The 144,179-nt window shown below is 44.9% G+C and overlaps 1 protein-coding gene across 1 annotated transcript; it reads right to left on the minus strand.

Annotated features, from left to right (window-relative positions):
- Positions 1 to 17,193: 17,193 nt before the first annotated feature.
- Positions 17,194 to 87,230, minus strand: LOC115787954 (semaphorin-6D-like). The gene is made up of 20 exons (XM_030740760.1): positions 87,086 to 87,230; positions 86,738 to 86,852; positions 84,307 to 84,364; positions 80,687 to 80,743; positions 80,409 to 80,510; positions 76,966 to 77,056; positions 76,196 to 76,318; positions 75,275 to 75,363; positions 74,748 to 74,837; positions 74,514 to 74,641; positions 73,173 to 73,304; positions 72,898 to 73,053; positions 69,709 to 69,882; positions 69,485 to 69,625; positions 65,948 to 66,025; positions 48,465 to 48,523; positions 46,850 to 46,903; positions 24,504 to 24,754; positions 23,653 to 23,784; positions 17,194 to 22,846 (listed from the first exon to the last, which is right to left on the minus strand). Exons 1-20 carry the CDS (start codon positions 87,228 to 87,230, stop codon positions 21,533 to 21,535), a joined length of 3,489 nt encoding a protein of 1,162 aa, XP_030596620.1. The 3' UTR covers positions 17,194 to 21,532.
- Positions 87,231 to 144,179: the final 56,949 nt, after the last annotated feature.

Below are 144,179 nucleotides of genomic sequence, written 5' to 3' on the forward strand. Positions count from 1 at the left end.
ACAGTCTGGAGGAAACCACAGACACTCAGTGTTGATGTGTCTTTGCCCACTCTGACCACACAAACACAGCCAGCCTGTCAGGACTGAAATCTGCTGCACACACTTTCAGTTATTAAAAATGATCAGCTCTTCACAGCTGGGAGCACGGCTGTCCTCAGCACATCAGCAGCTTTGCATCTCACTGTTTACAATAATCTCCATCAGTATAAAGTAAAGTCCAGTCTTCTAAAGATTCAGTGCATTAAATCTAATAAATATAAAGTTTGATTAAATGATAGCTGTCCTGTATTATTTTGTACACTCATTCATTAGAACTTAATAAAGCAATCCTTAAAGTGATCAGCACTTTGTATTTTATCGTCTTTTCTGCTCTGCGGTTTAAATATTGTGCTTTTGGATCCAGCAGCCTGTAATTATCTGTAACATGCAGCGCCATTTACATTTTGATTACAATCTCACCTGTGTGCACACAACAGCTGCTTTATGGCTCGGTGATGATCTCTCTGCCAGGAAAGAATAATTCTGATTTTTGCAGAAACATTAATGACAGCAGTTTTGGGGACGCTGATCGCTGCAGCCACCGTTTCTCCCGGACACGGAGCAGCTGTTTCCTGCTCTTTAACGTGGACTGCGAGGCCGTTAGACACGCGTCTCCGTGACTCTCACGTTAAGCCGTTACTTTGTGTCTCCTCGCTTCAGCTGCCGGGAGCAAACATGTCCGCAGACCGGCAGCTGCGTGAAGCTGACACCCCATCCACGTGAAAAATTACAACAAATAGATTGAGCGGTTAGTGCCCCGTTTGTGCTGTTTGTGCCGTTAAAGGTATTGTTTGTGCTACTTTCGTTTCTGAGATATGAATTATAATTTTGGCCGATGATGTCATCATCCCCCCGTCTCGCTCCAAAACAAACCACGGTGGTCTCCTTTTTTAGTGCTGGTTTGTGCCATTAAAACTGTCCTTTGTGCTGCTTTCTTATTCCTTTTTTATTTAGTTTATTGATGGTGGGCAAGGAAATTGGTGCATTACCGTCATCGACTGGTACGGAGTGTGGACCAGAATGTGTCTCAAGGGTTATGTGTTAATTTTGGATAACAAAATGCTGTCTGATAAATTTTCATCTCATCAGGCATGGCTATTTTTTTTTATCTATTTTTTTACCTGTTTGCTGCAGAATCTGCCGAAAATAACAGTCATAGTCTTAATGGATAGGATTATTAAGTCCTTTTTATTCAAAAAAGTGCAGTTATTTTAAAACATTTTCAAGTGATAACAGAACAGTTGCACAAGTTATAAACATTACATCATAGTGGTCGCAGACAAGAGCGTAGGAATGAGCTTACTATTGGGGGGACACATATCGGAAACCCGACAGATCGATAAATACTCTGAGCAAAGCATACAAAAATGCTATATTGATCACGTGTCTATCGCAATACATATTGCTATTGAATTATTGCCCAGCCCTAAGATGTATACATTACATCTCATACGCTGTCAGCTCTGTTAAAAGCATCACCTGACCCTTACAGTCAAAGTAAGGCTCTCCTCTTCCTGTCTCCTTTGCTGCTCCTAAACATACAAAATGTTTTCAGAGATGAGGCGCAGCTCCTGAACCTAAAGGTGGCTCATTTTATACTCAATGAGAAAAAAATCCACTTATTGGTCACTATGGAGCAGCATTTCACCAACTCTACTGAGGTGTTTTACTGCACCTGGCAACCTAAACCTAACCTAACCCATACTCTTATAAGTACTGTGGAAATAATGAAAACATTATTGAAAATTTATCTTGGAAAAAAACAATCAACCTGACATCAGTCCTCACCTGTTCTTTCTGGATCTATTATAGTTAATATGGTTTTTAAAGCTGACCTCACACCCTGAAGCTCCACCTGGCTCTCCTCCCTGAACCCGTTCTTCTCATGATCAAACTGTTTAGTTTTATATTTAAAAGTAATAAGAGGCTAATACATATTTCACTAAACTAATTTCAGACCTCGTCTGAGCTTCTTCAGCCTCTCCACCTTTCATTGCTTCAGCTGAGTCATTACTACCATTTTCCTGATAGGATATTATTACACATATCTAATATACTGTCGTACATGTTGATAAATTATGATCAGGTGTTGAACTTGTGTTGTGTGACTGTTACTCACACTGACGTTACTCTGTTAAAAGAACAAAGTGAGTCCTGCTGCTGTTTCAGCCTTTTCGTTGGTGGGGGGGCATTGTGCTGAAATGAGATAATAAACATGTTGCCAGTTTAACTAACTTCTAGACAAAGTCAGCAGTTAAATATTGGACGAGTGACCATCCCAGGATTAAGATGACTGAAAAAGATGTGGTTTCTATTTATGAAAGTAAACAGACAACAATGCGTTATAAACAACCATATTCGCGGCAACATTCCCGACAGACCGTTTTACCTCATTCAGAGTTTCTGACTTCTGTCTCCGCCTCCCAAATACTCCCAAACACACTGTTCAGAGGGGGGCGGGGGGAGCGCAGTGACATGATGCTATGTTGTGCCTTCAAAATAAAAGTACGCGAGTTACAGATTTTTTTTTTTTTTTTTTTCCCTCCGCGGTGTAATTTTTGGATGGGACAAATGCGCTTGTCTTCAAACCCCCCCCCCGGTTCCTACGCCTATGGTCACAGACCATGTCAGGTTTTGGGCAAAGTATGTGTAGGCTGCAGCTGGCGGTCATTTGTGAGAGGATAACATTAAATTACTGTGGAGAAAGCTAAATGTATTGGTGACTTGGTTGACACTGCCATCTAAAGCACATTTCTTTAAATGAGACAAAAAAATATATTTTTTAAAGGAATAAAGTGCAAAAACATATAAGAAGGCACACATTTTACAACAGAATTTAACTTGCATGATGACAGAAATTTATAACTGATTGCTTTGTGGTGTGGGCAGCACGGTGGCGTAGTGGTTAGCACTGCTGCCTCACAGTCAGAATAATATCTGGAAGGCCTGGGTTCGATTCCACCTTGGCCCAGGCCTCTCTCTCTCTCTGTGTGGAGTTTGCATGTTCTCCCCGTGCTTGCGTGGGTTTCCTCCGGGTACTCCGGTTTCCTCCCACATTCCAAAGACATGCACTTACTGGGGTTAGGTTAATTGGCTACTCTAAATTGCCCATAGGTGTGAATGATTGTCTGTCCCTCTGTGTTGGCCCTGCAACAGGCTGGCGACCTGTTCAGGGTGTACCCTGCCTCTCGCCCTATGACAGCTGGGATAGGCTCCAGCCCCCCCGCGACCCTTAACAGGATGTGCGGAAGCGAATGGATGGATGGGTGGATGCTTTGTGGTGTTGATGTGCAGTGCAGACCATAGACGTCATCAATTTAAGTCGTCAGTGATGGCCTGAAAGAAAATTATATCTCATAAATAAAAGAGGCACAAACGGAGCACTAAAAAAGTAGACACCGTGGTTTGTTTTGGAGCAAGATGGGGGGGGATGGTGATGTCATCGGCCAAAATTATAATTCATAATATCTCAGAAACGAAAGCAGAACAAACCATAGTTTTAACGGCACAAACGGAGCACTAACCGCTCAATCTATTTGTTGTAATTTTTCACTTGGGTGGGGTGTCAACTTCATGCCTGGACCAGACAGACGGGTGCTGTGCCAAAAACTGATTTCCGATATTTGCAGAAAAACATATATATATCACTGGAAACTGAGTATACAGTGACAGAAAAGCTTATTTTCACTTTTCTTCACTACTGACATGTTGGGCCCTCATCTAAAAATATCAAGGGTCAGACAGATAATTCAGTGATTTCAAGTTCGTTAGCGATGCTAACTTACCTTAACCGATGGTTTATTCATGTAAACTCAGCCCACTCCCAAATCTTACTTGGTAAAGAAGCCTATAAAATCCCCAAATCATGCAGTAGTATCCGGAAAGATCCAAAAGTATACAAGCCAATGGATTTGTCAAGAATCCATGATATTCACAGAGAGAATACAGTTTCTGATGTACGACAATATACAATCATACAATATGATTACTCTAACATATCCATTAGTATTAGTAAGACTTGTACATTACAAAGGTCATTTATCTGGCAACATGGTATCATTTATCTGTTACATGGCACTGATTTTCTGTTACATGGCACTGATTTTCTGTTACATGGCACTGAACAGGAGTGGCCCTCCAATCTCATTGTACATCCTGTATAATGACAATAAAGGCATTCTATTCTATTCTAAATAATTTTGAGTTAAATATAGAAACATAAAAGTATGATTCCACTGTACTATTTTCACTGAGCTGAAATACCAATTTGGAAAGCCAAAAAAATCCATCCATAGGATTAGATCTGACCAGTGCCTAACCATGACACAGTCATAAATGTGTATCAAAATGTTTTAAAGGTAAATCACAATTAATTTTATTGACAGAGTTAGGTATAAAATATTACAAAAGTAAATTCTAATCAAATGATTTGCATATCATACTGGGAAAAAACAATGAGTCAGTGGTTATTATATAATCAATAACAAAACAAGAGCACATTTGATGATTCAAAACAAACTATTAACCAGCACCTGAACTGTACAGGAGAATGGTACTGTGTCTGTGTTTCACCCCAAACAACATACAAGATTGCAATTTACATAAGACAGAACAAATATGTACATGCAGTTCCATATGTCCTACAAATTTCAGTTTTTAGAACATTTACTTAAAAAATAATAATGCTCAGCAAAACTTTACAAATAATTCTAAAATTGCAACACTAACTTACAGTGAAGGTGTGCCTTCTGTATCCACACCATGGAAAGTGTGAAAATCCCAGTTTATTAGATAATAAATGTGTTACCAAATATTTTTTTCTGATTATTCTGACATCAAACACTGTTTTCAAATAAACTCTCTAATTTTCAAGGTTATCTACATGGTATTATGTGGGCCACAACACAACGTTGTACCTAAATGCATCTTATTGATGACACTGGAACAACAGCGCTTGCAGTTTCCTCCCTGGTTCTTGAAAAGCAAACCTTAGCTTTGGTATATTCACAATAACCAGCCATTCTCTTCAGTGGACGGTATGTTGCATAAGAAAATGGCTCAAAGTTCGTGTCCCACACAGACTATAAGTCATTGTGACTATAAAAGTATCTGTCTCCATGTTGTTTAAACCAATTAACCTCTGCTACAGTATGTTCAACTTTAACTTTTTTACCATCTTTTTCCAAAAAGACAGTAACCTTCAGCACTCTGGAGATTAGTGCTGGTCGAGCATCAGCTCTCAGATCGAGAACACGTTCTCCAGTTATTATTGTGGAACCACTTTGCACTTATACATGAGGTGGCATCAGCTCTATACTCTGCTGATGAAAATAATTCGCCACCTAGAATATATCTGTTGAACTGTATGCAGCGGTAGGACACTCTAAAAACGCAGTCATTTTCATATAAAAACCTAAACATCAAAAGCAATGCTTGGCTTTCATCATAAGAAATACTACCATATTTTAGAGGTGGAAGCAGTGTCTCTAATGTGCTATCATATCGGAAATCATGCTGGAAATTGTCACTTTCTGACAGCATTTGAAGCCTGTTCAACTGGTCCATATGTAATATGTATTTCTGTTGTGATGGCTTCCTTTCAAAGAACTGAGTAATAGAAGGAAAATGTTCTGTAAGCTGTATCGGTACACTCTTATTTTTCTGAGAATCCTGCCAGTCTAGCAACCATTTGTGAATTATGATAACCTCAGCTCATTGGCCTGTTCAAAAGAAAAGTGCCAAAATCCATGAACAGCAATGATACAAGATTTCAGGTGCAAATGCAGATGCATGATCATGGTGCACCATTCTCTTCCATATTTGTGTTCAAAAGCATTAGAGAAACTCTGAGACACCGGTCTGCATCATCCAACTGACTTTTTGATATGACTCTGGAACAAAGTATTCTTGCAGCAGAAACAAAGCACTTCCAGATATTATAATCTGTGTCATTCAAAAGACCTTTAAGGGCATACAAAGAATAAGTACATACCCATATCTTCCACGGGGATGCAGCGAAATCCTCAAATGATGACTCAGTTTTTCCAGGAATCCCAGGATCAAGATCACTTGGGACCTTCAGGGAATCTACTCTAGACTGCAGAATTTGAAATGACTGACTGTCTAGAACACCTGCTTCTTTCCACATCTGTATCACTCTTTTGGCTGTGCCTTCTTAGATATTGGGCATGGGATCTATAACATACATTTGAACTACATCAAAATAGGGCAATTCATGAAGTACACTATACCTTGCTCCATAAACCCCCTCTAATCTTGTCTGCTCTGCCTTAGATTTAGCTCTTCTTGCCTTCCTGGCATGGAATACATGGGTTTCTTTTGACCGAGGGACCCACTGATCACACTGAAAACCTGAATAGTCAACTTTGTTATCAGATGTTTGTGGAAATTCCTTTAACAGCTTTGAGCAGCCCATATTTGCCATGTGGCCTAGAAATCCTCCAGTCTTGTGAGATGCTGGAATGTCACTAGACCAACACAGTAAAGCAGCTCCATATAGTTGTAACCTTAGTTATGGCACGTATTTATTTTTGGTCACATTTAATTTGTGTGGTTTAGAATATAAATTTGTGTTGCATATTAAGTTTTGAAATATTCATGATTTTACCTAATTGAGTTTATTATATAATTAATTATCATTTGCCTCATCTTATAATTTTATGTGTAACATTTAACTTAGTTATTATTGAACCTTGTGACAAGTAATTTTAGTTCCTACAGTGTACTGTTTACGGTGGGACTGTTTTTGGTGCAATGTTGGTTTTTCCGTGTGCTGTGCATCGGAGTGACGACAGAGTAAAAGTTGAGATCACACTGTCCTGCCGAGTTGGTGTTTATTATAGAAGATTATTTTTAAGATCATTTGTAACCCGCCATACACCCACCGCCTGAGAAGGAGAGAGACCGGAGAACACTACCTCAACCAGAAATCAGGGTTACATAGTTGTTTTCCTAAAGGAGAAGAGTCTGAAAGCTAAAGCCCTTTCCATAGCTCATTCACAAGAGGGCCCACATGGGCCAGGAATGATCCCTGCTAAAATATTTTCCTCCTTAAATCTTTCCCCTCGAGGCAGATTCATTATAACAAGATACATAACACCTACTGAATCATTAACTCGATCATAGTGCTGAAACCAATCAACATTAAGCATGACGCCCAGATTACATGCTTCAGACAGGACTGGCTTGCCGAATACAGGACTGGAAATCTTTCCATATCTTTCCATCATATAATCACCATATACATTGTCAGACACATTACGTTCTCTCCATTTTTCACATTTTTCACTGAAGTCTGGTCTCTGAGTTATGTCCTCTAAACTCTTGGTGATATTTCGATAACAAAAAGGTACATTGTGGAACAATGCTTGCACTTCCCTGTGGAATTTATCTCCAGCGGCTTTGGCTGCTTTCCACACCTGCTGCGCCGCACTCGCAGCCTGTTCCTGTCTAATATCATCAGTAGCGTCTTTCTGTGAATCGATGAAGGCCTGCACTATTGCAGACCACGCAATAGTGCAATGGTGTGAATGGCTCGGGCATTGGCGGTCAGGTCAAATTACATAGTTCTGACTGACATTTTCTAACTATTTGGAAAGCGTCCGGAGGGTGTCAACCCCTCCCCCCAGTGTATGGTTTGTACGCCTTGGAAAATGTTCATAATTGTGAATGATCCCAGACCTCATGACTTTGATGAAAGATAAACTTTCATACGAACCAGGGAAATGGAAATTGAAAAGCATTTGAATAATTTAAAGTAGCTTGCAGTAATGACTAGTTTACTTTTAGTTAATCTCTTCACTAAGCTTACAACAACCCCACCACAGATCAGAAAGCAAAGTGAAAGAAGAAGGAACAAAGTTCCCGCATGCCACTTAAACCATAGTGATGGGTCGGTCGTGAATAATCCGGTTCTAAGAGACGGCTCTTCTTTAGGGGCTGAGCCAAAAGAGCCGGCTCGCTGAAAAGAGCCGAACTTCCCATGACTACCATATGATCAGCCAATTATCCATTAAGGAGGCCCTTCAAAATACAATAATCCAAAGATGGCAATTTTTTCCCTATTCACTCTCAGTCAGGCTTTCCGCTCAATGTGATAATGACGCTATCCAAACGGAAACAGGTTATGCATGCAGACTCAGGAGACAGTGAAATGGAAACCCCAAAATGTGGGTCCTCTGGGCAACCAAAACGGCGCTTTACCAGGACCTGTCATCAGACTGTGCTGGGTGAACGCCAGACGGGGGACACTGAGGTCACAGCAGATGACATATGGAATTAAGTAGCAAGCTGGTTTCCAAAGTAATTTAACAGTTCTTGTTTATCTTAATATGTTTAGCTGTTTGGACAATAAGAGATGCCTGATGGTGTTGCCTCCAGGGCTGCTATTGACCCCGATTTTGACGATTAGTCTGTTACCCACCCAGCTAACACTAAAGGCCTTTACACACCGGACGTGTTGCATTTTTGCGAATCCTCATAAAGCACTGGCGCACTGTGAAAAGCATGCAGTCGACATTAAGCGGTGATGTAATGAGGTCCTGATGTTTCCAAACAAACAGATTCAGGGTTCATCCCTCTCGAGAAAGCAGCAGCAGGGAGAATTTCATGGTTTGATCCCGGAGTTAAAATTGCACAACGACTGCTTTCACAAGCTTTCAGCAGTGAGCTCAAAACACTGCTCACATGCAGTGCTCTGATTGGGCAGATCAGTTTATTCGCTTACGAAAGTCAGAAAGATCGAACTTGATCGGACAAATTAAATGCCGCAAATTCGTTCTGTGAAGTGAGGCAGTGGCATTAAGAACAGGTGAGCCCATACAATATTCCCTCCTCCGGTGTGTAACGGCCTTTAGGAAACATCTGCTATATAGTTCATGTGTATTTCTATATTAACGTGTCATGTCTGTGTGGTCCACTGGTTCTATTTGTGACCACACATCATTTAATTATGCGGATGAGTTTGGGCAAATATAGCCTACATTTGATTCGATTTCTGTCATGTTGTTCTGTAACGTTTGGCTGTGATGTCTCAGTGTGGCTTAATGTCAAAATGCCAACTGTACTTCAGAGCATTGTCGGGCATGCACAAAACCATGGCTAAATTGGTAGAAAAACTGGATGCATTAAATGAAAAGCTGGTAACCTTGAAAGAGGACATGGACCAACTAAAAGAGAGGGCAGCAGCACGAGCTGCTCACCCATGCACTCCACAGCACATTCCCAGGGCCTTATCTGTAAGTTGTCTGCTGGCTAGAAGAGGTTTTTAGACAGGATATGTATCCATCTACAGTGCTTTGTCCTCTGCATTTATTAGTTTACAGAATTATCATGCATTACTAGTAAATTGATATTGTTATTATAATAAGGTTAGGCTTAAATAAGTAGTAGCCATGGTTGTGGTTAGAGTTTTCTTTGTCTTTTTTTTTTGTTAACTTGTCACCCCCCCCCCCCCCCCCCCCCCCCCCCCCCCTTTTAGCGTGAGCTGAAAAGGATCCATGCTGCTCTTGGGGACGAGCACAAGTACAAGGGCAATGAGAGGTAAGGAAAAATGTATCTAAATTACTTCTTAGATCTGAGTGTCCATCTTTCTTTGTTTGCAAGAACTCAGGGCTGTACTATAAAGCAAGTTCAACATAGCCAGGCTTTCTTTGACAAAACCTAAAACCTTGGTTGGAGATACTGGATATCATAATGATCATTACCAATGTTCTCAGTTAACCCCAAAATACCTCACTGACCTCATTTGGGAGTGCATCGCTCTGCTCATCAGAACTGATATGAAACCTGTTTAGTATTACACGTTTCTGTACGATGTAAGATGAGTTATGTCATTTTCAGAATGTCTGCATTTAGCACAGTTTTAATTTAGTTTGTTTTATTTGATATAGATATTTCCAATTTAAGGCTGTTTTCTCATCTGTGATGTTTTAGGCAGTTTAAATTAAATTCAGGTATGTTTCCACCTTGGTGCAGTTTGTTTGTGTGGATGTGAACATGGCAATCACACTCATGCAGACCAAAAAAACTGAAACAAGACCTCTGCACAAGGTGGTCCTTGTCTAGTTCCAGATTAACTCCAGAGCAGTCGTTTATGGTGAGACATGCCTTACCATAGCCAGGTATGCCTCCCATTCTGGGAACCATCAGGGTAGCAAATTAACCAAGTTATCCACCAATCCAGATCACGGCACCTTCTTCCTGTATTTTAAATTTGTTGCTCCAGCCCCAGGCACATCTGGCCTTTTTGGATTTGGACCAAATTAAACACATGTGAAAACATCCTTAGTCATGATTCATGATGTCAGACTAGTCTAACTCTTGCTTTGTAACCTGCAGGTTTGCCTCACAGCACAACTCAGAAGTGAGCAGAGCCATTTCACAGGCAATCATGGATGGAGATGACTTTGAGGCTTCTGTGATAAGGAGTGAGTTGACCTTTCTTAGATTTGTTTTGAGTAAATCATAAAAATGTTAATGTGTAGCCTTGAAATTACATTATTACATGTTCTAAGATGACAGGCACTGAGTGCAGTTTGATTGACCACAGTACCCACGAGCAGGGGCTGACTTTGTAAGTCCTGGGTTTATATATTTTCCAGGTGTGACGATTCATGTTCGTCTGCTACCTCAATAACAAGCTCTGTCCATGCCTCTTTTATGCTTCAATAGCCAATTGACATGCAAAATATCAAAGTCATTTTATGAAATAAATAGTGGCTTTTTATGTTCATAGGCGCTTGCAACAGATATTATGAAAATGTCAAACGGGAGTTCAGGCTTCTTGTGGAGAACAAGAAAGATGAGGATCGGTGGGTCAAAGCCCTCAACAACAGGAGACACACAGTAAGTTGGATCATATGTGGAGTCTTTATCTCCATTAAATTGTTCATGTAGTTTTCAAAGTCAAGGAAAGAAATTTGATTTCATGTTGCACTCTATTGGTGTGACAGTGCTGTTCAGTGGATACCAAAGAATCAATAGAACTATTTGCTTAATAACTCAAGTAGCTGCTCAGGTAAAACACCTGGACTGTGCTTGCCATATGCTTTTTTGTTGATTGGAAGATCTGTCATTACTGTCATTGCTTTGGTCAAAAATGACAAAAGGAATGACAAATTGCATCTGTAGTGCCACCTAGTGGCAGAGGTTCTAAAAAGAAAGTCAGTAAGTGGTCTTCAAGTTTCTTTCAAATTCCTTTAAAAGGTAATAAAACAGTTTAAAAATCAAAGTAAAGACATTTAAATTGGACTGTAAGAAGATTGATTTAAGGTTTCTTTGTGAGGCTGCAGTAAATGGATACTGTGAAGAGAATTATGCAGGGGTGGAAGGTACATTTACTCAAGAACTGTGCAATTTTAGTATTTATACAACTTCAGTATTTATATTTTATTTGATGTTTTGACCTGAAAACTGTGGGAGGGGACCTACAGAGGGCGAACATGCAGAAATATCCCTGCCATGGTTCAGACAAGGAACATTTTTGATGTGAGTGACAGTACTAACCCAGCCCCTATGAGGCTGTCCAGTCTACCATCTTTGACCTTTTTTTTATTATTATAGATTTTTTTTTGTGGTGCAAGTGGAATACTGCTTGAATAGTTGTTGTTCTGTTTCAGCTTTTGAATGTCTGTAAGCCTGTTGCCAGGGAAGTGCTCAGCCAGTATTTGAAAGACGTGCCTGCACGCCTCATGAGTGACGAGGAAACAGATGAGGAGGACAGACAGACGTGGGTAGTCAGCCAACCTGAGTGGAGGGCCACCAGGCTCCATGACATACTCCACAATACCATGATTTTTAAAATAATGAACATGATGCAAGTTATTAAAAACAAGCTTTTCTCTTAATCACATTTATGAAACTCTCATCTGCCCACCCAGGAAAGCATTAAACTATTACCATTAAAATGCAAAAACTGCTGAAGCACATATATTCTTCTTTGTGTTCAAATATAATTGAAGTATTATCTCAACATTTTCACCCAGTTTATCTCTTGTGTATCAATCCCAGCAGCCACGTCATCTCTATAAAAACATAAAGACAGAGATATAGAGTATGACCAGCAGATGGCAGCACAGCACTGCAGGTCAGCTTAAAGACGGCTGTCCTCGGTGGTCAGGAAGACTGAGGATAGGAAAGATTTAGCACCACCTCCACAGAGATCTCTATAAGTTCTTACTTTGAAAGGTAAAACTGAAGTTTTTGTGTTTTTATGTTCAGTCCTCAGCCAGTGTTCAGACTTTAAACCTTTAACTGTCACTGTGAAAAAGAAGAATGTACAGCCTTCACTTATTTTTTTTAATCATTATTCTATTGTGGTCATTGTTCAGCTCCCTCTGGTGCTTCATGCTGTAAAAATTAGCCTTTTAATTCCCTTTTCAGTGTTGGCTGATCAGCCACCTGTAAAACACTTTGAATTACACTGACCTACAAAATGTACTAGACAAGCAGTTTGGCTGATCCGAGCAATTACTTCAGGAATTATCTGGAAAACAGTTGGGAATCTGCACATTTAGATATTTTTAAGAATCGGTTTCCAGAACATCCTCACAGTGCCCATAATTCCTCCAAAAACATCTGTATACATCCGAGGACTCATTTTACAAACGCTCCTCATGACATCTCAGGCATCATTGTATTCACTTGGGAAAACTTGTGGGACCTCCTCAGGATCACTGAAGCTGCATTTAGGACTCTTGAGCCTGTCAAACACTCCAAAGCAGGAAAAGCTTCATACAGTCAGACTACATGAACCTCAGACCTTTATCCCTTCAGAAGAGCACTAATGGCACTGCTGCATGGCAGCAGAAAAATAATGTGCCACTGTATGTTGTTTGTCTCTGGAGGTCTGAAAAACTCATTCATATCCATTTAATTAATTTGGCAGAATTGAAATGAAAAGAAAATTTTCCATCAACCAGCAGGGATTTATACTAATCTGCAGAGGATGCTCGCAGAATATAAAATACACCGCTCACTTTAACCATCTACTTTTGGAGAATACTCTTTTTTCCAGTTTTTGTGTCTTAGGAACTTTGTCAAGGACATCTGGATGTTTGGCAGGAACAACTGGTCTTGAGTTTCTTTCAGACACAGGAAATCCTTTTAGAAGTCCAGAATCCTCCCAAAGATATCTCAGACAATTCATGACTCATCCAACAGTCTGAAACTCCTGTTAACGCCTTCAAAGCCATTCAAAAGTTTCCTGAAGGATTTTGGAACTTGGAGAATTTGTAGGTTGCCTCAAGTGAACACTGAAATATTCTCAAACACTCGACTCAACTTGAAAGACCTTATAGACAACCTAAATCAGTAGACTCCTGAAGTCACCCAGTGTTTTCCAACAAAGACATCTGGACCTCTGCATTACCCTGGAGAATCTTTACAAAGACCCCGTAACACCACTCAGACCTTTGAAAAACATACTTTGAAACATCTAAAGGACCTCAGAATGTTTCAAACCCCTAAGAGATTCTTTGTGGCCCCTTTTCCACCGAGTTCCGGTGTCGGTATTTGAACCATTCAGTGTTTTTTCCACCACAAACACACTCGGTGCTCAGCCGAAAAATGGGTTCATCTCGGGCCCCGCAAGCTAGCTGGTCTCAAACCAAGAATGCATGACGAAAGCAGCAGAAGGGCGTGACTCTGCTGTCTAAAGTTTTCTACCACTGTTTCACTGCATGGTGTGTATTACAGGAGAAAAGAGATGCAATTTTCACGGCTGTGAATTAGGTTGGGCTCTAAGGCTGAACTTGCTGCTTTGTATCAGTTCATATCACAGATAAAAGGACACAAAGTGCGTACTTGTCGTCTTGCTCTAATCGCTGTCTGTGTTTCCCTCTGTGCTGCACACAGATGCTGCAATAGTTTGGTTTGGACTGTAAAATGTTTGCAGCACAAGAAAGGGGAGCGTGTTCTCCCACGTTTGTGCGCTTCGGCTTCTGTGTCCAGACGAGGACCCGCCCACGCTCATACGTAAGGATCAATTCACAAAGAACGTGGAAACGCGAGACCGTTCTTGAGTGTTTCACCGGTTCATTGAAACCGACAGCGGCACCGGCACGCGAACTGGCACCTCAGTGGTGGAAACCTAATAAGAGTGTTGTAGGAGTCCTCCAAGCGGATTAAAATTTCTCCAACTTGGTAACCCTGCAGATCCCCCTCAGGCATACTTTTGGGCATTATTGGACTTTTGGGAGATCACGAAGATAACACCCCAAATTAATTTTCACAAGGACCTCTGTATCTTCATTAAACTCCTTCAAAACCTTTATCCCACAAGACCTGCTCAAGAACTGCACTTGTAGAGCATCCAGAGAACTTCTGAAGCCCACCTCTAGAGAGGTACCATGAGTCCTTTTGGGAAACGTAGTCCCCAAATATTGAAACACATTCAGGGTACGAATTGGACAGGGTAGGTTAATTTGACACCTGTTAAAAGAACTACCAGTCCACTGAGATTCATTCAAAAAAGACTGAAACACTCATAAAATGAGTTTTTGAGGAGGCCCATGAGTTCTCCAGAGACTAAAGAACCTAATGTAATACTTGGGCAATTCTTGAAACTCTTGGAAGGACTTTTGAACCACAATGAAGACTGTGATGCATTTAAGACTTATTTTTTTGCTGTGGACCCTGTAATCCAGATATATATTGGAACCCTGGAAAGAACTTGGCACATCTCAACCATCAAGACGTCTTTTGGCTCGTAACACATTAATTATATATGACTGTCACAGCTCTATTTCCTGTTCATCACCCATAACTTCAGAATAGGAGTCCACACAAAGAAGAATCTACTCCTTGTAATATTCCACAGTAGTCTTTATTTACACCATCATCCACACTGTTAATTAATAGCAGTAAGGTAAACATAATAGTGTTTGACATTATTACATTGTCATTCCGGTGTGGCCCATCGGGTGGCGCTGTGATTCCATCTCAAGTCACATCACAGCGTCTCTGTTCCCCCTCAGCACCTCAGAGGACGAGAACCGAGAACCACAAAATGAATAAACAAATTTATTTTCAAGGTTACAAGTGCATCCTCATACAAAACCCTTTATAAAATGAGCCATAGTCTTTATGTTCTGCAGCGCCCCCTAGCAGCACCCAGTGAAAACATTCCTCAAGGACCTTTGAAGATTCTGTCGTATCACAGGCGACCATCAGCATCTATGATAATAATGAAATTTCTCCACCTTCTGACAGATTCTGAGGTGGAAAGTCCTGTTCGTGCTCTTCGTTGTAGCTTCTGGGAAGCGAGGCTGTCTGAAGGTTCGATCTGTTCAGTGCTGAAGTGACGTTACTGCAGAGATACCTAATTAACTATTTAAAGGACCATTCTGGTACTTTTGCCCTTTTTGAGCCAATTAACTGAGTCCAAACCAATTTGTGGGACTTGGTCATTGATAGTTTTTGGTTTTACTGAACTTCTGCATGCTTAAAAAGCCTGAGCTGCATGTGAAGCTCTCAACTTTAAAGTGTTTTTAGACACAAGCTGAAAAAGTACAAGAACACTGTCTTAAAAAAAAAAAAAAAAAAGAAAAAGGGGCAAAACTGTGAATTTACAAAAAGCTGGATTTGACACGTGTTTTTTAATTCTTCCACTGATTGGACAAATGTTAAGAGACTGGTGAAAATATCTGTTACACTTTCCACGGTGACAGATTCAGATGCCTTTGTTCAAACCACAGCATCAAAGATGTTCAGTTTATAGTGAGTAAAATGGAGCAAATCAGCACACTGGAGATACTGGGAGCAGGAAACATCTGGCATTTTAAATGAAGTGATTATCAAACCTGAAGTTTTCAGTCATTTTCTCGCTCAGCGCAGAGCCACATTTCTGTTCTTAGCTAGTTTATCAAAAATCAATTTGCAGACATCAAACACAAATCTATGATTTTATTTTTTTAAACAAATGCTGAAAACTGCATGGTGATGTGTTCAGGAAACTCTGACATCAGAGCTTCTAGATTCAGCTGCCAGACTGAATCCTTTTCACCAACATTTTCCCGACATCTATATTTACTGTCTTCCTGATCTAAATATCGCCAGCTGACTGAGACCTCTCAGATATCAGACGTGCTCGAAAGCACCACAGGGACAGTGTGGTCACTGCCTGGACTGCAAAATCACAGGAATCTAAGTTTTATGTCATTTTTTTACATCTTTGCCCAAAGAAGAAAGAGGCTTTGTTTGTAATTGTCGTCCAGCAGAAGTGTTAAATTTCAGCACTCTGTATTTAAAAATGGGTTAATATTTTCAAATCTGCAGCAAAGTGCACAAAAAGAGGATTTTAAGCTTCTCGTTACATTTGGCTGGTTTTAAAATGGTGTTTCTGAAGACTCTGGAATCCCCTGCTGGGAGCTGAGGATGGGATTTGCCATTAGACTCTGACTCCTGCAGGCCACCTCCTTCCAGTGACCAGATCCACTGTAATCTCTGACAACTACTGTATTTCAAACAGTTGGAGTCAGGCGAGAGATTCAGGCCGAGATGAAAGATGCTGATGTAACCACCTCAAACACTGGCTGTGACATGAATCTGCCTCCACAGTGAGCAGGAATCATCAAACTGCTGCTTTATCCTCTTTTATTTAACCTCAACAAAACGTCTGATGCACTGCGACTCTCTCAGCTGCCGCCTCGCTCTCGGTTACGTGGCACCGGCGGACTCGTAGTTGCATCATTTTGGTGCAGAGCTGCTCGGCCCGTCTGTAGCTGACAGGGATGCTTCACTAACACTCCGCTGCAGCATCACCGCAGATTCCTTACTGCTTAATCTGCTCCAAGAGAGTGTGTCCAGCCAGCTGAGTCAGATAGAAATAAAACTGCTGGATGTTTAACTAAGAGCCAAACAGAAGCTTAGAAATAAACCAGAAAAAGTTTGACACTCTCCTGCTGTTTATTTAGCTCCTTTTCTCAGAGCACAGATCATTCTTCTGCCTCATATTTCAGAAATATGAATTTCCTGCAGGTTTTTCCACGATTTAGCCCAAAATGAGAAATCGGTATCTCTTTTTTTTTTTTTTTTTTTTTTTTTTTAAAGCCTGTCATGTCTGGTAGATCTTGCAAGCAGAACTGTGATCTGAATGCGTTGTTGTGCCAAACATATTTGCTATTTCAAGATGAGCTCTATAGGTTCTCAATAGGCTCTTCTTGTTGATGTTTTAACCCTTTATTTTATTTATCTGAGTTATTTTTCCACATACTATGTAACAGCCAGAGCTGACAAGAAATCGGTATCTCTTTAACATCAGAGCTTCAAAGCTGCAAAGACACCCTCGTTAAGTTAACTGGTGATTCCAAATTGGCTGTAGGTGTGAATGTGTGTCTGTCTCTCTGTGTTAGACCTGCAACCGGTCCAGGTGTGCCCCACCACTCACCCTAAAAATGCTGTGATGGGCTCTGGCCCCCACAATGCCAGTGCTACAGTCACACCAGTTCAATGCAAACCATGTGCAATGAACTTGCACTCTCATTGAAACAGATGCTTCAAATCTGTGAGCGCTCACAGTCAGCTGGCGTTTACAAGATGACTTTGGTGCATCAATACGGCGGCAAAATGTGATAAGAGGGAGTCAGTCTGCAAGTGAACAGAGTCAACCTATATGTAATCTGTGGCGCTGAGTGACTGCAACGTGTTTATAAATCAGACAGCGGATTTTTGCAAACCTTCCACAGTCAGAGGGATTGCAGTCAGTCTGAGTTGGACTGTGATCATTTGGAGACAGGTTGCCTCCCACCAGCCAACCTGTGCAAGTGCCTTGCAACCAAAAGCGGTCACATAGAGGTTGAGGGTGCTGCTGTTCAGCATGAGGTAAAGTCAAGTTATTTCAACACAGGCTCTAGAGATGTCCAAAAAAAAATTATATTTAGAATTTCTAGACCGACACTTCCAAAACTGGAATGAGCACGATACGATAACTTAGAAATAAGCATCATGCAAAACCAGATGCTCAAATGAAATTATTCAAAACTTCAGATGCAACACGCGGCAAAGGAGCAGAACACTTGTACTGGTGTCTGTTTTGCACTTATAGATCTAAAACCATTAATGTGGTTTTATGCACTGAAACTGCAAATGTAGAAATGATGAATCATCACAAAGCTTCTTTCTTTTTTGTGTCGTTTTATGGCAGTCGGCTCATTGGTTGATTTGTGCCGTGTTCACTCAGCTTAGTTATTAAATCTTAAATTTCAAACAGCTGCTGCTGCCTTTAGTAAATATACCTTCTTTGCTAAGCTCAGCTGCTGCAGACTCTTTTTGTGACAGGTGTTTATTGCAAAAACCTGAATCCATCTGAAGTCGTGTCTTTGGAACAGTGAAACTGTCACTTGTGCAGCTAACAGACCTGAACGTGCAGACGCAGCAGCGCGGCCGGGACGGTTCACAAAGAGTCGACATCAGGATCAGTGTTTTTCAAACCTGCGCGTGCTGAGGCAACACGGAGAGGCAGCTGCTTGGATTCACCTCATTTCCTCACAGCTCGTTTATTTGCAGGGACCGTGTCCCAGTCCATCAACTTTTATTGCTGTTGCCGGCAGCATCACTCATCCGTGTTGCTTCAAAATGTTGCCTGGACTGCTGCAGATGATTGTTTAGTCTTAAACCGTTTGCAGGCTGAGAGCACAAACTGAACAGAAAGTGTTCTCAACCGCTAATAAACACTGAGGTAAAAATAAAACAGGAAACAGCAGATTCACTTCACAGCCGGATATTTTTGGAGCAAGTGTGAAGAAACCCTCCCACAGACGGCACACTGCAGAGTGTGGAAAAGTGAATGAAGCAAAGTTGCTCAAAAAGCCACACGTTCACCCAAATTACCACCAAAATAATCTGCCTGCGTGTTCTCACTGAATACTGGGACCTTATTAGACTGAACTTCAAGTTAAAAACAAGCCTGAGGACATCTGTTGGTCCTGTTAATGCAGGGTCAGGTGTACGGAGGCTGCAATGCAACATCAGGTGAGCCAGACCGAAACATTTCAACTGCTGGATTAATGCTAATAAAATCTGCTGCAGACAACAGGTCAGTTTCCACCTCAGAACACTTGAGCTCTTTTAGGGCAACGCCCCCTAACAGAAACACGTCCTAATCCAGTTCAGCCTGACTCAGGTCCACTGCATTAAATAAAACTTCCACTTAAAGTCTGCGCTGATGCAGGATTACGAACTACTTTTCTGTTTCGTGATTATTTCAGGACTACAGACAAAATGAAATGGCTTCTGTTGAGATTCTGTGCATGTGTCTGCAAAGTGCTTCTAAAGAAAAGCATGTCGGAACATTCTGGAAAAGCTGTAATGAAACCTAATCTGGAGCATTTTCCAGTAAGTGATGGACACGATCTGAATCCATGTGATAGCGATAAAATCGCTGTCCTCTGAACAAAGGCGAGGGCCCTACATTTCCACTTTACCCTGTAATTGAGACCCCTCAGCAGCTGTAACTTTGACCCCGAGTTACAGTAGACGGAAGGAGAGTGTTTGGGAATGAATTAGAATTTGGACAAAATATCTACTCCGGGACACGAAGTGACGCTGAAAAAAACTGATGGAGTTTAAGAAAAAGGTCAAACTTGGAATAGCTAACCGGTAAGAATCTCCTCTCAGACGCCACCAAGATAACACGACACCTCATCTGTGTCGATGATCAGTTTTTGGTTTGACACCAGTTCGTAATACCTGATGCTGTTTTGGTACACTCACACCTCTGGTCAGAACGCCTCAGTTTCCCATCCGGGATTTTGGAAAAAGCTAAATGGTGGAGCTGCCCTCCGTCAGCCCCGAGTTCCTGCAGTTTTTATGATCATCACCATCATCATCATTATTTTGATTTTACCTTTTTTTTTCTCAGGTTTGACAAACACCTGGAGAATTAATCACGCCTGGGTTACTCACGGCTGTAGCTCATGTGCTGAAGTTGTTGTGAAAGCAGGAGAGTTTGGAGTGTGTGCTAATGGATGCTTCAGTCTTATTAAACACATTTTACTGTTTTACTGAAAGGTTTAATGGGCCGTCCAAAGCGCTAGTCTGAACACATCATTTCCTGTATGCAGGGAGTCATGAACCTGGCATTAGCATTAGCTTAGAGCAGAGCCTCACGGAGCTTCGTGCAAGGCACGGACACTTCAGAAACTCTGATTATTGCATTTTCTTGTCTTTCTGTCATGTCAGAAAACAAAGTATAAGTTGGTGAAATTATGGAAATGAGCGACCCTTCCCTCACCTCTGGTCTGTCCTCACTGTGGCCCGGCGGGCCTCGACACCCACTCTGGACGCCGCGGCCCAGGAGATGAATAAGAACACGAGTGTGGTTGTATTTTGGGTGAAATGCCATTTTAAGACCAGACTTCATTCTTTCAAAAGTGTGACGCTCAGCTGGTGAAGAGAAAACACGTCTAATAGTTTCCCCTCAAATTACTGAAGGAAAGGCCTGAAACGACCTGCTGACGTTCAGCTGTTAAACATTCTTTAGATCCTGCGGATGTCCTGGGGTTCAGGGGGAAACGGGCTAATAAGTCATTTGAGGACAGTTTTTCATTCAAGAGGATCAATTAAGTGGTACAAATCATTAAAGTGAAGCATGAGTTAGTAATTTAAGGGAATCTATCAGAACTCCCTCCTCGATCTCCTGCTGGGCTCCACTGATGCTTTTTGTCGTTCCAGATACCAATATGGTATAAAAAGGGTCATTGATGGAGCTGGCGTGCACTCTCGGGCCGATCGCTGACACCCTGGAGCTCACTGAGTTTCTCTTCTGCCTCAGAGTGCTGCTGATGTGTCGGTCTGCACAAATTGCAGCCACGAAAACAAAAATCTGCAGTTTTTCCCCCACAGGGAAGGGGAGTGAACCTTCCTGTCAATTTCAATTTTCCAGCCCACATTCACACACAGACAGACAGAGAGGAATTATCCACTGGGTTTTTCTTAAAATATGATTTTTGTTTGATTTCTCCGGCGGCCATCGTGGGACTCGGAGTGATGCGGCGGTCCCAGGATCAGGTCATGTCAGGTCTGCAGCGGGCCAGCTTCCTGCTTTTTAAATCATTGCAAATGAAATCTGGGCCCAGTGCCAAGGTGCAATAACCAGGGACGTCAGATCAAAGCACTCCTAAGAAAACTGCATTAATCTGGAATTTTCAGGCCACCTCGAGCCTCAGGGACGCTCCCTGCTTTTGGAATGTTTTCTGGTTCGTGCTGGTTTTGAGCCCCGGCCTCAGATGGGATGAGTCAGTGATGCTGTTTGAGTGGCGACTCACCGAGGCAAAAGACGGTGAAATAACCACAGCTGAGGGGTTGTTGCGAGGAGTGATGGGGACAAAAAGCTCCCGGGTCTCTTTTGTGTCTTTCTGGCCCATCAGCGCTCTCATCTCGTCCTTTCTCGCAAACCCAGCAGGCGTTTGCGGAGCACTTTACTCAGTGAGGACTGTAGCAGTCATGTTGGCGGGGCGCCCAGCCTCCTGCAGTCTCAGTAGTTGTACTTTCCCGCCTCTGCTACCTCTGACGTGGCTGTGTTTGGCAGGAAAAGCGGTTTCGGTGGGATTTGGGGTTTGAGTGACGCCGTTCTCCGGACGATCGCCGCCCGCTGAATGTGTGGCCCTTCGCTGTAGCTGTGCTGCCGTGTCAGGCAGGCGCTGGCGACCGACGGCTGCTTGCTCTCACCGTTGGTGCTCCTGGCCCCGCCGGCGCCTGCGGGGCTGTTGTTGTTGTTGTTGTTGTTGCTGCTGCTGCTATTGTTGGTGTTCATTCTGGCGAGGAACTGCGCGTGCTGCGGCCCCCGCTGGTTGAAGCTGTGGTGGCGGGGCACTGCGCCACTCCCGCTGCCCATCTTGATGAGGGAGTGACGCTGAGAGTGGTGGCGCGTCACGGAGACGCCGCTGCCTCCTCCGGGTCTTTCTGGAATCACCTGCTGCTGGAGCGGAGTTGAAGAGGAGGAGGAGGAGGAGGATGGGATGGACGTGGAGGAGGTTGGGTTGTTGGAGGACGAGGATGATGACGATGAGGAGGTGGCAGAGGAGGAGGTGGAGTTTTGAGGAGGTGGTTCGATGCGTTTGGGGAGGCCATCGCTCGGCAGTGCAGAGGTGCTGTAATACGACGTGGCTGCGGTCTCGGGGATCTGCTGCTGGTGAGGCCCGCTGGTATTATTGTTGTGGTGGTTGCTGTGGTGATGGCCGTGGTTGTAGTGGTGCGTGCGGGTCTGTCCGTGGTGACTGTGATGATGGTGGTGGTGATTGTGATGATGCCCTCCGGAGGAGCTGGACGGCCCGGGGAACAGGGAGGACGAGGAGGTGGAGGTGAGGACTTTGATGCCGCCGGTTCCCGACGCGCTGACCTCATGGATGTGTTTGAGCAGCTCGTCCAGCGCAGACACATCCACCACTGTCTGCGGGAGGGACTGCTGGGAGTGGTGGTGATGCGGGATGACTCCTGCTCCTCCCGCTGCTGCTGCTCGCTCATCATTGGAGATCTTCCTCTCCTCAGGGAGGTGCAGTGAAGTCGAAGAGGCGCCAGCTCCGTGAGCTGCCCCGTTGCTTAAACTGTTACTGTGGTGATGAGAGAAGGGAAACACTTGTTGAGTCAAGGAGTTTCCAACAACGGCCATGAATCCCAGACTGGATCCGGAGCAGCTGGGCCCTGATTTGGGTTTGTCTATGGCGTTGTTGCAGTTCTGGTTCTTCTCATACTGATGGTGCCGCAGGGCCTTCATGTTCTTGATGGGGAGCTCTGGAGTGGAGTCTGGCGTGGGCAGGCCGGAGAGCTCGCCATCCCCCTGTGACAGAGACTAAACAGAGGTTAGACCCATGGCTGTCAGACCTCCTCAGTTTGAACATCTTAGAGCAGCTCGTCGAACCGTTTATCAAGTTTAAAAACGCTACACGAGGTTCAGAAAAGCCACAGAGAACTTTCATCCAAATTTAGAACAACTGCAGAGTATTTGCAAAAGAAAACAGAAACAGGTTCCTGTCATTTTTGTGAAGTTTTGATTGTCTATCATTTGGATACGTCTCCAGGGAGTCTCTTGTCGTGCCGACTCCATCGCTTGGGCTGCAGCTGGACGCTCTGCAGCCTCAGTGAACCTGTCGTGGCAGCACATGAAGGTTGGAGTGACGCTCCAGCTGCAGCCCAAGACGGTGAAGGTGGGGTTCATCCACAGGAAGACACGCTCAATGAGAAGGCTAGATCAGCCTGCAGCAAGCTGGCTGCAGGGAATTAAATTTCAAAATAAAATACATATAACATCTTGAACATAGTGTTACCTTGCTTACCTACAGGACTAATGAGCTCATTATTAGCAGCTATATTGTTTAGGGCTAATTAACTAATATTAGCATGCTAGCACACTAATCAGAGCAGGTGATGTTAGCTCGTCTGTGTTAAGCTTAAATCACCACTGTGTCTAAAGCTGTGATCGATGCTGAGATTTTGAGCTTTGAGGAGTTCTATGACATAAATACTGACTGTAAACAGTCGAATGGATGATTACAGCGGGAGCCTAAAGCTAGGCTAACCACACCTTGATCTCTCACAGAGAAAAATGATGATAAGCTGTAAACCAGAGTCCCCGCTGAACAGGATTCGCTCTCCTACCTGAGAGAGGCTGAGCTCGGGGTCTCCCAGCGGCAGGCCCTGGTGTGCGGGGCTGTGGAGGTGATGCTCGGCCCGGCCGTTGGGGATGAAGGAGCTGTACATCTTTGGGGTGGACACGTCCAGTTTGTCCTCCTAGAGCAGAGAAGTTGGAGAAGAATACGAGCTCTGAATGACTGTCTTTATCTTTTCCTGCTTGGAGGATATAGAAGAAAAGCAGGGTTTGCCATTTTCAATCTTAAAAGCACAAAATGACCTTTACAGTGAAGAAAAAAACCCTGATTGGGCATAGGAGGGTGATTTTCAATTATTCCACAGAGCATAATGAGGAACTTATATAAATATACATTTGAGCAGACAGGTCAGAGGTCGGCAGCAGCTCAGAGATTCAGTTTCTTGCTCAAGGACATTTGGAAAAAGGATGGAGTTCATAATGAAACAGTCGATAGTAATGAGTGAATAAAGACTGAAGTAAAGCTTATTATATCTAACCCCAGGGGGAAGAGGAGGAGGGGGAGGAGAGGAGAGGATGAATATTAATGGTGCTGCTCAAAATTCAGCCAGTGACGTCGTTGCCTCTCAGCTCGTTCCTGGAAAACAAAAAGCTGCTGCAAACGTATTTCAAATGTGCGATAAAGGCATCGGCTTATGAGGTGCAGTTCAGATTTCATCAGAAACTGAGGCAATAACGGTCAGGACGTTTGAGTCAGGGAAGCAGGTAAGCTCTAATTAAAAGGCAGAAAAATGAAAGGCGTTTCTGAATTATTCCGTTTTCCTGCACTCCTCCCTTTTTTTTGCTAAATGAGGGTTTCTGGGTGCAGCTGTTCAAAGATTTGTCATCCTTTCCCACTCACCTTCGGCTGTCCGTCCAGCAGCCCGTTGAGCTTGGCGAGGGATCGTAGCGATAGGGCGTGAGGCAGTGACGCCTCCGGGTCCTTTCCCAGCCTCCTGGCCCGGTGAGCGGCGCTGCGGCTGCAATAGCACGACACCAGGAACCCCGACAAGATGGCGCCCAGAAAGAAGGCCACCAGCACGCAGGCGATCAGAAGGGTGTAGTGGACGTTAGCTCCGGCACGCTGCTCCATCTCCGGAGGGCGACGGACGCCTGGAAGATGCAGCGAGAGAGGAGAAGAAGTCAGAATGTTTCCACCTGTTTAAAACACACCTGTGTGCGACACCTGGACGGCATGTGTTCAGTCCATGAGGGGTATTCAAGGTCTCTAATATAAAATGCATCTTTCTGATAACTGCACAACTAAAGCAGGGTGTGTGTGCACCATCTGAGCCGAGTGTACAGAGTGTGTGTGCACAGTAAGTTAAATCAAATGCAGAAGTTGCAGTAAGTTCCTCGCCAGCAGGCAGCGGCTGCTTTGGCTCGACGAGCAAACAGTTTGCTGAAGGGGAGTTGATAAGAGAGCGAGGGGGGAGGAGCAGGAGGAGGAAAAACAGATGGAGGAGAGGTGACGGCAAGGTGAAGGGGGAAGACAAAGAAAGGACCAGAGACAGAGATGAGGATTGGACTTAATGAGAAGGAGGTGGTTCACAGGTGAGAAAACAGGATGATGGAGGAGGAGGAGAGGAAGACCAGGCAAGGATGTCAAGAAGGTGAGATCTGAGGGTGGGAAGGGAGAAGAAAGGGAGAGGAAGAGATGATTGGATCTGAGAGAGAGAGAGAGGATGGCAAAAGGATGGAAGGATGAGGACGGAGAGAGGAGATGAAAGATGAAGAATTTATTGTTCGGCAGCATTCGCCTCATCAGGTCCACACAACATCAAAGCCTCGGAGTTACAATGACTCATCAGTCTGTTCAACACGCGCGCACACACACACACACACATACACACACACACGCAGAGCTCGAAAGGACGATCGATGCTGCAGCGATCGATACTTTGATGCGCTGATCGGGCGGCGTCCAGTGAAAGGAGGAGCTCCACCATCACGTGCAGCTTTTTGTGCGTTTCCTCTGTGTGTGTCCTTTTTGCACATTTATTCACACCTGCTTCTGTGTGTAAATTTCATTTTTTTTATAATATGCACATTTCTGATTATCTTGTCTTGCTGGAGATTTATTAATACGCGATGAATTTTCCACGTTTTTACTGATCAGATCCGTCTGCACTGAATGTTTCAAGCTTTAAGTTTTTGGTTTTTACATATTTGTATTGGGCCTGGGATCTGCCCTTACTTGCGTTTTATAATCTTGATGTTCACTTCTTTACAGATTATACTCTATAAATATAATATGTTTTATAATGTTACACTGAACCATGGACACCCACTGAACATGATTATGTTATCCATTTTCTTCTGCCTTTCAGGCACCAACATCTCAAAGCTCCTTACTGCATCTTTAAAGGTGCAGTCTACTTAAAAATACTTAATACACATCTGTAGTATAATGAACCTAAACAGGTGGTTTTAAAGTCCCCTTTAAATACAGTCACTTTGAATTGGAGCAACATCTGGTGGCAGTCAGAGGAAGTGCAGCTGAAAATGCTCAGTCATGCATAATCTGATTCTTCCTGTTTTATTTGTATCGTCTGCGTCGTGTGACGATCTTTGTTCAGCGGCGGCCCGCTTTGGTGCTGAGTCACCGCTGACATTTCTGTGATTAACCACTTCCACAGATGAAAGTTGTGACTTTCAGGTGGCTGCTGTTTGTCTCCGCCTGCGTTTTGCCCTGATTGAGCAGCATTTTTCATTACCGCTGTCCTGCTTCACATTCAGAGCGGCACTCGCTCACCTGGCAGCCGCTCAGACCAGAGACTGACTGACTGACAGGTTGATTTACCTCACTGACACTCTCAGTGCACATTACACATTTTACTGCTCACTCTGAACAGATTCAGCTGCTGACAGGTGGAAGGAAAGGTCTCCAACACTCAGAGATTATTTTACAAGGTTCCACTTCAACCTTTATTTGTTCTGCTGAAGTGAACAAAACTGTCCTTCACACATGTTGATGGATTGTTTCAATAAAACAAAAGTTAGAGGACAAATGCAAAGGTTAATTTAAAGCTCGGAGAGGCTTTTTATAGGCCGGATCGGGGTCAGAATGTGAAGCTTTCATTTTAAGGACATATTAGGAACGTTTATGGAAAAACCCTCCAGAGTTTTGTATACTAAACCTTCATTTTGGTTTTCTGAGCCATTCAGAGCTGGACTTGCTGGTGTGTTTGGGACCTTTGTCCTGCTGCATAACCTGAGTGAGCTTCATGTACTGATGGATGGACGTTCTCCTTCAGGACCTTCTGATAGCAGAATTCATGCTTCATCAGTTAAAGCAGGCCGTCCTGAAGCAGCCCCGGATCATCACACTACCACCACCACCATGGCTGACTCTTGGTGTGATGTTCTTTTAATGAAATGCTCTGTTAGTTTTATACAGATGTAACGGGACTCAAAGCTTCCAGAAAGTTCAGCTTCTGTCTCGTCAGTCCACAGAATCATTTCCCTGAAGTCTTGGGGATCATTCAGATGTTTGTTGGCAGATGTGAGACGAGTCTTTGTGTTCGTGTTGGTCAGCAGTGGTTTTCTCCTTGGAGCTCTGCCATGGAGGACATTTTTGCTCAGTCTCTTTCTGATTCTTGAATCATGAACTCTGACCTGAACTGAGACTCATTTGGCCTGCAGTTCTTTAGATGAGTCGTCGATGCTCTTGGAGTAATTTTGGTAGGCCGGCCGCTCCTGGGAAGGTTCCCCACCGTTCCAAGTTTTCTCCATGTGTGGATAACGGCTCTCACTGTGGTCCTCTGGAGTCCCAAAGCCTTAGAAATGGTTCTGTAAAATTCGATGTATCGGTCGGGCTCTGGTTGCTTACAGCTCGTTCTGTCTTTGTGCCTGTTATTATGATGCTGCTGCTGCTAAACACAGAAGTCCTGCTTAATTTCTCTGGGCTTTGTCCAATATAGATGTTATGATATTTAGATGTTTCGCTGGCCTGTGGTCTGTTGTGTTGACTACAAAAAAATAGACAGATTGGTCTCTCTCTACATCCAGCAGACAGCAGTAAAAACTCGAGTATTTGTTCTTTCCATTAGTGTGAAAAAACATCATGGAACTAAAATGGTAAATGCATGTTTTTGGTTCTTGTACTCATTAACAGGAGGTGAGTGTTTTCACTGACGTACTTAACATGTCTGAATATCACTGCAGGTGACTCTGCAGCTCTGAGTTTTCTTGCTCGATGCATCATATTTAGGCGGCGTGCTGCTTTAAGGCGCCACTCGCTCCCTGTTATTATTTCACAGCTCAGATCCACTTACTCAGAAGGAGCTGCTTGTCCCTGAAAACTTGATCAAAGGGCCAAAAATACCCCCAGAAACAAAAAGCTAATTTCATGCCCTGCACTGCTGGTCGTTGGGGGGGTTTTATTCCCTGCTCCCCACTGGTGTGGGACTCGAACTGGCAACCATCTCTAACCTCAAAGCCAGCATCGCCCCGAGGCCTCCGAGGCTTCACTTTGATACAAGACGCCACAGAACAAATTTGTCTTTTATGCAAAATACTGTTGAAGCAGAGCGAGCAGTCATTACACGTCCAGTCAGGATTAACACACACACACACACACACACACACACCCACACACACACACACACACACACTCCACTGTGTCTAACAGCCACGATTTCATGTTCGTTATTTGCACTCTTTCATCTCCGTCCTTCACTCTGACAGATATAAATAGGATGATGGAGACACACAGAGAAAAATATTATGCTAATTACAGCCCGACATGGAAATGTTTCATTCTCTGCCCTCTCTCTTTGTTTCTGTCTCTCTGCTCTGTCACTTTCAAAGTTTCTCCCTCTCTGCTGTCAGCCTGAATTTGAAAAAAAAAAAAAACTTTCTGGCATCGCGGGTGAAATCTTCTGGGTGAAATCTTCTCGCTTCTTCTGTCACTGTTTGCTGTTTTCTTTCAGTCTAAAACTTCAGCCTTTCCTTCGGCGCTTTCTCAACCTTCTTTTATCTGTCTGTCTCACATTTACTTTACACCTCCCTCCATCTCTCCATCTCACTCCTCATCATTTTCCTCCTCTGCTCTCTCCTTTGTCTTTTTTTTGCAGCTCAGATCAATACACAAGTTCTTCCTGTCCCAGAAAATCAAACGAAATCAATCAAACAAATGAGCCATTATAACCAGATTCAGCAAGAAGCCATTAGACGAATGATTAAAAAATGCTTCAGTAAGGCAGAAAGATTAACTGCAGTGCACATTTCAACAACACGGCAAAATAAAGGCATCACAACAATGCATAGAGAGACAAAAATAGTTTTTAAAGCGTATATACAAAAGCTGAATCACTCATTTTATGAACTGTAATGAATGTTAAAGCTGCAGTCAGAAAGATGTCAGATTCGACATCCACGTCGGGAGGCTGCAGGAGTGGTCACGGGTCTGTCAGCCGTGATGTGCTCCAGCTTTAACCCCGTGGTTTGGTTTAGGCACTAAACCTGCTGGGTGAGGGTTAGGAAAAGGCCATGGTTTGGGATAACACACCCCATTTCACAATCATAACGCTACTCATTGAAAAATGATGAGGCAGGAGTGACAGACCCATCTCACCGATGTCATACGTGCATCAGGACGAACCTGGAGTTCGTGGTATCACCTGAACTGAAGGCAGATTGATGTTTTTAGGTTCTTGATGATGTTTCACTCTCATCTGAGAGGCTTCTTCAGTCCTAACAGCTGATTTTGGGGGGGGGGTGTTGCAGGTCTTTCGCCTGTAATGGGGCGAAAATGACCCACCCTGTCATCACATGAGTCATCAAGGTCACATGGGCCAAAGTGTGAGTGGAGGCATCTCAAGACTGCATTACAGGTGGCTGATGGCTGGTGTTGTAGGCCACCGCCTCTGCTCAGCGATGGTCACTCACAGTGGACATGGACGGCCTCCTCTACTCCTCTGAGATCATCTGTCTTCTCACTCCTTTCTCCTCTAGCTGCAGGTGTGCTGCTGAGCCTGGTCCTGTCATGTTTTGTCATGAGTCTGTGGTTGTGCATAATTCATTCCAACATCTCACTCTGCACCACTGCACATAAAAATATAAATCTATGTGTTGTTATTGTCTGTATTGTGTTACTATTGTCTGTATTTTCTGTTGCCTATTCTGTTATGTGCATTGAGAGCAGAACTAACAGGAGCCCAGTTCCTTGTAAGTGTACACACACTTGGCCAATAATGCAATCAGCTTCCCAGTTCAATGCACTGATTTCTCAGAGTCACAAAGAGCTTTCTATCCTATTTTTACTCCAGTGTGACTGAGCCGCTGTGTAAGAACAGCAATATGTGACACACACTGTCAGGTAGAGCAGACCCAGGACCAAAACGCTGCCAGACTTGAGAGCTCAGTCTGTAATTACGGTAAAAGCTGGTGTATCTCCCAATGATGAGGCTATTATAGCGCTATGAGAGCTACAATAGCCTCACTTTCAAAAAATAATTTGGTGATTAGGTCAGCCGACGTCCTGCCTTGAATACAGAGCCCTGCTACAGGACGACGGCCAATACAGGTGGATCACTTCTGTTTCCTTTCAGACAACAAATGTTAAACATATACCAGTTTTTCAGAGAGAAGCAACTGCCCGTTTCTCTGAAACTCCACAGCGAAGGTGAAGCTAAGTGAACACGACTACAGAGACACAATAAATGTGACATACAGCAGGCTGGAGCTGACTGGAATTAGTCTGCAAACAATGTCAAACACCCTCAGAGCCGCAGATTCACGAGAGGACACATAATGCCAGCTACTTTTAATTTCCCCAGAGGTGACAACAAATCATTTTTCCAGTACTTCCTGTGGTGTGACAAAGACAGCAGTCTAAATTAGAACAACCACAAAAACTCCCTTCCAGATAAATGTCATTTTAGACCTCTGAGAAAATAACAAATGCTTTTGTTACTGTGCCGACTCTCTGACCACTGACTCAGTATAACTGCTTCAGTTCAGATGTCTCACACATCTGTCACTTTTCTACTAATCACTCTACAATGACTGGAAATCCCACAGTGAGAGTCAGAAACCCGACAGGCATGTGTGTGTGTGAAGCCTTTAAAAGTGAACTGTGGCTTTAAGGCCGAGGCGGACGATCCAAACACTGAAGTCGAGCTCCAGAAAGTTCTCCCCTATTAGCATGCTCTCTCTCTGCTGCTCTCTCGCCCACCCGCTCTCCATTGGTATTCACATGAAGCGAGACACCAGTGACAGAGTCTGTACGAGAGGAGAGAGCAGCGAGGAGGGCAGGAGACGAGGAGAGGCAGGGAGATGAAGGAGAGAGAGAGCGAGCTTTGACAGACATGGATTAAGAGAGAGAGAGGGAGCGCGTGCAGAGCCAGCGAGGAAAAAGGACAGACCTTGTCAAGTTTGACTTTTTTGCTTTGCCACTGAAAATGCTGGTAACACACACAATACTTCTCACTTTAAAGGTCAGACAATTCACACCTGACACACACACACACCTGAAACACTGTAGGTGTGTGTGTGGTGAATACGAATGAAGCTGTATTACAGTGCTCTGTTTTTAGATTTTCATTTAGAGGGCTGTCATGTCCTGCTCGGACCTCCACGGTTCCAGAGTCTGGACCGAACAGCAGCAGCTCGGCCCTGTGGGAGGAGGTGCTCCTGCTCTGCAAACAAAGTGTGCTTTTTTCCATCTTTGGACTTTTAATTAACCAGGAAATGAAACTCTTGAGATCAACAATCTTTGTTAAACAGAGTAATGGGCCAATAAAGGCAGCGCATTAAACTTGCATCTATTTCAGTCGTAGGAGAAACCAAAGCTCCCTACACAAGCACGGGGGCTACATGCAAACTCCCCACAGAAGAGCCTGGATTTGAACCGTGGACCACTGAACTATGAAGCTGTCTCCAGTTAATAAGGCTGATGAACAACAACACAAGGACCCCAGTTTCCTCACCAGGAAAAGGTGCCGCTGCCCTGCTGTGGTTGGTGGGCCACAGAGGTCTTCAACATCATGACCTGGACAGCGAGGCCTTGATGGTCTGATCCCCGGCTGCCACGGCTGGCTTAAGGGACATGAAATATCACCTCTGTGGTGGGAGACAGACCGAGCTGGTGCAGGAGGTTCAGAGATACCGTCTCAGTATGGCTGTGCTTATTCAACACAGAGCACGAGCTCAGGAAACACAGAGAGGGGCTGCAATCTGTTCCTCTGTGAGCTCGCCCTGAGTTTGAGGCCGAGAGTACGGGAAAAGGAAAGCATCGGCACACAGACAGGAGGGCGGACCGAGGCAGCTGAGGTGGGTCAGGACTCTAACTAGGATGCCTCCAGGACACCTGGGTGAGATGTTTCAGGCATGTCCAGCTGTAAGGAGGAAAGATCAAGCTTCTCAGCTGGCTTAGCAACTGTGCAAGGATCTGCTCCAGCCCAGTCAGGCACGCTACAGGACAGCATCGAGGAGCTGCTGCTGAGTCTAACTTACTGCTTTCCAAATAGAGGCTGAGGACGGTCGGCTTAAAGCAAGAAAACACTTTTTTAAAATGTAGTCCAGAAAGTGTTTGGGAGACTGATGGAGATTCATTTGTAAGCTAAAGTTAAAAAAAAAAAAGGTTTTGAGTCCCTGGAATCAATGAAGTGAAAAATGTTAGTGGATAAAGGTCCTCAGAAAGAAGGAGAAGCACTGAGAAGGACAGAGACACTCCAACACGTCTGTCGTTTCTTGGAGGTGCTAAACGCTCTTCAACAACCCACTGCTCCCAGTTACACATACTGGGAGATATCCGTTCCCACCGGAGGAATTTCAGTATCCTCCAGTTACTCCGTCTGCGTGATTAAAGCTATTAGGCCCTGATGTGTTGCTAATGATGATGATTGTAATGGTGATGGGGTGGGAAGTGCCACTAAACGCTCCCTCAGTGGTGTTAATGGACTGTTCAGTCGACCTTTAAAGGCGGTATCCTCTGTGTTGTTTGTATGTTTGCAGATGTGCTTTATCCTCGGATTTCACCGGGAGCTGCCTCGGAGTCACACGCTTTGAGCAGCACAGTATTTTTAGGTGTTTTAAAGTCAGTCAAAGTCTAAAAATATGAACCTTCAGCTTGTAAAATGAAAGTCAGGAGCTATAGACTCGGGGGGAAATGTCTCAGTAACAGTTTTTATAATGTCAGTAAACTTAGTGCAGAAACACTGTGACACCTGGATTATGGATTTATTTTGTGCTGTTGTTCATGTCAATTATTAAACCCTCAAATTTGAACTTTTAGGTGGCAGAACGATGCTCTTTAAGGGAAGACGGAACATCCGTGACTCAGTTTAATACACCAGAAAACCAAAAAGAAATCTAGTTTTTCCTGACACTTCACTGTGGTATACAGTATCTGATGTATTCTGATGTAACTCTGAAAATTAGGCTGCTTTTCATAAGTATTTCATATCTAGCTGGCAGCGGAAAAACTAAATATCATCATGTTGAGAGACGATCACGAGCAGTCGAAGCATTCAGCACTGCAAACCCATACAGGCAATGCATAACACAGAGCTGCACATAAGCACATTAACCTTGTGTCTAAGGGCGTTTTCACGCCTCTAGTTCATTTACTCTGCTCCGACTCAGCTGACGAGTCCTCACACTTGGAGCTTTTATCTCTGGTTTGGTTTCTTTTCACACAGAAAAAGTGAACCAAACTGTGTCACTGCAAACCACACGAGAACGTTCAGTAAATACAGGAGGAAGAAGAAGCTGCTGTGTTCTGGCTTAGTGGATAACGTGGAGACTTTACATTAATTTTATGGCTAGTTGCTAGCTCGTACTGACAGTTTATGTACTCCCAGAATGCAAAGCGTTCCCAGCTAAGGCGTTTAGCTCAAACTTGCAGCAAACATGGTAGTCGGGTTGGATCACGTTCACCCGTTAACGAACTGCTCTGGAGTTCGTCTGGAACCGGACTGAGACCGCCTCCTCCAAAGGGTCTCAGTGTGGCTGAGTTGGGCTGCACCTGAGTGAGAGGACTGCAATCACACCTGCGCAAACGAGTCGCACCAAGGGGGAAGATGAGCCAGAGTTGCATTTGATTGGTCAAAATTTAAATATCCGTTTAAATCATGAGGCCTTGAGCAGCTATGGACATTCTTCCATAGGTAATTCCTGGTGGAATGCTCCTTTAAAGCAGGCTCGAATCAGAAATATCACAGCTCAGTGACAAAAACACCCAGCAGCAGAATGAATCAGCAGTCTACTAACCACTCATCAAAACCCCCCCAAAGAACCAGACTGTGCACTCATTTACAAGATGGAGCTGCAAAATAACAGGCCACACAGACACTGCAACCACTAATTAACCATTGCAACCACACGTCTGTTTTTGCCTAGCTAATTACAGACAGTAAAACCAAGAGCTCCAGAAATCTGAACTGCAACAACCGAGGAACAGACGAGCCCCCGTTCATCACAGCCCTGCCGACAGACCGGAGCAGTGAGGTGTTAACATAGAAAATTATTTATTTACAAACACAGAATTAACTAAAAGAACATGCGTTCATCAGGGAATCAGCTGGAACGTATGGACGGATGAGCAGAAAGAGAAAGGCACGCTGCAGCCGAGCCGGTCAGAGTCCGAGGGACTGACTGCAGGAAGGAGTCCATCCAACAGCATCGGTTCAACAGCTGTCTCCTCAAAGAGCTGCAGACTGTAAGCTTACAGTATCAGATGCCACTGGTGACAGTGGGAAGGAAAAGCTCCCTTTTAGCAGGAAGAAGCCTCCAGCAGAACCAGGCACGCTCGTGCGTGCTGGTTGGTACGTTTCCAGCATGGCTGATGGCACAGACTCTTTACACTTTAACTACCGCCTATAAACACAGACTGATCACAGTCAGAGCTGTTACTGTGTGTCCAGCTTTACTTGTACTCAGGGACAATTTTCAGTTTCTTTACTGGAATTATTTCCATTTGATATTTTATGCCGCTGTTAGTTTTTGCTCCGCTGCATTCGTTCAGCGTTACAGAAAATTAACCAACTAACTAGTCAGTGACAGAAAGCCCCGTCATCAGCTGCTGCTGCAGTAGAGACGCTTCCACAGTAACGTGGTGTTGCATTAAAGTAACGGAGGTGATAATATGATGACAGCAGTGAGCATTAAATATGGTGCTGCCTTTAGTGGCATTTAACAGCATCTTTATTGGGACTTTTAATTCCATTTTCTTTGTTTCATACGCCTGAATGCATGAACATAACTTTCACACACGCCTCTCTGTGTGTGTGAGACGTCCCCTACACGCCTGTCGCACACTTTTACTTTAGGTTTAAAAGCTGCCATTTAGTCATTACATTATCCCGATGCACATAATGGGAGCTGAGGGGAAAAAAAGCATTAAAGCCACTCAGAGGTGGAAATTCACTTAACTTCATAATGGTTTTGTTCTGGCTGTTCAGAGAGAGTGAGCTTTTAAGTGTGTGTAAAAATGTCTCTTTGAGCTTTAGCTTCAAGACAGCAATTTAAGAAATGCAACGGCAGCTCAGGGAAACACTAAGAGGTTTTCATCAGCGTGACAATGAAGTGAACTTTTTAACTACGCCTCTCTCTGCCCGTTTGTCATCAAACCACATCTGAGGCTCAGCGCTGCTGCGCACACGGCTGCTCTCCTTCCAAATCTGACATCAGCTCCAACCAGATTTCAAGAAAACCTTCAACAGGAAATATAAAATCAAAAAATAATGTTCTTTTCAAGCCACTACCTTCATGTGAATATTAACAGTTGGTCCATTTTTCTCCAGCTGGTTACAGCTCGGTCCTCTCGCTCTATCACTGCACATGGATTTGATATTTTCACCTGCTGCTTCTTGTTGCTTGTATTAAACTGTGTTTGGCTTTTTATGGAGGAACAGAGAGGCTGAATACCTGCCACCTTCTGCAGAGACAGAGACCCAGGTTTTTCCTTCCGTTCACATCTTTCCGGACACGTGTCTGAGCTCCAGTTGTGAGTTTTACTCTAACCACTCCAACATTTGTTAAAGTTCAGTTCACCATTTAACCCCAGGACCAATAATAAACTCTCAGACTGGTGCGTCCCTAAAAAGAGCTGCTGTGTCCAAAGTTTCGGCTTTTTTCTGGTCTGCAGGCGTCCTGTTTTCTCCTCTTCAGCTCATTGCAGAGTTGGTTTTTTTAAGCCTTCTTCTCTGTGTTAGTGCACCGCCGCAGATCTGAAGCTGTAGATCATCTTTATGCATGCACACAAGATAAACAAGCTGTGTATCTACTAACAGACAGCTCAGAGGTCAAAGACTCCACTGGAAACATTTTAAAGACCTGAAACAGAGAAAATGATTTTCTGGCTTTGTGCAAACCTCAAAAATACAAAGAGCTCTGAAGGTCACCGATTAGCGTGCTGCATCTCAGTTGTTTGACTGAACTGTAAACACAGGGGTTACAGGAGGAATTACACACCATAACTACTTCTTGTTGAGCAGTACGTCCACCCTGCGATGCCTGAGAACCTCGATGGAAAGACGAGCCTTCAAAAAGCTTCAAAAAGCTGCATCTCGGAGCGCCACCATCTTTTCCTTTGTCCTAGTTTCTCCTCAGTCAAGTGCGCCACAGGTTTTAGTCTTTTCCTGCAGACTTTCTATAAATAATATATACGAATTCATATGTGCAGAAAGCAATCGTCTGCTCTGTGTGTCATGCACACACACACACACACACATCTGACGGTGTGAAACAGCTGTGGCTGTGTGCTTCCTTGTTGTTGATTGATTCCCGCTGAGCTCCATATTGTGTTTTTATCGACCAGGTCAATCAATGTGGGTGTCTCACTGTGTGTGTGTGTGTGTGTGTGTGTGTGTGTGTGTGTGTGTGTGTGTGTGCGTGCGCACGCATATGACTGCATGTGTGTGGTAAAGGCATTGCAAACTGCTGATTGGCCGAGTCAATCAAGACTGATGAGGTAAGGTCAGCAAAGAGACAGCAGAGAAAATGTTCCCCCTCTCCCTCTCACACACACACACACACACACACACACACACACACACACACACACACACACACACACACACACAGGTATGTTAGTGAGAACACAGTCCCGGCTGCTAACTCCGGTCGAGCCGTAAACCCTCTGAAAAGTTTGGAAGAAGAGATGTGCTCGCTGCCGTGATTTCAAAGTTTATCTAAACACAGAGAAAACAGACACGTGCACACAGAGACGCGTTTAACACTTCAAAGGGTCCTTCATTCATTTCAATTAGATTTTTAAACTGACCTTTACCCAACCTTCACTCAGCCGTATCAAAGCTCTGCATCATGCCCAAAAACTCAAAGATTGATGTTACCCGGATCTTTGGCTTTGTCCTCAAACATGCACATCACACACACACACACACGTGTACCCACTCATCCAATCACATGTTCTCAATGAAAGCAGGTCCAACTGTGTGTGGGTTTCAGCTGTTAGCAGCTTAGCTTGTGTTTTAGCTCCATCAGAGCAGGAAAGCACTGCGCTGATTCAGTCGTGCAGTTACTGATTACATGAGCAACTTGATGAGTGGTAGAATCTCTAATCATATGCATGTGGGTGTATATGATTTATCTGAACATGCTGTCTGAAGGTAGGTAGGTTTAAGTTGTGCCAAAATCTCTTCACAACTAGCTAAACTACTGTTTAAACTACTGGTACAAATCATAAATCGCAGTGACTTCTAAACTGCTGGCTCCAATTTAAAGGAAGCATCTTTCTGAAAATGTGCTTACTTGCAAACACTGAATCCAAACCCTGTGCTGGTGGATGGTGTGTCACTGCTGTTTTTCTGTAATTTGTTAATTTGTATACATTTTATCCTCATGATTTCTCTTAAATGAACTGAGCAGAATGTGCTGAGGACACAGGCAAGCCGTGCATGTACTACAGGCAGCCAGCAGTGATGAGAGCAGTGAGCACGTGTTCACTCAGCAGTGCACATTCTGAACCCTCAACATCAACTTTCATGTATTTATATCTTATTAAACTACTGAGTCTATTACACACATACTGAAATGCCAGTGAAAGTTAACAGGTCAGCAGTGTGTGACTCTGACTGTATGCTGTAAATGGACCGGGTCTTATATAGTGCTTTTCTACTCTAGCTGAGCACTCAGAGTGCTCATACAACATGTTTGCATTTACCCATTCACACACATTCATACTCCAACGGTTGCATCGGAGAGCAACTTGGGGTTTCCTTGGCCCAAGGATACTTTGGCATGCAGAATGGAGTAGCCAGGAATTGACCCAGCAACCTTCCAGTTAGTGGATGACCTGCTCTACCACCTGAGCCACAGCCACCCCAGTGTGATCCAGGGTTAACGCAGGTGACTGCTGCTGTGATTTGGTGCTATATAAATAAAAGTGAATTGAATTGGACTGAATCAAACGCCTCCAGCTTTGTGCAGCACCTCATTAACAGCGGACGGCTCAGGGTCTGATGCTAACTGCTTTGAGTTCTTCTTCTACACATGCTACAGCTCAGCAGGTCACACAGATGTCAGATTCAATCGTTTTTGGATCAGAGCATTGATTCTCCTTCAGCTTAATCTGAATTGCATTGTTGTTACCGTGGTTAGCGGGCTACTCGCTCTCTCACTCTTAATTTGCTCTGGAGACACCCAGCAGCATCTTCACTGAGACTAAGCTTTGTTTGTCTGCCTCTCCATGTAGACAGACGTCACTAAACAGAGGTGTTAACACCTCAAAAATACCTTTAAACTCGACATGGCGTGTGCGCAGGCTGCTCATTACACTAACTCTCCCAATCACTTCCTGTTATTTAGAGCTGAGAGCGTCTCAAAGATCAGCGCCGTCACTGGAAGAAGGACGGATGCTCGTTAGCAACAAACGGCTGCCTGAAATCTGTCCAGTGAAGCTGCTTTTAGTCTTCGCCTCATTTTGCTCGGCGCGGGGAGAAAATGAAGACAATTAGCGTCAATACAACAGCTTTTGGCTGCTTCCTAACACCTCTCATCCCCGCCTTTTCAGCATGAGCCACACAACACACTCAGTCCATTTGTAAGAGCTCCAGCTCATTAAAAAACACTTTAACACACTGTGATGGCTCTTTTTCCTGCTCTCTCTCTCTCACACACACACACACACACAGACACACACACACACACTCTCAGAGATGCAAAGTCTCTCGCCAAAGCAATTGGCATACACATGATCACACACACTTGACACTTTTAGGTGATACACACACTCTTTTGTTTTTGTGCGCTGAAGCACATCAGAAAGACTCGTGCACGAGTAATCACACTCTTTGTGTCTTTGTTATACACACACTGTAATTAGGATATCGTCTCTTCTGGAGAGCGGAGAGCTGAGAGCGAGTCTGTTGATTTCTACCACAGAGATAAAGACTGCACTAGTTAACGCCTTCCTGAGCTGCAACAAAACATCGAGAACAAAGTTTGCAGTTAAACTGCAGGTTAGAGATCTGAAAGTATCCCTGTAAAACTCACTTCAGTCGTTTTAAAGACACATGCATGATGGTTGCTGGTTGGCGTCTGTGAGTCTAAGAAGACTCAAGGTTTAAGAGTTTATAGGGATGCAGAGCTCATTTCTTTAATCGCACGTGCTGCACTGTTCAAAAAATGTCACTTCAATGACCTGTTACAGGTTGATTAACTAGTGCAGCAGAGAGCTCTTTGGGGTCTTTACCTTGTTTGGATGCAGTTTGTATGCAGCCTGATACGTGCAGACGTTACTCAGACATCCACCGCCGCTGCAGATTTGCACTACTGCGTGTAAACTCTCACAGGTAAGTTCAATATTACACATCTAAAAGCTTCTGCAGGCCCATCACCCAGCATCAGTGCTGGAGCCCAGAGAAGCTCATTTGTCTCACTGAGAAAAATCCCCACAGCAGGTTCAACATGTGGTGGAAAAAACACAAAGTCTGAGGACGTGCCGCTCATGTCGCCACGTAGTAGTCAGGTGACTGTGAATACATAAAACACAATGAATGCCATAATTCTTGAAGTGCACCAACATGTGAAACCAGACACAAAGGACGGAGGTGCAGGAGAGTTTCCGTTTGTTGGGTCGTGTCTTAAATCATCAGGATAATCCTAAAAACATGGCTCACTCTGGTTCAAGTACATATTTCATCTTGTTTTTGCAAAATAAATGTAACAAATATGTGTTTAATAGCTACAAGAGAACTGGAATAAACCTAATATTGAAGAAGACATGAAGGTGAATAAACCTCCGCCCCCCGCGGCTGGTTTCAGTTTTCATTCCTCGCACGTGCTCCAGTTCAGATCCAGGGGCTCTAAGCTTTGATATGGAGCTGCACTCAACAAGCAGACCTCTTTTTAAAATGGATATGTGGCATTTGGGGAGGCAGCTCTTCAGGGTGGGGGCGGGAGGAGGTGAAAAGGGGAGATTCACCTCCTTTTATTTCTCTTCCTCCAGCAGCAAAGAGGAACTAATGGAGGCGTACCGACTGCCTTTACTGAGCTGCAGCCCCCCTTTTCACTTAGATACACACTTTTGAATTCAGCTCATGCTTCTACTCTCTCTCTCTCTCACACACACACACACACACACACACACACACACACACACACACACACACACACATGATGCCCTGGAGCTGACATTTCTGTCCTGTCATCAACTCTGGATCTCAAGGTCTCAGGCAAGCAGACAGGAAATGCAGCTTTACTGTGTGTGTGTCTGTGTGTGTGTGTGTGTGTCCACGTGTGCACACACAGCAGCAAGCAGGAGATGGTGTATATTGTGTAAAAGTCTGTGTGTGCTCAGTATAACAACAACCTCCCACGCTCCTCCGAGCTACAGCAGTGAAGCAGGCTCTCTGTGTGTGTGTGTGTGTGTGTGTGTGTGTATGTGTGAGATCACTAACAGGGTTGCTATGGTGATATGAATGTGACCCCTGAACAGATTGCACTCTGCAGGTTTGATGGTTCAATAACTGCAGCAGCTTGAGCTCGGTGCTGCTCCTGCGAGGTGCCGATCACCTGCTAACGGCCGGATGTCACATGATCAGGTCCTCAGGTGCCGGTAAACGGTCAGACACGGGCCAGTCTGAGATGTAAGGTGACTCTGTGAGGCGAACGTGGTGAAACCTGGGGTCTCTGGATCTCTCAGAGAGAGCTCGGATAAAGACTGGCTGCTAAAAAAGTTCGGCCTACAGAGGAGCTCTCCTCTCCTCCCGTCTACTCGCTTCAGTTTAGCTTAAAACAACAACACACTCATTACCAGCGTCAAGGGTTCACATATAAAGTGAAGAAACCAGTGGGCGTCGTCACAGCAGCTGTTTGGTGCTAAATGCTAACACACTGCTGTTTTCACCTGTCTGTGTAAGCATGCTAAGGCTCACACACACAGCGAGGCTCATGGTGTTAGTTCTGCAGGTACCTGGATATGTACCAAAGTATTGGACCACAGACTGGATTTGTTTTAAAAAAAGTGATGCAGTCTCCATCTTTTATATCCAGTTTGTGTGCTGGACTCACTGAATGTTGGCCTGATGCAAAGTCAGAGGATCACAGAAGTTATTAAGGCATATCACTGAGAAAACCTTGAAATAAATGTCACGCTGACTGTTGCAGTTGAGCGATAAGATTCTTAACGCTTCAGTTAAACAGCATCTGAGCTGTTAAGTGTCCTTTAAATGTCAGCGGCTCACTTTCATGTCATTAAAAACAGAAGAAGCCGTTGTGTTGGACGGGACGTGAGTCACACCATCTCCTCCCTCGAGGGAGCAGAAATCCCCTCAAACTGCTTCAGAGCAGCGGCTGAGAGTCCGACGCCAGCAGACCGACGCTGAAAAGCAGCCAATTTATCTGAGTTTACGGCCGATCGCGGCGCTCCTTTTATCGATGAGGAGGACGCTGTGACTTTGCCCTTCATGCTCAGGCAGAGCCCTCCTCAGGTCAAACAGCTGTAGAGGATTTAAAATGTATTTCTGTCAGCGGGACAAGCTCACATTAAAAACCAGCAAACTGAAAAGTTCACAGAGATCTTTGATGTGAGGCTGTGATGGATCGTTCTGGTGGTTTTTGAACGAGTTGAAGGATTACATCCTCATCCACAAATTCTGACAGTTTTCAGCCTCTCAGGCTCATTCACGTCATGGGACAGAGCAAAGCTGCCTTTTAAATAACAGACTATTGGACATGCAGCTGCTGGCAGATGTTACTGAGGTGCTGGATGGTACTGCTGGGAATATACGAGGTTTGCATGTCTACAAATAGACCAAAGTCAAAATGATGGACTTCAGAAACAAAGTAAAGACTTTTTTAGGTAATAAATATAGATTTAAAAGCTTGAGAGGGTCACAGAAGAAAAAGAAATCAATGCATGTAAACCAAACACAGTTTGACTTCCAGTCCGTACCCTCAGACAGTGTACAATCAGCACCGTGTCAGCTACTGCAGTGAAATCAAACACTGAAGTTCCTCTGCTGGCCAGCAGAGGCAGCAGCGAGTCAGCCCCCATAGACTCCCATGTTAGAACTTTCCACTAGAAATAAACATGTTTTCAGCCTGATACACAAACTGCTTTGGTCTCTGTGGATAATTGCCCCTTCATAACAGCTGTACATGGGGGATGTTTCTGTAACTCATCTGTTTGCATTATTGGGGGGATGGCCTCTTTGACTGACAGGTGGCTGTAGCTGCTAGCTGTCTGTAGGCTTCACCTCAGCTAACTGGAGTGCCTGAACTGGACCTCTGGGGCGTGTTTGTGCTGTTGGAGCCTTTTGGAGTATTTTTAATGCAATTGTCTGATCAATAATATGGCTGCTGTGGCTACATTGTATGAACAGACCAGTTTTTAGCAGGTATCTGAGTCTGTGTGATGCTCCCTTATAGTCTGATAACTTAGCAGTCTGAACTCTTATTAAAATGTGATCCCTTCTGACTCCAAAAACCATGACAGGTCGTCCAGAACCATTAACCTCAACCCAGTCCACCAGCGATGGACTTCGCTCGAGTTTGTGCCTTTCAATGGGAGACAATGCTCAGGATGTGTCTGCAGACTTCTGGCCTTATAACCTGCAGTCTTGCATTAAACACATCACACCCAGCTGTTCCCTCTCAACTTCCTGAGAAGTCAACTTTAAGGACATAAAACCCATTTTAATTGTTCATTTTTGAGGCCGACACTCACGAGCTGCACAGCAGAGCAAACTTCATTTCCTGGATCACCGGCACTACAATAAGTAATGCAAAGGTCACAGACACAAACAGCAGTCGTGTCACCCAAGAACCATCATCATTTGCTTTTGCAGAACTCATTCTACACAATGTCAATGCTCATCTAATAAAAAACTACCCTGTAAGAGCACACTGCTGCATAATGGCCAATTTATGTCCATTCAGAGCCAAAACTAAGCCCACGGGGGCCTCCTTCGCAGTGCATTAAATAACCAATTTGCAGAGAAAACGTCATTACGGGAACAGTTCCCCGCAAAACGATGTCATTACAGTAACGACAGCCACTCGAGCGTGGCACAGTGGATGAATGCGGGCGCACACCAGCTAAAACATCAGTCATTCATTGTGTTCTGAGTCCTTCATGCCCGGCTGCCCGACACTGTGAAGTTAATGGTTCAGACGCCATTATGAAGGAAGTGCCTGCTGTCAGTCCTACAGTATAACAGCACAGCAGCATTCAGTCCAGCTTAATGCACATTCGAGCTGGACTTTCACAATGAAAGCGTGAAGAATGGGCGCAGCATCGAGCACGGTCAACGTTACCAATTGTGTTTTTTATTGTGTTGTGGTGCCATTATCTCCCTGGGTGATCCCCACAGGCGTCAATAAAATCTAAAACTTAAATGACACAGTTAATCATGACACAATTAGCACGAGTCAAGAGATGAATCCCTACAAGTATGTAAATTAATCCACCAGCATCGTTTGAGTGTCCCCGCTGCTTTGCATCTGCTACGCCTGCAATCATTTCAGTCAGTCGGGGCTAATCGACGCACAGCGAGGTGCAGCGCTGCCTGCAAAGTAATATTTATTATGGGGAAAATCCAGGCAGGAAGTCATTGTTTTATAACCTGGTGTGTAAATGGCTGCAGGCGCTCGCTTTATGCTCACATCCTGCTGCTGTTTCAGTGATTAAGGAGGCAAATGAGAGGCTGGGGTGAAGCTGCAGTGTCACTACAAAAAAAAAAAACCCAGAAAAAAAACACCTGAGCTCTGTTTGCAGGGTTAATGCTCATATTTCTGTCTGCTAGTGGCACCGGCATGTGCAAATTCTAGAGCAAAGCGAACATTATAGACACACAAATCAATTTAAGACACATTAAAGGTGAAACCAGCGGTATTTTACTGGCTTTCATTCATTCACACGTTTCCAGATGCTGCTAATCAGTGCCATGCCAACACGCTCTCGGTTTCCTCAGGGGCTGATTTCAAACTATTACGGCTTCAGAAGAGACTATTTCAACATGGATGAGGCACTGACAGCTGACTTTTTAAACAAGTACAAGAATCTGTGGTGAACGTCTCCAGTTTTATGGCCGTCAAACTGGTGAATTTTAAAGGCCACAAATTTCAGGGTTCTTGTCAGCGGTCGATCGCCCGGTGCTGTGCAGGGCTGATACCGGGTTGATACCGGGCTGATACCGGGCTGACAATTTCACCGGTTTACTATCAGAACCATTCGCTATTACCACATTTAGCAAGTGCACATGGCTGTTAACACTAGAAAGCAGATAAGGGTGGATTTCAGATGTGATACGACAGAGAGCACAACAGTGCTGTATGTGCGTGTGCTCTGCTTCATACGCACATGCAGAAAGAACTAAGCCAGAAATATATGGAGGTCTGCTCTGAACATTTAGGCTGAGGACTCAGTGAAAAGGTAAGGACCCAAAGATTTGGCCCTCATAACTACAGGGACGTATCCTGGTCAAAATAACTCCAAGATTCCTCACAGTGTTCCTGGAGGCCAAGGTAATGCCATCCAGGTGAGACACCATGTTTCTAAGGTTTGTAGGGCCGAGTACAAGAACTTCAGTTTCATCTGAATTTAGAGTTGAATTGCGAGTGCTGTCGCACCTCCTCCCTGCCCCCACAAAACTCAGCCCAAACAGTTGATCAGGGTTACCCACATCCATCAAGGTAACGCTCGTTTAATACACTTTCATTTGCATGGTTCCCAGGTTAAAAGGGAGCTTGAAAGTCAGTATTTGGCATAACCCCCTTTATTCTTCAGCACAGCCTGAACTCTCTGAGGGAGCTTTCTGTCATTTCTTTAAGCAGTCGTCATGAAAGACATTCAAAGCTCTTCTTCAAGAGAGATAAAGATCTTATTTGCCATTTTTACTCTCACACAAGGTTGGGGTACACAGGAAAGAGAGAGAGAGAGAGCTCACAAGTATTGGAAATAGCAAGTGTAAGATATAAAAAAATATAAATATAAAATACAAAAGGTTACTTAAGTATAAAAAGGATGAAAGTTTCTTACCCAGTGTCCTAATAAATATACATGACAAAGTACCAGGTTAATGGAGACTGTGATCAGCAGTCATTGCACACTAACCAATGGGTGACGACGTAACAGCTACTTTAGTTTTAGAGCAGCAGCACGACTCCAGGCATGGGAGCATGAAAGGAGGAGCTGCAAAGCAGCTTGCAGATGCACATCAACTACAGAAAGCCAACAGTATGTGGACGGATATCAGCTGATGTGCTGGGACAGCGGCTAAGCTCGTTTTCATGCCCTGTGTGAACTAATTGCAGGTTTTTCACCCGACCAGAAACTTGAAAAACAAGAAGGATCTGCATTTAGGGTTAGAAGTCCGCATAAATGCAGATTCACCTGTCAGGTATATTTACTGCTGATTGGCTCTCAGAGCTCCACTTGCCTTCTTTTTTTCTTTTCTTTTTGTTTTTTTTTTTAATCAGATGCTTTTTATTCTAGTCCACTAACAGAGCCTCGTTTCAATGCCAGGTGAATGCAATTAAGTTAAGTGGGTAGAATACAAAACGAGCTGCTCTCCAAACTCCGTCACTCTGAGTCTGATATTTGCTGCTTTTTAAAAAAGCTCTTGTGAACTTCAGTGTGTCTGAGCTGCATCCTCAGATGAGATCAGGACTGTATCTGTAAACTGGCAGCATGTTCCCAGCAGGAATGACTCACACACAAAAATCCCGACAGTGTCAAAGTGAGGCGGTGACTGACTTTGACGAGGATGATAAAAGGCACCATTCAGACCTGGATTATGTGTGTAATTCAAAATGTTTTTAGTATATGGTGAGGAACCGATCCTTTATCTCCCCCGTTCTCTCTCGATTCACTGTCGCCTTCACAGTGCGGCGACCCCGCTCCATTCACCTTCTTCCTATTCATCACTGCTATTGTGGCTGCTGACGCGATGCAGCCTCTCGAGAACACTTGAAGCGCTCCCGAAAGACGAAGTCACCTCGTGTCAAGTAGAGCACCTATCAGAATGGTGTGTGTCTGTCCCCTCTCTGGCTTTAATCACAGTAATGCAGCTTATGGAGCCTTAATGGGATTCACTGCGTGGGTCTGCTGTCGCCCTGTGAATGACAATATGTCGGCTGTTTCCCAGCAAGACTCCTGACAGCCAGGTAGCAGGCGAGCTGCAGCCATGAATACAGAGCAGGCAGCTCAGCGACGCGCCGCTTTGATCTGCCGGACTGTAATCTTGCAGAGGGTAATGATGTCAAACCAAGCGACGAGCTACTGTACATCAACGTGAGTCGATCGAGCGGTAATAACCGAATTTCTTCCGGCTCAGTCTGAGCTCGTTAGCGGAGGGGTCGAGTGGGGATGATGAAGTTTCCTGGCCTCTCACAGCAGAGTCTCCAAAAACTTCTCCTGATTGTATTTAACCACAGAAGTGTACTCACAGGGGATATTCACCAGGCTGCAGGTTCTTTGACAAACCCGTCAGTGTTGTGATTGGACCGTAACTTACTTCAGCTGCAGATGATAACAGGCCCTTAAATAAGCTCATATTCTACCACAAAGCCTTGTTTTGAGCCGCTGCTTTTTAACGTTAATGCTGTCAATGCAGACAAACCTCACGTATGTCCACGACTTCATAAAGACCTCTGACGATGCAACCTGCTGCCGGATCAGAGGTCACGAAGGTCACGTTTCCATCATCACCGAGATGTGTTAAACGTCAGTGCGTACGCAGAACCCTCTGCTGCTCGACACGAACAAAAGAAGTAAGAAGAAGAAACGTTTCTTACCGTAGGCGGAGTCAGCTGCAGACTCCTGGTTCCGTGTCGTTGCCAACACGTCAGCTGCACAGACAACAATAAAATCCACATTAAAAATAGATTTACCTCATTTATTCTCATTTATTCTCCACTTTACTTCCTGTATCACTGAGTATGTTTGCATGCACGAGTGTCACAGTTCCTGTTGCTTTCAGAAACACTGACCTGTTCCTCGCAGTACGGTCACACACAGACAGGCTGCCATAGTAACATCCACCTTTAGCATTTTCCTAATCCATTCAACAGAACAATGACATTCATAGTCCATCCTCCATCCTTATCATCTGGATAAGAATGGAGTACCTCCTTCAGGCTGTGGATCAGTTGCTGTCCCACCTGGATGAGTTCTCACTGCAGCAGGAGACTGACAGACATGAACTGTTCATTTATTACTTCTAGGCTGGACTATTGTAATTCATTAATATCAGGCTTTCCTAAAAGCTCCCTGAAAAGCCTTCAGCTGATCCAAAATGCTGCAGCTAGAGTACTGACAGGGACTAGAAAGAGAGAGCAGATTTCTCCCATATTGGCTTCTCTTCATTGGCTCCCTGTTAAATCTAGAATAGAATTTAAAATTCTTCTCCTCACCTACAAGGTCTTGAATAATCAGGCCCCATCTTATCTCAAAGACCTCATAGTACCATATCACCCCAATAGAGCACTTCGCTCTCAGACTGCTGGCTTACTTGTGGTTCCTAGGATACTTAAGAGTAGAATGGGAGGCAGAGCCTTCAGCTTTCAGGCGCCTCTTCTGTGGAACCAGCTCCCAGCTTGGATTCAGGAGACAGACACCCTCTCTATTTTTAAGATTAGGCTTAAAACTTTCCTTTATGATCAAGCTTATAGTTAGGGCTGGATCAGGTGACCCTGAACCCTCCCTTAGTTATGCTGCTATAGACCTAGGCTGCTGGGGGGTTCCCATAATGCACTGAGTGTTTCTTCTTCATTCACCTTGTTTACTCGGTTTGTATCCCACTTTGCATTTAATCATTATTATTATTATTAATCTCTGTCTCTCTTGAAACATTCTATATTTGGACACTGGACAGATTATGACTTGGCCTACTTAGACTTCTGCCCTGAGACTCTGACCCAGAACGAACGAACAAACAAACGAGCGAGCGTTCATTGGTTCGTTTGTCAAAATCCATCCATCCATCCTGGACGGATGGATTTTGATGTCCGAAGAATGAGCACAGGCTGGGATCTGTATGAGCAGCAGCAGGTAATGGTATGATATTCAGATTAGAAAAAGTGCAGAAAAACAGAAAAATGTATTCCAGTGGGGATTTGACTCATCACCAGTTTGACAGCACGTACAGGAATCACACAACACTGTTGTGTTTGAGAACATGACAGCTGTCTGCACAGACAGCACGCAGTAATTATTTGTATTTATCATCCACAGAACCTGATTTTTCTGTGTTCTGGCAAGCCTTATATCACCAGTATGACCTGAATTGGGATAAGCCTGCAGGTAAGCAGGACACTCCGGTCCACGGAAACACACTCAGTGCTGTAGTTTTACACTGTTTACAGCCGTTATCATCCAGACCGCGGCTGTAAAATGCCAGCTTTATCTTACCGCGGCAGCTGTCCGGATGAAACGAGTGGTCGCCCTCGATATCCTGTTCAAACCCCGCCCTGCAGAGACAGAGAAAGAAGAGGGAGGAGAGAGAAGAATTTAAACAAACAGAAGAATAAAACATCGACTGATGAACAAAACCAGACGCGGCACTTCATCTCCTGCCGGCTGCTGTTGGTTACTGTTGCCTGGGAGTTTAATCAGAGACGAGCAGATGACGGGTTAGGACAACATTTAATCAGATTTTGTCACACGGTTCATCTGCAGCTCATCATTTAGTGTGAAGGCCAGACGAAACTCACACTGAGGACAAACACATTATTTTTTAGGTCGCCCAATTAAAGGGAAGAAGGTCGTCCAACCAGAAGACAGACGGTGACAAGAAGTGACCATGAAACACACACACACACACACACACACACACATTCAGCAGTGGTAAAGTGAGGTGGTGTGAATCTCACTGCAGCTCCAGTAAATGAAGTCATTTACTTTCCTCTCAGCGTCTCTGGCTCGGGGTTTTGTGTCCCTGCTGTTTACTGTCTCTAACTCTGTCACCGACGTCTCCGTCTGACCTTCAAATCAATTTTTAAAGAGGCAACAAATCAGAACCTCACAGCCACACGGGACCAAACGACTGCAGCGTAACGACCGCATTCGAGACGAGGAGCAGGAGAGCGATTCCGTCCTTGCCGCTCTCCCACCCAACACAACGGTTAAAAAGATAAAACACTCCAAACTGTGGCTTCATTTACATCGACGGCAGAGACAAGCAAGACTTCCTTCCAATCCAATCCAAACAACACCGCATCCATTTTTCCCTGCTGTCCATATTATGGACACATCTACTAATTCCATCAGTTTGAATGCTCCCATATGGCTTTCATTAGTTTCTTTGTTATTTCTGGATGCTGTTAGGCTGCCATCACTGAAAGTAATGTTCCCTCAGCCAAATGAACCCCTCATCCTGACCTTGGGCAATCAGAATGTGAACTTTTTGGTTCTATTAAATTGTTTTTCCAAGTTGCTGGAGCTGGAGTTTAAAAAAAAAAAAAAAAAAAAAACAGAAGTGCACAAAGAGATGACCCTGAAGGGGAGATCAGGCAAATTTAAATGAGGTATAGTTTGAGTTTTACAGTGAGGGTCATGAGACTTCATGATTGGCACCATGTCGAGTGTTTTTAGCAATCTATTTTATTCCTCAGGTAAAGGAAAAGGTGTCTAGAACTACATAAATGAAAAAGTTTCAGCTTAGTGGTAGTTTTCCTCGGTATTTTTGTCTTTTAATAAAGTGCTGACAGACGGACCAGCATCTTCATTCTCCAGGACAAAACACCCACAAGCAAACTGAAATCTGTCAACAGTTATTACTGAGCAGTTCTAGCAGAATTCTTATTTTCTCAGTGTCAGCCAGAGTTGCTCGTGAAACATTTTCCCTCCAAAGAGAAAAACAAAAGGAGAAACAACATTTGGCGAGGCTCCAATGAACCAGCTCAGAGTCGTAAAGCGTCAACGGGAAGACGGAGCTGGCACGAAGTTTCCGGAGGTGGCTGAATATTTTCCCAGAAAGACTTCAGAGAATGAAAAGGTGCTCGTTTTTCCACACCGCTGTGATCTGTGACAGAAGCATTCATCAGACTGATCACGCTGAGCCCACATCCGTATTTATCTGGCACAACGTGTTTCCAGCTCTTTTTATCACGTTCTGCCTGTACTGGCAAAAACATTTTCCACCTGACTGATCGAATGAAAACACATTTATACACAGAAAAATATGGCTTCTTGTTTTAGAAAGCTGAAAATGGCTCCCTGTTATTCTCCACCTGCTCACCTTTTAGTGACTGCTGTCTTTGCTGCGTCTTACTCCCGTCCTCATTCTCCAAGCATCTTTCCCTTATGTCTGATTTATGGATTACCAACCGTTTTCCATTAACTTACCTGCTCTTCCTTAATTTATTTTCCCTCCCTCACTTTCTGAAAATGCTTCCCCTTCCACCTGTCTGCACTAATATACCTCAGCCATAACTCACTTCTCTCACACTAGATTTCTCTTTACACCTCAGCAGATGCAGCGCTGTGATGCTGCGATCAAAGCGTTACGACTGCGCAGGCTGAGGCCAACACACCCGTTCATATACACACACACACTAAATGTAGTGTTAAAAGAACCAAATGCATGATGTGGAAAATATTTCTGATGTTTTGTGATGAATGCATCTACAAAAGTTATCCCAAAATAAATGAAAAGTATCTGCAGGAAATGTTTTATGTGTTTTTATCACTTTTGAAAATGGCCTATTTTGCATTTTGATTAATACTCAATTTTTAGAGCAATACATGACAGAAAAAATGCAAAAAGGTCACATTTATAAGTGAATTTTATTTAAAACACAAATAATTCGTGTTGGAGGTTATTGGAGGATTTGAATTAGTTTATTATTACAGGCTCTAAGTTTTTACAGGGATTTATTTTTGCAGCCGGCCCGCTTCCATACCAGAAGCATTTTTAGGGGGTTTTCAGCATATTTCTGCAGAGAGCACCTGAACCTCCGTTTCATATCTTTAGTCTGCCGTACACACAGAGCTTCCACCATGGAGGTCATTTTCAGGATGCTTCTTACAGTATCACATCTGTTATATCCATATAAAAATGCATTTTAATAAAGTCTGAATCTTCTGCTGTCCAGGTTGGTGACCACTCGCGGCCGTGTGTCAGATTGTTTCCTTTGACTTTAAAAAGACCTGCAGCATCAAACAGCATGCTGAATAAAATGAGTGATGTGCACATTCATGCACAGCCGCAGTAACTCAGGCGCGTTTTCACACCTACAGCTCGTTTACTTGGATCCAGATCAGTTGGTGAGTTTTTTAACGTGTAGCTTTTCCCAGCGGTTCGGTTTCTTTTCACCGAGAAAATTCAGAACTCCGAGCGACACACCTGTCACTGCAGGTGTGTCAGAGGCGGGACAAACAAAAGTAAATACAGGAAGGCAGCGCCGTGTTCTGGACTGGTGGACAGCTTGGAGAATTTACTCAGCAGCTGTATGCTCCAGTTCGCAGATCCCAGAATCCCAGAATGCAAAGCTGCGGGAAGGCGTTTAGCTCCAACTTGCAGTGCTCTGGAGTTCATTTGGAACCAGAGACCACCTCCTCCAAAGGGTCCCAGTGCAGTTGTTTTGGTTCACATCCAAGCACAATTACCAAATTCACAGCTGCACAATCTGACTGCACCACGGGGGGAAACAAATCAGGGACTACGGTGGAAACAGCAGCTCAGTCAGGGCCTGGCAGGAACAGAGCTCTGTGTTCTTCTACATCTGACCCATCAGACTCAGATTTCAGGGGTTCAAACCTGAACTGTCTATATATAATAAATCATAGCAACCTCTCCTCTGAAAGGGGCTGCTATAAACACATCACTCGATCCACTCCAGTGACCCACCAATCTGCAGGGCTCTCAGTACCCCCTGATCATCTGCAGAACTTTGCACTCCAACATTTTTGATTTGGCTCTCTTGTACTAAGTAGGAAGGACAGCGTGATTTACTGTCCATCCCTCCATCCATCCCTCCATCCGTTCTCTTCCACTTATCCTGTTCAGGGTCGCAGGGGGGCTGGAGCCCATCTCAGCTGTCATGGGGTGAGAGGCAGGGTACACCCTGTATAGGTCGCTTCACCGACTGTGCGGGCCTGAAACTCCCCAATGGTTTTAGACACGCAGACCCGAGGCTCTAAAATACCAACCAAACAGTTTCAGAGTGGCAGGCAAGCATCCAGTAAAATTAGGACAGTTGTGCTAACACGGTGGCACATTCCCACCATCTCAATCATTTAGTGTAAGATGGTCAAAAGACTCAAACACATTTCATACTATCCTCAGCTTTTTGTCGCGTGCACACAGGTCCCCGGTGATCAAACGTAGAGGGTGCTGGTCTTTCAAACATCTTTTCAAAGTCTTCTATTGCATGTGAAGTGTGAGGTGAACATTCCCAGTTGGGAACGTTCATCTGTCCACATAATTTCATGCGTATACAATGTGGATTTTCCCTTTACACTTTAGCAAACATCGTCTACCTCCGCTTCAGTTTTTCTCATATTCAGACTGTGTTTATATGCCAGTATAAATAAAAATCACTTATTCCAAAAAAAAGTTGGATGAATTATGCAAGGAGCTGCAGAACATTTAGAGCACATTCCTTAAATTGAATTTATTATGAAATCATTTTGCTTTCACTCTCCTCGTCACTCTATATTTACCTCTCTCCGCATCACATATTTTGCTAACTCTGCCACCCCCTCAGTCACTCAATATTTATCTCCCTTATCACTCACTCTCTCTCTCCATCCCATCTTTCCTGCGTCTCTCGAGCTGCATTTCCACCAGCGTGGGCTGAGCTGTAAGTGAGGAGAAAACGAGAGCGAACAGGAGGAGGTCGCTGCGACGGTGAGCCGCTATAAATCCCAACCGCTCTCAGGCACCTGAACGCCTCGCTCATGCAGAGGGGAGCGACTCGGAGGAGGGGATGGAAATAGACTCAATCAGTCAGCTAGAAAATGCAGCCAAGTTATGAGCTGCTGTCAATGCTGAATTGTATTTTCATGTTCTCTGCAGTGGAGGCGTTAACAGGTCTGAAAGGCTGTGAAATGTAAATGTGTATAAATGGCTGCAGGAGCTTTCAGTTAAATGAGGAACATTCACAGCTTCTGTGTTATACCGTGAAGCATTCATACTGAGGACATAAATACTGTTGGCTTTAATAAACATTTTGCTTCAGTGCAATTTCACGCTCGACTGCGCCGCCGTCGCCTTTTCATTTATACAGAGTCCTTCACGTGACCTCTCCCAGCTCGGGATGTTAATCACTCGAACACTGTGGATGTGATCACGCCGACCCTCGCAGTTGGCGTGTATTCCTCCACCGCCATCGCTGAAGTCCTTCATACTGCATGAGGTCCTCTGGACGTCACCCCACAGAGGTGCGTGTGGACCACACAGGTGGGCCTCCGACCTGCTCCCGGAGTCCGACACCGTCTCAGCTCCTGTCCTGCAAACCGGTTCCACCCTCCATCACAGCTGCACAGGGGGGAAGTTTCACAAGCAGCCTTTGTGTTACGAAGTTTGCATTTTAAAGGTCACTTTGACAGATGCTTCTGCAGCTGCGAGCTGTCTGCTCGGCTTCACCTCAGCCCACTGGAGTCCCTGAACTGGACCTCTGGACGTGTTCGTGCTGTTGGAGCATTTTGAATGCAATTAAAGTTATGTTATGGCCTAACAGCCCGTGCAAGAATAATAAAGCTCTGGTATTTTATCTCAGTGTTACTGAGCACTGATCTATTGCTGTCTGCTAACCAAGCTAGAATTACCTGAAACTTAGGGCTCCGCCCCCTCACTTCTGCTCCCAAAACTAAACAAGACAGCGACAGGTAAGATGCTGAAAATAAAGCTTCAGATTTCTTTTCTTTTCAGCAGGGAGCTCAAAGCTGCCTCTAAAGTGACTCTGCAGAAACATAACTTTACATTATTTTCATAACCGTCCTCACTAACAGCAGATTTAATTTGTATAAATGACTTTGAGCACTGATGAAGTTCACAGAGGAGTGAAGCGCCTCATTTCACGTTGTTTTCAGCAAACTCGGCTCTGGAGGCGCCAGACGGCCGTTACAGCAGCGAGATTCCTGCGCCAGTAACAGGTGTAAACTCAACCTCAGAGGGCCAATAAGACGGCAGCAGATGCTTAACTCCCACACAGGTGAGATTAGGTGGTGAAGTTATTAAAGTGACGGTGGTGAGAGGTTTGGGCTGCGTGAAGATGATGGAGGAATAATAGCTGTTATAATGAGGCCGGGAGAGGAACAGCCTGTTAATTTGAATGGGTGCACTTGTGTGGGTCTGAAATTGTGAGTCACATGTGGCTGAACAGAGAGAGGAAATTTTCTACTCTAGAAACTAATGAAAACAACGGTGTTCAAACGCACCAAAGCCGTCATAGATGCGAACCTGCTGCCGGTAATTTGAGTCACTCTTTGTGCTCGAGCATTTTTCACTGTTACTGTGCAGCACTTGGGAACCAGATGCATTTTCAGTATTTCTGTAAACAAACATATGAACAGCCTGCAATTCTGTTTGGAGCGCAAACTGCAAAAACGGTAAAACGGTGGCAGTGGGAGAAGGAGAAATCCGCAGAGACCTCAGCGAAACCGGACTCCATATATCAGAGAGGTCCGGGAATCCCGTACTGGCATTTTTGAATGGCAGTAATTCGGATGCTGTGTGTGTGCTTTTTTCTTTTCCCTTCCTTAAACGTTTGTATTTACATCTGTTTATAGCTTATAGATATGTTTTAATGCTGTATCAAGGTTGCTTTGGCTGCTGGGGAAAAAGCACCAAATGACTGTAACCCTAACCAACAGGGTTCATGTGAATGACACTGCTGCCTGTCAGAAGAAAACTAACCTAACAGACTCACGGTGAAGCTACTGAAGTGTGATCAGTGAATGATGCTCAGGTTTGCTTGGTGGCACTTATTAAATTTCTAATTTCACACAGGCTGGAGTCTTTGGCTTTTGTTAATGACCAATCAAACTGCAGACCTGAACACGGGGCCCTAAACTGTGTCCTCAGACACCCACGAATGATCCACCACACTGCAGCCCAAACCACCAGTTCATCTACAAAATAAACTATTTGGACATCCTCAGAAAATATGAATATTTGCAAGTTTTCTACACTCGTATGTTTACCTAAAAGGTGCTTTAGTGTACCTTCAGGGCTACAGCAACTTACTTGTACCCTTATGGTTTGTACCAGTCTTGAACCTCTGGGAAAAAAAATATAGGTCTTAATGTAAAGCATAAAAAATAAAGATTAAAAAAAAAAAAAGGCACTGGGGAAAAAGCAAAGCTCAGGAACATTTGAAGCCAAAACCTTCTCAGTGTGAGGCCATCGATGCCACCTTCATAAGAGATGCAGACTGAAACTGGCTGAGTTATTGAAAGAGTAAAACCTTAAAATCTAAATGAAAAACAAATATTTGACATAACGTCTTTTTCTGGATTTGTCTGAACACCGACTGTCTCTGGAAATAACATCTACAGCATTTGCTGTTTGGCTGCTGTAGTTTTCTGACATTTTACAAACTAAATAATCAGCTCTTTATTAAAGTAAGTTTATCTCAGGAGAGGGCAACAGGAGGCTTTAAACAAACTGATGAATCACAGAGACCACACCTTTGTGTCGGTTATGCAGACGATGATCGGCGAGTGCGCGATCCATCGATTCTCTGTGGCCCGTCACTGATGATCGTAGCTGTAGACATCAGGAGGTCCCTGCTGGCCCACAGGGTCTCAACTGCTCATTACCTTCTTTAAGAGGAACATTTAAATATTTGAGCTCAGGTCGGATTTTAAACCACATGGAGTCAAATCGCTCTCTACCTGCCTCCACCTCCTCCTGCTCTCATTTTTTAATATTCTGCAGCTGCTTCTCCATTTTCTCTCTTCAGCCGAGTTATGTAAGCTGCTAAACTTCCTCTTCCTCTCCATCTCTTAGCATTTTTCCTTCACCCGCCATCTCTTCATCCCTTTCCCAGAGGGAACATTTTACTTTTCAGCAGAAGATTGAGAAGCTGAAAACTCACTTCAGCTCCAGCACAAAGCCCTGCATATAACACCTCTGTCAGCAGGAACTGCAGTTAGGCTTTGATTGGGTGAACTGAGGTCAGGCTGTTTCTGCACGTGCTCGAATTTCAGACCAGCGAAACCCTCAAACATCTGCTTCGGTTTTACATGAGTTTAAAAAAAGGACCAGATCAAACTGTTTGTTTTTAATGACCAACACAATTCAAACCTGCACCAGTTCTGTTTCTGAATAAATTAGTACAAAATTAGCAGAGAAAATGACTGCAAAGACAAAATAATTAGACAGAAACACTCGACAAAGACCTCTAAATGACCACAGTGAGCCTCAAAGAGACTCAGCACAGAGAGCTAACAGTTGGAAAGCTTGCAGTCCCACTGAGGTCAGAGCCCCTAAATATCTGAAGCCAACGTGACAAAACTACTGCGCTGCTGCTGTCTCTGCAACATAACCGAGCCTGGAAGTCAAAGAAGCTTCTTACAGAGGGGAAAGTCAACGTATGTCTAATGTGGCAAAAGGGTTCCTCAATCCTACCTAAGGACTGTAGCAACCAGGAGCCTCAGTGTGAGCAGGATGGGACTCAAACGCTTTTTTTTCTGCTTGGACGAACATGTGATTTCGATCCGCCTGCTTCACAAGGAAAACTCGCAGACTTTTCTTGATCAGCATGTGATGAGCTCAGAGCAAAAAAGTGATGTTTCTATGAATACAAAGGAATACGAGCAGTTCAGCTGAGGTTCTGAAGACCTTCTCGTGGGACCTTCACTGTGTCCGTGCTGCAGAAACAGCTGGACTGGACTGAGTCTGAGGCTTCGACTTTAACAGAAGCAGATCAGATGCAGGAGCAGCGACTGTTAGGATTCACACGCTCTGATGTGATCTTCACTGACAGTAATGGAAGATAATCACCAAACTTGGTCCAACTTTCCTCCACTGCTGCAGAGCACACAGGACAAGCACAGAGTCCTCCTCCTCAGCCATAAAACATTAGGATGTTGAAGTCAGGCAACAGTGTCATCTTCTGGGGGGCCGTGTGGCAGCTTTCAGCTGGGAAGAAGTCATTTTCTCTCTTGCTGAAAATCTCCTCAGGCAGGCTTTTCACGTCATCGTTTTGCTGCCTCTTCTCTCTCATCTCTGCTCGATTGCTCTGATAATGTTAGAAATCCTGCATCTCTGTCTTTGGAACAGGTCTCTCTTTCTTCCTCACACGATCGCTCCGTGATCTCTGCCATCATCTGCTTCAGCAGCTCCGACTCTGCTCCGAGGAGGATTCCAGTGTCCATCTTCTCGGAACTGCGTTTCACGTCTGTTCATCAAAGTCAGATAGGTGTAAGTTTTTCCATGTAAATAATGTTTTAATGGTACTGCTTATCGGTCCGGTACTCTTACTGATACTTTTTGGAAGAAAAACGAATCAAATTAAGAACAGAATTAAAGTACCAGATAATACCTGATTTTCTTGGTTTGTTGATACTGCAGTAAGTCCCGGGGCCTGTTTAACACCAGTAATTTGATTTTTCACTTACTATAAAACTCATATCAGTAAACTACATCCCTCCAAAAATAACCCTGCAGATACATACAGATGTTATTTTCCATCCACCCTCCTCTCTGGATCCGGGTTCCAGGGGGGGCAGCAGTCTAAGCAGAGATGCCCAGACCTCTGGCCACCTCCTCCAGCTCATCAGGGGGACACCGAAGCCAGCCGAGGGACATGATTTCTCCAGGGTCTCGTCCTGGTAAGACATGTCCAAAACACCTCACCAAGGCTCTGGTTGATGTGGACGAGTAGTGGCTGTACCCCACCCACAGGTGAATCAGCACTTTATCATAGTGGAGGTTTTTTGCATGCCCATGTTGTGCCAGGAGCTCAGGTCAGAGTGCTACAGTAGGGTCTCCAAAGGTGAACTTGGGAAACTAATCAAGCATACAGCATTTACAGCATTTTAAATTTGTTGTATTTGTTTTCTTGACTAATTCCATCACTGCCAGTGCAGTGAAACCAAAATCTCTACATCTGTCATATTCCCCAATAATTTTCTGATAATTCTGAAAACTTTAAGGCTCTCTGCGTCCACGCGCAGAGAGATGACTCTGATTTGTAACCTCTCACAGCAGTTGTGCACTGTTGGAATCTCGACCATCGAGCCACCTCAGAAATATCGGGAAGACCTTTTGGCCACTGCGGTTTGTACTTATTACAAGACTGTGGCTTCACCACAGAATCAATGCTGCGGTCGCATTCATCCACTGATAAATCTCAGAACATGAACTCCCCCCGGTCTCGCTGACGTTAAAATAAGAGACAAGTACAAATGCTCAGACAAAAGCCATAAAAGGCAGTAAATCTGCTCACATTTAAAGGCGGCGAATGCACCAAAGTGCTGAGTCAAAGCCACTTTATCAAAGCTAAAAACGCCAGAGAACGAATTGAACTCTAAATCTCTTCAACACTTATTGAGACAGAGAACTAGGATCCAACCTGCTTGCCTTTATCTGTCGGACTCTGTACGTCTCTCTGACACGGATATCTCCCTCTTTGTTTGGAATTCTCCGTCTCTCATCTTCTTCCTTTCCAGCTCTTGCATCACAGCTTCGCCTCCCTCTCCGTTTCCTTCCTCGCCTCCTTTTCATCTCCACCAGCTCAACCTGTCCATTTTAATCTCTCCCCTCTGCACCGCTGTTTGTATTAAAAACGCCAGTTGTGTGTCTTGTGTGCTGCTGCTGGTAGATATTATTGTTTCCTGTTCATGTGTGGAGGTGTGCGACTTGGATGTCATCTGTCCAAACTTTTCCTGCAGCGCTGCAGCTGAAGTGAAATGACCTCAAAAGTAAACGAAGTGGACGGGAACAAAACTGTCCGCGTGCTCCTCCATCAACGCCGTCATCTGAGGACGACTCCATCAGACTTCCTGAGAACTTTATCTCCTGCGGCGGTCTTTCAAAAGCATCTCTCAGAAAAGTTTGCCACTAACCGCTCATCACTGTTATGCAGTGAACCAGGAAATGCTCAGCCTTATACAGTTTTCCTCAGCTTTAGGTTTAATAAACCAATAAAGGAACTCTTAATCCTTCAGAGGCCAGCGGCACAGCTGCTGAATCTGATCACGGATCACAGAAAATGGTGACACCCAGCCCATTTTTTCCTGCAGCGTCTGCAACAACCAACCACCAACACGACCTCCGGTGTGACAGCTGGGGATGGTGTAGCCTGGAGAGAGTACGGTTACACAATAGCGAAAAACGTACCACCGCAGTGGCACTCGAGGAAGCAAGGAGTCGCTTTTTAAAAGAAACCTGCAGCTCAACAGCAGAAATCAATCTGTACAGGAAGTCCAAACTGCGTCCAAACAGCGACGTCCGGGGCTCAACGTGAAGCCGAAGCCCGATATTGGCCCGATATAAGACCAATAAGAAAATTTGGTGATATGGCCAATTTTTTCACACAGAAAACTACATTTCACAGTTGTGTCTGTTACACCTTTGCACAAATACATGCAGAAGGGACCTCAGCCTTCAGCGTGTCATTACACGCCACACTATCAGCTGAATGCTAAAAATAAACCTGGAGCTGAAAGGAGTCTGCTGGAGGAAACGTGGAGGCCAGTGCACAAATTACCTGCCAGTGTTTTGGTCCCAAGGTGAGGAGCTTCCTGACTCTCTTATGAAGTATGGTTTGGAGCTCCTGAAAGTTGCCTTAAGAAGAGCAGCTAGAAGAGGTCCCTGAAGGCTGCAGACGCACGTGCTTAAACAAATGTTCTTCTTGTTAAGGCAAAGAAATGTGTGATAGGCTCAAGCTCACTATTAGAGAGCAGACAGAGGCTCAAATTAGTGTATGAAAGGGAAAAATTAGCATTGAAAGGGGGAAAAAGAACATGTTTCCCACTAATCCCTAATATTTTCTGACTCCATTAAACAAAAAGTGCAAAATGAACCGTGTTAGGAAAGACTGGAGACTTTTGGGGACAAACGTCCTTCCTGTAACTGAGTCACTGTAGCTGTGCCGCTGTGATGTGTTCACATGTTTCCTGCCATGAGTTCGTCAGTCTGCTGCTCCTGAAAGACTTTTACGGGAACTGGTGTGCTGAGGGTCATAAAGGTGATGTGAGATCATCATGGACTGGCATCATTAATTACGGTAAATCTTCCCCTATGAGGCCTCTCATTCACACAGTTTGCAGATATTTTCAGTGTTTCTGCAGGAAATATTTGAAATAATCCACATCTGCAAATCTGATGGCTGTTCAGATTTAGGCTGAAAAACAGCCCGACTACAACTGCTTCACTGTAATCTGTTATTGAACAGCATTCATCTTTACTTTGGGGGTAAAATGATACACCATTCACTAAACGTGCGTTTAGCTCCAGAAGCTTTGTTTGCTTTTATTGAATCAAAGATCGCTGCTTGTTTCCGCAGTAACAGACGAGGATGTTTACATAAAAGAAACTTTAAAAACGATAAGCCAGAACACGCGGAGGACGTCACTAACATCTGAGCAGCCCTCGTACAGTTTCACCTCACAGCAGCCTGGCCCTCTCACTCTGAGGCCCGATGCTATTTCCTGCGCAGAGAAACAGCCATTAGCAGGACTCCCTGATGTGGCTGCTCACCCGCCTGAGCTCACAGCTGATGGTATTTACAGACGAGGAGGCTGCAGACGCTCGTTGGCCCTCCGAGGACTGAAACAACCCTCCCCTGAGAGGTGCGTATGAAAATAATATCGCTTCGATTTGCAGGACGGGCGGACGAACCGACGCTTTGTCCGCAGATCGATTGTCATGAAGTGGTGTGGAGTGGGCGCGAGTTACCTGACGCTTTGGGGTTATTGATTGGGAGATGGCGCAGGGAACACATTTGATTTCACGAGTCACGGACTGCTGCGTTTGTGTGTTGGTATGTGTGCTTGCACGCCTCGGCGTATTGATGGATCCGAGCACAGAAACACGGGACTTCATCTTCAGGCTCTGCTCTCGTGTCCTGAATTTCAAACTAAAAGCTGTCAGGAGTTTAAAGAAGCACTTAAAGGAGGTCTCTGCAGGCTTCATTCTGTTTACTTTAGCCATAAACACCTACACTTACATACTAAATTAGGGAAGTAACAATGCTGGTGGTACTCTGGGAATTATTCACTCTGGGCCTGAAACGCACACATGGAGGAACAGAAAGTGCAGCGCAGATCATGTCAACACAAATGTGACAAAAAATGCAGCTTTTCTGCAAATTGGAAACACATCAGTGATGGACAACAGCACAAAAATGTTGACAGAGGGCACTGACCTCCATCCTGTAACATGCTGACCCCTTAGCTTAGAACTCTGCAGATATATATATATATATATATATATATATATATATATATATATATATATATATACACAAAAAACCTATATATACCTATAAAAATAACGGCACTTCACATAAAATCAATCCAACGTGTACATATTCCCACCTGCCTCCCTCAGAATCAGATGATGTTTCTTGTATCATAACTTTAGAGTATTAATGAAGCCATCCAAAGGTTTACCTTCATACTCAGTTACAGCAGGCTGGGTTGAACTTTGACACTTTTTAATTTGCCTTTCATCAGCATTTTTGTGTCCTCATAACCTCATAAGGTGGGGAGATGTCCACTGTACACCCACTCCAAGTGTCCCTAAAGGCACACACAGTGTTTTCTGTAACTGACTTCAGTATGATGGGACGTACACTCTTATAGGATCTCCAACACTGCTGGCTGCAGTGCAGCCCAAACCATGACAGAGCCTCCACCCTTTTTCACAGATGGCTGCAGACACTCACTGTAGGACCTCTCCTGACCTCCTCCCTACATACTGACGATGATTTGAACCAAAACCTTCAAATATGGATCCATCGCTCCATCAGACCTGCTGCTACTGATTTACAGCCTAGTTCTTGTGTGATGTGGCAGACCTCAGCCTGTCCTCTCTGTTTCCCTTCCTTGAGAACGGCTTCCTGACAGCCGCCCTTCTGATGAGGCTTCAGTGAACAGTAGATGGATCAGCTGAAGCTCCAGATGCATCTCTCAGGTCCTCTTAAGAACGTGACTTTCAGATCTTGTTCAGCTGCTGTAGTTTTTTAAAGTCTCACACTTCTCCTTCTGTCCTCCACGTCTCCAGTTTCCTCACACTTTTTAGGGACACTGCACACCATGCTGAGATAGGCCAAGTTAATAGCTCTTTGGGAATCACCTCGCTGGTGCAAAAATTTTATTTTATGCTGTCAGACTGTTATCATTGGCATTTTTTACATTGGAACAGATGATGTGTTTTTGTGGCAGGCTGCTGGTAACAAAGAGCCTAAAGATAGTTTAAAGCTGGTTCTTTGCTCAGTTGTCTGTTATGTGCAGACACGACACTGGTTCATCCCCCGGGTTTGGAGTCTTTTTATGCTGGAGTTCAGAGGCTTAACAAACAAAAAGACTTCTGTGAAAATGTCAGGTACAAGGACTGGACAGAGTGAGAGAAAAAGCAGCCAATGTCCAAAGAAGAACTTTGAAAGACCTTCAAGAAGCTGGAGAACTCAGGAGCACTTTAAAAATGACAAGAATGAGAACGTCTGGCTGCTTGGAAGCAAAACGTAAAGAAATGAGGGGTGGCTCAGGACTTTTGCACAGTACTGTGTCACATCAAACAAACAACTTCGGGTCCAGAAGTTTTTCTAAAGGTGAAAGGTGTGGCTCAGAGAGGGCCTCACGTGTTGGTCCTCTGATGGTTGCGTGATGAGCCTGTGGGCTGTTCAGCACTTCAGTCAGCCGTGGAGCTTTATTTGCATCTTTTATCTGATGCTGTTGAAACAAAGGAAACAGCAGCCTCATCACTTCTCTTCAAGAACAAAGCCTGGAAATTCAGAGAGCGAGCGGCTTTCAGTCCACAGCAGCAGCTCTTTCAGCTCCTCTTTCCTAACTCGAGTGTGTCTCTGCGCTCCAAGACTTCCATCAAACGTGAACCAATCAATGTCAAACACAAATATTCCAGCAGGCATACATAATCCCTCTATTGATCTGCACTCTCACCAAATGTGCTCTCCTCCTCAGCTGGCAGCTCTTTGTATTCGCCCGTCTCCTCCTGATGGCTCTATTCGTATCGATCGATGGGAAGCCTGGCGGGGGGGCGGGGGGGTCGTGTGTCTTTTCCGAGAGCTTTGTTTTTTGGACGAGTCGTGTGGTCGGTTGAAGTCAAAGCTGGTTAACGGGGAGACTGCATTTTATTTATGCTGTTGCAGAAACAGAAGCCGCTCTCGCCTTCAGCTTCACATCATCGATTTCTTCTGCTTCTCCCTCAACATTTTCCACAAATGATTCAAACCGCCATTTTTAGAAGGTTGCCGAGGTCACGCGGTGCCACGGTGACTAAAATGGGTGCAGCACTGTTGGTGCTCCATTTCCGATGCATCAGATTTGGTAGATACAGCTGAGAGTTTTTAGAAAGGGTGCAATAACATCAGGCTAAGGCTCTCAGATAAGAGGTGAAACATCTTCACAGACCTAAAAAAAGAAGTGTGTGTTTTATGGCTCTGTGATTCACTCTGTGATTTACAGTAAAATGCTTTTCAGGTCTCTCTTTGGGCAGGTATAAATGTCAAGAAACAGCCCACAGCCTGAAAGGTTCACCTCTCACCCTTCACCAGATAAACATTCAGGGCTAAACAGGGTTTGTTTGTGGGCTAAACATGCACAGTTCTTCTTTCATAAGAGTTTCCATTGAGGTACGTCAAACAGGCAATAATAAGAAAAGGGGTAGCTAACATAACCACACCTCTGACCCGAGGTGGGGTTGCTGGTGGGCTGGCAGATGATAAGAGTGAAGCTGAAACTCAATGAATAAAACACAGAGCTGAAGATGACCCTGAAGCTGTCGGTAAAGCTGACTCTTGTCCTTGAGCTGCTGTTATTCTGTCCCGAGTCTTGGCGCGGGGACGTCGGCCAACGCTCGGCACCGCCTGCTGCAGTCTCAAACACCCGTCTGTGCTTCAGCGTCTCCTGAGAGCGCCCCGTCCCCAGACGATCATCAGCGTGGTTACGGCTCAGCAGTCGTCCTTCTGCTGCACAGCTCCTGTGTCTGCCACGCTCCAGTTTAAGAGGCAGATTTAAAGTCTTTGGTCAAAATGTTGTTCAAACTCACCAAATGTTGTTTTTCATTTTACTGAAGATTGCACTCTGTAGATTTAATAACACCTCTCAGTCAAACCATCCCCCAAATAGTGAAAAAAGCCCAGAAACAAACAAATTGATTTATAGACTAAACTATTAATCCAAAAAATAACCAATTAATGAAAACACACAGAAGACATTCAGCCAATCACGAAGCATGAAGCTGAGTGCACACAGAAGCCACAGTCACAGAGAGAGCAGCCCAAAAATCATCCTTCTGCAGACCAGAGCCCACTTAGACTGTCTGTGGTGGGCAGGAGGATCTCACTCACTTTTTATTCAAATGTTTCATCGTCCAACACACTTTTTTCTCATTTTCTAATGATTCTGATAATAATCCTCAGATGAATCATATCACCCCTGTTTGAAGTCTTTGTCACTGTTCAAACTCTTTAAAAGTAAAACCCAAAAGTGAATAAAATGGCCATAAATTGTATACAAGATGGACAAAAACACTGTATCATATTCTGCTGCTGGTATTTTGGTGTTTAGGAGCCAGAAGCAACCATTTTCCAACAGGAGGCTGGAGTTATCAGCTAACTCTCATCCACAGGCCATATGGGAGCATCACTCACACAGATACCTGCTAATCAGGACCAGCCATCAAACTCCCAGGATCTCACTCAACAAACTGGAGCTCCGCCTTCTTGGACGGCCTTTTAGTCCAATGAAGCCACAGCAGCCATATTATTGGTCAGATAATTGCATTAAAAAGGCTCCAACAGCGCAAACACGGTCCAGAGGTCCAGTTCAGGGACTCCAGTTAGCTGAGGGGAAGCCTAGCAGACAGCTAGCAGCTACAGCCGCCTGTGTCGCCATCCACCTGTCAGTTAAAAAAGCCACACCTCTAATAATGTAAACTTTATTTAAACAACATCTGCCCCCCTACAGCTGTAATGAAGGGGCAAATTATCCACAGAGACCAAAACAGTTTGTGTATCAGGCTGTAAACATGTTAATTTCTGCTGGAAAGTTTTAAGATGGGAGTCTATGGGGACTGACTCACTGCTGGCACCCCTGCTGGACATTAGGAACTGCACTTCAACGCTGGCTTGACTTTTTTAAGTGTCACTTGTCCAAAGATGAACTGATTTCCTGTTTCACCTTTGGAAGGAGGTGAAACAGGAAGTCTGCAGCAGGAGCATCTCCTTGATGCCAGAAACCAGAAGCTCTGCTGAAACCACACAAGTAAGAATGTGAAGGCATCTTTGGAGAAGGAGTTTCAGAAAAGTGTACCTAACAAGCAGCTGCTGAGGGCACAGGAAGCAGATATTGTGGGAAAACAGCTGAAAGCTCAAATGAGAGCCGGCTGCCTGAAGGCACCGGACGTTTATGGCCCTCAGAGAACAAACGGCTCGACTCTGTGTCCGCTTCCACAAACTCTTACGAGGAGAGATTTATATGAACAAAGTGCATGCGGCACATTCCTGCTGACATCCATTTTAACATTTGTTCCCATTATGTTTCCCCACCCATCCTTTTCTTTGGCTGAGTGCGAAAGGCTCCGTGGATTTACATCCGTGATGTACGAGCCGTCAGCGAGCACGGTGGATATACGGGCCGAGCCGTCAGAGCTTTATTAGCTGTCGGATTGATGGCGGCTGAGAAGAAGGAGATGGAGGAAAGAAAAGGAAAAGGGGGAGTGGCGCAGAGAAACAGAAAGAGGAAATGACACGTACTTGAAACCCGGCGCCACGTTGGCGCAGCTCCCGGTCCGAAGCCAGATGCAGTATGGGTCACGAGAGGCCAGGCAGGCTCTGCAGAGAGAGGGGCAAAGGAAGAGGGGCATTTAATGTTTGGTGTGAAGTACTCTTCCTCACAATCAGCTGTTCAAGTAACTCACTCATCGTCCCCACACTGACGTCGATCGCCCTGTAGATGTTAGAAATGAGAAACTGTGATGCAGCGTGATGACCAAAGTGAAAAGTGGAATGAAGAGACTTTCTGCTGTCGTTGTTTCCAGAATAATCAAAGGCTCGTCCAGCCCTCAACCATCTACTCACTGAGAGCTGGACGCCTCTGGACTTTGGGCCTAAATGTTGCTCCTGATAAGAAATATGGATTTGAGCGCGTCTAATCTGGACATCACAGCATTTACATTGAGACATGCATCTAATGAACTCGGAGGATGTGAGCCTGAAGCTGGTACACATCTTAATCCAACTCTTAATTCTGCCTTATTTCCTGTCCAGGTAGCCAGCAGGCTTGATTTGGAAAGAGAGCTGCAGCTTAAGAGATTATTCAAAAACCTTTTTTTATTATTCAGCAGACTGAATAAACTTTCATGCACACCGGTTAAATGAGTTTTTAAGGATTCTGAAAATACCTTCAGAGAAGCAGAAGCAACTTTTAAATGTCCTCCAGGGTATTTCAAACATCTCTGATTAATTATCCTTTAAACAAACCCTCTGTAAGCAGAAGGTATGCTCACACACAGACTGCTTCAGACGCGCATTCACAGAGAATTAAATGGAAAATATTTAGTCTCATTTAATGTCTCCATTTCTTTTAGATAAATAAGAGATTGTCCTGCACCGTCATCAGTACGGATGGAAACAGGTGATATGAACAAATCTAATAAAGTTTCAAAAGAAAGAAAGAAAGAAAGAAAGAAAGAAAGAAAGCAGGGATGTGAGGACTCAGTGACATTAAGCACTTCCAAGAAAACTTGAATACCAAGAACATGTCGGCCAAAATGTCCTTAGAACACACAATGAAACACATGATGACTCACACATACACGACTGACATCTCTCTGTTTAAACACACACACACACACACACCTGTTGCATGAGCTCAGGTAGCGTCTGCAGGTGGAATAAAGCCTTCACCATCATTACCAGTTCAGTTTTATTCATGCTGCCAGCCATGCCCTCACACACAGTTCACACTCCAGCCAGCCAAAACAGCTGCGTGTGTGTACATGTGTGTGTGTGTGTGTGTGTGTGTGTGTGTGGTTAAGGTAATCAGTGTTCGGTGTAATCCAAGTGTGTGCTTGCATATCTATTTCTGTGAGGACCACTCTGGTTCTAACTGTGGAACTGTCCTTCAAGAATCAGGTCTAGGTCAGGCTTAGGCATTTCACTGTGATGCTGAGGCTAAGCAGGCTTGGACTGCATCAACCAGGACAAAGGAAGAAGAAGAGTGGAAGGAAGGCTAGAAAGTGGGGAAAGGGAGGAAGACAGCACTGAGGGAAGAACTGACTTCTTCTTCACCAATCAGCGGACACAAGTCGACTCTGAAGTCTGTCCCGTTAGAACGCGGTGGGCTTCATGTTCACATCGTTTTGGACGCGTACGTTTCCTATTGGTAGAGCATCGCTGCTGGGATATTCTACTCTCCCATGAGTGGGAGCTTCCTGTTGGTGGAACACAGATAGAACAGATCTGGTGTCTTCATGAAATCTGTTTAACTACATGACGAAGGCTTGTGTGGAGAAATGTGTTGGAGTTCTTTAGGTGAGACTAAAATGCTATTTAAAAAGAGGGAACCTTGGATTTCTGTGATGTTTTTTCCTGTATGAATCCTTTCCAATGAATGCCTGAATCCCAGAAGGGCTCCTTCTCAAAATCTGGTCGAGTCTTTTTCCAGTTTGGATTTTAAGCCACTAAATTCAAGTCCTTGATCCTCGAGTCAAAGTCACCACTAAGTCAGGCCTCACATGTTTCAGAGAAAGGTTTTTCTGAATAAAGTACAAGTCAATTCTTCAGGCTCTAAACCAGGTTTACATCAAGGTCAGGTGGAAGAACAGTGGAAGGAGGAGGACAGTCGAACATCTTTGTTAGTGTCTTTGCATGATGGAGACAGCTGGTGGAAGCCTCTGTACGCTGCAGCTGTGTTAACACATCACATGGGTTGGCATTCATTCATCCTACTCAGTAATTAAAATGAGCCTGCGTGTGTGTGTGTGTGTGCGAACACATACACAGTGATGAATGTGCTCTAATTTAGGCAGCGAGCTCCATTCTCTTCAGCCTAATGTCGTCTATAAATAAGCTACTTTTTGTTCATATTTAACTATTTAGACTAGGCACCCCCCGTTTTCCTGTGTACACACTACAATATTAATCATGTTGCCAAATTAAGCCTCATATCTCCCAATTCTAATTTCTGGATGTTTTCCAGAGTTAACAGAATGAGTCAAATTCAGAGAAGTCAGCTGTAATCCTGCTGAAAACGGCTGCCAAAGGAGAGCTGAGGGAAGACATAAAAAGGTGCAGTTTAAACCTTGTGCAGCCGTGTTTTTAACTACGGTTTGTGTACAAAAACATTTTTGTACACACAATATTTTTTACATATTTTAATAATATCAACAATCAATAAAAACAGATATGTGTTGATTACTCTGGAGTCTCCTCAAACACTCTGGCCGGCGTTTATCCAGTGAGTGCAGCTGTGATCACTGTTTACCTCATGAGGCGGCCGTGGAGCGTCCACAACTACGGACTCTGGAGGAGGCTGTAAAACTTTGTGAAAGGAGCCGATTTGAGTCGATGAGCGAGTGAAGCTCCCTTCTGTCCGATGACAGAGATACTGAAGTGACTTGTTGAAAATTTCCAGGACTTCTCCGTCGGTAACCGCTGCTGTTTCTGCCGCTGTTAGCTACTGTTAGCTAGCATTACTCAGACTTTCTGACTAACATTGTCAATGACTCGCACACTCATACGATGTGAGAATGTAATCAAACTGTTTATCAGGGGAAAGTGTGATTTTTAGGACATCCAGCCTAACAATAGCTGCTGTAATGTTAGCTCATAACCAGCTGCTGTTGATGAGCCGGCTCCTCTCAGCTGTCCAGAGACCAGAAGGTTGCAGGTCTGATTTGCTGAAAATCAGTAATTGTGACAATATGGGGAATAAACAAGCATCTTTATGCACGTTTCCATGTGTTAGAATTCTTCAGTTCAGGAGATGATGCTTGAGATGAGGAGGAGGAGGAGGAGGAGGAGATGAGGGAGGAGATGAGGGAGGAGAGAAAGCAGTGGTGGTCGAGGAGGAGAAAGAGATGAAGAAACGTACAAATCTTAACTGGTCGTACATAGTTTAAAAGAATTACTTGTGATCTTTAAATGAAAACTAAACTTATACCTGACACATTAGAGCAGTTTTTTAGCTGTGTTCAGGTGTTTAGGGTGTTTATCAGATTTGCCCTTCCCTCTGGAACCTTCTGATACACTGGAAAGGTTTAAGGTTTTTTTCCATCACTGGTTTCTTACTTTTTACAGGCTCCGTGTTGGGTGCAGCGGCTGAGCGGCACTCTGATGACACAGCTGCTGAAGGCCACAAACAGGGCATGATGGTCTTTATCCAGCTCCAGGCCCAGAACCCTCCGGTCCTCCTGACCCTGAACGTTACACCTGGACACACAAACACAGTCAGTTAAAATAACTAGGAGCACAAATGTTTCAGTAGCTAATCAATTATTAGACACTGCTATTACTTGGATGGGTTGTAAACATCGATGTCCTCCAGCAGTTTGGATCCAAAGCTGTCATTTGGATGCGTGCTGGCCAAAACCTTCAGGACTCGTCCGTCGTCTGAGCCCAGGAACATCACCGTTCGGTCCTTATAAGGCCCGGCAGAAACATCCACCACAATCTGGGTCAGCTTGGACCTACAAGGAAGAAAGAGAAGATGAAAAGCTTTTCTTTGCAGAGGGATGTCAGATGCACGTGTAAGTATTTCTTTACTTTGATGAGCTAATGGCTCCAGTTATTCCCAACGCTCTAAGGGAAAGTGTGAGTAGAAGGAGTTCCTTTTTCCTAGTATGATGTTTCACTTTGTTTCACTTTGTTTTACTTCTCATTATTTAAATGCCTGGAAATTCTTCTAAGACCAACTTTACAATGTTGGACAAACTGTATCCAGAAAAATGTAACATGTGACATTTTAATAGTGCCTTCACGTGTGGTTTGATGTCACAATGTATGAATTAGTCTGTTCTGTGAGGATCTAAGAAAGATCGTCAAAGTTCTCTGATCATGCGGGAACTAGAATCGCTGGCATCGCTGGATGATATTTCCAACAGGCTGTCATCCGTCCAACAGGCGCTGATTGCTGATATATTCAGAGTGAAGGTGTGCATGCATTCCTGATGAGAATCAGTCACTGTGTACGCTCCACTCAGCTCAACACAGCAGAAAGGAAAGTCTCAACCATGTGGTGCTATTCAGCAATTACACCTTACAAGCTAATTAATGACAGCACTGAATTCTCAAAAAGGCAGTGCACAAAAGTAGCAAAACATGCAGGAATCACACAAAAAATCTTCTCAAAACAAGAGTGATTTTTTTTCTCTTTTCATATTCCCATGAGTGAACACTTTTCACCTTGCTGTTGAGCAAGGCCGATCAAAAGATGTCAAACTGGCCAAGTGGTCACACCTACTAAACAAACTGTACATAGCATCATACTAGATGTTTTAGTATGATGCCAGTCCTACAGGAGCCTGCAGATCTGACACAAAATGGGGGCTCATCCAGGATCCTGTCCTCAAATTGAATTGGAGTTTCTATTTGTTGTGTTATGTGTGTGTTTGGTGTTCCTGGAAAAGGTTAAAACAGGTTAACTAGAGTGAAAACAAAAAAAATCAAAGAAGGGTTTCTTTCTTGGTGTTGGGACTACAAACGTGTCACTTCCTGCTGTCAGTACTTTCCACTGTTCTCGGTCAGAGGAAGGGAAACTTTTTAAGTTAAGTTAACATGAGGCTCAGGAAAAAGCTTGAGCCTGCCTCAGTTTCATAATGAAAGTTATTGGAGAAATAGTGGGAGTGAACAAAGATCTGAAAAATCCTCTGGGGACCTTGATTTTATCCATACAACAGCAAAGAGGGTTCTTCTCTGTTCTTCCCCTGTTGGTCAATCACAGAGTCTAACTCTCTTTTTTGCTTTATAAAAACAGGACATTAGCAGACACAGATGCATATGATATATGTAAAGTGCAGCTCTCCATGACTGAGTACCTCTGATTGCTCGACTGAACCAGACTGATGTTACATAACAGAGTGAGCAGGTCTGCGCTGCCCTTTGGACACCCGTATTACCATTATCTGGGTCAGCACGGACCTTTGCAGAGCGGAGGCTAATTCATAGGCAGAATTAAGAGCCTCATTCCTATTCCAGAGTGGTAATTAGAATCCATCAGAAACTCATTTGAAACCTGCAGACGCAGATTAAAAAGGTCAGAGATTTTCAGAGCTGCCACAGAGCGAGAACTTCCTGTGAGCTGGCGACTAATCAGAGCTGATACTGATGATTATCCTCAAGGCTTCAGGTCGGGATGGTGGAGTTGGCGCCTCTAAGAGCTGCTGTAAATTCTGAACTCGTCTCTTATGGGTACACGTTACAGTCCGGACATATTACAACAGGCTCCCCGGAGGGGTTTGTTCTTCTGGTTGGACTAAAGCAGGAACTGCACTGAGAAAAATCAAAGCTACTCTTGAAACTAAAGTGATAAAAAGATACATTTCCAAACCTAGATGTTAAAAAGTGTTAACAATCCCGATTCCAGTGTGGGAGTTCATGATGACGACTCCACAGTGCAGTGGCTCTGACGTGTGATGCTGGTCCTGCAGCTGCAGATCATTTGTTGCTTCTTGTAAATTGCAGCGTACCAGAGAAACGCACAAACATCTACAGGCACAAAATGTAGACGCACAGCAGGAAGGAGGAAAATGTCACCGTCACCTTCTACAGCAGGTAAACATTACCATCCTACACATAATATCCACTCAGGAACAGCTTGAATTACTCAACCTCTGTGTATTACTTCCTCATTTTAACCAATTATACCTTTGTGTGACATTTTGTCATAATTAGCTAAATTCTTGAACTATGGCCAAAAATGTTTTGTGAGGTCACAGTGACCTTTGACCCAAAACTGAATAAGTTCAGCCTCAGAGAGAGAGAGATTTCTGATAAATTCTCTCAGACTCGTGTTTGAAATGATTTATGTTGACAGAACAATTTCATCAACAAAGTCATCACCCTCCACCAATGTGATAACACGCGTGGGCGGTGCAGGGGTTCAAACAGCAGGCAGTGATAGAGATGAGAATTAAACAGATCTCCAAACTGGGATTGTTTGTTTGAGGCATGAGGAAAGAATGTCCTGATGCATTCCAAAGAGTCGACCCTGTAAACTGAGCTCTGTGGCTACAATCAGCAAAGAGCAGCTCGGAGACTGTGGAGCACAGGGGTGGAAATATTCTCCTGTGTCGGCAGGAAACGAAGCAGAGACAGGGAGAGGACTGGGTTCCACTGAACAGCAGCAAGATCAGGATGCAGATGTCCTGCAGTCGGTCGAGGAAGGGAAGGCAGCGAGAGCCTGGCTTCTTCTGCCATCTCAAACCCAGACCAGAACTCGGGTAAACAGGGATCCGTATGCTGCGACAGATGTTTCTGAGCGCGATCCGTGTTTTAGAAGAAACACTGATGTTCACAGGCAGCAGAAGGTAGGCGTCACACCTCACTTGTGATAACTCTCCAGAATGAAATTAAGTTAAATATGATTCCCATATGTTAGAGCACTTGTTTCCCACTATGATATGTTATATTGCCCAGAAACATCCCTTCACTCAGTTTTGGGATATGAACCATTGCCGTGAGTGTGTGTGGGGGCTCTAAAATACCTGCTGGATGTCCTGGTGAAGCAGGGCCGGTCATTGACAGAGGGAACAGCTTCATCCATCAGAGGATATGATTTGATAAAGGTCAGTGTCTCATCTGGGAACTGAACCGAAGATTTGTAGTCTGAAGCTGAACCGTCACCTGCACACGTACCGGGCCTGGTTAGGTTACAAAATAAAGCAAAGGAACATGTCAGATCTCTTCTTCTGTCAGAAATATAAACACAGCTGGGTTTAAGTAGCTCTCAGCTGAAATGAAACCTGAATTCAGTCCTCACCTCGGTCTCGGCACTTGTTCGTCGGGTACTGGAGTCCACGATGAGTCGCTGGTTCTCTGCTCCTTGAACTTCCCGTTGAACACCTTCTCGATGTCGTCCATGTAGAAGGCACAAACGGCTGAGCCGGGGATGCTGAAGAAGAACGGACAGCACAAGTCAGCAAACCTCCTTTTAGCCAGCATCACACACTGAGAATGATTCTGATGTTCAGAAAGTGGAAGAGAGACAGCACGAGTTAAATTCGCAAACCCAAAGTGAAACTAAAACTCCAGAAATGTGACAACTTTCAAATGAAGAAGCTTGAAATGCGGTGAAAGACAGGCTGCAGAGCACGCTGCTGAGTTTGTGACTCACAGCAAAGTCAAACCTTATATAATCCAGACTGACTGCAAATAAATACCGACAGCTCGTTGAAGACATGCAGAGCGAGGACAGAGCTCTCTGCTGCGGCACTGTCATCTGCACACAGACTCAACCCGCCGAGCAGCAGCTAATGAGGTCAGTCACCGTGAGTATTACGAGCTCTTTGAAGAAATGTGAGGAGGGTGGAGAGAAGAAGAGGAAGAGGCAAAGAGGGACAAAAACACAGACGGGCAGAACAAAGAAGTTTTTCCATCTCTCCATCCAGTATGAAAAGTTATGTTAATCTATACAAACACCACAACACTCATCTAGAAGTCAAATCTTAAAGGGGCTGTCATTTCCAGCTTTGTATCTTATCCTTGCTGTTCACTACAGCAGCTCTGCATGAGTCACAGCTCAGAATAATCCTTCTTTATCTGATACCAGGCCTCTGTCTGAGACCAGCCGTTTAAGCTCCGCCCCTTTATGGCAACTAAGGGCACAACTTCTCTATGACATCATGCAGAGCCAAGTGTAGGAAAACAAACAGTTTGGAGCAGTTTGCAGCCTGAGCTTTGGGCCTGCAGGGATAATAGTGGATTAATCTGATCATCAACCATTGGAACAGGAGATTTATGACAGGAAACGAGGAAAAGCACAAACAATCCACTTTAACATCTGAGCAGTCTTTTGGAGGAGTTACAAATGTCCTCTTTCCAGAATATCCTGCCACTGTCCACCGGAAATCCAAGCATGTTCCAGTGAAACTGACCTCCCTCATGTTCCGAAGCATTCCGATCACACTTCCGTACCATCACCACCCTTTCCAATAAGGTCCTCATCGTCCAAAAAGTACCCACTTTCTACAGATGCCATCACTCCAAAATTTCTCCACTGCACATGCCCCAGATCTCTAAAGAAAGTCCTGTGATTGTCCAAAAATATATCTTTATCTTTGAACACTAATCAGACATCTGTCACCCCCTGAGAGATGAGTACCTGTTGGCCTGAGTGGTGAAGACTCCGACCACCGCGGGTCGCTGGTTGATCTGCAGCACGTTGGTGAGAGACTGAAGAACGTCGAAGTAGAAGAAGGAGTCTCCGGGAACCGAACAGTTGAGCCGAGCCTGAACACATACGAGCAGAGGGACGACTGATGAGCGACAAACTGAGACGAGTTAAAGTTTAGCGCCTGCGTGACTCCAGTTCAGCTCTTTTATTCTTCACTTTTACCTTCAGGAAGGAAGTCCAGTATCTCTCCAGAACTCTGGGAGATCCTCCGTTATCGTTCTTGCACACCCGGGCGACCCGAGAGAAAACCACCTGAAGATGGAGTGAGAAGAACGTTAGAGAGCAAGTTTACTCCATCATAGAGAGTCGGTGTTATTAACATGGAATCCATGTGAGGAGGGTACCAACAAACACCAACAGCGAGGATCCTGATGAATGTTATCATTAAATTTTCAGTGGAATAATACCGTGACATTTCACTGCTCTTTTGCTCAAATTAAAGAATCCAAAATGTAATTAGAAACTAACTAAAGAGGTTACTGGAGTCAGGAGAAGCTGCTGCTGCTGGCCAAGTAAAACTTTCAGCCAATCACACGTGGTCTGTGGATTCAGTCGTCCATCACTCTGACTGAAAGCGCATCGATCCTTCGCCGGTCGGTGCAAACAGGACGGATGATTAAAGTTCAGTTTTTCTTCTCTACTGTTTGTAGCACACACACACACACACACACACACACAGAATCAGGTACCTTGCCCAGCGTGGTGTACTCCACTGCGATCTCACTCAAGAAGAAGTAGACATAGTTCCCGTAGTCGATGGCGTGCAGGAAGTGCGGCTCTGCAGAGAGATTGGATTCATCAGTAAACTTTCACCCTCACTCTGAGCCGGTCTGCTCATCGCTGCTTCCCAGAATGCCTTTCAAACCCCAGGGATGAAGATGCTGAGGTTTTATATGAGTGCCACGTCTCACAGGATCGAGTCAAACTGGCTAAATCCAGTTCTGAGTCCTGCGATCTCATTGGCTCACATGTGCGGTACAATTACGTGTTTACTCAGATTATGGGAACATGCCCCTGGGAGGCTTTCACCCTCAGGATTATGGGTAAAAGTGAGTTTTATAAAATATTGCATTTCATGTATCACAGAAGGGAAATTCTACTCCTGAGATTTCTGAGAGGAATCTACAATAAGTTATAAACATGAATATAAAACAAGTCAGTGCTGATATGTTTGAACGTTATCAGCAGAATGAATCTCATTGGCTTAATTAACTCAAAGTGTCGCCTTCAACTCTGTGCTCGAAGGCTCCTTCTTCAACCTGATGAACTTAAACCTTTCCTTCATTTCAGTCTCACAAACACGTCATGTGTTTCAGCACACTCATCGTGAAATAAAATAACGGACAGCACGAAGGTGCAAAACCTCAGCTTTGCTTTTCAGCAGGTTTACATCATGATGTCTGCTGTGGGGGAAGACGGCTGTGATATCAGGTCATCACAAAAATATAAACGTGACCCATCGTGTGCTGATAGAGTGAAATGTCCCACGATGTGAGCTTACTGGGATCAAAGCTGGCACTTCAACGAACAGGAACGTTAAAAGTATCAAAAATAACTCAAGTCACTGAAGTTAAACATAATCCTGCCGCCATCATCGAGCTGCGACCCACCTCGGAGCCACTTGGAGTCGTATTTGACCGTCCTGAGGACGGGTCGGCCTTCTCCCAGGCTTCTGTAGATGACGGCGTCGCTGGCCAGGAAGTCCGTCATGGTGGCCGAGTAGAAGTCTCCACCTGAGAAAATCAACACTTGCCTCTGAGAAACTGAACTCCATCCACTAAACAACACTCGAGACTTTTTCAAATAACTGACATTTTTGATGGTCACATTGAGTCTTTTTAAGCCTTAAAAATAAGACGCAGAGCAGCTGTGAGTCACCTGAGGGCAGCACAGAGTGACGGGCAACTGAAGGGGGCGGGTGGGGGGTAAAAAAAAAAGTCCTAAATGCACAAAAAAAAGCAATTTTTTTGCATGCTTCACATTTTAAGGATAAATTGGAAAGAAATTTCCATATCTGAATTCCATCCATCAAAACAACTCTTCTCCAATCATATGACTGAGCAGACAACAACCAGCAAACTGCTGTTCATGAGAATGAGCACCCAGGACTCGAACATGTGAACTTCTTTCTAACTAAACCTTCAAACAAAGAGGTGCAGCCTCTCTCAGGTCCACACTTTTCCTCGACCCCCTCCGTCCACCTACAGTTCTTCGGGGCTGCGCTGATATGACAACACTAATTCTGGGTGAGACAATCAACTTTCAGGGGTTGCTGCCCCCATTTAGCCACGCCCCATCTGTACATTGTAGATGAATAAAAACTAGATTCTACCTTTGATTAGAAACGCTGAGTCTGAGAGTGGAGTTAAAGTCGACTCACCAGCAAACAGTCCAACGTTGGACTGCCCGGACTCGAAGGGGCAGCGAGCCTGACCCACCACCTCCTCCCCGACCTGCTCCAGGGAAGTCATCTGAGGGAGGGGGACAAAGGAAACAAGAACACAGATCAAATCACAAATGAGAGATTTATGAGCCGCAGACGTCAGCGAGCATTCGCCAACCTCGAGTTTGATCACGGGCGTGGAGTGAGAGCGAGCAGCTGGCACCTGCTTCATGTACCTGACACAATAACAGCCCCCCCACCCCATGACGTGATGCTGACAGCACAGACCGTCACCTCTGACCTGCTGGTGTCATCATCCATCCTCTGAGGAGCAGGTAGCTTAAAAAGGTGCCTGTGACAGCACGCTAACCTGCCTCCATAATGTGCTGACAGTTTTATTCACGGCAGAGGATCTCAGTTAATTATGCTGCTGATAATGTTGTAGCAGAGCTGATAGCGCTCTGATAATATTTCACTGTCAGCCCGGCTGCTGTGTCGATAACACTGAAGCTACGTTAGCTGAATCGCTAACAGAGGCCTCATAAATCCACCTGTCTGCTGCGCTCGGCCTCGGCGAGCCCACGCCGTCTGTAACTCAGCTCTGTGACCTTTCTGCTCGCTCTCTCTCCAACGCTTTAGCCATCTCCCTCGCCCCCCGTCCGTCACGCCGCCATCCTGAAGCAGGACAGACTCACGTCCCTCCCCTCTCCTCCCTCCATCCACTAAACTTCATGTCTCTGCTTTCCGCAGCTCAGCAGGAGACAACGAAGCTTGCTGAGTCATCGTCACATTAAATGAGAAAAATCACACACTTTAATTACACGTTTCATCTTCATGATTTATATCTGGGGGTGTCGTCAGCCCCTCGGACAGGAGGGGGAGGACAAATTAAAATCCCTCAGCATGACGGGGCACGTGATCCACTCTGACCACAGGAGCTGCTTAATGAAGAGTTTTCAGGCATCACACCCAGGACGCCATGTTCTCCGGCTCGGAGAAAGACTTCTTCCCCACTACGAGGCACAGAGAAGGGGGCGAGGGCTGACCTCGCCCCCTTCTCTGTGCCTCATCCAGTGGTGGATCCAGTGGTGGATCTTCATCTTAAACCTCTCCAAAGGTTCAAATAATGAGGTCAGCGTATGTTTGAGTAATCCCTGTGAGCCAAAAACTCCACACTGTTTTTTCTACTACTGGATCTGTATGATGTCATAAAGAAAAAAATATCTCAGACACTGAGGTCCTCAGCAGCTACAGAGGGCAACCAGTCAAGAAAAGAGAGAGGAGGTCAAACAGCTCGTTTCAGAGGAAGAAGTGAGGCGCTGCTCCGAGATTAAAGCTTATTTTCGACTGTGAATCATGCAAAACTGCTCAGAATGAAAATGTGGAGCTGGAAATGAGCCACGGGGTACCTGTGCTAAAAGCTAAGAGGCCCGTGACTCCAGCAGCAGGACACGCTCACGTCAGCAAAAGCTTTGAAGTGGATCGCTGCCTCACAGCAGTGAGAGGATGGCGCGTCCTCGCTAAAAAAACAACACTTTGGTGGATGATGAAAGCGTCATCTGTAAAAGTACAGGCAGATCTGATTCTGTGCCTTCAGTCAGCAAATGAAAGCAGCCATCACTGCTCATCTCCCAGATCCAAACTCTTCTGAAAGGAAGACGGCGCTCCTCGTCTTCAGGTAAGCCGTGTTTCTTCTCACTGCCGGAGGTTTCAAAGCACAGGAAGCTTCTGCTAAACGGGGTCATTGGCTGTCAATCAAACCCGCAGCACCGCGGCGGCGTGGAAAAAAATGAGCACGGTTCTGGATTGACACCTGAAATTGTGGCTTTTGTGAAAGCATCGCATTTGGTCTCGCCGAGGCGTCTCGAGCCACCTGACACTTTCAATTAGGAGCCGGGGAACGCTGTCAGAACAAAAGTCACGCCATCGCGGTGCCACATCTCTGTGCTCATTAACCCGACGTTAGTGACGACGGGTAGAAATTCAGCTGCTGAGAGGATAACGGGCAGGTTAGAAAAAGAACAAACGCACTTATAGACACACATCAGTGTGCTGTTAGGAAACAGTGACGTGAAAGAAAGGCTCCATTCAGGCTGCACTGACTTTATGTGACTTTTATAATCAGTCACAGCAGCAATCAGCAGGAAGCACCACTAGAATTCACTGATTGGCTCCATCAAGTAAAAGGAATTTAAAAATTCAACATTTAAAATGAATAAATCACAAAATATCAACTCCATTACTTTTGGTTCATTTCAACATGACTCACGTCACAGAAACAACCTGCAGGATCGGGGTCGGCTCGTCTTTCAACTAAATTCTTATTGCCCAACAATCACTGGTGCTACTTTCACAAGGAGAAATGCACTTCAGTAACTGCTGCTCAGGCTTAGATCATTATTACTCAGTGCTACAGCTACACATGTGCAGAGGAGTGAGAGTGGATATACTGGACAAAGGATGCTGAAGATGGAGCTGCCAGACAGGAGGAGAAGAGGAAGACCACAGGAAGTTCATGGATGTGGGGAAGGAGGACATGCAGAGGGCTGGAGTGACAGAGGAGGAGGAGGATGCTGGGATAGGGTGAGATGGAGGCAGATGATCTGCTGTGGAGACCACTAAAGGGAGACACTGCTCCATCTGCCTTAGGCCTAATGACTGCTCGCCAAACTGAGACCCCCTTCAAAGTAAAATTAGCTCCTTTTGAAATGTGTTGGTTGCCGCAAAGCTTTTATTTTGAAGGTGAACAGTCTCGTTTCCCGTTTGTGTCACATTTTTCAGTTTCACTACAGCTCGTCGAGCATCTGCCATGCAACCTGCAGGCGACCAAAGCAATCACAACAAGGTTTTCAGGGCAGCAGCTTCTCTCTGACTGATTTCACCCAGACTGCCAGCGCCCAACCGGTCCCCCTACCCCGGAGACCGGAGGCTGGCAGCGGTCACCGAGCTGTGAGAGTTCACTGAGCATTTACTCACAAACAGCCAAGCCTGCAACACCTAAGAGAGGCAGAAATGAGCAGGCTTGTAGCATGTGACGGTAACATGCAGATCATGCAGGTAGACAGATTCAGATTGCATGTTTGGCTATATCAGTTGATGTGACTGGGAGCCTTGTCCAGATTACTGAACAGGGTTGCCAGTTTTTACTTGCCTGTGCCTAATGATCAATTGTCTCATAATCCACATGAAGCCAAAGTGACAGAAAATTAATAAAATTAAAGACTAATTAAGACCGCTCTCCTGGGCCTTTTTCAGGGAACTCTGTTCTTTGATTATTAAAGACCTGCAGACACCCTGTAGCTGCAGCCTAAAAGGCATCGATATTATTGAGCTGGAGAAGAACTCTAAATTAATGGCTAAAAAGCAGCTGTGAGTTCTTAAAAACACCGAGCACAGTCTGAGTGAACACGTCTCTCTGAATCCACGAATGGGAGGCTCACCTTGTAGTTTCGGCAGGTCGGGTTGAAAGCGTTGGTGCCGCAGGCGAACAGGGTCTCATCGTTTCGGGGCACCAGCACTTTGACGTAGTTGTAGCACTCGTCCTGAAACACAAACGCAGAATTATGTACGAATTATTGCCACTGTGTCTCAGTTCATCTCTGGTTTCATCAGATCTGCCAGGGATGAAAGCTTTCCTTTCATCTGTCTGTACAAATCTGTACTTTTTCAGTTTAGGGGAGAGCAGAAAAAGTGGACAAAGAGGAAAATGAAAACTCACGCTGTTCTTCCCTCTGACCGTACACTTGCTGACATCTTTGGACTTCCACGTCAGCTTCTGAAACACAGGAAGTGGAAGTTCAGGACGTCATTTTCTCAGCAGTGTCGGGTGCAGAGTACTTGATTACAAATAAACACACAGGTGAGGAGGAAGTGAGCGCAGGTGAATCAGCGAGCAGTTAGTGAGGCTGCAGCTCAGAGTCCGAAGAAAAACTACAGCGTTAAATTCTGTCGTCTGGACCCAACAAAGGCGAACACCAGCTGATACAGCATGAAAGGAGGTGCTGGGGTGGAGGTGGGCTGCAAAGTGGCTTGCAGATGTGCAGCAGCATACCCTATATGAAACAGGCCTGAACTAACACTATGTTCAATTAAACCACAGACACAGGTTTGTGTTTAGTGCTAAAATATGATTTATGAACTGCAAATCACACAAACAGCAACTGCTAAAAGATAACAATTCATCACTGCTTTATTTATGAAAGCAAGAACACATGGCCAGCCTACAAACTGGTGCTTTTATTAATCCACACTTTAAAGGTTGATTATTTACCGAGTTCAATTCTCAGGAGGCAGAAAGCTCACAGCCAGCCTACAGATTTAAACCCAGGACCCCCCCCCCATCCAAGCTGTCACGGGGCAAGAGGCGGGGCTACAACAAGAACATTAAGCTAAATAATTGGCTCCCAATTGGCCAATGGTGTGTTGGCCCTGTGACCTGGCAGTCAACCACCAATAATAATATATTTGTCCAGGTCTCCAATCACAGGTGCAGACATCTCAAAGCACTCTATACTGTTCATAAAGTTACTCATTGAGAGCTTCGAGTAGACATCCACCCACCAAAGAACATGAACAGTGTGGAACAAGTGGAAGTGACGGAGGCTGCTTGCTGCTGCCTCCATCAGCAGCACTTCATGAAGGACAGCAAAGTGAAGAGGAGCTCTGCTGGACAGGTCTGTAAATCTTTTGTCTCCAGATTTCTCACAGAGTCTGTGTGGACCTCCTGATGTGGAGCGACGTCAGCTGAAAACAGCCTGACTGATAAATCCAGCTGAGATGATTCTGATTAGTGAACCATGATGTAACATTAAAGGCTGTGATTAGGAGCGAGATCCTTAACTTCTCTGGCTAATGCAGAGCAATTTAATCCCTGGTAAGGGATTTGAAAGAAGTCTGATTAGATGAGTGGACTCACAGCTGGATGCAGATGATTGAATCCTGACCCTTCCCCTAAAAGAACAAACAGAAATGGACCAAAAGTCATCATCTGACCTTCTGGTACCATCTCAAAGGTAAAGTAAATATTTGCTCTCTCTCCCATCCACCCCACACTAAGAGCCTGGCATAAGCAGCTTTTTCCTTCACAATCAAGCAATAAACAACGTGATCAGAACGTGTGGTGGATTGGATGCTCTGGTAAAATGCGTCAAACCTCAGGAGAACCTGAGTCCATATTAAACATTAAAGACTTGTTTTAAGAGTAAAATATATACATATATAGATGGAGAGCAGACTGTGATGTGGTCCTCGGCCGTGCTGCTCGGGTCGAATAACTGATAACGAGAGTAACAGCTCACATCAAAGAGCTGCTGCCGCCCGCCATCCCACAATGCACCGGGAGGCCCATTACTGTCAGGAGCCACCCTGTAACCTTTTCTCTTTGATGAGGAGGATGTGTGCAGATCAAAGGAAGCGTGTCCTTTGTGCTTCCTCACACATTACAAGCTGCTGGAGTTTTGTTCTGCACGCTGATATTTACCACGTTTATTGTGCAAAAAGTAAAAAGGTTCTTTCTGCTGCGCTGTCAGCCGTCGGGACAGAAGCTGCTCTCCGCCTTTCAGAGGAAGATTCTTATGTAAGACTTAATCACAGAGTGAAGCTGCAGCACAGACATCAGGCCTATTCAACACGTTCTGCCAAACAATTCAAGAGCAGCTCCACACACAGACTAATTATGACCAAAGTTAGCCCGGATTCTCTCCAGCCCATTACCACCTGAACCATCTGGAGATCTACATCTACTACTCCATCACAACTGAGGCTTGCTGATGGTCAGCTGAGGAGCATGAAGTGATTTCAGATTCTGGGAAGAAAAAAATCTCCATTTTATGTCATTTGTGCCCAACAGAACATCAGCCACAGTACCAGTGAAATCAAAATGACAAACATCTGGGCGGTCTGTGTGAATAATCAAAGAATGACTGCCAAAAGCTCCACCGGGGAACCTTTTGGCTAGCTGTGACTGACTCACAGTGGACCATCTGATCGTTGAGCTTCTCTCTGATATTGTAGGACCTGACAGTACAAAGTCCCTTAAGACAGCTGATGCATCCCCTCATCTGGTGTCCACGTGGAGAATTAATCTTCATGCAACTCAGGCCTGACACATTAAGGTTTTTTGTTTTGTTTTGTTTTCTTGGCTTTTAAAATCAATCTGCTGCACATAAAAACCATCCATTCTTCCTGTTTTCTTTCTTCAGCGTCGGTTTTCGCAGGCTTCAGTCTGAATATCATCATTTCTTATTGGCACTCTCATTCGCAGACTAAGAGCAGCTAGGTGCAGGCATTCTCTACCTCCACCAGTTCTCCACCAGTCCTCCCAGTTAAGCCTGGAATGGTATCCATGTTGCTCTGAATCATATGAATACCTTTGGCTACTTTTGATGGTTGTAGAGCAGAAATTAAAAAACACATTAATTACTCAACAACTTGAAAAATGTCACGTTTGTCTTCCTGAGCAGAATTTCAAACCCTCAATCTACTTTATCATCCCTGAAGCACCAGCTGAAGCACCAGAATTCAACCTCTTTCCAACCATAATTCATCTTTACCAGCTTAGCCGTTTCCTGTTGATCAGAGGTCTAGAAGACGTCTTAACCATCTTCTAGAAATCTTTTTAATGACCTGCACAGACATCAGTTCAGCTTTCACTGTTCTGAAAGAATCTCAGAGTCCCTCAGACGTCTGGTGTCTTAAAACAGGTTTTTGCTGGAGATCTTCTGCATAATCTTAATCAGCTTGATCCCAGTTATGGCAGAGCTTTATGCTTTGTCACTAATCACATATTTCATACTCATTTTTCTCTGCATCGTAACTTGGACTGACTTCATATCCACTTATAGATCTTTCCATTTCTCTTCAGCTGATGATCCAGCAGCTACTTAACCTCTGATGTTCCTCAAATATACAAACCTTTGATGAGGTGCAGCTGCCCTCAGTCCTCCACACACCCTGGGCTCTTTAAAACTTTATTATCTGATGCTTGTACACAGCTTTTGTAATTGACACAGTCTCAGAGGAGATGCTGAGCTGGGCGTGCTGAGAATCTCCAAAGAGGAAATTATGTGTTTTGCTGTTTGCCGAACAAACTTTGACCCCTGCCAGCCTTCTCTCAGCGCAGTCACCATGCTTCCTGATCTCCTGCATCATTCCTGCATCAAAATGTCAGGTTACTGATGAGGATTATGGACAAAACTGCAAAAATAAGAGTTTTGCATGAACCACCTTTCTGAAATGATCTAAATGACGTGCCTGTTAGGGAAACACAGAGATGACTCCACGTTTTTTTGTTCTCCAGAATCAACAAGAATAAACTGTTTACCACGTTAATCGACTCACCAGCCGCGGGACGAACTCCTCCGACGCCGTCGTCAGGTTCACTGCGAACACGTGATCCCTGAGGGGTTCAAAGCACAGAGTCAGCGCTCGGACTGCACCTCACACCTCTTTAATGGATTGTGATCAGTGCGCTGCTTCAGCCTCGTGTATGCTTGTATCCATTTCTCTGAGCTTGTCTGTGTCAAATCAGCATTAAACATGAGAGTCCCGCCGTGTCTCTGCCACTCCTGCACGTTTAAACTCCACTGAACTCTGCTCTGCCCTCAGCATCTTCATTCTGATGCTGGTTTGTGGTTCTCATGCACTGGGACACTTTATTATATTCCCTTTCTGTGCAAACTTACTTAACAAGAAAAACTACGTTCTTACTCTCAGCATGTTTATTTAAACCAGAGCTTCAGTATGAGAGCGATCAAATGGAGCAGCAGGAAACAGAAGTGGATACGATGAGATGATGAAGTTCAACTGAGCAGAAGCCAAAGACAGAGTCCATTATGGAGCTGCGGCTTGAGCTGATTATCATTTGGTTTAACTGATTAAGGGTCATTCCATATCAGTTCACAAAGACCCCACCATCTCTGATTTCCCTGAGAACCTTCCAGGGCGATGATACACTTCCTAACAGGAAAACTGCCACATTTTAGCTCTCCGTGGAGCCATCTTCAAACAGCTTCATCTGCAGAGCTACCGAACCCGTGTTTAGGCCACATGTCTGCTGCTGCTGCGACTTCTGATCGTACGGCCTTTTCTGAAGGCCTGTAGAAAGAGCAGCTTCAAAGAGAGGGGCCAAAACTCATTCCCATATATGAGCTGTACTCTAGGTCATGAATGTAGTCCCATCAGATGAAAAGCCTTAAAGACATGAGAGCTTGAAAATGAAAAAACGTATTTTCATTCCAGTTTGTTGTGATATTCCAAAAAAAATGTCAATTGGACTTTTCCAGAAGATTTGGGGTTTAGTAGTAAGATATCCTGAATCTGTGATGGTGTTCTGCCTTCGCTTTACTAAAATGAGCTTCTGAAAGATTCATATTTTTCTTCACGGCCTCAGAGTGTGTATTAGAGCTTTTTTGAAAATGGCTCCACAGAAAATGCTGCTCAGAAAAGGCTTGAAAATGCCCCAGACTTCATCACAGAAACACTGAGGAAAGTAAGAACAGCAGGGAGCTAAAACTTGGCAGTTTTCCTATTGGAATTTTTTCAGGGAAGTCGGAGCTGGTCGGGCTGGAAGCGTCTGGTGAGTTGACATGAAATGACCCCAAGGCCAAAGCAGTTTTTAAAAATGGTTAAAAATAGTAAAAGTGAGATTTGTGAGCTCACTGTGATTGCTGCTTGTTCTGTTTGAACAAGACTCCAAAAATATTCATTTTCCTGCTTGTGAGAAAAAGGCACCAAATCCTCCCAGATCACAAATTCTGGCCATTGTTTGCCTGAAAACTGATCTTCAAATATTTGATTGTTCAGTTTCCAGTTTTTCCTGTTGATTACTCAGTTTTTCTGAGGGTCTGTGTGCATCTGATTACTGCAGCTTTCTGATGGCTGTTCCCACGCTCTCAGGTTTTATTGCCGTTGCTTGGTTGACCTTCATTTCCTGTTTACTCCCACAAGTATTCTGGTTAGACTCTTGGCTTTCCTCAGTGTGTGCAGCTGCTGTGTGTACGTGTGTGTCTGGCCTCTGCATTTGTGTCTTGTTCCCCAGCTGTTTCCACTTCCTCTGATTTATGTCTACATAGCTTCAGTTTTCCTTTGTCACGATGTCTGCTGGATTGTGGAACCCTCTCACCCTCCTGTTAGTGTCACGAGTCTGCGTTTTTGTGACTCGTGTATCAAACAGATTTATATTTGAGACTTTTGCTCAGCCTCTGCTGTTCTTCACATGCATGCAAACCTTTGAGGTGCACCTTTAAAATGGAACAAACTGCAGACGGCCCTGAACCAAAAAGAGCTGATTAGATTTAATAATGAGAGGTAACTGCTGCTGCACTCGTGTGCTGGAGAGACGAGGTTGACGAGTTGTTTGATTTTCTTGCCCTCTTTATTTTGTTTCCAACAATGAAACCAATTTATGGACAAAAAATGTTGACTTTAATTTCTCCCAGCCTTAAATTTGAACAAAGAAAAACATCAAATTGTCACTTTAAAGAGGCTTATGGGACAAAAGCAATTATGTGATAATAGAAACAGTTTAATTTTCACATTAATTTTGTGCTGATCTAACTTCCACTGACTGACTCATTGTTGCAGCTCCAAAAGTGTGCCGGTAACCTGACCCCCCACCACAAGGAAATGACTTCTTTTCCTCTGAATATTTGTGCTGAATGATGCAAAAAACTCAATCTGTGGGCTCGTCCTGAGGACGATACATGGACATGGACTGTGTTAAGTTTCTGCATGCGTGTGTGTGTGTGTGTGTGTGTGTGTGTGTGCTGACCTTGCTGCGATGTACAACACGTGATTGATCCGTAACATCCTCTGGAAGTCCAGACCCAGACGCAGTGTGTCGTTGTCCTGAAGCAGACCCTGAAAACCTGGATACTGATACGACTCTGCAAACACACAAAAACACACAACACAGGAAACGCGCGCAAGTATGTATGTGTTCAGAGACCGTGCTCACAAATCTGTGGTCATTTTGTTAATCAGAGAGAAAACCAACAGAAACACAGAAGGCTGTGTCTTTGTCCAATCAGATGAAAGAAGGGTTGCCTATGCGACCACATCAGGAGGCAAAATGAAACGAGAGCCTTTCATGAGCTCGTTATCACCATCCGATACTCACGCTCCGAGCTGACCACGCTGATTGGCTCCAAGTCTTTGGGAAAGGGCGTGGTCGAAGCTGACTCAGACAGGAAGCAGGAAGTGAGCAGCAGAAGGAGCAGTAGGGGCGGGGGCCCCCACGGCAACAGCCAGGAGGTCAGGGCCATTTTGTAGCCAGGACAGGGAGGGAGGGGGGTGCTGGGGGGGCGGTGATGTCAGCAGGTCATGGTGGACATCAGCTGTGAGGAGAAAGGAGAGAGAAAGGAGTGAAGGTTAGCCGGAGAGGTGATCCGACTTTGGCCGTGGCCATAAATCATGGGGATTAGCATTTAGCCCTGCAGTTAGCCCTGTATTAACCTGCCAGGCCACAGAGCTAAAGCTGCAATCAATTCTATGGATTATCCGGCTGCTACGCGTCAGTGCTTCAGTACAGACACACAGAACTGTCAGAGCTGCACAGCCATAATGAAGTCAGAGATACTGACGAATCAAGGCTGTTCGGAGGACGCTGACCTTCAACCTTTAGAAGTGAAAAGTGTCAAAAGCCGCAGTTCCTCTAAGGTCCAGCAGAGGCTCCAGCTTTACAGCCTCTGGTCTCTATGGCTAATTTCCTCCTCTATATCAGCTGTGCAGCATCGAGACTTCCAGCCGTGGAGTCCAGGCGTCTGTGGCGGGGTGGAGGGTGGACATGGAGTCATTTATTAGGAACGCAGTGGTCTTGTTGGGTCCTTCGTGCTGCATGTTGTGGTTGTGTTCGTGCAGAGACCCTCGTTTGTCCTGCAGTCGTGTTTTATCAAACGGTTTTAATTTGTTCACTTTGTTTAGTCATTAACAGTCAGGAGACCTCAGGCAAGGTCGCAGTACTCCATCACAGCAGAGCTGCAGGGCTGCACAAGCAATTACTTTAATCATCCGTTTTCACTCTAAGTGAATCAAATACTTTTTGTTTGTTCTTCTTCTCTTTCAGTGTTTTAAACTTGTCATTTTTTCCGTTGCTCTCTTTTTTTAATCATTAGCTTTTCTTTTTCTGTTACAGTGTTTTTCTGTTCAGCTCTGTGTTTTTATTCATAGACTCTAATAAAGCTTTTCATGATCCTAGTTCATAATAAGCCCTCTTTCTCTGATACTGGACCTCGGTGCAGCCCCTCAGCTCATCCTCTCTCTGAAATAAGCTCTTTGAGCTCCTCCCCCTTTAAATCAGCTTCCTTCTGATTGGCCTTGTCATGTAAACAGCAGGTCTGACCAGCACGTGGGAGGAGCTTCTGTGCCTCCTGTCTGCTCAGGTCTTATCCTGACTGTGGTCCAGTCAGCTGCATAAAACCCCCACTGTTCCAAAGCGTCTGGCTGGCAAAGGCTGAGGTCTACAGGCTCACAGCATACAATACGATGGCAGCTGGAAGCACTGCACGGCAGGTATTAATAAAACACTGCAGCAGATCAGCACTGTGACAGATATTTTCCTTATTAATAAAACACTGCAGCAGATCAGCACTGTGACAGATATTTTCCTTAATAGGTGATTTTTTTTCCAAGTAATATCAGAAAATATATTCTTCATTATCCCCTGAAGCCCACACTAACATGTCCAGTATTGAGAACAAAGGTCTTTGGTGAGCTCAGCTTCAGTTTGCTGGTTTCCTTCTGTGTTTGGGGTAAAGATCAAGTCCCCATTTATGGTTTGGGGGGTCAACAAGAGACGATTTTTGCCCTGGAGGTCAGTGTCACCGCTGCCTCTCCTCTCCTGCTCTGCCCCTTTCGTTTCTGGACATGCCTTCAGTGGTGACTTCTCCTCCTCGGATCTCTGATGTCATGCAGTGACTAAGCAGAAAAGAAGGGAGCATGAAGGTGAACGCTCCACCCTCCCATCGCCTCTTCCATCACCTCCTCCTTCCTGTCGTCTCCTCACCTCTCATGCCTCGTTCTGTCACACGAAGTGACAAATGAAAAGCAGAGAGGTGGTCCCAGAGGTGACAAGCTCTACTTCTCCTCCTCCTCTTTATTCTCTGGCCTGGAAATGAACTAAAAAAGGAGAAGACTGAAGGCGGTGTCACTCTCATACACCTCCTCTTTCTCCTTCCTTCTTGCCTCTTCCACTTTTTCATGTGAAAAAATCCCTTTTCCTCCTCCTCAGAAACCTGTAGGAGTCGTCTGTAGCAGCGGAAGCCGCACATGCTAACACCTCCCTCGCCTCCATTACCGAGGTGTGAGTGGAGGAGATGAGCGGGAGGCAGACAGGCGCTAAGAGCTTCACGCTAACACACAAACAGTGTTTACAGGGGACGGTGGAGGCATGAGAGGCTCGAGGCTCTCCCTGAGGAGTGAGCTTCTTCAAAGGTGCAAGTTTCAGATATTCGGGCAGTCATCAAATACAAAAATCAGCTTCTTCATGAAACCATTTCCAGGGGGCTCCAAGATGGCTGCCATCTAATCAGACGGTGCACCAAGCACACCTGAGATAATATAATGGGGGGAATAATTACTTGATCCCCTGCTGAATTTGTAAATTAAAGAAATGAAGAGTCTGTAAATTTATGGTATCTTCATTTTAATGGCGAGAGACAGAACATCAAACAAAATCCAGAAAAAACTGGTTACATAACAGTTATGAACTGATTTCCATGTCACAGAGTGACGTAAGTATTTGATCCCTGCAGCCCAGACAGGATTCTGGCTCCCACCCAGCCCACCCTCATGAAGCCTGTTTCTGATTGTTTGGTAGTGTAGGGTCTCTGTATACTCAGCAACCAAATGCCACAACAGACACACACGTTCTGCAAAAGTGTCCAGCCCAATAATGCAGTATGTATTTATTTATATCTTTGTTTGTTTGTAGGTGCAGAAACTGCATGCCGACAGGTAGGAGAGAATTAACACAGCATTAGTGTTCAATTTGGATCTCACACTTAATGACAATGGAAAAGGCTCTCCCAGTCCCCACAAACAAGCAACATCAACCCCAACCACAGACATCCCTCTATGGTATTGTTTAAATCACAGTGTGTGTGAGTGCGGTTTAAGATGCAGGAACCTCCTGACGTGTTTCTTAAGACTGAAATATGAGCACATTAATAACATGATTTATAGATGTCCTATCAGCACTTTTACAAATAATTTATGGACTGAATCATTTTAAAAAGCCGTAAACTGCCTGTCAGAAACCACTTTGTGTTATTCATTTAAATATAAACTGTGTGCTCTGAAGGTGGCGCCCACCGACGTGGATCCAGGGCCTCGAACCAAGCTAGCAGCTCTGAGCAGCTCAGCATGTACGCTCAGTTTGTTCTGATGTTAATCTGCTGCACTGAAGCTGGACCTGCATCTACTGCTGGGACCTCCAATTTATTCCTCATTTATTCTTGATATGAATATTTTTTTATTCATATTTTTACATTATTGAGATAAGATTTTATTGGATTTTTCTTTATGAGGGTCCTTAATATTACAAACATTTAATGCTGTTATGAACAGCTGGTTTTGAATACAGTTTTTTTAATGGTATAATTTGTTGAGGTCTTATTACACAATAGTTACTCTTGCACCTGACAAAGTATGAAAAACTAAAACTTATGAAAACTAAACTAAAACTAACTGAATCAGGGAAAAAAGTTAAATGAAATAAAACTAAACTATAATATAAAATCCTAAAGCATTGTGACCCTGGTGGAGGGTACTCCTGACACTCTCAGGCTCCTAGTTTAAATTCTATGAAAGGCAGAGTCCTCCTAAAAGCCCTCCATAGAAAACTATTTGAAACAATTTTCAGAAAATTTTATCAAACTTAAACTGTTATCTTTTATGTTTTTTTAAATGGTATCAACAAACCGAGTAATATCTGAATAGTTCGAGGTCTTGGGAGCCGTTTAAAATTTTTTCTCTAGCTCAAAGTATGCTAAACTGGTTAACTGTCAAAACAGGGTGGGTGTGAAAAGGATTTCAGACTTTCTCCATTCAATTCAAATGGCAAAAATAGAATTCATAAAAAGTTAAATATTTTAAAAAGTATAAAGGTTACAAAAATGAAAAGTAATCACACAATTCTCCAGAGAAAGCTGAACGTTTTTAGATCAGAACGGTTTCCGTAGCACAAAGCAGAAGGAGTTACAGACCGAAAATCGCAGAGAAGGATAACAGTAATATTAACAGTAACACTAACAGCATTCACATTAATTATGTATTGTGGAACTGCAGAAGTATGCAGAAAAAATCAGCCTTAAACAGAATTAAAGACATGGATGCTAAAACTGTATGACTGTATCACTAGGATGGCGATGAGTTCATGGCACAAGCTAGGAGGGCGATGATACTTATTCACAAGCCAGTTCCCATAAAAGTGACGAATGTTATTAAAGATAAAAAAGGTCGATATCTAATAACAGAAGGGTCATGCCTAACCAAAAGCTTCATTCCAGTGAATATATTTGCAACAAATTCAGATGATCCTGTTTTTTACAGACCTATTCTTTATCCTCTGCTCCCTGAGGACAAACACATAACAGCTGCAGACCAGTTAGACATGAATTCACTGAAGAGGGGGCTGGCTCCATATTTGGAGGAATTAAAACCAGAGAGGACTTGTTATTCTGCTATGCATCAAACATATTCACATATAGACTTTTCTTCAATGATTCAGACTGGGTTTTATGACATTACAAACTCAGACCATGCAGCATGCTGCTCGGTACACAGAGACCATACATTTTCAGCATAAGTGGCTGCACGAGGGTGGATTTACAGAATATCTGGGGAGACAAAGAGACGTATTCTTTAAAATCAATACCAATCAAACAGCAGCAGGTACGGGGGGGGGGGGGGGGGGGGGGGGGGGGGGGGGCTGTAAGGCCTTCCTCAGTGGGCACGTACGTTTTACAAGTTCAAAATCAAAGAGTGAGAGACACAAAAGATTAAAGTCAGAAAGTGAAAGACAGACCAACAAAACAACGAATGATCGGCCTCAAAGCAGCCGCGGGCGTCTGAAAGCCTCAGCAGTCTAGAAGGTTAGAAAATAAAACACCAATTACATCCATCACTGTGACCCACTGGAAGCCCACAAGGCTTTTAGAAAAACTGCATAATACTGAAATACAAGCAGATTACAAAAACAAATGTACCTGCTCTCAAAGGAAGAGGCTGATTACACTGTCACCACAATCTGAGAAACCCTCCAGTCAGCATTATTTTATATTTAACCAGTTTAAGCAAATCTAATCTTCTACACGACAGTTAATTAAATCATATGGTGAAATGTCAGGTTACAAAGGCAATAACAGCAAATCTTCTATGTTAATATTTAATCTAACCTGGTGAACCCACTTCATATCTGGGAGTTCAAATCGCACCTCGCCTCTCATTAACAATATCTATAATTAGCAGAATCAATACTTTAAAAATGAATAAGTTACCAATTTACCCTGTTCTTACCATCACAGAAATGTTAGTGAAGTTTATATGGAATAAAAGGAGGGCTGGGCTACGTTTATCTTTGTCATACCTTCCCTTCAGCGGGGGAGTGACCACATGTTACAGTGCCTTGCGAAAGCATTCGGCCCCCTTGAACTTTTCAAGCAAGAACTTCAGTCTCTCCATGTGCAAAACTGATAGAGACATACCCCGAGCGACTTGCAGCTGTAATTGCAGCAAAAGGTGGCCCTACAAAGTATTAACGCAAGGGGGCCGAATGATATTGCACGCCCCACTTTTCAGTTTTTTATTTGTTAAAAAAGTTTGACACATCCAATAAATTTCATTCCACTTCACAATTGTGTCCCACAATTGTGTGTTGTTGATTCTTCACAAAAAATTAAAATTTTATATCTTTATGTTTGAAGCCTGAAATGTGGCAAAAGGTTGAAAAGTTCAAGGGGGCCAATACTTTCAAAAGGCACTGTACATCACACTGCTGGACTACAAGCTGAGGCTCAACATACCTGTACTCACACACAGCGGTAAAGCTACGCACACACAAACCAAACATCCTACAGTTAACCATATGATGAAAATGTGGTATGATGATCATAAATGATAGAGGAGAAACCACTTTCTCATTCTGGCCAAATATGGGACAACAGCAGGAAGAGCGGATCCAGAATCAGCTGATTCACACAGACTGCTGATGATCAGAGTTAAGTTTATAAGTAATGTTGGGTATTTGTTAGGGGTCAGCTGGGGGTCGGTTAGGGAAACGAATGCTAATGTAACGTCCTCAAAAGAACATGATTGTGTGAACACAGCACACAGGTGTGGTAAATTAGACTCAGTCACACCTGGAGGATTCCTCTCACAAAGGACTGAGAATATGGATAAAAACCCTCTGAGATGAGTCACTGTGGTGTGTGTGGTGTGTGTGTGTGTGTGTGTGTGTGTGTGTGTGTGTGTGTGTGTGTGTGTGTGTGTGTGTTATTCCTTAAATCATTAATTTGCTGCTTGGAGCCAAAAAAGCCCTGATGCCAACTGTCATTCAGTGAGACGAGGCTGAGACAAAGTACCAGGTCTGATGAACAACTAGACTCTCTCTCTCTCTCTCTCTCTCTCACACACACACACACACACACACACACACACACAGTTGGAGCTCACCTTGGAGAAAACGTGGCTTTATTTAGGCCGTGCTTGAGACACTTTGTCTGAAGTCCTGTCCCATTTCCTGGATGTCATTTACACCTGAGTGTCTGAACACTGGAAGTGTCACAGAGTGCCGCAGGTACACACAGGTACGCGCAGGGCGTCTGCAGGTACATGCTGGAGGTGTTTGAGAATAACACACTTTGTTTCAGGTGGGATTTCCACTCTGACACACACATTTGTCTGTTTGCAGAGCAGAGCAGCAGATTTCAGGGAAACATCAACGTTGCAAAGTTTAATCGAATAATGATGTCATGGTCCCCATGCTGGGAGCACTCTCGCTTGCTCTCAGGTGTGTGTGTGTGTGTGTGTGTGTTTGGCAGGTTGCCACTATGGGGCGTGGCAGCTAATCAAGATTGTGAAGCAGCTGGATGAACACACCAGACACCCACTCTTCATCAGACTCCTGGCTTTGAAAGACCAGCATCTCCCTTCCACCTCCTCCAGACTCTGAGCTTCAGCAGCAGGAAGTCTCAGTGTGTGCTGTGGCTTCCCAAAAAGCATCTGACTTTGACCATCAACCTGCCCGCCCACTCTGCCCTCCCGCCTTCCTTATTAAACCTGTGGGTGCTGTCTGCAGCGCAGTCACTGACATGGGAAATGAAACCAGAGCTTCAGATCAGCTGGACACACAGGTGGACACGATGACATCACCTGTTTGTTCAGGCCTCCACAGTCAGTGTTAATGTCAGCGTTTTGGCCACTGCCATGTTAGGTTTTTGCTTTCATAAGTCATCCTATTTAGACAAGAGGGTGGAGTGCTAGGTTAATGCTAGCTAGGCTACCATCCACAGACTGTATGGGAGCATCACACAGACACCTGCTATCAGTGACATCCAATCAAATCCCAGAATTTCACTCAGCAAACTGGAGCTCCGCCTTCTTGGACAGTCTGTTAGTCCAATGAAGCCACAGCAGCCATATTATTGGTCAGATAACTGCAGTAAAAATGCTCCAAAATGCTGCAACAGTATAAACACGGTCCGGAGGTCCAGTTCAGGGACTCCAGTTAGCTGAGGTGAAGCCAAGCAGACAGCTAAGTCAGTCAAAGAGGCCACGCCCACACAGTGATGGTGTTGGTTATCTGTGACCTCGCTGCGGAACATGCAGCACCTTTGCCCAGCGCTCAGGTGAGAGTGTGTACAGGCAGACACACAAACACCGGCTGCTGCTTAAAAACGTGTGCTTTGTGCGTTTCCTGCTTCAGTTTCCAGCACCACGTTTCACCCTGACGACACACAAGCGGGGACTCGCAGAAGGAAAACAATCGCAGCCACGCTGTCACAGCTGGTAATTAGCCAGGCATTTGCATTTGTTTGACTCTGCATTAAATCGTATTGGATACAGGAACCGAGCACGGCTGGTTTGGAAACAGCAGCGCTTTTGTGCGAGGACTAAAGGACTAAATGAAAACAGCGGACAGCTGATTTCATGGTTTAATTTCATCCAGTAAATCCGTTTCTGCGGGCCTGTTCAGCCTCAGCTCTGTCACCTCGAGCTGGAGCCTGTTTATCCCTTCAAACATGTCGATATCAGCTAATAAGAGCTCGTTAAGGAGGCACTAATTGACTCTGTTCAGACTGGAGGACTGGAGGCCACGAACACCCAGACACCTCTCATTTGATTTCAGGACCGCATCCTGAGCCCGAAATTGTGGGCGTTCCTCAGTTCTTCTCCTGCTCCCTTCTTTCATGCTTTAATGAAACCAAAGGAACCTAATCAGGACTTTTAACCTTTGACCTTCATGAAAAAAGAGCTTTGCAGACTCCCGGCTTTACTCCAAAGAGGCATTTTACCATCAGTTGGTCTGGTTCCTCCTTTCACCCCCCCCCCCCCCCGTGTCCGGTCCAGGCTCTGTCTGTTTTTTAAGGCTGTTTTTCTTTATGTGCAGAAAGTTCACCACAGTCTGGATTTTCTCCCTCTGAGCACACGACCTTTCACCCTGGACAAATCGAGGCGCTCGGTGCGACTCCGTCAGTCGGCCCGGACTCATTTAGATAATTGAAACATCTTGTTCTCCTCTTCGTCGCTGCGTGTTTTCTGCGTCCTGAACATGATCTACCCGCCGGGGACAATCTGTCATTTATACAGCAGGACTAATCCGTCACAGGGGCTCAAACAGGAGCTCTGCAGGCTCAGGTTTACACTGATTTATATAAAAGACCCATATTCAGATGTGATCATAAATCCGATCTGGTTCAGGTGCTGCCGTCCTCCCGTCTGACGGAGTTTGATCGATTACAGTTTTACTGCGGGATTGATCAATATTACACGGCTCTCTGAGGGAGTAAAGACGTTAACCCTTTACTGCCCGCTGAGCTGCTTTGACAAGCTGTTAGAAACTGTGCATCAGCAGATTGCAGTCAGTCTTTTTTGGTGATGCAGCCGTTCTTTTAGAGAATATTTAAAAGGTGAGTATAGTAATAGATTTTGGTGCTAGAAAAAATTCATATCTTTATAGCTATGACTTCAGCCCATTTTTCACTGGCCAGAATAAACCAGTAAATTCAGGTAATCCGACCTGTTTCCTGCAGCTCGGTGTCAGCGCTACAGCGAAACGCTTAAACCCAGGAGTCTGACCCACAGCACACACTTCAAACCTACATCTTGACACGAGTCGCTGATGATCTCCACGTTAAAGTGGTTTCAGAAAGCCAGCCGGGGCAGGACCTGCTGAAGTGGTAGGAAATGCAGCTTGAAGCAGTCGGAAGAAATGAGACGGATTTTAAAAACATCTTTTCTTCAACTTTACCAAAACAGGAATCAGTTTCCACAGCAGGTGAAAACACTGATCTCCTGCTTCAAAGTCTCAGATCTCACCACGTCCTGCTCAGACTCCACGTTTCATTGGCCGCTGCCACGCGGCTGTGCTGGTGCGTGAAAGCACCGATGTGCCTGTGTGAGCCGTTCAGATAAGAGCATGCACTGGATGCACGGGAGCTTGCAGCAGGAGATCCACTTGCAGTGACTGCAGGACTGTGCTCCTTTTAGACTCAGGCTGGAGAAAGACGGTGGGAGTTTTCCTTTAGTTCATGCGTCTGACTTCCTGCTCTGTTAAAAAACAGACCCAAAGCTAATCTTTGGAGAGGAGAGCTGCCTCTGCCATGCTCCTGAAAACGTCGTGTCTGAAGGAATCGCAGGAGTGTCGAGTCTGCATTTACATCCCAACTGGAAGCTTTTGGTTTGGGATTGCCTTCACTCGCTGCTTTTACCTGCTGACTGGGTTTAGGTACCAAAATATACTTTGTTAGCTTAGCAAAACATCATGGTTTGGGTTAAAATACACTCCTTCACAACATTAACCCAGCACACTGAAAACTGTCATCCTGGAACTGACTGCTCACTCAGACGTCCTTCATTAAAACCAGAAATGACTGAATTATAGGGCCCAGGTGGGGGTGGGTGCTGATTTTCTACTCATTCAGCTTTGGTGAAATCGGGCTTCTATGAACTGGAACTGCACCAAATGCAAGTCTTATTTTACCTTGATCTGACTTTTTGACCTTCCTGGTCTGTAATGCTGCAAAGTAAAGTTTTTTTTTCTTTTTTAAGTATATTAAAATATCCCAAAGTCAATTTTTTTCAGCACATCCTGTTGAAATGTGATTCATGAACGTTTCCTCGATTGGTGCCCTACATTGTTAACTATTGAAACAAGTTTGGTTGTTGAGACATCGACAGACAAAAGTGATGAAACAAACAAATCTCCACGTCCAAGTATTCAGAAAAATGGATGAAACTGATGTTTGTCCCCTTCACAGCATCCCACCCAAACACAATGTTGGCCTGGCCTCTGAATTCAGCACCTTTATTATGATTTTAAGAGCCATGAACCTGATTGTGAAATTGTAAATTCATGAAGATGTTTACAAATATCTTGGCAAGAACAGCTAATGGGCTTTTTGAAGTGTCTGGATGAAAGCTTCAGAGAAGCACGTTTCCTCTTTAGTTCGGAGCTGTTGGCCTCGAAGAGCCTCTGGTCTGCTTGACTGAAACATTCATCATCCTGCCTCTGCAGCTTTGTGTCCTCTAAACTGTCTGAATTCCAAGTGGACCGTCTCTGCTTTTTCCTCCCATTTCAGATATTGCTGCTGCTTTAATTTAGATAATTGATAGGAATCGGCCGGTGGCAGCTTCCTGTTTGTGCGCCTGCTTGTTCAGAGCGCAAATCTCTGATTACGTCGGCGTGGACGGTGGCTCACCTCTGTGGCCCGGTGGCGTCGGATTAACCGTTATTGGGAGAACGTCAGAACGACTTTGCGGTTTTAATGAGATTGGTGTCGGAGGGGTCACGGCGGTGGCAGCAGAGGTGTTTATTATGAAGGCTGATCAGCGCTAATGAGATTAAGGTCTGCAGTGTGACGGCAGATTTACTGATGTGGTCATTTACAGATACCAGGAAAGGCTGTGGCGAGGCGATGAGCAGGATCGTGCTGCTAATAAAGTCTAAACACTTCCTGTTTTTACAGTCACGTATTCTCATGCTGCTGAAGTGAGACTTTCCTCATTATCATTAAAAGATGCTCGTCAGTGTCTTTTGAGCCTGCAGGAAGGAAGAAACACACAGGAATCCTGAGTTTTATTTGATGTGCTGCACAAACTGCTCTCATCATCTGGCCTCCTCAGAGGTCTGCAGAGCAGCCAGTCACCGCGCACACACCCAACTAAACACAGCAGACTCTGCTCTGAACCTGCAAACTGACGAGCCAGCGAGCACAGAATGGCACGAAAGGAAAAGTGACGGCGGAGAATCTGAAGAGAGCCTCCAGCCTCGGTGCAGGGAGAGGCCGAGTATCCTGTGCGTGTCTGCACGCAGAGCCGCGGGCAGCAAACACGGGCACAAATATGCTGAAGTGGTAAGAAGCGTGCAGCTTCAGCAGAATATGTTTCTTCAAGCCAAATCTCAAAGTGATGGAGCTTTAAAGGCCGGTTTCATCCCAACAGAGGAAACAAAGTGAAGGAGGTTTCTGAAAAGTGCTGAAAGGTGTTTTTAGGTTTTTACGTGCAGCCGCTTTCATGCAAGAATGCAAGAATGCACAACTGCACGGCGTGAACGACGTGAACAGAGATCCTTTAACTTTTTTGAAGAAATGTCCCACACAGTCCGTGACTTTCATGTCCAGCCTCTGACACAGCAGTGAGCATTTCCTGTTTGACTTGAACACCAGCATGTATTTGGCTTTATTAAATATCCTGTACTGTAATCAGAATGCACCGTCTGCGTGACAGTAGCTCTTTTGTTGGCTCTATGAGGTCCAAACTGCAGCATCATGAGGAAACATTAAAATCACGTTAGCGTGTCCAGTGACTTTAGATGAAGAAACAGTGGAGTGGGTATAAAACTGGCTGTAATTCACTAATACTTTCATGAAATCCTTTAAAGCTGATGTTGTGAGTCTATGTTTTTGTGTTTCAGTCACATCTGCAGCATCTTTAGCTTTACATTAACGCACACACATCCAACTCTGCGCTGTGTGTGTATACACTTCAGCTTGAGCAGAAAACTGTGCCATCAGAGCCACTGTGTGTGTGTGTGTGTGTGTGTGTGTGTGTGTGTGTGTGTGTTGGCCTTGAATGGGCGCCCCGAGAGCCAGACTGAAAAAGTAGAATCAGTTTTCTTTCTGACAGGCAATCCACCAGCTTCTCCCAGTGTGACTCTGTGTGTGTGTGTGTGTGTGTGTGTGTGTGTGTGTGTGTGTGTGTGTGTGTGTGTGTGTGTGTGTGTGTGTGTGTGTGTGTGAGTGAGTGAGAAGCTCAAGGACAAATTCTTAAAAGACTTTAGAGGAGAGCGAGTGACTGAGAGACCACCAGAAAATGAAAGGGAGACGATGAACGGAGGCTGGACAAACAGCTGGCTCATTCCTCCTCCTCTTCCTCAGGTCTCTGATTATTATTTTTAGTTGAAGTTTGCTGTATTAATGAGTGGTGTGTGGAGCGAGCACAGAACTAATCCGAGCTGTAATCAATCTGCAGGCCTCAGATTTGGGCGGCACAGCGACACGTTTTTTAAGCTCTGTGAAATCCTGATTTCATGCAGCTTGAAATCGTCTCTTTGTGTTTTTCTCCGATTTGCGGCAGTCTGGGAATATGAGGGGAAGCTCGCCAAGCAGCTTCTGGCTCCAGTACAGATCTGCTTCCTATGGTTTTTCACAGTAAAAGTCTTCATGATCTATATGAATATATAAAATGATTTTAATCTGCTGTATCCCGCTTTAAGTGGAACAGAGCTGTGAGTTCAAGAAGCCAAACTGTTAAATCTCAGATGCTCTGCACGCAGATAACATGCTGCTTTGTTTGTTTCTGTTCCCGTCTGGGCTGGTATGCTGGTAATGCTGACGCCTTTAAGGAGATTTTTACTGCATGATTTAGTATAGCAACTTTATCTTTGGGATCTTTGTGTTTGGATGGACTCAGCTTATAATCGATGACAGATATATTCATCCAATCGCTACAAAATCTAGCTGCCAGCTGTACTGTGACATTTCACACAGAGGAGGAGTTCGAGTGTCTCAGGGTTTTGTTCACGAGTGACGGGTGAGACTGACAGAGCGATCAGCGGTGGAGAGACTAAGACCAGAGATCCAAACATCAGAAATGAGCTTCCTCTGAGGTCTGGACTCAGCCTCAGACTCCTGCAGTGACTCTTTGTAGAGCTACGATGTAACCGCCGTTGCCGTACTCGTGTAGGTGTATTATGTGCACTGGCCGATAGAAACAAATAAAATGCTGGGACTTGTCCTCGCTCCTCGGTGTGGTCAGTTGTATTTGTCCCTCTAGTTTCTCCACTTCTTTGTTCATTCCCTCACATCCATTCTGAGAGTTTCATCAATGTCCCTCCAGGAATTCACTGGCATTTGTGAGTCATCATATTGATGCTATGATTATTATTCTTTATACTGATATGATGACTGTTTTCTCTCACTGATAAATTAAAAACTGCTGCAAAAACGTAGCACAGGAGGAATTGATGGTAGTGAACAGACGTCCCAATAGTTGCAGGCTGTGCCTAGGTGATGTGTTTCAGGCACGCACGACCAGGAGGAGAAGCTTGGGTAGACCTGGAAAGGCCTGAGAGATTAGGTTCCTCAGCTGGTTTTCAAAATCCAAGAAAAGCTGGAGGAAAAGAGGGAGGTCTGGGCACCTTTGCTTAGACTGCTGCCCCAACAACCTAGACCAGGGAACGTCAACTGGTGGCCTGCGGGCCACATTTGGCCCACCAGAGCTTTCCTTCCGGCTCCCCGAATAGTACTGCGACAGGTACGCCAATCAATCACGTCGCATAACAACCATTAAATACCTGTCTCTGAATTATCAAAAGCCTCCAAACACCACTTCCCATTGCCCGTAAATGCCTCCATGTCCCTAGAACCAATCAGAATGCAAGATTGGATCATGTGACTTCAAGCATTTTCTGGCTGCACCGAGGAGCCGGCTTTTGTTAGTGGTGATCAGATTGTGAACACAGCTGAAGGTGAGTCTAACCTTGATTTGTGTAGAAAAAGTGTTCAAACTTGTCTGACTACAGGAAGCAAAAGTCGTAACGAGATTTCCGTCAGTGAACCTGCGGAAGGATCGTCACTGACTGCCGAGCGTGCTCCCCGGCCTGCGCGGGGCTCCGTCTCCTTTGGGGTGAGGGTCTCTCACACGGTCTGCTCACAGGGGGACCGGACAGGTCGGCGTGTACCCGCATGTGGTCACAGCCCCCCCCCCGTGCCTCGGTTGTCACAAACCCTGCGACCTAGTATCTACTATTGTGTTATTGTTCAAATAAAGGTGCTGCCATTTTGTGCCATTGTGGTTGTTTGTGTGACTCTGTGTCGAAATCAGTCTGATATTTGGGCCTTTTGCCTTCATTCACACTGGGCAGAGGACGGACTGAAGATTTTGCTGGTTTTGCCTCAAAACAAAAATTTATTAAAAAGTAGTTAAATTACTATATTTACATTTTTGAAAAAAGGCACCTCACCATCGCCTGTGAAATGAAATTACTAAAATTTACCATAAAATTCAGATTGGAAAAGGATGGATGGATGGATGGATGCCTCTTCATTGGTCCAGCTGTGACTGTCTGAACATCAGACTGAAGCAGGGGGTCATGGAAAGAGTCTGCAGCTGAGCATCAGCAAATAAAACCATCCAAACACATCACAGCTCTCAGCGAATGGATCGAAGCTTTGCTGCTGATGCGGCCGGAGTTTCATTCGGAATTCAAGGTGACACTCAATCAGCGAGGCAACCGCAACTTCCTGCAGAGACGCTCCATACCATCTGGTTTCTGCTGGTGGGGCCATCATTAGTTTTCAGAAGGAACCTGCAGGCTCTGCATCAGAACACTCGGCCTTCACCAGTTCATCCATGTCTCTTCATTTTTTTTTTTTTGTCTTTTCTTGACATTTTTCTCCAGTAACAGATTTCAGTGCCTCGCATCTCCGCCTTTCACTGCACTCTGACATCTGGTGGCCTTCTCGCTCATCACGTGAGGACTTTTCCCCGCTGAACAAAGAGCTGTGCAGCAGAAAAAAGTGGGTTTGTCTGCTAGACGAGGCTGAATGCAGCCGAGAGACTGACATCAGCGGGAACAAAGAGTGAAATCAGTGAAATAATTTGAAGTGAGGGTCAGCCAAGGAGGGGGGGGGGGGGGGTGAACTGCAATAAAAGATCTCAAAATGAGAAAGAGAGGAAATCGAAGCAAACTGTGAGGGTGAATGAATGGAGGTTAATGAGAGCGGATGAAGGGGAAAATAAGAGAGGAATGAAAGCAAATGAGAGAAAATCATCAGCAAATAGAAGAAAAGTTTGGGATCTGAGTCAAAGTAATAAAAACACAAAAGCAGAAAGGACCTAGAAACGAAAAAGAAACAGAATGAACGACTAAAACAAAAGACAGCTGGGGAAGTATTAAACGAGAGAAAAGCAGGAAGAGGAAGAAAAAAGGAAGCAAAAGAAGTGAGAGACTCAAATAAAAGACGAGAAAACAAAGAGGCAAACGAGACGAGAGAAACTGGAGCGACGACTGTGCTCCTCTTTAACGGCTCCTCATTTCTTCCATTCATTTAAATTCTCTGATCCTTTCCCTCCTTTTTCCCTCCTTCCTGCCTGTTTCTTCTTTCTGACTTCTTTCTTTTACTGTTAAAGTTTTCTGCGGTAATAAGTTCATTTGAATCTGATATCACCTTGAAACAAGCATGAAACATCCTCGGAGGTCACAGGTGACAGCTAACAAAAACAGACGTGACCCGTCGAATGTTTCTCTGCAGCGCCTCAGAGAGCAAAGCTGAGCAGCTTCAGCTGGGAGCAGCTGATGAACGAGGGCTCGAGGTCCACCTTTGTAAAGCAGCCACCTGATGTCACTCGAGCTGAGCGTGTTTGTGCTGCACGCCCTGAATCCACGCCTTTATCCTCCTTTCTGACTCGAAACGCGTCGTTTACAGCAGGGCTGGAAACGAGCTGCCCTCAGGTTTTTGAAATAAATCATAACTCATCATGACGTTGAAAAGCTGGCACAGTTCAGTGCTTCTTCACCATCACACAAACTAAGGAAGAACTTGTTGCTGCAGAGGAGCGTCCCTGCTGAGTTGGGAAACTTCCTTTGTTGTTCTAATCAGGTAAATGACATCGTTTTAAAAATGGCCGCTGGTGCAGCTGCTGCTAGCAAGCGCTCCGCACACACACCGACACCTGAGACGTGTAATAATGTGCGATCTCTCGTTTTGTGTCACCTTGACTGTTTTTGGGCCTCTGTGACGCACCTGGGAACACCTGATCAGTTCTGTGTTGCTGCTTTTGAATTAACATAAAAACTTCATGGTTAACAAATGCTGCTTTCTGCTGTGCACGCAGAACGTCCGGAGGAATCATCCTTATGTTCCTTTTTGGAGACACTGCCTTACACGAGAACCGATCATCACCGGGAATCCGGTCAGGCCCGGCAGATCTTCCAGGAATTGAATGCAGTTACATGAAGATGCTCTTATGCAGGGAACCACAGGCCTCTGAGCATCAGGCAGAACAAAAACCGAATATCGTTTAAGAAGCAGATAAAATTCAAATCTGAGGGGTTAATAATGTTCAGGATTTATGGTTGATTATAAACAGACTGTTCAGGAAACACGTAATACGAAACTTACTGGAGTTTACTGAGGAACATTTTGGGGGGAGTTGGTGTGTTTTTTGTTGTTGTTGTGTTTTGGGGGTTTTATGATGAATGTTTCTGACCTTTGTGTGCTGTGGCAGTTTAATTTATTTATTTCATTCTGTTTTTGTCGTTCCTGTGGGTGGACCCCGGGGAGGCAGCACCGTGGAAGCCAATGGGGATCTGCGTATGTATGTATATATGAATAAATAAAGGCGAGTGCCTGAGGCCGTAACCTCATGTGGAAAGTGTTATAGGCGCTCCCAGCACTCCTCCTGCCGGGAAGGCTGAAAAGTTCAGTTTGTGCTCAAACTGCAAACATGAAAATCAGATTATTAGATGCTGTGACGATGGATCCATCCACAGTTCATAATTACATTCCTGCTAACTGGCTCTGCCTCTGTTCACTGGTGGCATTCGCCTGTTCTTTATATGTTCTGTCTGTAAAAATCTGACTGGCAACTAAAGTCGTCACCAGAGGAGGAGAGAGGAGGATATGCTCCATGTGAGGAACTGTGAATGGAAGCAAAGGAATGAGCAGCAGTCACGCAGAGCTTCCTTCACCCTGGATCTAGAACCTTCTGATCACGCCGACCATGCTTACAGTTTAAAAATCTGCTGCGATGGACAGGTGGAGCCTCCGGCCGGTCAGGTGATGGGGGCGAAGCAAACAGGAAGTCAGGAGGCGGGGGTGCACCCCCTCAGATGGCCTGCAACAGAGAACAAAAAAAAAAACCAAAGTTTTAAATGGCAGCAGGTTTTCCTGCTTAAACCTTTGAGTAAACAGGAGAAAAGTGGTTTTCATGGTTTAAAATGTCTTCGTGAGATCTGGAAGTCTTCTTCCACAACAGTACAGGAAGTCATCTTTGGAAAGTGTTTGGATGAGTCACCAAAGAGATCCACCAATCACAGGCCTGAGTGAGCTGAGGAGACAAACTGCAGTCTGTAGTTCTGAAATCCACCCAGCAGCCAGTGCAGCGAGCTGCATGTAGCTATCCTGATACTATCACTGCTTTTGGAAGCAAAGCTTCTGCATAACAGCGACTCACGGGCGCTTTCCAGAAATACCTCAGGTAATTAGACGAAGCACGTCTGTTACTGTGCACCAAAAGCCGTACTGGACATTAAACATAACTCCAGCATCGCTTTCCAGTGAAAAATATCATCAAATCTCTTTTATAAGGTCTGCCGTCCAAATTTAGACTAAAAGGATTTTATTTTTTAAAAAGATGCCAGATAGTCCAAGCTAGACTCTGAGCACATGTGGCTAAAAGGATGCACATGCAACCTGAAATCCATGAAGAGACATTTAAAGGAAACATCCGTAAAATAACATCAGGACACAGTAATGAGATTAAAAGACGCTTCACGTGTAAAACAAAGATCCTTTCTCTTGTTGCCGCTCAGCGAGCTTCTGCAGCTAATTGGATTGCTTCAGCCTGAGGTTCACAGATCGAGTCTCTGGAGGATTCTGATCTCGGCTGGTGGCACGAATCCAGATCGAAGGAAATCTAATCAGCTGTCGTTAGGCCAGAGGCCCATCACTCGGGCTGATTTCATTCACAGAAAAAGAAAACGGCGAGCCGAGGCAGAACAAACTCACTAGACTGACATGCAGGAAGGAGGAGAGGAGAGCTGCTGGGAAATTAATGACCTTCCCTCCTTCCCAGCTCTTCCTCTGTTAGTAAAGAGTTTGGTTTCACATGAAGGAGAGACGTTGAGTTTGAACACAGCGAGCGGCTCTCTCCTCCTTCATCTCCTCTGTGTTCCTTTAAACACAGCCCTCCTCCTAACAAACAGAAAATGTCCGTGCTTGTTAACGAGGAAGTTCTGCTTGTGCTAACCTTTCCTAACGAGCTAATGGGAGCCATTAGGATGAGCGAGGTCCAATTAGAGGCCACCATCCTAAAGAGGTCAGACAGTGGAGGATCATGGGAAAATGCAGAGCAGCACAAAGAGCAGGAGGTGAGGAGTTAGGCATGTGAAGGAGAAACATCACCAGCTCTGCAGAGCTTTATTTTTACTCTGTTTTCATGTTTGGCATACCAGTTACCAGGGTTACTAACGATGATCACCATCTCTGAGACTGAAGATGACGATAACTCACCAATCACGTGGTTTTTAGCTCGTCTTCCCATTAATGTAGTAGTGCCACATATAAAGGCAGACTGGATCAATCAGACCTCAGTCACACAGGCCTAGAGACCACAACAATGTGTATTCCCAGACCAGTTGGTGAGTGGTTGGTGGAAGCTGTCACTGTGTTAAATCAGTCACAATGAAGGTGCTGCGTCCTCAACTTCCTGATTGTTTTGGACTCCAGCAGGTTGCCATGGTCACCTGTAGTTTGCTGAGTTCTCTGCATCTGAACGACCTGCAACCCTCCGGTGACCAAAGCAACCACCAGTTTGCTTCTGGCTTCTACCTGACTAATTTCACACCAGCAACCTCCAGACACTACTCAGCAGCTGGTGGGGGAATAGACCTTTAAATGTAGTGACTGGTGGTTGCCACATGGTTGCTGTCGCTGTCTGTAGACCTGTATGACTGAGGCTTTAGTAGAGCTACAAAGGAAATGTGAATAAGTCTGTCCTGCTGGTAAAGCCTGCATTACTTCATGTTGGGCGTGGGACAAACTCCCCGGTGTGCCTCTGTCACCAGAAACAGTAGCACTGCTGTGTTCGGTTCATGCTATGGAGGTGGGATAGCATGTACACATTAATCCTCGCCTTCGCCACGCCCTGCATCAGCAGCACTGCTATCAGCTACTGGAGCTGTAACGGGGAGCAGAAGAGCTTGTGTGGACCACATGACTGTGTGAAACCTCCTCATTCACATACTGATACATCAATTCATTCATTGATCCATCCAGGGACAGTCCACATCAATCTGAACCTAACAGGCAATAAATGTACCAGACTTTGTGAAATGACGTTACCCATAAGCCACTGCAGTGTGCACGTGCACTGCAAATAATAGAAGATTTTAAAGTATAAAAACATAAACCCAGTTTCATTACTGAACACAAATGTGGGTCAAAGTGACTCACACTCCTTCACCTTTGACTGCAGCTGGTGTGGAGATCCCGTATGAGCTGGAGCATCACTCCAACCAGAACCTGCAGCAGGTGGCGAACTGGGTCACATGACACTGCACCAAGCTCACCGAAGCTACGAGCGTAACGAGGACTCTGAGCTTCAGAGCACCAGAGAGGGGATGGAGTCCATCTACAGGTCTACACAGAATGATGTCTTTGTTTAACTCTGTGTGTGCATGTGTGTGTGTGTGTGTGTGTGTGTGTGTGCCCGTGTGCGTGTGTGTGAATGTGTCTGCAGCTCACAATCAAAGTGAAGCTTTTGTGTTTCCAGACTGAAACTGAAGACATCACGTTGGTGTTTAGGAAACTCTGAGGGGCTTTCTAGGTGATTTTCTGACATATTAAACAATGAAACCCATTAAACAGTTCAGATCACGGGCAGATTGATCAATAATCAATACCTGCAGCCATACGCAGCCATGTCCCTTTAAACAGACTCTCTGATTGGCTGCAGTCATTTTCCTCTGCAGGTTGTTTCCATGTTTGTTGCTTTGTTCCAGTTTCAGTCATACAGCATATTAAACCGCTCCACAACAAATCTGATCCTCACACACACACACACACACACACACACACACACACACAGCCAAACAAACAGGCTGTTATGTTTTCCATCTGTTTGTCCTAATCTAATCCCAATGTGATCATTTTCCGAGGTTAATACTCGGTGTCTGCCTCTGTCAGCCGACTCTGATGGATTTACTTTCATCTCCTTCACTTCTTCATCCTTCCTTCTCTGCTCCTCTTCTCTCCTCCTCCAGCTCCCAGATGACGAAGGAAAGTTCCTACAGACTGATGTCACTGCTGACGATGGTCAAAGTTAACGGTGGAAGCTCACCAATCACGGCAACTTTTACCCAATTTCCCAGTTGATGCATTAGATTAATATTATCACAGTGCTGAGTTTCATAATAAATTAAATCTGCCTCGCTATAGCTGATGTCACATATAACTGATACATACACACAAGCTCATGCTCAGACTTCAGTACACTCTGACGTGTGTGTGTGTGTGTGTGTGTGTGTGTGTGTGTGTGTCTAACTGCCGGACTGACGAATCAGAGCAGAATGTGACCGTGCCTTTTCAGATACACTCGTTTATCTCGTCTCATTTTTGGTGTGGAAATTTCCTTGCTGTGTGTGTGTGTGTGTGTGTGTGTGTGTGTGTTGGGGGGGGGGGGGGGGGGGGGGGGGGGGGGGGGGGGGGGGGGGGGTGAAGAGCGCAGGAGAGACAGGTTAGATGTTTCACACACAAAACAACACTGGGTGAATGACAAACTGCAGGTATGAGTTAAAGAGCTGTGACTGTGACTGAATAACTTTATTGCTGTTCAGCTGTTATTACATCACTGAACATATTTGGTTACATCCACTGACTGAACGGAAGTGAAGTCACGCTGTGTGTTAATGTGCACACATTTCTTCATGCTGGAAGTGAGAAGTAAACTCCCGCTGTGTGTTTCTCTCTCACCTGTGTGTTTTCTTGTTTTCTGGGGTTTTGTGTGTTTGGGCCACACACTGCACTTGAGGAGGGCTGATCGGCTACTCTAATGGTAGGTTTCTCTGTCATCAGTGATGCGAGAGGGCGACAGGACGATAAAGCAAAGCATCCAGCACTTTTGTGCACATTTAGATGTAATCTGTGGTCACATGCAGCTGCAGCCTGCAGGCAGAAGTCAGGGTAACACACGTCCTGTTTCTGACAGCCAGATAACCAAAGCAGCAGAGTATGACTCTGTGAGGGATTCAGACACAGCTCCATTAGGGTGCAGAGCTTAGCACTGTTGCCTCAAAGCAAGAAGGTCCTGGGTTCAAGTCCACCATCTGGCCTGGGCCTTTCAGTCCAAAGACATGCAGTCAGTGGGGTTAGGTTACCTGGTGATTCTAAACTGCTCACAGGTGTCAATGTGAGTGTGAATGTTTGTCTCTCTGTGTTAGCCCTGCATCAAACTAGTGACCCCATCCAGGTGTACCCCGCCTCTCACCCTATGGCAGCTGGGATAGGCTCCAGCCTTAGTGGAAGAACGTGGGTTTAAATGAGAACTGACTGAGCATCAGCGGAGATGCAGGTGCTGCCCAGGAGGACGTTCACTTTAAGGGCTGAAATCAGGGCCTTCTTGGGACTGTCTCTGTATGGTCTCAGTCATCCAGGTCATGGTCTCAAGTGGCCAGGGGCCTTATGGGTCATGTGATTAACATGTGGGGGTAAATGCATTTATCTGTTGACGTGATCCAGGGTCACATGATCCAGGTGTGAATCCTATGAAGCCGTTTCCCACAGGTCAGTCAGGTGAGCTGTAACACTGCTTCAAACTAAACCTGCAAATCAAAGTGCGTTTAACTGATCATCTCGATGATTACTCCGCAACAGGATTTCTACCTTTGCATTTAAAGCCCGGCCCAAGTTCACCCACACTTCCTGTTGGCTGCTAAAAACTGCCTGAAAAAACAAAGAAGAAGAAGGTGGAGAGGACTGACTTCTGTTCCACCTGTTCAGCTCAATCACCTGCGTCCCACAGCTAAGACTAAGGCATAGAAACCAGTTCTAACCAGGGCTCTCCTGCTGGTACTAACCCTAACCCAGATCAGCAAAACAATTAAGTTTTCATTCATTTTGTTTCTTGGACTGTTTAAATGTGCACAAGAATACTGATAAAAAGAAAGGACGAACAAAACTGAGAGAGAAGAAGAATCGATCTCAGAGCACGGATCGGGACAACAACAGATCCGGGGCACGGTGGAAAAAATGGAAAAAGACGAGACAGACCGATACGATGAAGATGAAGGGAGGAAGGATCGTGTTAGTAACAGGAAGTTCATTAGCGGACTGGACTAACGACAGCGAGTGATGGAGAGCTGAAAGTAATGAGAAAAGAGAAGATTGGAGTCATCCGTCTGGTTCCTCAGCGAGGGGGGGGGGTGGGTTATCCCAAACAGCTGCACGCTATCTGCTTCCTTTATTTCTTCACCCGGTTTTTGGTTTGCATAAGACTAAGCTGCTGATCACACACCTGACAGAAGAAAAAAATCCGATTTAAAAGAAGAGATGAATGAAGAACGTGGTCGGACGCGATGGAAACTAAAGTGGCGAGCGAGCGAGCGAGGAGGAGATGATGAGTGTTTGGTTTGTGAGAACAGTAAAGAGGCTGCGGTCGACTTTTCATTAACGCTGCAGGAGTGAAATCGAGTGACCGAGAGAGCCCTCCATTACACACAGAATGGCACAAATCAAACACAAGAAGAAGAGGAGGACGAGGAGAGGAGTCGATGATTCGTGACCTCATGAGGGTCCAGCTCGTTAACGTTCCCTTTATGTTACCATGGTAACAGAGGACAGGAAGCGGGGCACGTTAGGGCAGAGAGGTAACGACCTCTGACTGGAAACACAGGCTGAGGTATTTTTACCACAAACTACAGAGGTCTGATGAAGGCACAAAACAACGTGAAAGATGCACACAATCACCCCAAAAAGGGAGCATAAACAGAGCAAAATCACTCCAGAGGCAAAGAGACAAATAAGACACAAAATGATGACGTACTCTGCAGACAACCTGAGAGATTACAAAAGGACCCCAGACACACACATGTTGGCGTGGCTGGTTTTGAAGTCCAGATTTGAATACTTTTTGTTGTTGCTCCTGAGTTTGCAACTCTGAGGCTCTGAGGTTCAGCAACTTCTCCTAAAAAATGCAACCTATCAGCAGCTTTGAGTAACTGTAAGAGATCTGACAGGCTGGATGAAGTCAAGTGATGTAGCAGCTGACCCACAGAGTCGGCTTAAGGTGGAGATCGGGGTGGATGGATGGAAAAATAAAACACTGGACTTGGTATCTTGGTTCAAAATGACAGGAGGCCCTGACATCAAAGCTGCTGCACCCCTAACTTTAAATAAAGCTATAAAATATTTATTATACTGAACAGATTTGAACATTCCAACAGTCTTTGAACTAACCGTCTAACTATCCGTCCCAACAATCAGCGCGTTTGCTTCAGATTTCCTCCTGCTTCAGAAGCATTTCAGAAGTGTTTCAGCTCTAATCAGCAGAGATTTGTTTCTGGGGGCTTTTCACTGCATTTCTCTCAGTAAACAAGCATTAAAATGGATCTGAGGCTGCAAATGCAAATTTAAACATGTTTGACACTTGGAAAAAGTCCGGCTGCAGATCCACACTGATGCTCCTGCTGGTCTTCAAGTCCATCTCACCTGAGCTCCCATCAGTTCCTCTTTACTTCCTCTTAAGCTCCGCCTCGTTTGGTTCGAGCAGCCTCAGACGCGGAGGCGCTGACTCTGCTCTGCTCTCATCAGTACATCAGGCTGCAATCAGCATCACGTTATCAGAGTCTGTCAGAGCGTTCGTCAGGTATTTTTAGACCCTCCTCGCTCTGCTTCCAGGAGATGTTTCATCACTGAACTTTTGATTTCCTCTCCCTCCGCCTCTTCTGTTACTCAGCAGTGAAAGGAGCTTCGACAGCCTCTTGACTTTTCAGCATCGACGTCAGGCACAGAGAGCGCCTCTATCAAAGAGCGGGAGCGTCCTCATCACAGGAGGATCACCCACACAGACGTCCTCCACATCTCTCAGTTACAGACCTCACCTTTGTCTCCACCCTGTGATCAATGCTGACCTCACTTCACCCTGACCGATCGATTATTTATATCAGACTCATTTTTCCATCTGCTGGGAGCATTCAGACGAGCCTCAAAGACGTTACCTGCGGTTTCCGGCTATTTTCTGCATGCTGGACCATATTCTGACCACACTCATACTCTTTAGCTCAACAACGTATGTGTGAGATGATGCACCTGCAAACGTTCCTTTATGTCCTCACCGCACTTTTACTTAACGTCCACTCAGAGTGGATCAGGATGAAACAGCAACATTTCCCATGAAACAGTCATAAAGGCACAAAGGACGGACCTTCCTCTGAACGTGACAGCAGGTTTTAATGCCGCTCAGCTGAGCTTATTGAGGAAACTCCGCCGGACTGGAACCAGAGCCGACTGCTTCCTGTGTCATATCCAGACGCATCAAATCCACTGATATCAGGAATATGCACTCTGTGTGTGTTTGTCTTTGTGAAATGTAAAAGCTGTTTGTGTAAAGCTGAATGATGACTGCCAGCAGTCGGTTAATGGAAAAATAATCTGCAGCTACCTTTATTATATATCCATTTATTTTTTTGAAGTCCTGCACAGTTTCAGCCTTCCAAACACGATTAACTTTCATTCATGAAATAGAGGTCATTTTAATACACAGAGTCGAATATGAACTGATGGGTCTTATCGCTGTAGCCTCCGTCCACTGCTAAAAAATGAGACCCTGATGTGTCCGTTTAAAGGGATGCTCAAAGCGTGTCACACTCCACTCATAAACCAGAAACATCGGCTCTACTTTTGTTTAAATTAGCCGATGATTGCTGTGCTCATCAACCACACGAGGTTAATGCAGACACGGAGCTACGGAAAGCCAAGGGGTCAAAATTCATCTCATGCTTCCTGCTGTTTGATGCTTGGAAATGCCAGCAGTGATTTTAAAAGCATTACAGATACAGGTGAGCATCCATGAACACCTCTACCTGAGGACATGAAGCTTTTTACCCGACTCTGTCCTCCTCTATCACCCCATCACCGTCTCTGATAGTGGAGTAAACACATTTCACAGAGGAGCTGCAGCTGGCAGCACAGAAACCTTCACTTTCATCTGTTACACCACAAAATGCTCCAGGCAGCAGCGTCACCATCCTCCAGAAGCTGTTCAGGCAAAAATGACAAAGACAAGAGAGACTTTTTATTTTTTTTATCATAAGCCTGATGTTTTCTATTTAAACATACAATCAGTCATTTTTTGAGGTTATTTAATAGAAGAAAATGATACTGTACTCTAAATATGCACTCGGTGTGTAATTATGTCTTCCAACAAACTGATGCATTCTCATAATACACAGTGGCCGAGATGGACATCGCCGTTCTGCCTCACCGCATTTTATCATGTGGTTAGAGACCGGCCACTTACATAGTACACCTTATACTGTTAATTTAAAGAGCTCGAGTGTCCTAAAAATCACACTTTCCCCTGTTAATCGGTTTGGTTACATTCGCACATACATGAGAGTTTATTCAGCTCTGAGGCTTAGTTTTATTAAGCTTCACGGGCCAACAGAAAAAACCAGCAGAAACGTTCAGGATCTGCTCAACAGTTCACCTCAGTTTCACTGTGATCGATCAGAAGCGAGCTTCACCCACTCATCGACGAGTATCGGACTCTTTCACAAAGTTTTACAGCCCCCTCCGGACGTGGACACCAGCTGAGGTCACAGCGACTGACAGCCAACACTACAGATGAACAGCAGCAGAGTGATGGAAGTACCTGACGTTTCTTTAAATCTGCTGCACCTGCTTTGGCTTTCTCAGGTAAAGGTGAGTGCACAGCTTATCTGTAGGTGTTTCCAGCAGCAGAGATCTTTATTTTTTTCAATTGAGTTCTATTTTATTTATATAGTGCCAAATCACAACAGTCATCTCAAGGTGCTTTATACTGTGAAGTAAAAGCTCTGCAATAATTACAGAGAATTTCAGTGGAACTCACTGCAATGAGACTGTAAAGTTTAATAATTTATCTTATTATGAAAATAAACTGTATTTTTGTTTGTCAGTTATAGTTCTTAGAAAAAGAAAACTGCAATCGGCACTGCTCTTAAAAAGTCTTCAATGTTGGATTGAAACACTGCGATCCCAGCTGTAAGTGAGACAGCGGCTTTTTAATTAACTTTATTCCACTCTTTGATGGAAACATATTGAACTCCATCGAGTGACGGATTTACTCGAGCATCACGCATTACATTTATTTATTTATGAGGCGGCTCTAAAAGCTTTCTGCAGCATCTGTGTGGAGGGCAGAGCCCACACAGAGACGAGGACGTGGATCTTTATTTTCCTTCTATGTAATATTAGACACACACTTCCTGTATCTTTAAACATGACGAACAAGACAGACCAAAGATTGTCCACAGGTATGCAGACTCACACCTGTGCTGCCGTGAGCACACACTGATGGCGTGGTGCTTCTTTGTTCATTATTTTATGATCGGCCTAAAGCGCTGCTCCGCCTGCAGACAGTTTTTCTGCATCTCGTTCAAAGTTCAGCTCAGAGGAAGGAAAATGCTGCTGCAGAACCTCTGGGAGAGGTCATAGGTCAGAGATGGAGGAAAGTGTTGCCAGCAACAAACAACATCAACTTAACTGGTGCTTCCTCCTGGGGCCAGTAGGCCAAAGGTTGGAGCTGACACAAAAACACACCCAGGCTGTTGACGGCAGCGTTCAGAGCAGGACTCAGTCAGGCCAGCTCTGCTGCCTGTAGCTGGGGGTCAAGGGGTCAAGTTCAAAGAGGTCAAACAATTTCCAACGCAGCAGCATACCACCGTCCGTGGAGGAAGGAGTGAGCCTGGCCGACCACGTGATTGGTCAGCATGCTCTGAGATTACTGCAGTTATAAGGGAGGAGGGGGAAAGGCGAAGCAACCTAGTTTGAACTCTGAAACATCATCAGTCCAGAGAGACAGACAGATGGTCAGCAAGCAGAAACACCAGCTCGGTATCTTCAAGGTTGACTGGAAATGCTTTTATTTTTAGATGAAATTACTGATTGGACAGCAGGACCTGAGCACCACACGGCGTTTAACCTCAGTCCACCTACAGCCAGCAGTCATGTTGCACAAGCTTTGGAGGAACCAGTTAGGCCCAACAGATCCAAAAAATCCATAGTTTCCTAAAACTGGGCAACATTTCACTCTCCAACAGAGGCACAAAGCAGCCACAGCAGGACGCAAAGAAACCGCAAAGAGACCAAAACCAACAACAAGCCGCAGAACACCTACAAACCCACAAATAACCACAGAGAGGCCAACCAGCACCGTTTCCAACGATCCTGAGGTCTGCGAAGCTGCGACGAGCTGATTAAATCAACATTACGAGACATATACAGATATAAATATGACTGACCCCCCCCCCCCCCCCCCCGGCGTGAACGAAGTGTGAACGTAAAAACGCCATCACTGCTTTTATAAAGCGTGGCTCTGGGCGGCTGGTAAATAATAACAGTGACTAACTGAACAGCTCGGCCTGCAGCGGGTTTTAAATCTCTGTTAAACCCTCTGATCTGATCCGTTTCCAGCAGCAGCCGAGCGCCGTCGCCATCTGTTGCTCATTCCTCCATCACCACCGAGCAGCGGTCAGCTGACAGACTGCAGAGCACCTGAGCGTGACTGTCAGCACGCCATCGCCAGTTTTTACTCATTAAAGTCACATTTTAGGCAAAAATGCTGTAAAATTCAGAGGATCTGGTATCTCAGTTCTAACAATTTGGAGTATTTTTTTCAGCTTATCATCGCATAAGATACACAAAAGAGCTTCATCCTACTTTTAAAGCTGGAACAGCTGATTTTATACAATTATAGATGCATAAAAGCAGAAAAATAATGTTGTGTGATAATAAACTGAAGCAACATTGATTATGAGGCGGATTAACATCACATTTTCTTAAAAAATGCCCTGAAAATGCTTTTATGGGAACTGAAAACAATTAATAAAACAAATCAATGATTATTATACTATTAAATAGCTGGAGTGATATCACAGCATGCTCAGGTGTGTCCTGGAAATGCTGACATCACTGATGGGCGTGGTTACAGGTCAATCTGACTGCAGGTTTCCTCATTTTTAAACCACAGCTCTCCTGCACCTCCAGAGGGCGCTCATGTGACCTCAGAAGTTCAGTTTGACCTCTGAGCAGCAGAGGAAACACATCAGGGATGACGGGATTACACTGGATTCATACACACAGATTATCCTCAGCAGTACACAGCTCTGTGTGTGTGTGTGTGTGTGTGTGGGGATCAGGTCTATGAATTGGCTGTATGCAGACACGCAAACAGTCAGAGTAGTTCTGGGAATGAGAGTTTAAATCTGCTGCTGCTTTAACCTTTAACCATATTTTAATACGATCCTATCAGTGTGTGTGTGTGTGTGTGTGTGTGTGTGTGTGTGTGTGTGTGTGTGTGTTTGGCTGTGCAGTTCAAGCTCAGGATGGTGAGGACACAGACATAAATATCCCAGTTTAGCCTCAAATGCACAGTTTGTTTTTCTGAAACGATCCCACCCCTCACAGCTTGAATCAGATGAAGCCAAATCCTCGTCACCTCCAGAGGGCAGCATTAACAGTGACACAGCCTCCAACAGCACAAACAGTCCACAGGTCCAGTTCAGGGAGTCCAGTTATGTGAGGTGAAGCCTAGCAGACAGCTAGCAGCTACAGCCACCTGTCAGTCAAAGAGGCCACGCCCCTAATAATGCAAACAGATGAGTTACAGAAACATCCCCCGTGTACAGCTGTTATGAAGGGGAAATTATCCACAGAGACCAAAGCAGTTTGTGTATCAGGCTGTAAAACATGCTTATTTCTGTTGGAACGCTTTAACATGGGAGTCTATGGGGACTGACTCACTGCTGCCTCTGCTGGACGGCAGAGGAACTGCATCTGAGCCCAACAGGACCTGTGGAATGAGGTGAAACAGGAATGCACAGCATGAACATGGTTTTCCTCAGTACCTGAGTGAGTACCTGAGAGAGGCCAGGGGGTGTGCCTATCTCAGGTACGTACCTCTCCGATGCCACAGGACAAACTCCTGGACATTGAACAGACACTTTGACTGTGAGTCCCTAACATCTACCCCAGCTTAGAGGCAAACACTGCTCTCTGTAAGTTTCCATCCACATACTCTCAGATCTGTGCAGGTTTTGAATCAAAACTGCAATAAAAACAAAGTTTTCTGTCATTTCTGAGCTTTGACACCTCCAAAGGATTGAGTTAGGCACGCCTTCAGAGTGACACGATGTTCATCAGAGGAGCATTTCCTTCGAGCTCAACGGTTCAGCCTTCTATAGCACCGTTTCTCACAGCAGCTTAGATCTCTGTGCTGATATCTGATTACCACGGATGCCTCACGCCGGCACTTTATGAATACATTTCTTTCTTACTGGCACCGTCTTTGCTTTCCTCTTTGCTCTGAGTGGATTTAGCTTTCACACAAACACTGACAGGATGAGAACCTGCAGCCACAGGCAGGAGAAAGAGTCTGAATATCCCACTCCATAAATAACTGTGGAGGGTGTAAAATGAGAGTCGGTGATCTGAAGGTAAAAGTAGTGGTTTTCCAGCCTGAAGTGAAACATTCACAGCAGCGTGCGGATCAGCTCAGCTGCTCCCTCTGAACCGAGCCCGCTTGTATCCCATCATCTTAAATAACGGCCTGACAGCAGGACCGTGTGATTTTCACAGCCATGAAGTGGCCAATTTTCCCACCGTCGGCCGCCCAGACAGGCCGGCTGGATGCAAAGCGCACCGAGGGGAAGCCGCAGAAAAGCTAAAAGGCTGCCCTGTCAGAGGTTTCACAGCCCAGAGATCCGTCTCTGTCGACGGGCAGGAAGCTGCCGGACTAGCAGGACAAACATTCCCAACGGTTTGAAAATGATCCAAATTATTTCTGAGGACAAAAAAATCCCCCCATCAGCCCCTAAATCACTCAGCCAGGCGGCACTTTCAGCACCTAAAAGAAGGTGCAGACACACTGGAGACAATGAAGGAAATTATCGTAAAAACCAAAAACATCTTCTTCATGTGTTTGACAGAAGCAGCCCGACCTGAACTGACAGGACAGGATGACCTCTGACACTCAAACCCCTGCTGCTGATCGACAGCCCGTCATCAAGTTAGCAGGCTCACACAACGGCCGCGTATTAAGAAGGAAACCCCAACATACGCTCCTTTGAACTTCTCCATGTGCTTTCTGCTCTTTATGTTTTCGATGTCCTGGCACTCTGTGAGTTTCCTTTACTCGGTCAGAGTCGGTGCAGCTGCAGACTAGGAGGGATTTAAAATTAAAAAACTTGATTTCATGAAGAAAACAACCCATCTCTATAACTGAGGTGAAGTCATCTGCTGTCATTTCCATGTTGGATGGAATGCAGTCTGAAGATACTTATCAATGAGCAGCATCTGAGTATTTCTCCTGGCTGCATATAAAACAGGATGTGTGTTTCCTCAGTGTTCAGCAGCAATAAATGGAGTGTGTCGTGGGTTAACATCAGATGAAATATGACTGAAGTCTTATTAACCTTTAGTAATGAGTTCAGTGCAAACCCGATTTAGGATCAGCATCGACGCTGTCAGACGAAACATCTTCAAATAAAGTTTCCTGGGTCTGCAACACGACCCAAAGGCACTCAGCAACTAATGGTTTGTTTCATAAACCCTAAACTTGAACCATCCTCAGAACAGCATCCATGCTTTCTGCAGATGATGCGGTTCTGTGGGCCAGTGTGACCTTCAGCACACACCGAAGTGGTCTGCAGCCACAAACGGCTGAGATGAAAGGCAGAAGTGACGGGAAGGTGAAGCGTGACACGGACCGGCGGACTGCTGCAGCATCAGCAGTAATGTGGGTGTTGCACCAAGCTGTTGTGGTGAAGAGAGATGTGAGCCGAAAGCTTCCGATTTATCAGTCCATCCACCTTCCAGCCCTCTCCTTGGGTCATGAGGTCACAAGGTCATGCAAGTCGGCAAATACAAGCAGCCAAAATCAGGTTCCTCTGCAGTGTTCAACCTCACAGAGGGCGAGGAGCTTGGATATCCAGAGCTATTTCAAAACTGTTGCTCCTCCATGCTGATCAGGATTCTTCATGGATGGACATGTGAGGAGGTCTCAGTGCAGACCCAGGACCTCATCTGGCCTGGGAACACCTCAGGAGGTCTCAAGGAGAAAGACCTCTGAAGCTTCCTGCTGGACCTGCTGCCACCACAATCCAACTTGGATCAACAGAACACAATGGATGAACAGATGGACGGATGAACGGATGGATAGATGGATGGATGGATGGATGGATGGATGGATGGATGGATGGACGGACGGACGGACGGACGGACGGACGGATGGATGGATGATGCTGAACCACGCTGTCACATTAAAATATGATGGAGACTTGTTTGGTTTCCGCAAGTCGAATCCTCACAATGTGACCTCATTCACAGATTTATGCTGCCACACCTCAACACACACACACACACACACACACACGCACACACACACACGCACACACACAGGCGCCCTCCTGCTGGGCGACATCTCTCAGACTAACAAGCTGATCCTCCGGCTCTCGACAGCAGCGATAACAAAGACAGATCGGCTGATGACAACACTGAATGTCACTGTGTGTGCGTATGTGTGTGTGTGTGTGTGTGTGTGCGTGCGTGCACTGACCACACACAGCGTGACTTACTGAGCTGTTTGCAGAAAATGACTTTGTGCTCATTTCGAGGAGATTCATTGTGTTTTTCAAAAGCCTCCCCGAGTGTCGCTCAGATATTCGACTCTTTTCATCAAAATGCAAACTGAGCCACAGCCGCTCATTATACTCCGTCTTCCTCTCTCACTCTCTTTTTTTAAAGGCCAATTTGTTAGGTTCACAAAATGCTTGAAATAATCACTCATAGCAAGGCTAAAAGGCTCATCATGGAGTCCAATCATCCAATAAAATAAATGTGGCTCATAATCATTGTAGAAATGCAAGCGGCTGCACAAAGAAATGAAATCTCCTTATCAAACTGAGATTTCAAACTCTCTGTAACTATTGTCTTTAATAAAACCACAGCAGCTTTCTGCAGACGAACAGATGAAACTTTTGATCACAGTTTGTCCTCTGGAGAAATTCTGCCATCCAACAAAAACATGAAAGACCAAATTCATCTAAAGAAGCAGCTCAGCGGTTTAATCTCAACAAGCGGCACCACGCAGCAGCGTTACAGCTAAATATGCAGAATGAGTCAAATCAAAGGGAGGACAAGTCTGTATGTGTAGGGATGTGTCTCTATATCAACATGCACTGATCACATTTCCCCCAAAAATACAAAAACTGCCACAGACTCTTTAGAAATGATGGACACAGCAGAAATAATTGGCACTACCTCTTTGGCCAGCAGGGGGCGACTCCTCTGGCTGCAGAGGAAGAGAGTATACACTTTCCTGATGAGTTCATGGTGTCAGTCTTTCTTCAGTAAAACATAATTTTGGAAATTATGGAGTCATAAATAATGAAGATTATGATTATGATTGACAAGCTGATAAAACAGGGGTTTGCAGTGTGTCTTAGTTTCTCATTCACATCCATTAACTGCCTAGGCTGCTGGGGGGGGGGGGGGGGGGGGGGGGTTCCCATGATGCACTGACTGTTTTTTTTCATTCACCTCTTTTTACTCTGTTTATACCCCACTCTGCATTTAATCATTAATTATTATTAATCTCTGTCTCTCTCCCTTCACAGCAGAGTTTTTCCTTCCCACTGTCACCAAGTGCTGCTCATAGGGGGTCGTTCTGATTGTTGGGTTTTCTCTGTATTAGTGTACAGTTTTTACTTTACAATATAAAGTGCCTTGGGGTGACTGTTGTTGTAATTTGGCGCTGTATAAATAAAACTGAATTGAATTGAGGAACTCTAAGCCTCATTTTAGCTGATAAATACACATTGATTAATTTGGCTCATGCCCCACCTGCTGTTCTTTCCCTCTCTTGGGCACTTCAGGCTAAAGGAGGTTCTAACAGTCCTCAGTTAGGCCAGAATCAGAACAACTTCAGCTGACACCTCATGTGTCCATCTAACTCCCAAATACAGAACAGTGGTGTTGATCTTCATCCAATTAGAAAAAAAATGTTGTTTTTCATTTTACAGCTACAGCGTGTGCCAGCAGACATTTGCAGGTTAAAACAGAAGATTTGTCCATAACCATGAGGATTCACATTTCACAGCTGCACTGCTGTTTGGAGAATTCAGAGCGAGTCTGATTTTCTGAAGTGCTGCTACAAAGCAGAGATGGTGTTACTGAGCATCATGGAGACACTGAACTCTGCCTGTACCTGCTTCTGTAGCTGGAAGGACTCTGGAGATGCACTGTTTATCTGCACAAATTGACTATATACCTCACACACTCGCATGCACGCATGCACGCGCACACACACACACACACACACACACACACACACACACACACACACACACACACACACACACTCCCAGTTAAATTGACTGCAGTCCAGAGCAGCTGAGCAAAGAGCCCAGAACACATCAGCTCTGAGCTCCATTAATTGATCCTTCCAATAACGTCCAAACACACCACCAGCTCTTAAATACTCATTTGAGTGTGTGTGCTGTTTGTTGGTATCTGCAAACACAGCATGCGCACATACACGCAATAAAAGCCACACAAAGGCAGGCACAAAGCAGGAATAATCAGCTGCCAAACTGTGACTACACACACGTTTGTATTCGTATCCCTATGAGGACCTTCGTTGAATGAATTCATTTCTCCAGCGGTTACAGCCACACATCCACCCCAGCCCTCCGAGGCCACACTGCTTCTCTGTGTGCCCAGCTGCACAGATGTGCACCAGAAAACAAGCCTGCAGCATCCTCGCCGCGAGGAGAGCTGCTTTGTTTGGCTGCAGAAATGAAAGAAGGAAAAGAATGAGGAGCACAAACACGGTGACACACAGACACGCCGCCAGGCTCCTGCCCGTAGACCAGCGTCAGGCTTCATGTGGGTCCAGCTGGACATGCGCACTTTCATGTGGCGGAAAGGCATTTTACCATGTTGGGTAACATGTCGGGTATTAAATATCACCAAGATATTGTCTGACCCCAAAAGCCAGCACACAGATTTCTATGTGAAGAATTCGATGTGCTCCTGAGCATCCTTCCATGAATCACTAACGTCACCAAACACTGGCTCCCAGCACGACTCAGACGCCATCACAGACTCCACGAGGGTCAAAGCACCTCTGATGGTGGCGTCACGCAGGGTTTACACCGAGAGCGAGCGCAGTCACGCTGCTCACAGCGTGCATGTGACAGAGCGAGCTTCAGCACGTCCAGGTGAACTTTGCTGTCGCTGTGCTGATCCTCAGGTACGCAGTATACACACGGCTCTGTCAGCTGCTGGACAGCATACATGACTCACAGATCATACAGCAGAGTCACATGACAGCAGAGTCACATGACAGCAGGACAGTCTGCGTCTCATCCACAGTGACCTGCTGGTTTCTGAGCTCCCATTTTGAAACCTTGAGATGAGCGTAAGGGCCGGGTCTGAGTGTGAAGCTGCTTGATCATTGGCTAATGACTAGTGATTGACTAGTTAGCCAAAAATAGCACGGCTAATCCTCCGTTTTGAATGGTGGTGTGATTTCATTTTTCATTCAGTGTGACCGATCAAGAAGAACTAAAACTGTGTGAGTCTCCGTTATCTTCAGCTCATTGATGACTTTAGTAAGAGCTGTTTCTGTGCTGTGACTGCTTCTGAACCCTCAACGAGAGGAGTGAGAAATTAGAAATAGGTCTGTAGTTATTAATTACCAGTGGATCGCAGTGATGTTTTTTGAGTAGTGCTGTGATTACAGCACATTCAAGAGAAAACAGGAAAATGGCAGATTGCAGAGAGCTGTTTTTTAAATGATTTACAGAACAATGAGATACAGATTTGAACAGTTTGGTGGGGAAGGGGTCGAGGAAAGAGGTGCAAGACTTTGACTGATGAGTAACTTCTTCCAGGTCTCTTGAGCTTACAGGTGAGGATGTGGACGCTGAGCTGTGGGAGTAACTTGATCAGACTGTGAGGCAGCGATAAATTAGATCAGATATCCATCCACCCATTTTCTTCTGCTTATATAATTCAGGGTCACGGGGGAGGCAGGGTCGCCAGTGTGTTGCAGGGCGAACACAGAGATGCACTCACACCTATGGGTGGTTTAGAATCCCCAGGTAACCTAACCCCACTAACTGCATGTCTATGGTCTGTGGGAGGAAGCGGGAGAACAACCCACGCAGACCCGGGGAGAACATGCAAAGGATTCAAACCCAGGACCTTCTTGCTGTGAGGCAACAGTGCAAGCCACCATGCTGCTCAGATATTACCTCTAATATTCAAAACTTTGTTCTTGTGCAAAGAAGCAAATTCATCATACTTGACAGGAGCAGCATGGTCGGCATCAGAGAAACTGTCCATCATTTCATCACATGACGGCGGTACCACTAATGTGCTCTTTGATGACTTCATCAGCCCTGCTGACACAGATGTGTATATGCTGCAAACAGTTACAATAAAAATGTTTTTATATATAACAGCATGTCATTAATAACAATTTCTGGAGGTTATGCAGAGCTCTGTCAGCCAAATGGACCACAAACAGAAGCTCTCCACGTTCAGATGCAGACATCGGTTTCCTGAGATTACTGGGACTTTACTCGACGTCCACAGCTGAAGCTTTAAGTTTGTGTTTGTGCAGTTTGAGTATCGAGTTTCCTCACAAATCTCCCCCCCAGGCCACTTTCTCAAAAACAACAACAGGACGCAGCGTGTCCCCTCAGTCCAGACCTGCCCCTCTCCATCTGATCCTCTATCTGCTCTCTTCCTGCCTCCATCATCACTTCAGCCTCTGCTTCAACACGTTCAGCTCTGACAGGAGCAGACGCTCAGCCACTCGACAGTCTGATCCCCCTGCTGAGCATGCTGGGATACCGTGGCTGCCGTGGCAACGCAAAGATTGGCTCTGTGAGGGGGGGGCGAAGGAAGAAGTGACAAAGATGGATTAAATGTAAGAAGTGGAGTTGAAGACAAGGTCAGAGGAAGAGAACGATGACAGAACACTGGTAGGAAAGAAGGGGGGATTGAAGGAAAGAAGGGCAGATAAAGGATGAAGGGATGAGACAGATGAGACGGCGACAGTCAGTCTAAACCTGCAGGGAATCAGATTATTACAGAGATCTGACGACACAGCGGGGTTCTCTCTCGACGGTTAATCCGCTCTCGGCCTTCCCTCAGCGGGATTAGAGTGTCGCCAGGAGTCCCTTAAGAGATCACCTGCATCCATGTCTCAAAGTGAGCCGTGAGAGGGTCAGCTTCACCAAGCCTCGTCCATCACTGATCACTTCCTCATTATGAGTGTCAGCCAAATCAACTGTGCAGAGATTAACCAATAAACGATATTTATACAGCCAGCATTTCATCTGTTGTTATTAAGTGTCATAAACTGCAGTTCCTCTAACGTCCAGCAGAGGCGCCACAGTGAGTCAGTCCCCACAGACTCCCATGTCAGAATCAGAATCAGAATCTTTATTGTCATTGTACACAGAAGTTGCACAACGAAATTTAAAATGCATTCCTTTTTTAGGTGCCTCAGACAATAAATAATAAAATAATAAAAATATGAGTGATAAAAATGATTACTAAAATACAGTGCACAATAGTAAATTAAATTAACAGACGAATCTAGCCCAAATACACACACCAACACACGCACATAGTCAGCACTACCACCCCACATCACTGTCCAAACCACACAGAGTTCAGTTCAATGATAGCCCTGGCATAAAAGCTGTTCCTCAGTCTGTTTGTTCTGGCCTTCATTGTCCTGAAACGTCTGCCTGATGGCAGTAGCTGAAACAAGGAGTGTCCAGGGTGTGAGGGGTCCTGGAGGATGTTCTGTGCCCTCCTCTGGCAGCGGGCATTGAACAGTTCCTGGAGAGAGGGCAGGGGACAGCCTATGATCTTTTGAGCCGTGTTGATGATTCGCTGGAGTGTTTTCCTATCTGCTGCTGTGCAGCTGTTGAACCACACGCACAGACAGTAGATCAGGATGCTCTCTACAGAGCAACGGTAGAAGGACACCAGCAGATTCTGGGTCAGATAGTTGCTCCTAAGAACCCTCAGGAAATGCAGTCTCTGTTGGGCCTTCCTGACAATGCTGGTCGTATTGATACTCCAGGTCAAATCATCCTGCAGATGTACTCCCAGGAACCTAAAATCTGAAACCAGCTCCACTTCATCCCCCTCGATGAACAGAGGTTGAATGACATGTGTTGTCCTCCTTAAGTCTACTACCATCTCCTTTGTCTTAGTGGTGTTCAGGATCAAGTTATTCTCACTGCACCACCTTGACAGCCGCTGCACCTCGTCCCGGTATGCTGACTCATCCCCGCCTGATATGAGCCCCACCACAGTGGTGTCATCCGCAAACTTAATGATGCAGTTACTGGCATGTATGGAGGTGCAGTCATGTGTGTAGAGTTTTGGTGTTTGGTCTCTGTAGCCAATTTACCTCTTTATAACAACTGTACAGAGGAAGGATGTTTGCATTTTTAGGGGCGTGGCCTCTTTGTCTGGCAGGCGGATGGTGACATGGCTGTAGCTGCTAGCTGCCTGCTAGGCTTCACCTGAGCTAACTGGAGTCCCTGAACTGGACGTCTGCACCGTGTTTGTGCTGTTGGAGCCTTTTTAATGCAATTATCTGACCGATAATATGGCTGCTGTTGGACTAACAGTGCTCCATGCGCTCCTAAGGCATCTAACATTAACACCATCATCTGGTCTAATCCAAAAAGCCAATGCTGAGGATTTAAACTGCAGTTCAGAAACTGATGGGTGACAACACACTGACTATGTCCATCTTTTGTATACAGTCTATAGTCCAAAACTAACAAGTTTAAACAATGTTGCTACAATAAGTCGCTGCTGGGAGTTGCAGCGGGTACTCGTTCACCAGGAGCAAACAGCGAACTCAGAGTGTAGCCTCGTTCTCTCTGCAGGCTCTTGATTCAGTGACTAAATCTGAAATCTGTGATTCACCTCAAAATGAGGGCGTTCACTTGTGCCAAGCAGCCCGTGGAATAAACACTGGATTACAATGCCAGCGCTGATGTTTGCCCCTGATTTGGTAACAGGGAAATCTCATTTCTCATCAAAGTTTAGACAAAAACACACACAATTTTCCCTGAAATTCTGGAGTCATGATTATTCGGCACCTGCAACCCTGCAGCTGTCCAAACAGATCTACATCAATTCTCAGTAAACCAGAGGGGACAAAGATCTCAGCTAAAAGCTTTCAGTCTTTGCGCTGAGCTAGGCTAATAACTACATATCTGAATTTAACAGACACAACACTGAAGCCTGCTAACAAACTGTGTGTGCTATTTAAGGACCGTGTAGCTCTTTGCTCTTTCTGGACTCTTAAAACTCAACAGAAGTGAAAAAAAATCCATTACATTTCTAAGACTTTGCAGACTTTTTTTCTGCCAAAAACCTGCAGAATAAAACATCAGCCCTGAGCTGAGACTGAACGCTGCAGGTTTCTGATAAAATTCAAACGCTCTAACTGTAAATCAGACTTTGCTCTCTGCAGATCGATATCGTTTTGTATTTCTCTCTGGGTGAAAAGTGGAATCCGTTCAGTGGAGGGAGAAGATAAAGTGTGCTGATGTGTTTTTCATGATCAATCATTCAGCTATGAAGAAGAAGAAAAAAAAAATCACATGTAGAGCCTGGAGAAGACTTTGAACAGAAAAACAGATACCTGAGACTTTAAATGAGTGCACACGAGTCAGTTTGGTGGAACAGTCCATCACTTCTTACAGTTAAAACAGAAAACAAAGAGTTCTGATTTTCCTTTTTTTCCTCGTCCCTGAAGCATCTGAGTGGAGGACGCAGCAAAGCCTCCCACCTGTGTGAGCTGTCTGCTGGCGCGCTGATTTGGGTCGTGTTCAGACAAGTTAACCTGGGAATTTCTCCATCTCGGCTCCGGTACAGCTCACCATCTGGCAGATTAGCTGTTAAAACTCAGTGAAGTGAAGTTAAGCAGTGCTGGCAGCCTCACCGCTGTCAGACTTTACATTCTGGAGGAGCGGGGACAAAGACGGGGAACTTTTTCATTTACTCCAAAAAGGGGATTTTTTTTAGAAAAAGCTTCGAGTCGCTTTAATCGCTTTGAGAGCTGCAGCTGCACACATTCATTCTATTACACGCTTTTTAAATATTTTCCAAACAGCCCAGTGAATATTTGATATGTAATTTTACTTGATAATAGTGTGCTGGTTGGTTTGTTTTATCCTCCACTGGGTTTTTATTCCAGCCAACTGTTCTTTGGAAACCTGCCAGCATCTCTGCTGAACGTAATGATAAATTTGCAATATTTAGTCAATTTCACTGAACTGTGTTCAGCCCTCCAATAGTCCTCAAAAAATACTGCTACTACTTTAATTCTATTTCATTTAGTGAAGTCAATTTTATTGCACAGCCTGCATAAAGGCCAGGAGGGGTCAGCTGACATATTTTTCTAAAATGATAATGGCCCCAGGACGCTTCCCTGAGGAACACCATAAGCTACAAACAGCTATTGTTGACTAGAAAATATATGCAACAGAAAATAAGAAAAAAAACAGATTGGATCCAAACAAGAATTGGAAAGAGATGAGAAATTATGAGAATAAAAACAAAGATCCAAATCCAACAGCATCATTTACTCTGGATAAATGGTACTCCGTTAAATTAAAACCGGGAATGGGACTTGGACTTTTGCGAGGGACTGTTTTTGATGATGAATTCAAACCAGGGAAATTTGATTCAAAGTAAAGCTGGTTAACGCCAAGCGTTAATCACTGCTGAGATGTCTGATCCAACACGTTTAGCATTACCATAATTATGCGGACATTTGTCCTATCAGAAAATAACAGTTTCTGAAAGCTGAGAAATTGCACTACCCACCCAACATAGGGTTAGTACGGTAATTCTTGCTGGAAGTCTGTGAATGGCGGGACATTTGAAATACATTAAGTCGCCAACGACACATTCAGTGTTACAGGGTTAAAAAATCACAGCATACTTCAAGGTTAAAGTACGAATGGGAAAGCAGCTCCACCTCAATTTTAGCACCTCTGTCAAAATAAGCTATACTTTTTGCTCCATTAGTGTAAAAAAAAAAAAAGAGAGAGAAAATCTGCTTTTATTTGTTCATCCTTCCACCTTATTTCTGCGGCCTCCTGAGCCTGCTAGTGTTAGAGATGTTCGTTTTTTTTAAATCAGGGCAGAGATGATCAGTGTGGAACGCTTTAGTCAATAAATGGCAAAACTCGTGGGACAAAGCATCAGAAAACAGCTTAGACTCCTGAACAGCAGCACTGCTGCTCTCAAACTCCCACTTCTCTTCATACAGAAACAGGTCAACAGAGGTGTGAGTGCACAGAGTTACAGCCTCAAACTGTCAGAATACATTTAGGTATCAGGCCTGACTGACAGCTAAAACCTGGAAATGCTCTGAGATTGGAAGTTTTTCCAAAGAGGCAGAGTGTGTGTGCGCTGCCGTCTGAAACCACACACACTGACGTTTAAAATGTATGCAGCCTGTCAGGGCTCAGTGTCTTTCTGACACTTACAATGCTGAAAACACACCGATACACCGGCCATCACTGACTCTGACGCCGAGAACGAGTGTGTGTTCAGGGGTCTGAGGGTCACAGCTGCACATATGAAGCTGAGCTCCCAGGATTCATGCTCCATTCATGATTTATGCTTTTCTTACTACACAGTTAAACTGGCTAATAATTAAACACGTTAATTAAGCCACAGGCATATGAAACAAATGTTGGGCCATTTTACTGTAATAATCAATCGAGGCAATATCTGACTGCACCTTCGCTCTACATCATACCCGTGGAGTGCCACAGTGTCCTTTTTAAAAACATAAAGAATATCTTTCACACTTTCTGCATTCATCAGTCTGACCCTGAACAGCAGACGGCTCTGATTTCACGGCACTGATATGAAAACAACAGGCTGCTCATTGCGGTGCTTTAGTCGGTGTAACAGTCACATGTGTTACAGCTGACACACCAGAAAAACCCGAATGGGTTCCCCTTTAATAACCCAGAAACTGCTCAGTGTATAAAATATGAAATATGTGCATCATCAGTCCATGAAGCCCAACATTAACATCTGTAACTGCATCTTGTTTAATATTTACTTCTATGAGACAATGAAAATGTGTTTAACAGCAGCTGGTTACACTGTGAAACTCGATCTCTGGAAATGGTTCAGATGGGCTGTGTGACATAACTGATGCTTATAATATTTTAATAACCTATCAGGTGTGTATCCTTTTTCACTCTTGGTTCACTTTGACTCGTTCACTTTTGCTCACTGCTGGCTAACTTTAGGCGACTCGATCGAGCTCAGGAACACATCTGGGGTCTGAGAATAAGCTTCACATTTAGGGGGTCAGAGGTCAGGGTTATTAAGGATTTCACTGTTCACTAAGCTCTAACTGTAAGATGTTACTGAACCTTTGGTCGGTTCTCAGCACTGTTGGATGCCAGCTCCAGAGGACTGGTCGCTTTCTGTGAAAGGAGCTTCAACGGTGGTCCCGAGACTAAATTTGGCCCCGGGGTCCGTTAGGAAGTTAATCGAGCCATGGCCATCAGACACGCCTCCTCGCAGTGCGGCACAATGATGAGCTCCTCTCACACACCTGTGCTGGGTGGCTCAGACAGCCGGTTTAGCTGCAGCTCACTGGAGCGCTGCTTGTTTTGACACAGCAATCAGGCCCGGTTTAAGCCGCCCCCCGCGAGATCCAGTAGATGGACCTGCTCTGAACTGCAGCTCTGCTGCTCAGAGATGCTAAGTGGCAGGAAAACAACAGGCTCAATAAGCCTAACAGCCATTACTGCAGCTCCGTCTGTAATGATGATTTGACTGAGAGGCCATTATGCTAATGATCTGACGCCTGAAAGAGAAACTAATGATGGATGGGAGGGAAAGAAGGGATGAAATGGAGAAGAGAAAGGAAGTCAGGCCAGATAAGGAAGGAAAGGAAAACCAAATGAAGTGTTCTTAGCTCATCAGTCCTGTGACATACTGTTGCTCCATTTATTAGCAGTGTGATTGCAAAAGCACAGATTTGTGCTTCACACTGCGACTTCCTCTTCTCTGGTTTACATGAAAGTCATTCTCACCTCCAACTATCAGAAAGCAGCCGCTCGCTTTCTTCCTGTTTTAGTAGACTCCAGTTCCAGCTTCTCTCCACTGGCTTCCTACATGTTTTTTAATATTAAAATTTTACTTCATCTCTACTTTTAAAGCACATCTGGGTCTGGCTCCAAGCTATGGAGCATTGGCCCCATATGAGTCAGAGTGCAGCCTCAGATCTTCAGGTGAAGGCCCTTCTGGCTTTTCGAAGTCATAACTTAAATCTAAAGGCGCTGAGACTTTGCCCTCAGCCTGCCCGAGGAGATCAGGCTCACACAATCAGTTGGTTCCCTTAAATCACTTCTTTAAACACATTTTTATAGGCTGGCTTTATGTTAGTGACATTACATTTGATGTCACCTTTTATTGTCTAATAAAAACAAAAACCTAATAATAAACTGTTAAATCAATATAAGACTGTGTCAAACAAACCTGAAGCATCAGGTATCTGCGCTGATTCACGCCATTTTTCCAGAGCTGCTGACCGCCTGCTCTCAGGGTCCCGTCTGGGTTGAAAAATATGAAAATGAAAGGCAGACGTCCTTCTTGAACTTTCTAACAGGTGATGTCTGCGTACAAAAAGTCTTTTACGAGACACTTTAATCGATCAGAATCGAGCAAAACATCCTCGCCTGTGAGAAGAGAAAGAAAAACATGGAAAGAAATTCCACTACAGGGAACACTGGAGCTGGTGACCTCTGACCCCAGAGCCTCATCAGGACAAAGCAAAGCACACCACAGGCTTATGATGCTCACATCAGAGAGCAGGAAGGAGATGGCTGTAACTGCACATCGAAGCTCACTATGCAACAAATGTGAGAAGAAGGATTTGAAATTCTGGATTCAACAGGGAGCCGGGGTCAAGTTTGACACACAACGGGTCAGAGAGGCTCTTCACGAATCCAGAATCGCCAGCACAACGCCCGTCACTTCGTATAATCACAGTAAGGGTGAGATCCCCAAATAACAGGTCCAGATGTTGTGAACATTTCATTTTCAATGACAAACTGAGACTGAGGACTTAAGCCGGTGCCTTAAACAGACGGCCAGAAGCCACAAGCTTTTGTTTACATTTAAAGCTGTTATTAATATTTTTGTTACCAGTGTTTATGTTATAAAAGATTTTGCTTTCACATGTTTAAACAGGCTAAGACTATAACAGCTATAAATGTCCTGAGGCTCCTTGTTCACTACTTGAATATGAGCCCTCCCCTTCAGTGTTCAGTATAACCACAGTTCATTCAGGCTTTGGACTGTGTCCCACAGCTACACAGGTTAAGAACAGGGTTCAAATAAAGCACGGCTCAGTGGGAGGTGGGCTTTTTCTTATGGGGTTTATTTGTGCTGTATGTTGAGTTAAAGTGTCGCATCGGGGGTTTGTGTATGAACTGTCATCATGACTGCACATATGGACACCGGAGCAGGAGGCACAGGAACAGTGGGAATCTAAATGGAACGGAAATGGAATTAATGAGCCAGTAAGATGTGGAACGGTATTATCTCACCTGAGGCAGATGCAAGCAGATGTGACTTTTTTTTTTTTTTTTGACATGTTTGAAAAATTAGGCACATAATAAAATTAGAGCCAGATGGACTAATCAAGTATATCATTTCAAGTTTTCAGCAAAGGCGAGGGCAGTGGCTCTAATAATGAGCAAAAATATTCTCTTTATTCACAAGTCTGCCATAGAAATTCATATGAATGGGTGAGTGTGTCCAAACCTTTGACTGGTACTGCATATGGACCAAATTGGGATGATCCCAATAGCCTGATTTCCAGTGCAAACTATAGGCGGTGACTTCAAATTGGTCTTAGATCATCAGATCAGAGATTAGCTCGATCCAATGCTTTCAATTTCCTGAAATCATTTATCAAAAATACCGTTTTAGTAGACGTGCGGCGAATCCTGAACGCAGCAGGTGGAGAATATTCGTTTCTCTCTCGGGCTCAGACGTGTTTTCTCAGGTCGATTTCTTTTTGTTGGACAGAAAACTTTTGTCTGGAGTCAATAATGTCAAATACCATAAAATGATGTCCGGTTTCTGTCACACTACAGCCTCCTGTAGATTGTTGTTGGAGACTAATGATAAAGATGGCAGTTCTCTTTCAAAGCATATATAAGAGGACGCATTATCTCACACCAACGTTCACTGAAGACACACAGCAATCAAAAGCAGGTAGATTTAGAGGCACCAATATGAAAATTAGATGCAGAAAAAGCTGCTGAACCTTCTGCAGAGAACCACAGTCAAGTGCCAGCCCTCAAATATCAGCTCCATGAGGTACTCTGAAACATTTCTAAAGCCTTTACCTTTACAAAACAGCCTTTTTTTGGAATTCAGGGATAAGCCTCACAAATTGTTGGCAAGGCAGCTGCGGAAAAGGGAGCGTGATGGAGCCATTCATAAGATAAAGTCAGACACTGGCACTCCTGCTACCTCTCACAGCAATATTAATAACACATTTTGCCATTTCTATGAAGTTTTGTACAGCTCTCAAGCACACACACCGGACGCTATGAAACAGTTTTTGAGTGCATGTCAATTACCAACATCATCAGAGAGAGACCAGAGTTCCTTTGGAATGGAAATCACAGAGGGAGATATAAGAAAAATGATCAATTCCCTTAAAAAAATGGCAAAAGCCCGGGACCAGATGGGATATGTAATGAGTTTTATAATTAGCTTGGCAATATAATAACTCCATTTCGACTTAGGATGTACAATAAGTCCCTGGAGATGGGCGAGTTACCACGACACTGAATGAGGCTGCCGCACCGCTTACACCGAAGAAGGGGAAGGACGTGGAGCCGGTGGGGACATCCAGACCAGCGTCACCATCAAATCCTGATCTGAAAATCTTGGCTAAGACTCTGGCTTCACGGCCTCGCCCTCTGATACGCAGACCAGATTTATTCAAAACAGGCACTTGTTTCATAATGTTAGACGCCTCTTTAATATTCACACAGACATCTATGATGCAGATTACGCTTCAAATATCACCGTACGCAGATGATATTTTGACCTTCATTACAAAGTCACAAACTTCATTACCGGTTTTATTGGAGACAACTAAGGCCTAACAAGTACAGGACATCTGTACATTAATGGGACATTTTCATCCCTTCAGCAGCTCCAGGAGAAGCAAAGTGAATTTTCTAGATATCTTCAAATCAGACACTTTGTAGGAACACACCTGGATCACGGCTAGACCAGACAGGTGTCTCAGTGACTGCTCAACAGAAAGAAAAGCCATCCCATTTATTTATTATTTATTGCAAGAGCAAGACCAAGTAAACATGGAAAGGCTGGGAAACAGAGCTGGGTATGGGAAAAGCCTGCATCGGTTGCATTAGTCGTGAGCTAAGCTACATACATTTTTCCACAAGTGTCACCCCTCTGTGCAAATTCACGCAGAGGCAGGCTTACCTCACAGCTAATGTTGTATGAAAAGAAACAAAGACACGCACTCATTTCCTTCATGGCTATAATGTGAACATCCTCTGCTGCTCTGGAGGAGTTGGTCCGACCGGACTGCTGTGCATGGAAACAACAACATCTGTCCGTTCATGGATCCAGTTTAGAGCGAGGAGACGCTGTTTGCGTGTCCTCGGTTATCTAAAGATAACCCAGCAGGTTTACTGTCTGAACCTAACGAGTGAGTGAAAACAAACCACCACCTCGCGTCGGCCACATGTCACCGATTTCCCTCCAACATCGTAACGCTGTGCTTCAGGTCCACACCACATAAAACAAATCATGCCATTTTGGCTTCCTAACACATGTAGGAAGCCTGTGCGCAGCCTGGACTGGATTTTTACTGAGAACAATATATAACAGGGCAGCGCACTGGTTAGCACTGTTGCCTCGGGTCGAATCCACCTTGGCCGGGGAGCCTCTGTGTGGAGTTCTCCCTGTGGGTTCTCTCCGGGTACTCCGGCTTCCTCCCACAGTCCAAAGACATGCAGTCAGTGGTTAACTAATCATCTGTCTCTCTGTGCCAGCCCTGCAACAGGGTGGCGACCTGTCCAGGTGTACCCCGTCTCGCCCTGTGACAGCTGCCCCCGTGACCCTGAATGGGATAAGTGGAAGAAAATGGGTGGATGGACATTAACTACAGCTCAACATTACCTTCTTAATCTGAATCTTGAGGCTGGGCTGGTGACTTGGATTTCCTTCTGCTCTCTTCTTTCTCGAGCGCCTGTTTAAACCCAGCAGCTTGTAAAAAAAACACAAAATCACTGACGGCCGAGTGTTTGAGTCAATAAACGGAGTCGGGTCTTTGCTGTGGTCAGTCTCAGGGATTTGTTGGCTGGTTGGTTTCTGTCCAACTCTTTATATTTGAACAGCGCTCTTCATCTAAAGTATCTCTGTGTCAATACGAGCTGACGGCCGGCGTCGCTTCACTGATGGCGAGCCGGCGCTGGCAGTCCGTCTCAGTCAGCTTTTACAGCCATTTTCCCATTTTCTGCTCCATCACTGCCAACAATAAAACCTCAGCAGCAGGATGAGCTGCGACTCCTGCAGCTTTCTCTCTCCCTGTCTGCCTCCTCATCAGCTGAGGAGGAGGATTTCATGCTCTCATTTCCTCTGAACAGATGTTCACCTGATTTCCCTCCAAACTACTAAATCCACTTTGCATTTCTGAGTTGAACTGTAGTCAAATCAGAAATGCAGTTGTAATGAAGTTGTAAAAAAGAGGGAGACGTCAGCAGAGACATGCAGGAATGAAAGTTTCATCCACAGAGGCCACCAAACAGAACACCTCTCCTCCATCGGTGGAATTAACCTGTACAGCAATCCCTGTGAGCTCAGGTGTTCAAAAGCCCCAAAAGCCCATTTTTTCCAATACTGCTGTGCAAAGTGCAAAAACAGGGACTGATAAAAGGAACTAATGAGGGGAAACGGAGAAACAAACGATAGCAACAAATGGCCCGCATCGTGAAACCGAACACACGGGAAGGGATAGCGACGGCAGCATTGCGAAGCTAAAATGATGCTTTCCTCCATGTTGAAAGTGGTCGCAGACTGCAGCGTGTAGCATACTCTCCGCTCATTGGTCAGTCAGTGAAACCCTCGCTGATTGGTTTTAAGGCCACGCGACAGCAACAAAAGTTGAACATTTTTCAACTTTATTGTGTCGTGTCGCCTGCCCGTGTGTGCACGTCTATGTGTACGAGCTCGAAATTTCACATGCACGAATTTCGCCGGTAGCTTGTCTGGAGGAGGGCAAGCGACTGTCGCCTCATCGCACAAGTTCCATAAGAAATGAACGGAGAGGGAGCGCCGTCGAGCCCATAAGAGTTCAGCTGGCGTATGCAGTTCTCTTAGAAATGTCTGTTCCAGGCAGCTCGCACTGAAAACAAGTCTTTATAAAGCCCAGTGGGCTAGATCCTGGCCCCCGGACCACATGTTTGACACCTCTGCTGTGAAATTCAGTGATACATGTGGACAACAAGGAGTACGGCTGCTCACACATACACACACATCTGTCACAGCTTTGCATTCATGGCAGTATGAATCCACTATTAACTGCAATCTGGAATGTAAACATCATCTCTGTGTGTGTGTGTGTGTGTGTGTGTGTGTGTGTGTGTGTGTGTGTGTGTGTGTGTGTGTGTGTGTGTGTGTGTGTGTGTGTGTGTGTGTGTGTGTGTGTCTGTGTGAAGCCTGTCGTGTGGTTTTTTTGCTGCCTCGTTTCAGATAAACAGACACATCAGACAGACAATTAACGCTGATGGAGTCACAGAGAGAGGCTGCTAATTAGAAACAAACTAAAAATAAAGCTGAGCTTACAAATGATGAGGAGGAGGAAGAACGGGAGGAGGAAGAGGAGGAGAAGTCTGGGAAACAGATCGGAGTTACAAAATAAAAGCAGCACTTCTCCTCCTCATGAAAGCTCTGCTGATCACAGGAGGGAAACAAACACGTGAAGAAGAAGAACCGAGTCAGCGCTCACCTGCCTCCAAAATCCCGAAGACATCCGGTTTACCCGTCCCCACAACAGGAAGTGGACTTTCTAAGATCCAGAATGCAAACTAAAAATATTTGTAGTTATAAAATATTCTGTCACTTCATTTCTGAAAACTCATTTAATCAGAGCAGGAGTTCATCCAAAGCAGACAAACACACTGAGAACCAAAAACCATCATCACCACGAACCATCAGAAACACAGGAGAACACAAACCTGAGAGAAACAAGGAAGAACAATCAATCAGAAAACAGCATCATGGAAAAAAGAAAATGAATAAATAGATAACCGTATAACCAACACCAGGCTGTAGCCATCAGACTCTCCTCACTCCGAGGATGTGACGGGTCCTTCCTTGAACCCTCATCACTGACATCTTTTATAACTCGCAGTATAACTCTGTGATATGATCTGTCGCTGTGTTTTGATTCTTGTTGTTTGTAATATGTGTAACTGTCATATCTTCTCTCTTATGCTTGTATTTACCTGACTGCTGCCACTACGACTGATACGATGCACGATGTCTGATTTTGCTTCTCTCACAGCGGGATCCAGATCTACTCCAAAAGTTCCTGAGCTGAGAAAAAGATCCAGAGTTTTAAGTAATCCTGCTTACAGCACACACACAAACCCAACCATCACATGAGGTAATGATGGGAAATCTGATCAGTAAAATTCAACCAAAATGACCAGTGAGAAGTGTCACCGTGCGTGTTTGTGGTGCTCCGAGACTTTAGTGTGTGTGAAAGTGCAGCGTTCATCGGCGAGGAATGCTGGGAAAGTGGAGGGAACAAAGTTTATCGAGTCTGTGAAGAAAAACGGGTGACAGCATTCCTGAATGTCAGCTTATCTCACTGCAACAACACACACACACACACTCTCAGTGAGAGGAGCTGCAGCGGCCCAGAAAAGGCAGTTTGTGTTCTTTCATTGTTTTTCCATTTAAAGTCATTTAATAGGAGCAGAAAGTCCTCCAGCTGCCCCAGAAGGACCTCAAAGTTCAGCCTGTTTTGGTTTTTTTTGGTGGCCCAGTCAGGCGGCTGAACGTCACTGCAGATGGAAAATCATCTTGACATTTACAGCGGACTGAGAGAGTGGAGAGGAAGCAGCGCAGAGAGGCGGCGGTGGCTGCTCTGCCGTCGTTTGAACGCCACTTCACTGCTTTCAGCTGCTGCCTGATGGGAAAATCCAGGCTGATGCTACACTTGGTTCAGCAGCAAACACGAGCATCAGGTTTGTGTGCAGGTCTTTACAGAGGACCGATCACAGTTCACACTTTTCAGCTTCTCATCATCACTTTAACGGTAAAACACATGAAAATAAACGAGGAGAAAGGCATATTTAGTTTGGTCTCAAAAACAAAAAAAGCAATTTAATCTAATCAAAAAGGAGCGTTTTAATCCTAATCTTAAAAACAGAGAGGGTGTCTGTCTCCTCAACCCACCACCTTTTCTCCTGCTGCATCACATATTAGAAGATTTATTGTGTACTAACTCTGATCAAATCCTATACTATTGATTATCTCTGATAGCAGATCTGCTCAGATAAATGTGGATTAAATCTGTGAAATAAACAGCTTCTCTCCGTAACACGTCCTCCACGTCAGGAGCCGAATACTTCAGCTGGGAAAGCAGAAAAGTTGTTTACTATGGAAACACTTGAAGTTTAGAGGATTCGTGTTTGCTTTTTTAAACATATATTTTACAGCCCATCAGCTGATTATCTCCTCACGCTGAAATGAAGCTTCACTGAACCTGAATGAAACTTTTGAGACCGGCCCAAAGAACGAACACCCCCACCTGTCCATGGGCCTCATGTTGAGCACCGTCACTGCAACTCTCCACATTCCAGCGGACCAATAATTGCCCTGCTGGAGTTGTCTTAAGAGCAGATAAAGGAAAATCCCTCACAGCTCCCACTACTGAATATTCCTTCAAATGAAGCAGCTGCCAATCACGAGCCGCCCGCTGAACACACACAAAGACAAAGAGGAGGAAGAGGAAGAAAGGATCGAGACTCCTGACTCAGATTAAACCCCACTCACTTGCCCCTTTAAGGGATAAATATTAGGAACTAGGAAAAGTTGGAAACCTGCCTGGAAACCTCTGAGGGAGAACGGACTGAGAGGAGGAAGAGGAGTGACGCTGAAGCATAAACTTCATCTGAGAGTCTGCATGAAACCCCCATAAAGAAATAAATCAGCCGATTTTTAATGAGACTTTCTAAACGGAGGAGAAAACATCGTCAGGAGGGCGCGACGGATGGTCGGGCTGTTGTTTTCCAGGAAGATGGAAAACAAAGAGGGTGAAGGAGGAAAGAGAGCGGAGGAGGAGGAGGAGGAGGAAGAGGAAGCCTAAGGGTCCACTTAAGCTAATTAATGGATCGTCGTGCACGATCAGCAAGCGTGCACGTTGTGTTTTAAGGGGGCTTAAGTCTTCATCCATTAGACAAATGAGAGGGCAGGGGGGAGGCTTCAAGTGGAAGACTAATGGGCAGACACACACACACACACACACACACACACACAAAGAGTAATCAGTCTTCTGGACTAATCAGGATTTTTTTAATGAACATGCAATCTCCCACTCTGAGGCTACAAAACACACTGATTGAATTAGAGCAGAGCACCAACTACAGCCGGGGGGGGGGGGGGACTGAGACAGGGAGGAGGTGCACAAACAGCTGAGCAGGTGATTCACACGTTCCCTGAAAGTGACCGGCGAGCCTCTGTCCATCCCGGCGTCGCACCTCAGCTGCTTTAACCCTTCGAAGCCTGCAGGCACACTTGCAGGCACACCTGCAGCCACACGAAGGCATACACATCCCACTGCGTGCAGCCTTTTCAGGACAGTGAACACAAAGATTTATCCATTTCTACTGATATTTTACCTGCAGAAAGCTCTGTGGCAGATATCAGTCAGTTTCTGAGGCCAGAGCTGCGTTCGAGTGCAGGGACGTACGAGGCGTCTCCAGCAGCTCGAGCTTCAGGGAGCAACGGTGCTGAGTCGCAGCCTGTTGCGCCCTGACTGTGTACTTTATCACTTTGTATGCTCCATTTTACTCCAAGGCTACTTTTCGTTTTACAAGTTTCTATTAAAACTTTGTAACAGAGGGTTGAGTGATGCCACAGTTTAATCCCAGGAGCAGCTGACCGGAGCTACAGCCCTGATCGAGGCCAGCAGTCCTGGACTGTAGCAGAGGTAGATGGATGGTGTGCTGAAAAAGACCCAGAGGAACTAAACCATGAGCGCAGTGTTATGCTTTCATAGAGAGATGGCTGCTCTCAGACTTCCTGGACCACAGCGTGACCCTACGGTGACATTTTGGCAGATTGAGGTACCGAAGCCCACGGTTCGGCTCATATTGCAGTACAGAAGCAGTTTGGTAGATTTCGGCTCATTTGCATACATGAAACAGTTATTTCTGGATCAAATGATGATTTATGTGACTTAAACAAAAAAATTACTTAGAACTTCTTTATTCCTTAAAAACAATAACTTTCAATGAGAATAAAAGCCACATTTGACTAGAAAACAAATGAAAGTTGAGTAAAAAAATAACTGATGATCAATTGATCAGTGTCTACTACAGATCACCTGAGAGGTCCCTTATTGTTTCACTGCTAAAATGCAAAGCAACAAACATTCCTGAGAAAATAAAGCTGACAATAATCCTCTTCTGATGAGATTCATGAGAACAAAATTAATCAGTACCTACAGATCACCTTATTATCATGTCACGCTTATTTATTCCCAATATTGTGGCAGTTCCTGATTTTCAGCAGATCGGTCCCACGACCTTCCCGATTACAGACAGCTGACAGGAGCTGGCTAATCAACAACAGGTGGTTATAAGCTAACATTATGCCAGCTAATGTTAAGCTGAATGTCCTAAAAATCAAACTGATAAATTCTCTTTGTGGCTTTTTAAATTCCTCCATCAGCTGTGTGGGACATCACTCACCCCAAATGCTGTGGTAAATTTCACTGGGGACTTCGATCTTGTCCCACTAGACAAGAAGAAAGTTGTCTTTTTTTCTTCTCTATAGACAAGAAACAAAAAGAAAAAAAAAAAAAAGCTAAAACGAGGTTTGGAGTTCCTCAGGGAACAATTCTGGGTCCTCTTTCTTTTTGTTTTACTGATTAATGTATTTGGATATGCTCACCATCCTATTCATAAAGGACACAAAAACTCCTCCTGCTCCTCCTCAGCCGCTTCAGGTTACCTTTACGCTGCTCTGCATTAAAGCTGGTGTCTAGGTGCTGCGCCACCATGTAACTGTAAGCCAATAAAAACAGGCTCCTTCACCACTGTTTCTTCAGTGGGGGGTAAGACAGCAGCTGCATGACAAGATCAGACTGGGGGAAAACACCTTCAGTCTCTTCTGAAAAGTCACGTCAGGCTGCAGAATCTTTAGCTTAAATATCAGAACACAAAATATTAGAAAAACAAATGATCCTTCTCAGACATAAATGGAACTGTGCTGAAACTGGGACTGGATGGTGTTATATTTACTGCACTGGATGTACATCGAGCTGCTGCAGATTCCACGTGCTTTTCATGGTGTGCCTTCAGTCACTTCATTTCTGGTGCTCTGGCTCTTAATCACTTGTAGCATGCCAGGCTGAAGAGCAGTCTGGCTGCTGATCTGTGCTCTGTAGGCAGCCTCTAAGCTCGTCTATGATATGTTTATGGAAATGATAATCAGATTCTTTCTGCTAGATTAGAGCCCCTCGTGGCTTCTTAAAGTCCTCCCACCTCGAATCTTCAGCTGCCTCCTCCAGTCGCACAAGGCAGCCAGAAAGAGGCCGAATGTATGATCTTTCTTCATGATTTTTACTTTTAGTCCGAGGCTAAGGGCTCAGCGTGTGATTAAACTGCAGCACAATGAGCTCGCAGCAGATTTTCGGGTTCATTTCCATGTGATTTAAATATTCGGCCCCTCTGTGGGGAGCCTGAGCCTGACTGATATCTGAATCTGATCAAACTGAAAAAGCTCCTCTTAGTCTCCGAGCGGTTTCTGTCACTGCTCATGCACATCGCTGCCGAGAGGATTTCAACTACCCACAATTCACTCCTCTAAGCGCGTGGAAGGCTCAGAGTTTCCTGGAGGAGCCAAGCCTGATATCTAATAAATGTGATGCGTGCATTTTCTCTGTGCTGAAATAAGCCTGAAATGTAATCCTGTTTCGTGTTGCTTAGCATGTTTTTAGCATCGCAGCAGCGCCGGAGAGGGAGTTTGGTCTTAGAAAGAAACTGAAAAGCTAAAATAAGTGTGACACAGTTTTCCCACAATAATATTTACATCATTAAACTGACGGGTTGCGGTTCAGCTGATTATTTAGAGTAAACTGGCATAAAACAGCACGTCATGCAGTTGTGGCATTAAGGCCTCCTGCGTACGGACCAACTCCTTTGGTGTTTTGCTTGGATGCGTTGGCCGCACAGATATCGGTACCAGATCGTCTCGTACTCTCAGCTGTCAGGCCCTCCAGGCCTTGTGTAGTTTCTGGTGTTCAGTGTATTCTTCATGCTTTCATTTCCTGCTGTGTGGATTTCTGACCTGTGTGACAGTTTCATGGACTTTGGCTGTTTGCCACGCTGCCTGAGCCCCTGTGTGTGATCACTGCCTGTTTTCTGCCTTAAAGATTTGATCCTGGACCTTTATTCTGCTCCCTGTGTGTGCATCACCTCTTCATTGTGTCTCCTTACAGATTTCTACTTACACTTGTTGGTCCGGGTGGTTGAGTTAGGCAAAGATTGTGGTTTAGCTTAACACACAGTGCTCTCTTATGTAGAATTTATACATAAATGCAACCTCACAGTCACAGCCCGCCTCATCTTCCTCTAATTAGAGATGGTCTTCAAACATTCATTAAATTATGACAAAAATCAAATATTTATGAAGCTATTTCTTATCTTAAAACAGATTTTCCCTCATTTTTGCTGGTGCCCGATGGGGCCTATCACCATAAGGTGGTGGTAACATAAAAGCTGTTTGCTGACCACCAAAGCGATACCCGCGGGCGTGGCAGTGAGGTCAGAGGCCACTGCAGAGACCGCCGTCAGAAAGAGCTGAGAAAACACAGTCAAATGGAGCACATCACAGATCTGACATGACTGTGACTGACATGCTGTTCATGAGCAGGAGCCTGTGGGCGATCTCGGAGGAGCCGTCCACCCGCGGCCTGTGAACACTTTGGCTTTCTAACACCTCTGTCCCCACTGAAACGTGTACTGGCATCAAATTCTGCATTTTTCACATTTGATATGGTGTCTTTGGACTCATTTTAATTAAACAGAGGCTTTTAATGGTTTGGAATAAACTGGACATTGTTGAGATGTTGAGCTGAGCTGGTTAAATCAACCTTAACTAGTTCCTATGAATTATCCATGCTGCTTTTCTCCCACAGGTTCATGAGGCCGTCAAACACATGGCTCCATATTAATCGGGCCTCTCTGTGTGTCTGCTGCACGTGGAAGCTGTTTGCTAACACGCTCACCTAAAAGCTCACAGGACGTCCCGTATATACGCAGATATTTAGGCAGAACTGCTTTCACTGGAATTCAAAGTGGAATTATTTGCTGCTGATGGCTTAAAAGAAACCAGTGAGATGCTGACAGTCAGTCAGACTCTCTGTAGCGATATTTCAGATCACACCAGTGAATCTGTTTTGTGATCCTTTCAGAATATCCTGCAGCAACTTTCTCACAAATGCACCAACTTCAAAAGACGCTTCAAACAAAATCTGCTTTTCCATCTTTCAGACATTATCCAGCAGGAGCCTTTGTCAGTTTATTTGAACAAAGTACTTTTAGGAACTTCTTACAAATACGTTCTTCTCTCTTCTCCTTTCTTCCTTTGTCACAGACAGTAAACTTCAGCAGAACAAAACGACTCAATAACTGCTAACACGTCCTAATGCACCCTCCCCCACCCAACGCAATCAAACAATCTGTAGTTTAACACACCTTAAATCCTTCAGTCCTTCAAACCTTCAGTGGAAATTTAATTCAGACTACAGGGAGGTGTTTGGAAGTCTCCACTGAGCCCTCGTTTGACAAAATGAGAGCACTTAAAGAGACCGGAGCCTCCAGACTTCAGAGACACTGAAAGATCACCTTCAGGTAATGATCCTTCTTTCTTACTCCCACAAAAGCATTTAGCACTCAGAGTCTGGAGTCTCTCCTCAGCTCCAGTTTCTGGGTCAGACAGGAAACACAGGCCCTCTCAAAATTTGGGGCACGGTGAGAAAAAAAAAAAAAGAATAACACTGGTTTAAAGTGGGCCAGCTCCAAGACCAAACACCCAACCAGAGGTCAGGCATATTCCTCCATCCCAACACTCCGCCTCCACGTCATTGCAAAGGAGCAGACGTGTGATGGAGGGTTATTGTTTTTGAGCAGGAAACCAGGTCAAACACCAAGACGGAGATTTACGCTTCCAGGGTGAAAAAAAGGCCGAACTGGGGCAGAAATCATGCAGGATGAGTCTGTGTGAGCGCACAGAAACACCAGAAACAGCACAAACTCCAAGAAACCCTCAGAGCTGCTCAGCACACGTGCAGGATGTGGCGTCTCACCAACGTCTGGCTAAAACATCTGTCCCGTTCAGTCCCGGTGAAGCTTCACACTGATGTTTATCACGGCCTTAAGAACAGATCTGCAGCACACTGGCAGCTGAAAGTGGACAGGAAGCACAGTGACAGCTGTTCACCAACGCTCAGTTTGGCCTGTTCAAGCTAAACGAGTGACAACTCAGGATGTGACCTGGACGCCGGGTTAAGGTTAAAGGATCAAGTTACCTTAAAGCCCCGCTGCTGCTCTGTCTATCCTGAATAAACTGCTCTCTAATAAGCTCGGGAAGAGTCAGCGAAACTCCCGTCGGCCTGCTCAACACTGGACTGTTAGACTCGACTCACAGGCTGCTGTCACCATGATGAAACATGGACTCTGCAGAAGCACCATGAAACTGACACAAGTCACCAAAACCCCCCAAAAAAATGGAGACTCTGATGTACGAACGCTATCCAGCAGTGAGTGCCGGGAACCCTCGCTGTGAGTGTGGACCCCAGTCCAGTAACACGATCACAGGGGACAGAGCTCTGAGCCTGTCCACTCCAGCTTCATGGAAAATGCCAGACACTTGAGAGTAAACTAAGGAAAAGTTCAGAGGGTCAGAACGTGAAGCTAACCATTGAACCTGCCATCAGATTAACAGAGAGGCCTTCAGGTCAGACCTCAGAGTGACCGACTTCACGATATCAGCTGCAGCTCAATGTTTCCAGATCACAGCGGCTCTTCGGGGAAACTACGAGCCTGTTCACACGCCATCCTTCACTGATGTTCAGCTGGTGAGGGAAGACAGAGGAAGCCTTTTATCACCAACACACACAAAAACACACAG

This window comes from Archocentrus centrarchus, chromosome 11 (assembly GCF_007364275.1).
Source record: "Archocentrus centrarchus isolate MPI-CPG fArcCen1 chromosome 11, fArcCen1, whole genome shotgun sequence".
Lineage (NCBI taxonomy): Eukaryota > Metazoa > Chordata > Actinopteri > Cichliformes > Cichlidae > Archocentrus > Archocentrus centrarchus.

Coding starts and splice junctions, on each gene's coding strand:
- LOC115787954 (XM_030740760.1), bottom strand. CDS start 87,230: ATGGCCCTGACCTCCTGGCTGTTGCCGTGGGGGCCCCCGCCCCTACTG. Junction 86,853..87,085: donor CAGCGTGGTCAGCTCGGAGC/GTGAGTATCGGA, acceptor GTGTGTTTGCAG/AGTCGTATCAGTATCCAGGT. Junction 24,755..46,849: donor TGCAGCTGACTCCGCCTACG/GTAAGAAACGTT, acceptor TGCATCTTCCAG/GCGTCCGTCGCCCTCCGGAG.